This window comes from Saimiri boliviensis, chromosome 7, assembly GCF_048565385.1.
Source record: "Saimiri boliviensis isolate mSaiBol1 chromosome 7, mSaiBol1.pri, whole genome shotgun sequence".
NCBI lineage: Eukaryota > Metazoa > Chordata > Mammalia > Primates > Cebidae > Saimiri > Saimiri boliviensis.
In genome coordinates, this window is record NC_133455.1 from 40,599,406 (window position 1) to 40,743,584 (window position 144,179).

Genomic DNA, 144,179 nt, shown 5'->3' on the forward strand with positions numbered 1-144,179 from the left:
AAAAGATTAGTATATGGAATAGATAAAGAACTTTCAAAACTTAACAGTAAAACAATCTAATTAGGAAACTGGCAAAAGATATGAAGAAACATTTTACTAAGAAGATACATAGATAGAAATTAAGCACATGACAAAATCTTCAACATCGTTAGCCTTTAAATGAAATCAAGACCTCAATGAGATATCACAACACACCTATTCCCTTATATGTCACATGTAAACTCTTAATTTAATATAGAAATAAAAGCATGGAACATTTTATAAGATATATAGCATATTATAAAAAACAAGTACATAAGCCAGCACTAAGCCTGTAGTGAGTGTGTACCTTTTGCCAGATAACCTATGTGCTTTATCTCAGTTTACCCTGACAATCCCTTGACGCAGGAATGTAGAAGACATAACACAGGTTGGGCATGGTGACTCACGCCTATAATCCCAACACATTAAGAGGCTGAGGCAAGTGGTTTGTTGAGCTCAGGAATTCAAGACCAGCCTGGGCAACATGGTGAAACCCCATCCTTACAAAAAAATGCAAAAAGTTAACAGGGATGGTGGTGTGCACCTGTAGTCCCAGCTACTCCAGTGGCTGAGGTGGGAGGATCACCTAAGCCCAGGAGGTTGAGGGTATAGTGAGACATGATGGTACCACTGCACTCTAGCCTGAGTGATGAAGTAAGACCCTGAAGTAAGACTCAAAAAAAAAGAAAGAAAGACATAAGGCATTTAGAAGTATGAGGTGCTAAGGGAGCTTATTTCAAGAGATTTCTGATCATAATACCAATACCATAATACCAGTGTATAGTACGAGGGAAGAAAGATGCAGGAAATTCAAACAAAATCAGAAAAATTAATCACCTCTTGTAGTTGAATATTGTAAACAAGGATGTATGCATCCTTGAGAACAGCACATGTCTTCTTGGAATAAACACGTGACAAAGACATTTCAGTTAGGAATTTGCTGTTAACTGCTGCATGATCCTCTGCAAGGCTGTGCACCTTTGATCGCTCAGATACCTGGCTAACTGCCCTAGGAAATCTGCTATTGTTTCAGGGTAGCAGGGAATCCACAATAAGTTTCCCGACAGAGAAGGCCTCTAATGGAGCTGTGTGTCTACTTGACAACCATTTGCCTGTCTTTGACCCTGGGCAGGGATTTGACCTCCAGCTTCTGAGGTTTCTATTCCCTGGCTTTTGACCAGGGGTAACCACACTTGACCTCTGGCCTCAGTGTGATCTCTGACTCCCAACTCCCAACTTGGCTTTGATTGTTCTGCACAGTCTGTAGTCCCCCAGGGTACAGAAAATCGCTTCCACTAGCTCCCACCAGCTGTTGCCACCTTTGTTCTCTTTCTCTCCCGTGGTTCTGGCCAACTGAAATCTACAGCCCCTAACAATGAAGGGGGCCCCTCCACAGTGCTTTGTGTGCTGTCTCTGATTGATTACTAATAATTATCATTGTGAGCCCCTGTTTTTCAAAATGCTAACCATGCTACGACATTCACTATCTCATTTAGCACTCAAGAATCCCATGGGGAGGATATTATTTGTCCCTCTTTCTGAAGATCAGGACACTGAAGCTCAGTAAAATTGAAAGTAACTTGTCCAACTTCACATTGCTAGAAAGATGTAGGACCTGTTCCTTTTACTCCAAATCCGTTTCCCACGCTTTCTATTTATTAAAGATCCTCCTTAGGATATTCAATATTGGTTTGGGTACTGAATATACTCACTGTGAAAAACCTCTGTTTGTTTTAGTTTCAAAAGCTTTTATATTTTTCAGTGTACCAGAAAATTCTTGGGCAGACTTTAAATGCTTTCAACCCTCTTATCTAATAACAGCTGTGACAACCAGTTCTATGAAGTTTTGACCAGCTTCAGCAGGTGCAAGCTGGCATACTTCACCTCAACTTTCTGACATTTAGCTTTGGATGTTTGTGGGAATCCACATCACTCATGCTTGCACAATCCAAAAGTACTGGGGATCTAACACCCATGAGTTCACCCTTGATGAGTGTGGGGTAGGAGCCAATGAATACCACTTCCCCTTACATCACCCAGTGGATAGCTCCCAAACACATCTGCTAAGCCTCCTCAGAGGATTCTGCAACAAAGCTGGAAGCATTCCCCTTGAAAACTGGCACAAGACAAGAATGCCCTCTCTCACCACTCCTAGTTAACATAGCATTGAAAGTCCTGGCCAGGGCAATGAGGCAAGAGAAAGAAAAAAAACTCATCCCAACAGAAAAAGAGGAGGCCTGTTTGTAGACAGCATGATCCTATATCCAGAAAAACCCATAGTCTCAGCCCAAAAGCTTCTTAAGCTGATAAACAACTTCAGCAAAGTCTCAGCATACAAAATCAATGTGCAAAAATGACTAGGATTTCTATAAACCAACAAGAGTCAAACCAAGAGCCAAATCAGGAATGAACTTCCATTCAAAATTGCCACACACAAAAATAAAATACTTACAAATACAGCTAACTATGGAAGTAAAAGATCTCTACAAGGAGAACTACGAAACACTGCTCAAAGAAATCAGAGATGATGTAAACACATGGAAAACTATTCCAGACTCATGGAGAGGAAGAATCAATATTGTTAAAATGAACTTATTGCCCAAAGCTGTTTATAGATTCAATGCTATTCCTATTTAACTACCACTGAAATTCTTCACAGAGGTAGAAATACTATTTTACAATTCAAATAAAACCAAAAAGGAGCCTAAATAGCCAAGGCAATCCTAAGTAAAAAGAACAAATCTTGAGGCATCAGGCTACCAAATTCAAACTGTATTACAGGGTACAGTAAACAAAACAGCAAGGTACTGGTACAAAAACAGACACACCAACCAAAGGAACAAAATAGAGAACTCAGAAATAACAGCAAAAACCTACTATCTGATCTTCGACAAACCTGACAAAAACAAGCAATGGGAAATTCAATAAATGGTGCTGGGAGAATAGCTAGCCATACGCAGAAGATTGAAATTGGACCCTTTCCTTACATCAAATACAGAAATAAACTCAAGATGGATTAAAGACTTAAATGTAAAACTCAAAACTATGAAAACTCTGGCAATACAACCTAAGCAATATCATTCAGGACGTAGGCATGGGCAAAGATTTTATGATGAAGAAGCCAAAGTAATTGCAACTAAAGCAAAAACTGACAAATGGGATCTAATTAAACTAAAGCACTTCTGCACAGCAAAAGAAACTATCAACAGAGTAAACAGACAACCCATAGAAAGGAAGAAAAGTTTTACTGACTCTGCATCTGAAAAGGTCTAATATCTAGCATCTATAAGAAACTTAAACAAATTTATAAGATTTATAAGAAAAAAACCAATAACCTCGTTAAAAAGTGAGCAAAGAACATGAGCTAACACCTTTCAAAAGAAGACATATATGTGGCTAACAATCATATGAAAAAAATCACAACATCACTGATTATTAGAGAAATGCAAATCAAAACCATAAGATACCATATCACACCACTCAGAATGGCTGTTATTAAAAAGTCAAAAAATAACAGGTGCCAGTGAGGTTGTTGAGAAAAAGGAATGCTTATTCATTTTTGGTGGAGTGTAAATTAGTTCAACCATTATAGAAGACACTGTGGCGAGTCCTTAAACACCTAAAGACAGAAATACCATTCAACCCAGCAACTCCATTACTTCCTGATAATTCTGGTACTCAATCTATTTACCCTCTGCCCACTTACACCATTCCATTACTGGGCATATACCCAAAGGAGTATAAATGGTTCTATCATAAAGACATATGCATGTGTATGTTCACTGAAGCACTATTCATAATAGCAAATACATGGAATGAACCTAAATGTCCATCAGTGATAGACTGGATAAAGAAAATGTGGTACATATATACCATAGAATACTATGCAGCCATAAAAAAGAATGAGATCATGTTGTTTTCAGGACATGGATAGAGCTGGAGACATTATCCTTAGAAAGTGAATGCAAGAGCAGAAAACCAAATGCCACATGTTCTCACTTATAAGCGGGAGCTAGATGATGAGAACACATGGACACATAGTTGGGAACAACACACACTGGGGCCTGTCAGAGTGTGGTGGGCGAGAGGAGGGAGAGGATCAGGAAAAACAGCTAATGGGTACTAAGCTTAATGACTGAATGATGAAATAATCTGACGACAAACTCCCGTGGCACACGTTTACCTATGTAACAAACCTGCACATGTATCCCTGAACTTAAAAGTTAAGAAAAAAAAAATCCTGCCATCAACAAGCCCCAGTTAATCACAGCAATGGCCAGCTGGAGAAGGCTTCCTTTCAGCAGCTTGCTTCCTTGCTTCTTTCACTTCTCTTAGCCCTCATTCGTGCTCCCTGTGATCCCACTTTCAATGTAACTATACCTACACACAAGATTAACTCAGGATTTGCTTCTGGAGAAACCTAGGCTAAGACTCTGCTGATGAGTCTTAGTTAGTAAGTCCTTTTCTTTATCTGTGAATCAGTTTTCCATCTTATATGTCTGCATGATTATGCTTAAGCATTAATCAAATTTATTTGGTTTCTTGGCTTCAACAGTGGTTTTATAACAAGGCAAGCAGATACCCTTATGCAACATATTACCATCATATTTATGCGAAATTTATTTGCTTTGCATTCATAAGGGAACTTAACTGCTAGGTAAGGTGGCTCAAATTGGTTCAGAAGTTTCCTGACTGGCTGTTAATGGTTCGTATGTAAATGGTCAATAAAACTCCATTTTTTTAATGATAAAAATCTATACTAACAAATTCCCAGCTAATCCTTTCCATTCCTGGACTTTCCTTCTGCTCCCTATAAACACAATATTTGACAAAATGTGTAATGTTGACATGGGAATGGTTTAAGCTCTGGACTCTCTTTAGAACACACTCACAGACCGTTTTAGTTCATTTGACTGCTAGTTCTACAACTGACTGGAGTGGAGAGGAGTGTAAAAAGTGATGTACACTTTGGAAAAACTTCCTGGCGATTCTGGTACTCAATCTATTAACCCTCGGCCCACTTAACACCATGCAAGATCTCAAACCTGTGGTATAGGCCAGTTGCAGATGCTAACAATACAATGGAACAGTAAAATCATTTCTATGGGGTACTACCTTTAGAATCTCTATAGCTAAAAAGGCAAAAACAGATGAGTGAAGTCAGTGGAGGGAGTAAACCCAAAGATCTAATGCCTTTTCTTCATTTTATATAAACATAAGAGGCCCAGAGTTAAATTACTTCTTATCAAATCTCCTTAGCAAGTAAATTTGTTTAGGAGCAGATAAGCTGAGAAATTCCCACATCTTTCAGATAATCAAATATTCCATGTGATTATGATCTGAGGATCTGGAGAATTGATGGTTGTGGTTTATTCTGAATGTCAGACAATAAAAATATAGGAATGCAGATCATGTACAGGTTATATACCATGGCTGATTGTTATTTTTATATTTTTTTAGTTTTTCTTTACATTGAAAGGCAGTAGGCCAGGCACAGTGGCTCACTCCTGTAATCCCAGCACTTTGGGAGGCCAAGGCATGAGGACTGCTTGAGCCCTGGAGTTTGAGGCCAGCCTGGGTAGCACAGCAAGATTCTGTCCCTACTAAAAAAAAAATTTTTTTAATTTGCCAGGCATGCTGGTGCATGCATGTAGTCCCAGCTACTTGGGATGCCAAGGTAGAAGTATGGTTTGAGGCCAGGAGGTTGACAATTCAGTGAGCTGTGATCATACCACTGAACTGCAGCCTAGATGACAAAGTGAAGCCCTGTATTTAAAATAAAAAAACAGGCAATCATCTAAGCTGTATAAATTAAATATTACAGTCAGCACAGAGCTGCTTTATTTGACTGAACAGCAAGATTAGTCACATCAAAATTAGTTACATCTTTGAAAGATAGGATTCTCTTAGATGTTTTGCTGCCTTTTGTGGCTGGTATAAAACCTGGTGTCAGTGTTCTTGTGGGAGTTAAGTCAGTGAACAGCAGGATTCAAGGAAAGCCTTTCCAGGTTATGAAGTTGACATATAAATCAATAAAATGCAAAAAAAAAAAAAAACCCCCCAAAAAAAAAAAAACACAACACATAAGCACATGCATGCATTGCATGTATCCCTACAGGGATGGAAGATGATTCCATGACAGTTGAATCCTTCTGTTTTTTCATCTTTACCAAGATCATTTATTAAATATCTGCCTCTATGTGACTTTTCAGGGATGAAACAGATTTCTTCCTCCCATATTTTGCTCCAGTCTGTTATAGTATTTATGATATCTTATTAACCTTTGCTGCATATAATCATCTTCACAAATAAATCAGCCCTAATGTGCATGTAGCGCATGGTAAACAACAAACGATGTTTTACTGCATGAATTAGTGAATGATCAACAATTATTTGGTAGTCATACTAGCAATAGCAAAGCTTTCTTTTTGGTGTAAAGATACACACTTGGCTCATGTCCAGAAAAGCTGTTTCCATATATACCAAGATTCTCCTTGCAGGATGCCTACTCTTACCACTTCTTTTCAACATAATAAAAGAAGTTCTAGCCAGAGCAATCAGACAACAGAACAAAAAGGGCATCCAAATCAGTAAAGAGGAAGTCAAACTGTTAGTTTGCTAATGATATGATTATATACCTAGAAAACCCTAATGACTCCTTCAAAAAGCTCCTAGAGCTGATGAATTCAGCAAAATCTCAGGATACAAAATTAATGTATAGAAATGAGCAGCTCTGCTATACACCAACAGTGACCAAGCTGAGAATCAAATCAAGAATTCAACCCCTTTTGCAACAGCTGCAAAAGAAATAAAATACTTAGGAATATGCCCAACCAAGGAGGTGAAAGACCTCTACAAGGGAATGACAAAATGCTGCTGAAAGAGATTATGGACAAGAGAAACAATTGGAAACACATCCCATGTTCATGGAAGGGTAGAATTAATATTATGAAAATGAGCATACTGCCAAAAGCAATGACAAATTCAATATAATTCTCATCAAAACACCATCATCATTCTTCACATTCTTCATCACTTTTCACTTGAAAAAACAACCCTACAATTCATATGGAACCAAAAAAGAACCTGCATAGGTAAGCAAGACAAAGCAAAAAGAACAAATCTGAAAGTATTATATTATCTGACTTCAAACTATACTATAAGGCCATAGTTACCAAAATAGCATGGTACTTTTATAAAAACAGGCATATAGATCAATGGAACAGAATAGAGAACCCAGAAATAAACCCAAATACTTCAACTGCTCTTCAGCAAAGCAAACAAAAACATAAACTAGGGAAAGGACACCTTATTCAACAAATGGTACTGGGATAATTGGCAAGGCACATGTAGAAGAATGAAACTGGATCTTCATTTCTCACCTGATATAAAAATCAACTCAAGATGGATCAAGGACTTAAATTTAAGACCTGAAATGATAATTCTAGAAGATAACATTGGAAAGACCCTTCTAGACCCTGGCTTAGGTGAAGACTTCATGACCAAGAACCCAAAAGCAAATGCAACAAAAACAAATAGATGGGGCTTAATTTAACTAAAAAGGTTTTGCTAAACTAAACTTTTAAATTAAATTAATTTTGCTAAATTAAACTAAAAAGACAACCTAGAGTGGAAGAAAATCTTTGCAATCTCTATGTCTAACAAAGGACCAATATCCAGAATCCACAAGGAACTCAAACAAATCAGCAAGAAAGAAACAAACAACCCCATCGAAAAGTGGAATAAGGGCATGAATAGACAACTCTCAAAAGAAAGTATACAAATGCCCAATAAACATATGAAAAAATGCTCAGCATCACTAATGATCAGGGAAATGCAATTCAAAACCACAATGCAATACCACCTTACTCCTACAAGTATGACCATAATGAAAAAAATCAAAAAATAATAAATGTTGGCATGGATGCGGTCAAAAGGGAACACTTTTATACTGCTGGTAGAAACATAAACTAGTACAACCATCATGGAAAACAGTGTGGAGATTACTTAAAGAGCTAAAAGTAGACCTACCATTTGATCCAGCAATCCAACTACTGAGTATGTAGCCAGAGGAAAAGAAGTCATTATACAGAAAAGATACTTTTACACACATGTTTATAATAGTATAATTCACAGTTGCAAAAATAGGGAAGCAGCCCAAATGCCAATCAGCCAAAAGTCAATGAGTGGAGATATATATATATATATACACATGTACACATATATATAATATATATACATATATTATATATAAATATATATCTACATATACTTATATAAAATGTATCAAGTTTATATAAATATATTTTTATATAAAATGTATATATAATATATATAGCTACACACACACACACACACACACACACACACACACACATATATATATATAATGTATTAAGTTTCCACCAGCAGTAGTAAAAGTGTTCCCTTTTGACCACATCCACACCAACATTTATTATTTTTTAATTTTTTCATTATGGTCATTCTTGCAGGAGTAAGGTGGTATTGCACTGTGGTTTTGATTTGCATTTCCCTGATCATTAGTAATATATACATATATCTATATACACACACACCACATGAGGATGCTAAAGCGTAAATGATACAATGGATTCTGGGGATTCAGGGGAAAGGGTTGGTGGGGGTGAGGGATAAAATACTACACATTGGGTATCGTGTACACTGCTCAGGTGATGAGTGCACCATAATCTCAGAAATCACCACTAAAGAACTTATTCATGTAACCAAACACCATCTGTTCACCAAAAACCTATTGAAATAAAATTAAACATTTAAAAAAAGATTCTCCTTGCATATAATATCTACACCGTTATCAGTATATAAACAGAAGTATGGAAAATCTTGCAAAATACACAGGATACTGTAAAAGAAAAGTGCACAGGCCATTCCTGGGCCCTGTATTGTGTATGTACTATCTGCTGGATACTTTTATGTGCATGATTTCGCTTTATCCTCACAAAGCAATAATGGCCTTCATTTCTAGATCAGGAAATGAAGATTCAGACATCTCAAGTAATCTCAGAGAAACAAAGCCAGACACAGCAATAGGTTTTGGACCCTTAAGTTGAGGGCTTATTTTACTGAAGCTCAGCTGCTTTCTTTCTTTAATACTATTTGTTTAGACAAATATTCCAAGGGGGAAAATATCCAAACCAACTGGTTGGCATTGCATCAATTTAACATGAAACAACCTGTTGATAAGCAGAATTATTCATTCTTCACTTGATTATTTTGTCATCTTGTACACGCAGGCATACTCTGGTTAAAAATGAAAAATGTCTTTCATAAGACAGTTCAGTTCTGCCGCTGGCATGTTCCGTTCAGTAAAATCGTGTTGTTATTTTTCTTTTAAATCTTCAGGCTGCTTCTTCCAAATGCAAAAATGACCCAACCTCTCTTATGTTTTTATTCTGTAATTCACTTCTTGGGTTTATTCCTCGTGTTTTATTTAAAGCGTTTCGCTTTTGTTCTTAAAATGCAATTGTGATACATGTATGAGTTTTAATATGTGGGGGTCAATATTTTCCCATTGAAAAAATACCTTTAATTTTATAGAAGTAAATAGACCACACAGAAATTCATATAGGCGACTTTTTAAAAACATGACTTTTCTGCAAAATACACCTGGTCAGAGAGAAGAAAAGGAGCAAAGACATAAAAATTCATCTTCTAGCACTGTGGATTCTCTGATCAGTCGTCTCTTTTCTCATAGCTATTTTCTCCCATCACTACATTTCTGAGACTCCAAACAGGGAATTATAATTCCGGAAGGTGATGAAATGAGCTAAACTCTATGGATGCTGAGACAGCCAGTTTACTATTATATTTCAAAGGCAACCATCCCAAACTGATGCCTGCAGAGATTCATTTTTATTTGGATAACATAGAACTTGAGATGAATGAAATGATGTCAGTACAAGTGCTGTTGAGAACTACCATGTAAATAAATAGATTACACAGCCAGACAGGGATAAACAAAGGAACACGTCCACTGACATTCAAATCTCATTATGGTATTAATGTAATCTTCCTGGGTATGGGTGAAATAATGTACCTAAGTGTGTATGGAGGAACAGAAAAATAAATCACCAAATACAATTTTCCAACAATGTGTTATCCAACAATATAATGCACAACAATAAAAGCTAAGAATACCTGATTCTTATGGCAACGTTTCACCCAATGCCTTTATTTGAGCAGCTAGACAAACTAATGACCTGCTCATCTCATCAGATCGTGGTGCAGCTGACCTCATTCAGCACAACCAATTGTTCGTAATTGGGTTTTGTGAACTGTGCTCAGTGTTAGGTGCTTTCTATTGAAAGTGTCTTCGTGATTCTTGGCAAGTCCTATCCATTTCAGCTTTTCATTTCTTTGGACTGTGAAGCGGCCGTGTTCGAAAGCTTCAGAATCTTTACAAGGTGAAAGAGGATAGAGTATTGCCATTACCATGTATAAGGACGTGCTCCACTCCGGATGGGGATCTGCTCTAAGATGCAGGGATTGGAATGGCCTCCCTAGCTATGGATGAGTAAGTGTGCATTTAATTCACATAGGAGAGTTTGGTTATTATTTAAAGCAGCTGATCCCAAGTAATGGTCCCTACACTGGTTCCACACTGTGACCAGATTTTCACCCCTCTACTGTGAAAGAGGAGAGGTAAGATTAAAATAGTGAAGTTTTAATAAATCTGAATTGTTTAAATTCTAGGATTTTACTTTTTGGTGTCATTTTTATGAAACGATGGGATTCGCAGGTGGAAATATGTTGGTTTTAAAGCCACTAAGTGGATAAATTAAAGACTGAAAACTGTATGTCTGCTCTGCAAGTATTTAAACTTTGCTATCTATAAAATCCAAAGGACTGAGGAAAATTACTATCAAAAATCCTATTCAAAAACATGTTGGTAATATAAGTTATTCTTTGGATGAACAAAAGTTTTTGTCATTAAAAGTGATGGCAAAAACCGCAAAAGCTTTTGTACCAACGTAATATATTTCACAGATTAATCCCAGATTAAGTAAATATCTAATTATAAAAGGCAGAACAATAAAACTATTGGGAAAATAAATATAAAAATATTATCACCTGGCTGGAAAAAAACTAATGGCAGGAACACCAGAAGCCATAATGGAAAAAAATTATAAAAGAATAGATTTTACTCTAAGGGTCTCAGTTCTCAGAATAGTCATTACTGAAGTTTCTTCAGTTTCAGCAGAAGTCTAAGTGATCATAATATAAAAATGCTCACTAATGTATATTAAGCCCTCTACTTCTGTGATTAATATCTATTTAACTCATTGTTTCAATGAATTAGTGATTGTCTAATGTTGCAAACAGTGTAATTTAAATTCCATATAAATTTTAATTGTGAGGTTACAAATCTCATAAATATCTCAGGATGTCATGAAGTTGATAACAGTGATTGTGGAGAATTGTTTGAATCATTGACAAAGTCACTGACAAATGAGAATCCAGAAAAAGTGGGCCAGTTAACAACTGTTACACAGGACCTAGACAAAAGAGTAAAGCTCTCTCTTATTTTTGCAAAATAGGGAGTAATAATTATACTGGGAAAGCATTTAAATTGTGGTAGTCTTTTTAAAGTGCTACAATATAAATTTAACCTATACCTTATTCACTATCAAACTAAAATAACTGCATTTGCATGTTTTAACAATGAACTAATTTTTGGAATTAAACTTAATATAAAACAAAATCAGTTTAATTTCTTGTTTTCCATTTTATTTTACAAAGTAAAGAGTAAATCCATTGACAAATAGATTTATTATGACGTTTTGGTCCATTTTAAAAGCAGACTTTCTTAGAGTTTTTGTATTAGTTCTCCTTGGATAATTGAGACCACCTGGTTTTGAATGAACACACACACACACGGAAGGGAGAAAGACAAAGACTAAGAAAAAGTGATTGTAATATCCTCTACTGATAAAAGGTTATCATCTTCAATATACAAAGAAAATATACAAATTAATATGTAAAAGATAAATACCTGGCATAAATAATAACGAATATTATAAATTCAATGGCAATCTTCAGAAGGGGAAATATAAATGATCAATAAAGCAATGAAGTAATTACCAATTTCACTAGTTACCAGGAGAAAGTAAATTAATTAAAGTAGTAAGCTAACAGTTTTACCCATCAAATTGGGAAATATGGCCAGGTGCAATGGCTCACATTTGTAATCCCAGCACTTTGGGAGGACGGTGTGGGTGGAGTCCAAGACCAGCCTGGCCAAGATGGTGAAACCCTGTCTCTCCTAAAAATACAAAAATTAGCTGGGCATGGTGATAGGCGCCTGTAACCCCAGCTACGTGGAATGTTGAAGCAGGAGAATTGCTTGAACACAGGAAGCAGAGATTGCAATGAGCTGAGATCACACCACTCCAGCCTGGGTGACAGAGTAAGACTCTGTCTCAAAAAAAACAAAAAAAAAAACCAAAACAGGCAAATATATATTTACATATATTTTATTCTTAATATATAAAATATAATACATACTATATTTAAATATTTGTAGTTATATATTTATATAGTTTATATATAATATAAATGTATGGCAATATAAATATTTAAATATATATTTTATATATATTTTAACATACATATTAGCCAATTTGATGGGTGGATAATGTATGTATCTTTAGTTTCGGTAGGAGAGTAAGGAAATAGCTATTCTTTTTAAAATGTAAATTAAGTACCTTTTTGTTAAGTGATTCGTAATCTATATTAAAATCTTAAGTAAAAATACTCCTTGACCTAACAATTCCACATCTAAAAATCTGTTTTGTACAATACTAGCAAGGATACATAAAAGTATACATACAGGATGCTCATTGTAGCATTATGTGTGGTGGCAAATGAAAACACTTACTAGAAAATTTCAATAAATTATGGTGCACCATACAAAAGAATACCAAGCAGTCATTAAAAAAATAAAATATAATCTGGAAACAAGTCTAAAACATAATATTAAGTGACAAAAAGCCAAGAGTAAATGAATTTTTTCAATATCAGTCCATTCTTGTAGATATATGTTTGGCACACAGGCGTGCACACACACACACACACACACATTCATGCACATCTATTTTGCTTTTTAAATCATGCATTATATTCACCAGCTCTTAACAGTGATGATCTTTGGGAGGTAAGGTGGTTGGAAAGAGGTGATTCTCACCTGTATTATATATTTTTTAAATGATGGAATCATAGTGAGCTTTTTTGTGTGTATTTCTTTCCCAGTATTGGAAATACAAATGAATAAATGACACCAGTAACTTAAAAAGGTCTTGGATTGTTTTTGAGGTGGCAGACAATATCCAAGGTGAGTACCATGGCTGAGAATGCACTTATAGCCAGGATGCACAGAAATACACACCTGAACACATGCTCTCTCACACTCAGTTCAAGTCCCTTCACCTGAGACCCATGGACCCACCAAGGTCTGTGCATAGAATCCAGGAGGTCTATCAATGTGGATAAAAAATATATATATTTGCATTTTTATTAACCTCTAATGAAAATTTGTCAGTTTCTTTAACTGAGAAAACAGGCAAGAAGCCCCAGAAGTGGCAGCAGTACCTGTGACTTTGTCACCAGTGGAAATCACAGGTATGTATATATCTTATTACAATGGTTACAAACGTCTCAAAATATTGTTTATGAACTGCCATAGCCTCAAATAACAGTCATTTCAGGCCCTCCACTAGAGCTTGTTCTTCAACACAGTAATAAAGAAGCCCATATATTTCCATGGCACAACTTTGAAATTTTTAAGTATTTTGATAACTGTACATGAGCAGTTGCCTTCTTTTGTAAACCTTTTTTTAATGCATTTAAACATTATTTAGAAAAGGAATTCAAAGGATTCACTAGACCACTCGGAGGGGTTATGGCACAGACATAACAAGATTAAAAACCACTTATTGGGCTTTGGGAGAAAATCATTAGAATGCAGTAAACATGGTGCTAGACTATAAATTAAAGGCTTGGTACTTACTCTTTACATCCTGCCTGAAGATGGCCTTGAAGGCTTTTGAAAGCTTCTGCCCTGTAACAGGCACTCTTCCAGGAGCTGAGAACAGAATGTTCAATGAGGAAACAAGATTCCTGCTCCCATGGAGCTTAAATCTGCAGGAACAGTGGCAGGAGGGGAGATTGAAAATAAACAGGAGAGGAGATAAATAATTACAGCTAGACATAAGTTCTTTGAAGAAAATAAAAGCTCATAGACCAGGCATTTGGATTCCTTTCTAAGAGCATCAGGAAGGCATTGGATGTCTTAAGTAGGGTGGAAAATTGATTATAAGAAGACAAGAATAATGGTGATTTGGAATATAAAGATGGCATAATGAAAATAGAGAAAAGTGGAAGAAATGAGTTATATTTGGTTGGTGACCAATAGTTTTCTCATTCCACTTAAGAAATAGAGTATTCATTCTAGAGATTCTAAAACCTGTGTCCCCAAATCACTAATATATTCTGTAAATTTGACTACATGATAACGAAACAATTTCCATTAAAACACGAATCAAACTGGTTACTTGACATGATACAGAGATGCAATAGGATGGTTACATAGAAGCTTGGGATGATAATTACAAGTCCTGTGAAAGATTAAAACCATATTCTGTTTGCAGACACAAAGAAAAGGGAAACAAAATCAGATTCTGTAAAAAGAATATATTGACAAAGCATGCCATTCCAAGGCACCAGAAAAAAATAGGAATCATATCATTTTCAAAAGATTATGGAAAAATATCTCGGGACAAAGCAGTGTTTTCTTTCTTTTTTTTCTTTTTTTGGGATGGAGTCTCGCTCTATTGCCAAGGCTTGAGTACAGTGGTGCGATGTAAGCTCACTGCAACCTCCATCTCCCGGGTTCATGTGATTCTCCTGCCTCAGCCTCCCAAGCAGCTGAGAGCACAGGCGTGTGCCACCATGTCTGGCTAATTTTTGTATTTTTAGCAGAGACGGGGTTTCGTCATTTGAGCCAGGCTGGTTTTGAACTCCTGACCTCAGGTGATCCACCCGCCTCGGCCTCCCAAAGTGCTGAGATTACGGGCATAAGCCACTGTGCCCGGCCTGGAGCAGCATTTTCAAGAGACATGCAGGACTACACTTGCAAGATGGAGGCCTGCTGCTAGTCAGTTCTCTGCAATGCCAAGGAGCTTTCGTAATGAGGAGCCTCTGAGCTCAGTGACACACAGTTCTCATCAGCAACAGCTGTGTGATTATTACTAAAGCCTGGAAGCCTCCACAGCTTTGGCAGAAAGCCTTGTGTAAGAATATTGCTGAAAGTATCCCCAGGGATATAGTATGTCACAATTACGTTGCTGCTTTTGTTGTTACTCTTGTCAGTTCTATAGCTACCATTTACGGAGTACCTACTCTGTGACCTGCAGTTTACTAAGAACTTTATGTATACCAAGTTATTTAATCCTCAGATAAGCCCACGAATAAGTACCATTATATGATGAGTTCAGAGAGTTTAAGCATTAAGCCCTGCACAGTCCAATAAAGCTCGCTACAATACTGGAACAGTTCTACATCTGTATTGCCCAATATGGTAACCACTTAGCCACGTAAGTTATTGAGCTCCTGACTTATAAGAAGAGTGAATGCAGAACTGAATTTTTATTTACTTTCAGTTTATATAAATTTAAATAACCACATGTGGCTACCATGTTGGATAGCCCAAGTTCACATGGCTAGATTGGACGGAAGGATCCAATCCCAAAAATTATCTGGTTCTAAAAATCATGCTTTAAAGATTAATACTAAGATGGGCATGGTGACTCATACCTTTAATCCTAGCAGTCTGGCAGGATGAGATGGGAAGATGGCTTCAGTTCAGGAGTTTGAGACCAGTCTGGACAACAAGGTGAGACTTCGTCTCTATTAAAAAATAAAAAAATTTAAAAAATTTAAAAAAGGAGCCAGGTCTGGTGGTGTACATGTGTGTTCCCAGGAGGGAACACAGGAGGCTGAGGATCATGTGAACCCAGGAAGCCGAGGCTGCAGTGAGCCATATTGCACCACTGCACTCCAACCTGAGTGACAGAGCAAGACCCTGTCTCAAAAAAAAAAAGGTTAGTTCTAGCTGTGGTGGCTGCACCCTAAAGGATGTTACCATGTTTGCATCATTAGAGCTTCCCAGTTAGAGTACTTACAACTTTCTTGCCTAGAAGCCCAGGCGAGCATTGAATGCTGGTGCCCTAGCAATCTGCCACTGGAAATTCCCTTTGGGGCCCGCTCGGCCTATCGCCGCCGGTGGGGTGTGGCCTTCGCCGCTGACTCCGCCTCCGCGACTCCGGGTCATTTCTAGCCGCGCGCGGGGCGGAAATGCAAGATGGCGGAGTAGGAAGGCCAAGCGCTTCGTGTTGAGTCTCTGGCGACTTCGGTTCCGGTGTCCGCAGCAGCCGCGATCGCTTACCGGAGCGCTTAGGGTAGGTGGTCAGGATGCCGAACATCAGGATCTTCAGCGGCAGCTCCCACCAGGACTTATCTCAGAAAATTGCTGACCGCCTGGGCCTGGAGCTCGGCAAGGTGGTGACGAAGAAATTCAGCAACCAGGAGACCTGTGTGGAAATTGGCGAGAGTGTACGTGGAGAGGATGTCTACATCGTTCAGAGTGGTTGTGGCGAAATCAACGACAATTTAATGGAGCTTTTGATCATGATTAATGCCTGCAAGATTGCTTCAGCCAGCCGGGTGACTGCAGTCATCCCATGCTTCCCTTACGCCCGGCAGGATAAGAAAGATAAGAGCCGGGCGCCGATCTCAGCCAAGCTTGTTGCAAATATGCTATCTGTAGCAGGCGCGGATCATATTATCACCATGGACCTACACGCTTCTCAAATTCAGGGCTTTTTTGATATCCCAGTGGACAATCTGTATGCGGAGCCCGCTGTCCTCAAGTGGATAAGGGAGAATATCTCTGAGTGGAGGAACTGCATAATTGTCTCACCTGATGCTGGCGGAGCAAAGAGAGTGACCTCCATTGCAGACAGGCTGAATGTGGACTTTGCCTTGATTCACAAAGAACGGAAGAAGGCCAATGAAGTGGACCGCATGGTGCTTGTGGGAGATGTGAAGGATCGGGTGGCCATCCTTGTGGATGACATGGCTGACACTTGTGGCACAATCTGCCATGCAGCTGACAAACTTCTCTCGGCTGGAGCCACCAGAGTTTATGCCATCTTGACTCATGGAATCTTCTCCGGTCCGGCTATTTCTCGCATCAACAACGCATGCTTTGAAGCAGTAGTAGTCACCAACACCATACCTCAGGAGGACAAGATGAAACATTGCTCCAAAATACAAGTGATCGACATCTCTATGATTCTTGCAGAAGCCATCAGGAGAACTCACAATGGGGAATCCGTTTCTTACCTATTCAGCCATGTCCCTTTGTAATAACTTCTGAGGCTTTTTGAGGGAAAAAAAAAAAAAAAATCCATGCCACCCCTTGTTTTCCCTTGGTATTTGATGACAAATTCAGCAAAAGACCCGGCTTGCTCCAGTGTAGCTTTCTACATCCCGCATCAGGTATATTATAGCTTATCCAAAATGGGGAAAGATGATTGAGATTAGCTGCTGGGAATTCCTACCTGCGTTATCTCATTCCGGCTTCCTTGATGTTTTTGTGAGCCTTGCAGCTTTAACTATTGCTCAGCTGCTGCAAGATGTCAGACTTTTGAGGATGTTGTGTGAGGGTGTTTGTGATTGGGAAAGCTCAGACTACTTTGCATGTGAATGCTTCAGGGTTTTCTTTGTTGAGAACTAGCAACAAAGACAACCCACGTGTGACCAGTTCTCCCCAAGGTCTATGCTAAATTATAGCAAGAGCCTTGGGCAACCCCAAACATGGTCCCAGTGGCTGAGCACTCCGTAAGGCAGGAGCAGGCAGCTGGACTGGAGCAGACACGGATGGTGGGGGTAGGGGGGATGGGGGGTGGAGACTGGTCGAGGGGGTAGATAGCAAATGTTTCTTGAGGGGAAGAAGCCTGATCCATCGCCATCTGCTTGACTGTGTAGCTTGGATTCTCCTTTGTACCTATTCCTTTTGATTTGGCTTTACCTTTATCTATCTTGATCCTTTCCTGGCCAAATATCCTCTTGGGCCCAAATGAACATTGTACCAGACTTCTGGAAAGCAAAAGTGCTTCCTGCTATGTAATTGCTAACATTCACATTAGATGACGTGCTATAGCTTGATCTTCCTTAGCCTGCTGCCACTGAGGCAGTAGGTGTTAGGTGGTATCGTAATGCCTTTTGATTAAGTATTTAATTTTCATCTTCCTTCTTTGGATCTATTTGGCCTCTCAAATGAACTGAGATTCCTGTTAAAAAAGATTGGTATTACTGTCTCTTGTAGAGGAAACTAATAAAGTGTCTGTATCTGTGTGAACAAAAAAAAAGAAAGAAAATTCTAGTTGTGTAGGCAGTGCCATCTACTATGGACATTTTGATATTAGAACTCCCTGGTGATGCCCAGTAAGCTAACCAAATGTGGAGGGAAGAAGCAAAGCTAATAGAAAACTATTGGTACTAGATATTTTTTATTTGTCCCTTCAGATTCACTCTCCATTGCTCTCTACTCTGTTCTGGTCTCAGGGAGCAGATTACTTCCTGGCTGCCTGGCTTCTGGTTGGGTCCAGCCAGTGAAAGGCTCTGGTAGGAACCTGAACGGTAAGAGAAGAGAGACCTCAGGTCTTTATTCCCCCAGCTGTCTCCCTGCAGGGCCATAGCTTAGCAATGACTACATAATTCTATTTGAGAACACAGCTTCTAGTGAGTGGCTCTCTCTGCAGCTGCAGATCTCACTATATTCCGAGAACTGCTCCCTCTCTTCCTCCTTCAGCCAGAACCAGTAACAGCTTCCCACTTTTGCAAACCCTGGGGTGCTTTACTATTGGCGGTTTCCCTTAACCCTGCTCACACTTTTGTGAATGATTTTACTAAACTCTTTCCTGCTACCTTTTTTGAGTGTGCCATTTGTTTCTTGCTAGGGACTCTGTTGGATACACTAGTTGATGAATTTAAAGAATAAGAATTATTGGCCAGACGTGGTGTCTCACGCCTGTAATCCCCACACTTTGGGAGGCCAAGGCGGGCAGATCACCTGAGGTCAACAGTTTGCGACCTGCCTGGCCAACATGGTGAAACCCTGTCTCTACTAAAAATGCAAAAAATTAGCTGGGTGTGGTGGTGGGTGCCTGTAATCCCAGCTATTCAGGAAGCTGAGGCAGGAGAATTACTTGAACCCAGGAGGTGGAAAGTTGCGTGAGCCGAGATTGCACCATTGCACTCCAGCCTGGGCAATGAGTGAAACTCTGTCTCAAAAAAAAAAAAAAAAAAAGAATTGCTAGTTCATTTATGAACTAATAACAAAGATAAATGATATGGTATTTCATAAAGTAGTTATCACATATTCCTAGCCACAAAAAAATGAAGCATATTGCAAATTGTACACAGCAGGCCCTCAAATGATATCATTTTGTTCAACATTGTTTTGTTATAATGTGATGAGGAAAAAAATAAATTCCTGGCTTGGCCACTGTCTGTTTGGAGTTTGTCTGTTCTCCCCAAGCCCGGGTGGGTTTTCTCTGGAGACTCTGGTTTCCTTCCACATCCAAGAGATGTGTACGTTAGATTAGCTGGCATATCTGAATGACCCCAGGCTGAGTGAGTGTGAGTGTGTATGTGACTACACCCTGCAACTGAATGGCATCCTGTCCTGGATTGGTTCCCGCCTGATACCCTGAGCTGCCTGGACAGGCTCTAGCCACCCAGGACCCTGATCTGGAATCAGAGAGTTGGAAAATGGATAAACACATGTAGACAAATTACTGTATCTACTTCGAATTTTTAGTATTAGAAGTGTTTTGGATCTGTTTATAGAAACTTGGTGATGTTGTTGTGATCAGAAATATGCAATAGGAACTTAACATTTGTTTATATCAGTTAGCTCATGGTAAAATTGATTTCATTGTACGTGGTTTTACATAAAGTAGCAGTTTTCAGTAATCTATTTGCAGTGACATTGAGAACTTACTGTATATGAAAGCTTTGCCAAGAAAGAGCGTCTGGTGGCCCAGACTTTATTGTTATATTGAAAGGGCCCAAAGAGAATATATGAGCAGTGATATTCATTACAGCATTATTTTTTGTATTAAAAAATTATAGCATTGCCCCATCTCCCCAATAAAGAAATCAATTAATTAAAATTGGAGCAAAATCACATGTACATCAACATAAAAATAGTTGTCCAGGCGTGGTGGCTCAGGCCTGGAATTTCAGCTCTTTGGGAAGCTGAGGTGGGTGGATTGCTTGAGGCCAGAAGTTTGAGACCAGCCTGGGCAACATGGGAAAACCCCGTCCTTACAAAAAATATTTTTAAAAAGTAGCTGAGGGTGGTGGCATGTACCTGTCGTCCCAGATACTCAGGAGGCTGAGGTGAGAGGATCACTTGAGCCTGGGAGGTTGAGGCTGGAGCTGTAGTGAGCTGCGATTGCACCACTGCACTCCAGCCTGGGCAACCAGTATGAGAACATGTCTCTAAAAAATAAAATAAAACAAAATAAAATAAAATGAAGAAGAATGGCCAGTTTATAGTACTTGTTTCATAAGAAAAAAATATGTAGCCATTAAAAGAAGGGATATCTTTAAGTGCCAAAATGGAAAGATACTTACGACTCTCTTTTGAGTATATTTAAAAAGTTGTCAAATTGTACATATAATAATATATTCTAATATTTCTAAGAATAAATATGAATTCATTTATTTCAACAAATACATACTGAGTACAATGCTATGCATCAGGCATTTTTCTAGGCTATAGGAATTCAACAGAATAAAACAGTTTGGTTTTTATTTTTGGGAAAAAAAACCTTGTTGGCTGAGTGTGGTGGCTCACACCTGTAATCTCAGCACTTTGGAAGGTCAACATAAGAGGACTACTTGAGCTCAAGATTTTGAGACCATCCTGGACAACAAAGTGAGACCTTCTTCCTGCTAAAAATAAAAAATAAAAAAATTTAGCCAGAGTGATGGCACATACCTGCAGCTTCAGCCACTTGGGAAGCTGAGTGGGAGGATCACTTGAGCCCAGGAGTGTGTGCCTGCAGTGAGCTATGATTGCTCCACTGCACTCCAGCCTGGGTAACAGAGCAAGACCTTGTCTCAAAAACAAAAAAATATTCCTACCTCATGGAGCTTGTAGTCCTTGGTGGGGTGGAGCAAGGGGGAGAATGTTGGACAGAGACAGGGCTACAGTGTTGGAGAAGACAGTCAGGGAAGGCCTCATTAAGAAGGAGATATTTGAGGACATTCCTAAAGGGTGGATGTGGGAAAAGAACATTCCACCTAGAAGGAAGAGGAAGGGCAAAGGCCCTGAGGCTGAAGTGTGCTCAGTGCATTAGAGGCACAGACAAATGGGAAACTGTTTTCTAAATAATTTCTGGCCGGGAGTGGTGGCTCACACATGTAATCCCAGCACTTTGGGAGACTGAGGCAGGCAGATCACCTGAGGTCAGCAGTTTGAGACCAGTCTGGCCAACATGGTGAAATCCTGTCTCTGCTAAAAATACAAAAAATTAGCCGGGCATGGTGATGGGTGCCTGTAATACTAGCTACTCAGGAGGCTGAGGCAGAATTACTTGAACCAGGGAGGTGAAGGTTGCAGTGAGCTGAGATCATGCCACTGCACTCCAGCCAGGGCTAAAAGAGCGAGACTCCATCGCAAAAAAAAAAAAAAAAAAAAAAAAAAAAAAAAAAAAAAAAAAAATCTAAGTTTTAAGTTCAGGGGTACATGTGCAAGATGTGCAGGTTTAGGAAACTCTTAACTGTAGTTGCTCCTGGGGATTGAGAAACATTCCCTCTTTTTTTTTTTTTTTTTTTTTTTTTTTGAGGCAGAGTCTTGCTCTGCCACCCAGGAGTACTGTGGCATCAGAGCTCACGGCAGCCTCAGCCTCCGAGGTGCAAGCGATCCTTCCGCCTCAGATCCTTCCAGCTACTCACAAGTAGCTGGAACTACAGGTGTGCACCACCATGCCTGGCTAATTTTTAAATATTTTTTTTACAGACAGGGTTTTGCCATGTTGCCCAGACTGGTCTGGAACTCCTGGACTCAAGCAATTCACCTGCCTCGGCCTCCCAAAGTGCTGGGATTACAGGCATGAGTCACCATGCCCGGCCCATTTCTCCTTTTTTTTTTTTTTTTTGAAGAGATACTCAATTTTAATTTTATATGCTGATGTATTATTAACATGTCAAATTAGATGTGTACACCTTTTTAAATTTTAAACCAATTTGCTTTTTCGGGAAGAATTAGAAAACAAAAGACCTGATTAGTCTAGCACATGTCAAGAAATTAAACATAATGCTCAAAAAGCATCAACATTTTCTTAGAAAATGACTCAAGAAATTTTTGGTCAAAATTGCATATTGATATTGCAGGATTATTCAAGTGTTAAAATTAATCTCAGTGGCCTCAATGCAACATCAGTTTCAGTTCAAATGCCTCCTGTCATAATGACAGCCCCACACTGATTATTTAAATCACGTCTTGCCAGACACTATAGCCTCTGACAGCAGATTTGCGTTTACTTTTATTGAGTTAGGAGAATTTGTATATGAGAATATTATGAGATGTCACCATTGCGATTCATTGTCCTTGAGCAAACTATCAGCCTTAATAGAAACGAAGGATTCCTAGAAGCAACATGTTAGACGAAATTGGCCAATACTATTTGTTGGCTTCTTCATTCAACGTTTAATTGCATATTCAACAAAAGTCCTTCTGGGCTCCCACTGAGGCAGCATCTCAAAGCTTACATCAACTAACTTTGATGAGATTAAATTGAGATTTCCTTCTGTCTGTACTCACTCTGTTCATTTTTACTAGCACTGTTAGTCTTTTCAAGAACTGTGGGACCTCTCTCCTTCCTTCCTTCTCGCTTCCTCCTCTTTTTCCCTTTCCTTCCCAACTCTTGTCCATATTTACCTTCCTGTTTTTTCTCTGCAGCGTAAATTGTACATTTCTTTTCCATCTACAAATTCCGGCTGATATTGCCCTCACCTTCTCTCCTCCTGTTTTCTTTTCCCCTATATATTTCTTTTTCTACTTTATATTAAATGTTTATGTTAACAGGAAGCAGAAATGTATGGTAATAGACTTTGTACCTTTTCACCTCCTTTTTAACAAAATAGAAAACAGGGAAAATGGAAAAGAAACTGTAAACATACAAATTCATTAAAATATTTTTCACTTAATAAAAAGGAGGAGCACAGTGGCTTACACTTGTAATTCCAGCATTTTGGGAAGCTGAGGCAGGAAGATTACATGAGCCTAGGAGTTTGAGACCAGCCTTGGCAACCTAATGAGACCCTGTTGCTATTAAAATAAAAACAATTTTATTTAAAAAAGAAAAACAAAGCCTTGAGCAGGTGGATTCCTATTACTATAATTGAGGTGAAGGTGTGCCCTGTACAAGGACTGGCTGTAGGTAAATTAGAGGAGTGTTGTTTTGGTGACCAGCAGTTGCATTAATTAAAAGGGAATTTAGAAGAGACCTAATGGGGTGTGGGGGTGGGGGGCACGGTGGCTCACACCTATAATCCCAGCACTTTGGAAGGCCAAGAAGGACGGATCACTTGAGGTCAGGAGTTCAAAACCAGCCTAGCCAACCTGGTGAAACCCGGTCCCTACTAAAACTACAAAAAGTAGTTGGGTGGGTGCTTGCCTATAATTCCAGCTATTCAGGAAGGCTGAGGCATGAGAATTGCTGGAACTGAGGAGACAGAGGTTGCAGTGAGCCAAGATCACACTACTGTACTCCATTCTGGGTGACAGAGCGAGACACTGTTTCACAAAAAAGGAAAGAAGCCTATTGAATACTCTGGTGTCAGTCTCCATTCCTGTGCCCATAACAGACATTGCCAACCAATCACAGCCCTCTGCCCACCTCTTCTGGTTGCAGCTCAGGATCCTTCTCAACACAAAACTCCAGGGAGCCCTACCACTCCAATGAGGATGAAACTTACCATCCTGATTTCCCATAAGGGTGAAACTTAAGCTGTTTTGGAAGGATCTCTTCTAGAGTCATCTGCCATTGGGGCTGGGCTGTACCAGTTCTCCAAGACCACCAAGGTAAAGACAGGAGGCCCCTCAGAACTACAACTTGGATGAGCTGGTCAGAACTTTGCCCCAAGGCACCAACATCTAAAAGGCAGAATTTTAATAATTGTTAAATTATGTAATTTTTCTTCTGCCATCACTACCTCTTCAGCTGGAGTGGAAATATTTCTCTGTCCAGACACAGACCCTTCAGGAGCTGATGTGTGGAAAAGGAGCCAGGGCCCGGAAGTGAGGAGCACTTTGCTCGTAGCCCAGGCTCTCTTCCCCTCCTCAGTCTGCTCTCTCCCACCCCACAGCCTGACTTGGTGCATTCTCATCAATTAGTGATGACACTCTATGTGTTTTGCGCCAGATTTCAACTATCGCTAAATGTACCTCCAGACTTTTGGTCTTTTTATATCAGATAATGGGACCCGTTTCACTGCACAGCACCTCCTTGTTGATGTTAATTGGAGGAGTACTGGAGCTAAAAGCACAGTTTGAAAATATGAGTCAGAAACCTTAAAAATGCCAGTCTTTTTAACCTAGGGATTCCATTTCTGTAAATTAAAGAAATAAATATTTGACCATCCACACACACAAAAATTTCTTCAGAGCTGTGTTTGTAACAGAAAATAAAAGACTATCGAAATCTCTAATAATAAAGAATTGGTTATTTAAGAATAAAAGCTCCATTCCTATGGAATTTCATGCAAAAATTTTAACCCCATGATTTATTCTTTAGGTTTGTAATATATTGCTAAGCTTTAAAGTAAAATTGTAAACATTATAAACAACATCACCTGTTTTTTCAAAAATACTGTATATGGAAGCCAACTATATAAAAATAATACCAAAATATTACCAACAGTTATCTCTGAAGTGGGCTTATGAATTATTTTTATTTTCCTCTTTTTCCCAGCAGTCAGTAGGTTTCATATTTTCCAAAATGAATGTATAAAATGTCTGTAATATCAAAAATACAACAAAAGCTTTGTTTCATTTATAGCCTCTTTTTCATTAGCGATTATATTAAGTAGGAAAGAGTATTGAGAATGCTTAAGGTATTATAGTACAATATGAATTCATTTATTGTATCATTTGTTGAGTTTTTGTAGCAATGATTTTGGAAAGAGAAGGAACACAGGAGTTGTAACAAAAGCAAGAGTTGCTCCATGGTAATGAAGCACTGTTTGTCTAAACTCTGCTTATCCTATGATTGATTTGTGGGGTGGGGACATTTTTTGCTTATTCTTAATGCTACCAAATATAGAAATATTGCTGCTCAGTACAATGCAATGCCTGCTGAACAGGAGGTTGTGAGGAGCAAATGGATCCCAAATGAAAAAGTGCTTTTTAAACAGTATGGTGTCTGGACCCACACAGTGTTATGAAGGTATTATCTTATAGACCAAATTCTTCATTGGTTGGATCTTTAAACTGATTCTTTTGCAATGATGGAGGTACGACACACATAGTTGTAATTTACAACTTACATCAGAGTAAGGAATAGAACGACCACATCAGATACGCATTTCTGACCATTTGTGGTTCCCCACATGTCCTGAGCTTAAACTAGCTTGTTGTTCCATTGACTTCCTTTGCGTTGCAGGGGGCTTAAAAACTTTATTTCCTCTGAGTAAAAACAGCACAGAGTCAAAAGAGTTCAGAATGAAAAGCAGAACACCAACAAATCTCAAAAGATCAGTGAGTTCAGAGTTGGGCTTCTCAACATATGCTTCCTGCAGCAGCAGTTGCATCAGCCAAGGCCACATCGTGACTTCCATGGACCAGGGACACTTTTGCCTTCATATGTCCCCTCATTCATTAAAAATAAATAAACAAATAGAATTAATATTTTTAAACTGCATTAATACAAAGATGAATATATTCTATGTTAGATTTCTCATATACATTATTATCATGTTAATTATTTTATTCTGATTTTAATAAAAGAGTAAAATCAAACTACTTTCATGGTCCACTAAAGTGAATTGGAACATAGGCACTGTGTTTACTGTGCCTAATGGATAAGTCTGCCCTGGCACCATCTGGGAACTTACTGAAAATGCAAATTCTTGAGCTCTATTCAAGATTTAATGATCCAGAAACTTAGCAACATCCATTTCACAAGCCCTTCAGGTGATTCCAAGGCACACTCAAGTTTGAGAACAACTGGTTTAGACAATTCAAAGCTAGACAGATAGAACCTCTCTGCAGAAGCTGAAGATTTTTTTTATCAACTATAAATTTACTGATAGAATAGGCAAACAACCTTCACTGTCGTGGATTGATTTTTAGAAATTAGATTGGGTAATCATCCTTTTGACTATTTTTTAAACTTAGCTTTCTCACATTAGATATTTAAAGCCCTGAAAAACAGTGTCACACAATGGGCTCCACCACTCAGACTTTAAATAATTTCATACTAGTAAATTGTAATCTTTGGAGAGAAAAGTCATACACATTCTTGTTATAGTCTACATAAATCTATGCAACACGATGTGTACATTTAAAAATAAGTCACTGCACTATGCAAAATTGCACAATAAAAAACCACAGGCCTTATGAGGTTAGGGCATACCGTTTTCACTGACGCATTAAAAAAAAAGAAATCCAATTAAAAAAGCAGTTAACAGTTTTTTTCCATCATAAATAGTTAAAAAAAATATACAAATACTGGCCGGGCGCGGTGGCTCAAGCCTGTAATCCCAGAACTTTGGGAGGCCGAGGCGGGTGGATCACGAGGTCAAGAGATCGAGACCATCCTGGTCAACATGGTGAAACCCTGCTCTCTACTAAAAATACAAAAAATTAGCTGGGCGTGGTGGCATGTGCCTGTAATCCCAGCTACTCAGGACGCTGAGGCAGAATTGCCTGAACCCAGGAGGCGGAGGTTGCGGTGAGCCGAGATCATGCCATTGCACTCCAGCCTGGGTAACAAGAGCGAAACACCGTCTCAAAAAACAAACAAACAAACGAAAAAAAATATACAAATACTATAATAAATAAGGGATTTTACCTTGAAAGAGACCTGAAATTTGCTTGTGGAAGAAAGCATCTGAAGGATTATAGCTTTTACTTGTTATGAAATTGTAAAGGGTTAGCTAAAACTCAACAGTTGTCACCATGGGTGTGGACAAATGTGGCTCAGGGTATGCATGGTGAAATAACGTAGCTGGTAGCTGTTTGAGGTGTGGGCATTTTGTGTAGCCCTGTGCAGCTTGGTTCATCTGGGTGCAGTCTTCTGCATACACCTAGTGTTTCTCTTGTGTGAAATTGTGCATAAGCAAATGCAAAATTTGCATTGTGTTCAGATTGTTCCCTAATAGGACAAATGCATATTCCCACACAAGCACTATAGCAGAACTGACTTTGTGTACATATGTTATAATCTAATATACAAATTCCATATGTAAGCACTATTTCTACATCTGTATTCTGATCTCTGTACCTTCTGTGGGTTCAATGTCATTGCTTTATATACATCATTAAGTATGCATGGATGAGTAAGAGATTGTGTGTTTATGCTAATGTAAAATAAATTCTAAAAGAAGTAATAGTTACTCAGATATGATCCTAAGAAATTATTTTGCATGTCAATACAAAATATTTCAATTGTGAATTTGATCAGTTGTTACATTTACTAATTCCAAGGAGTGAGTGGCAATAAGATTAGCCTAAAAAAGAAACCACTTCTACCCTGGAAAAAAATTGAGGGTAAAATTACATTTTTTATTAATGTAATTTTATCAATGGTTTAAAATGAGTCACATGCTTTATTTATACACATTTTATTAATGGTTTAAAATGAGCCACATGCTTTGTTTATACACGAATGTAAATGCTTCAAGTTGTCTTATTGTGATGCTGATTATGGTAGTTTTAATCTTTTCCTTAAGAATTGTTTTAAAAAATCGAATGTAGATAGTTCTTGTTTCTCATGGTTCTAATACGCACAAATTCCAGTTACCATGGTTGAGTTAAATAACACCAGTTCCCAACATGGTTCAAGTTTTAGCTACCATGGTATATTAGCCATGAGTAATTGCATGAAGTCTAAACTTCACGGCTAGCTCTTCAGTCCACAAATCACTGAGTAACAGATGCATATCATGATCAGCAGCTTATCACATCACATCTCTCAACGTTTGTCAGTGAATGGTCACTGAGCATCTCAGTTCACACACAGATAGCAAAGCATGCAGTTGTATTGCCTCCTTGCCTCCCAGGGATAAACCTATGTGACATTTTACAAAAATGAATAACTGAAAGAGGGAATTGGCCAACAAAAGCGAAAGTGCAGCAAAGAAGCGAAAATGCTAACACTGGAAGCGAATTTTGACTTTCATGTAAATGGAGTTATAGAAGAAATAGCCGATCATGGGAAGGGTGACAATGTTGTCTTTAGAAAGACTCAATCTGTAGACAGAAGAACTTAACTAAAGGGAACTTATTGGCATAAATGAGGAAATGGTTGTGATGAAATGGAGGAAGATGTCCCAGAGGAAGACACCAGCAAAAATCTTGACATTAAAGAATTTCTCACAGATATTTCATGACGTTGGAAGTGCAAAGGATAAAATATTGGAAGCTAGTCCAAAACTTAGAAGAGTGTATAACAATTAGTTGAAACACAGAACTAATTCTTGCTCCATATTATGTTAGGTAATGAGAATAAGACAAGTACTGTTCAAACTGCTCTTTCTTTTTTTTTTTTTTTTTTTTGAGACAGTCTTGCGCTGTTGCCCAGGCTGGAGTGCATGGTGCAATCACCGCTCACTGGAGCCTTGATCTCCTGGGCTCAAGCAGTCCTCCCACCTCAGCCTCCTGAGTAGGTAGGACCCCAGGCACATGCCACTACACCCGGATAACCTTTTCTTTTTGTAGAGACAGGGTCTCACTATGTTGTTTAGGTTGATCTTAAACTCCTGGGCTCAAGCGATCTAACAGTAAGATTAATGTTACATTAACAGTAATATTAGCAGTAATGTTAATGTTTTTACAAAAACAACTTTAAAGGTCATAAAACTATTGAAATTTTCCCCTTGATTATTAAGGTATCTTTGCACATTTCAGCCTGGATGGCTGTTTTTACCATCACATGCTACTATGAATTGAAGACTGCTTGTATAACCCATGGAAAATGTGAATTTACAGTTACCTGTAAACTATCAACAGTAATGATAAATGTGATAAAATGTTAATTTTTTAAAAAAAACTAGGATAATCTTGTGTTCCTTCGTGCCAATAAGCCAATCAAAATGATTTTTGTGTGGCTTCTTGGCACGAAGCAACACAAAAATTACACATAATCATTTGTTCAAACAAGATCAGAGATAACCATTATTCATGAATTCTCATCCCATTTGGAGATAGCCATTATTTATGAATTCTGATCCCAGTTGAATTTTTCTAAGGCAATCAAGTATTTCGATGGGACAGAGCAAGGGAGTAGCAAGAGTATGAGGAAGCTGTCCAATTATTGAAAAAAATTGTTTCTAATGTGTTATTACTATTATTTTAATCCCCTATTTTGAGAAACATTGAAAATAATTTCATCCCATCAGTTCTTGGAGGTCTTGGAACCAAGTGAGTCAACGTTAATCGAATCTTCAGTTAAAAATATTTAATTCAATTATTGCCGGGTGCGATGGATCACATTTCCCAGCACTTTGGGAGACCGAGGTGGGCAGATCACTTGAGGCCAGGAATGCTAGACCAGCCTGGCCAACATGGCAAAACCGTATCTCTATTAACACAAAAAATATGTTAAAGACAAAAATATTTAGTTCAGCTAAATATTTTGGTAACATATTGTATAACTTGCAGGTAGATCTTACCACCTCTGAAGAATAATGTCCAATATAAATAAGATAGACATTTTTAACATCTCCTTAGCAATTCCATACTAGACCATAATTACAAAAGAGGAACAAGAATTATGCCAGGCTTAATAATGTTTTATGGATGTTTTGAAAATCACTACTAAATCTACCTTGGGCTGAGCTTGTTTCAAGAAAAGCACTACCAAGTGATTCTTTAAGCATTACCTTTGTAACAGTTAACTCCTCTGCACATATATATATATATATATATATTTAGAAATTTATTTCCTTTTTATCAAATGACCAGGCTCATCTTCTTTAATCAGCTGGTGGAAGTAGGATTTTCAAATACATTTTTAATCATATTTACACACAACTGCCATCCACTGTATTTCACATTTAAGGCTTCCTGCTGGCTTTTGAAAGTCAAGTTCACTTGGAGAATAATAAACCTTTGGAGTATAAGCTCCATTCCTCCCACCAAATGAATACTGTTAGTATGTGATTCAACACATTTTACTGCATTGAGATAGTGAGAATTTCTCTTTTTTAATGTTGTTTACTGCAAGTAAATGTTTGTGCTCTCTACAATTGTGCCTACATTTATACAACAAATAACTGGAGAAAAGTAAAATATATAATTAATAAATCAGTTGTTTACCCTCTAAGAAGCTAAAACATCGGATTTTTCCCCTTCTTACAAATTGACAGTAAATTTTACTGAAATAAATGAATTACTATGTGTTTTGACATTATAGAGACATGCCTTCAGCCAACGTTAGACCAAATGTTATAAGAAACGTAAAACTCAGACAAATTTTTTAAAAATTTCTAAACTACTACATTTTTGTGGTATAAATGATTGATTGAAATTTGTTGGAATTCCAGAAAAATGAAAGCCCTCTCAATGAAAGCAATACATATTTATAAGATAATTGGCAATCCTGCAATATGTTTGCTTTAGCACAGGCAATTAAATACAAATACAAAATAACAAAAATAGGGAATTGTATACAAGTGTGTGGAACACGTAGACTAAGGAAAAAATAGAAATGAAGCATATTAAATTACGCTGCCATTCGCTTATGTTTGTGTAATATTTTCAGAGACGATTAACATAGAATTTTCGGAGTGTTCCATATGTGGAATGCATTTGAACATTACTCTTATATTTTCCATATTCAGAAATCTAAGTCTGATTTTGAAGAACCAGAAGGAAATTATGACTACAGCTATGTAAAGCAGCATACTTAGGCCAAGTCCTCTTGAGGAAACATTAGACGCTAATGCCTATCATCGGCTCGCCTTTGCTGTGTGGGGCCATTTTTATACCAATGGGAATGTTTAGTGGCAAATTGTACTTTGAACATTACAGTTGAGCAAGCCAAGTGGCTGCTGCCTTTCAGATGCCAGATGCAGAACATTATTTCACTAGGTACGGAAATGGGATAACTTTCTCTGAAGCATCTACAAATGTGCCAAATACTGTGCCATGCACATTCTATTATTTTGTTTAAGAGCTTCATGGCAACTTTACGCAATGTGTCGACTGTATTCATTTCACAGATGAAGAAACTAAAATTCAAAGACATCATATGATAAATAAATCTCCCAAACAGAATGCTGAATGAAAAGTGCAAGTGACAGAGGATATTAACAGTATAATAGAATTTATGTACTTTTTTCAAAACATGCCAAATGGTGGTACATATTGCCTAGGTGTAAATACATATGTAGTAAATGTTTAAGGATATGGGCAGAAGTGACAAACATAAAATTCAGGATGGTTCTTTTCTGATGGAAGTAAATGAGGTCAGACAAAAATATACATAGGGGCTTCTGTTCTATTTGTGTGTTTTATTTTTAGGCTGGGAATTGAATATATGAGTAATCATTATATCATTCTCCATGTCACCTATATCTCATTTTTATGTGGCTGAAATATTCTGTAAGAGCTTAAAAATTTAAAATAGGTTTGTCAACTTGCTGAAAGCCACACAGCCATTAAAGAGGAGGTGGAGCTGGATTCGACCCCAAGCCTCTTGACACTGGAGGCCACACATTTCTCTGCTCCTTATACCTTGCACCAGCTGGACTTTGTTGAAGCCTGCATGTGTTAACAGTTTATCTAGAAATGAAGGGGATAGACCAGGGATGGTGGCTCACGCCTGTAATCCCAGCATTTTGGGAGGCCAAGGCACAAGGATTTCTTGAGCCCAGGAGGTCAAGACCAGCTGGGCAATATAGTGAGATCTCATTTCTCTAAATAAAATAAATAAATCGAAATAGCGAGGCTAATGGATTATCTCTCTGTGACTGTGAACCACTGAATGTTTGTGGTGGGGAGAAGGCGCAAGAAGAACCAAATGGGTGTGTGTTTCATGGTGAAGGAACCAATGCTACTTGGAAGAATGATACTGGAAACTCACCAAAGTCCCTTTCCTCCTAAATACCACAGGCCCTTCAGCTGCTACAGCTGTAGTTACTACTACATTCCAAACTTCCCCAAACATTGGAATGGGACATTATTTTAAAACTAGCTAGTTTAGTAGCCACTTCAGTATAATAGTGAAGCTAAGTACATGGCCTTTAAAATTCCATCGCATTCATAGTTCTTTTTAGGAACAATATTTAGGAATAAGCGGATACTGGCTGCAAAATTAATTTGTGATACACTTTTGAAGTACTGCTGTTAAAACTGCTAAAACTGACTTCACAATATGTTCCTCTTTTCCTCATTCCATTCCCAAGCACTTACCTAGTTCACAGAAAACTATGATTGGAATTAAGCCTGGGAAACATACATTTTTACATATTTTACTTTGCTCTATAGATTTATTATCTCTTACTCAATTAATTAATGTATTCCTAGCACCTAGCTTAGATCCTCACATGCGGTAGATAGCCAATAAATATTTGTCAAATTGAATGAGTAAATGTGTGAATAAACATGAGAAATATTACCTGCTGTTTGCATTTTTTTTTTTTAATTTGTAAGGAAGGCAGAGTATATAATAGCAGAGTGTGGTGATTTAAGAGACTTAGAAGGAAGTCAGGGTTTGGAAACAAGGCCAGGGGAGTTAGACCACCTCTCTGGAATCCTTGATCTATTATGTAAGACATTTTAGGCAAACTACTTAACCTTTCTTTTTTTTTTTTTTTTTTTTGAGACGGAGTTTCGCTCTTGTTACCCAGGCTGGAGTGCAATGGCGCGATCTCGGCTCACCGCAACCTCCACCTCCCGGGTTCAGGCAATTCTCCTGCCTCAACCTCCTGAGTAGCTGGGATTACAGGCACGCACCACCATACCCAACTAATTTTTTGTATTTTTTAGTAGAGACGGGGTTTCACCATGTTGACCAGGATGGTCTCGATCTCTTGACCTCGTGATCCACCCGCCTCGGCCTCCCGAAGTGCTGGGATTACAGGCGTGAGACACCGCACCCGGCTTACTTAACCTTTCTGAGTCAGTTTTAGCTTCAGAAAAAATAAGGATAATAATAAAGCCTTTTGTTTAAGGTTGCTGTGAGGACTACATGAGATAATACCTCGTATTAGCTGATCTTACTTTGCTATACAGAAATGCCTGAGACTGAATAATTTATAAGAAAAGAAGTTCAATTGGCTCATGGTTCTGCAGGCTGTACAGGAATCACAGCACCACCTGCTTCTGGGGAGACCTCAGGTAGTTTTTACTCATGGTGGAAGGCAAAGCAGGAGCAGACACTCCATAAAGAAAGCAGTATCAGGAGAGCGAGGGGAGGTGCCATACACTCTAAAATGATCACATCTGGTGAAAGCTCACTCACTATCACCAGGACAACACCAGGGGAATGGTGCTAAACCATTCATAAGAGATTCCCCCACCATGATTCAGTCACCTCGCACTAGACCCCACCTCCATCACTGGTGATTACATTTCAGCATGAGATTTGAGTGGGACATCCAAACAACCGTAAACCTCTAAAGAGCTGAGCATATTTCTAGACACATAGTAAGTGCTCAATACATTTTAGCTATTATTTAGATCATTTTTGGTTCTAGCTATGTAACCTTTGTTTCTAGGAGAGAGAGAGACAGTGTTTACATCTCATTGCCCTCTAAGTACGTTTCTTAACAACAACAGCAAGAACAATAACAAAACACTTCACAGAGCTACCAGTCTTTTTTTTCCCCCTCATCAAAATTTTTATTTCCTAGTAGCAAAGTCACTGTTCACCTACTACTGCAGAAGAAAAATGACTTTAATCTCAAAGGCAACATTAAAAATAGGGAAAAAGAAAACGAATCAATAAAGGCAAAGTTCATAGAAACAGATGATTTGAACAGAAAGCAGTATTACTGAGCATTGGAGTTACATGCACAGGCTGAAAAAAATACACAGATAAACAGGACATCTGGAAGAGAAATGACATGATTTGGATTTTGATATCTAACAATTTTGCATGTCAAACTTTCAAAAGAAGCTGTGTAACTGAAAAGCCTTGAAATACAGAACTATGTTCAGTGATTTCATTTTCTAGCAATGTGTTTCTTTCCATGGAAGCCAGATTACATACTCACATGCAAATACACACACACACACACACACACACACACACACACACACACAAACACACATACCCGCATACCCTGAATCAGTTATAGTCCTCACTATGGAAAATGTGGAGGTTGCTTCAAGAAAAAAATATCGAGATGATAAGGCGTATGAGGGTTGGATTAGCATGTTATTCCTTATTGCTCCTGTTAATCACCAGATGTAGCCAGTATCAGTCATTATAAAATATTTGTTTTTTTCATGTTCAGGATTTTTTAAATAATTGTTTTAGATAGGAAAAAGTTACCAAAATTTATCACTTAAGGGCAACAGCTTTGAAAGAGTTTTTATCACTATATCCAATAAAGAATGCATTTCATTGCAACCAGATGTTCTATTTTATTTCTTTCCTTACTAAAAAAAAATTTTTAGAGACAGTGTCCCTACATGTTGCCCAGGCTAGACTGCAGTGGCTATTCACAAGCACCACCACAGATCACTGCAGCCTCGGCTCAAGCAATTCTCCCCACTCAGCCTTTCAAGTACCTGAGACTACAGGCCCATGCCACTGCACCCAGCTCCCATTTCTTTTTTGTAATTTTGATTGTGATGCACTACATTTATTTTCACAGCCACTAGTGGGTCATGACCCATTGTTTGGAAAACACTGTCTTAGAATGTTCTGTTTAAACTTTCCCACTGAAGTATCCCGAGCAGCAGGGGAGTGGGAAACTATGAGATGGGGGCAGGTTTGAGAGAGGGACTCAGAGGGCCAGCCTCAAGTGCAGAATTTATTTGAAGTTTCTTTATTTCACCATTAAAATTTACTCAACTTTAGACACCAAACAGGACCATTAGTTTTCGTTAAAAGGTTTTAAATCTTCCATTTCAATAAGAAGATGCTCTAGGATACATGCTGTGTTATTCTGGGACTGCTTCTCCTGCTGCCTGCTACCTGGTCCTACAGAGGGTATGCCTGCTGCAGTCTGCGAAGCAGGCCACCTTGGATGATAAATTGACCCCTAGATAGCATTGGAGCTTACCATGGTCTCATGGCTGCCTGACCATTATTCAGCAGAGGTCGTGTGGACAATCTCACCAAGATGAGACATTACTCTTTGGTCAATGTGGCATGTCTGACTATGAGCCCTGTGCCTTTCTCTAGCACTTCTGGCTCTGATGGCTGGAAAGGTGAGTTTCTAACTTGATGACTCAGACCCTCATTAACCCACACCGCACATGCAGGGCCTCCAGGCAGTCTGCTGTCACAGAAAGCACACAGACAGTGCTAACGAGGTCATCCTGCAATGGGCTGCAAAGAGTTGGTAATGATGAGCCAGATGATGAATGTGGAGCCATGGAATCCATCATTTTGAAGGGAGAACACGTTAATTCTTCTCTTTCCGTCCAACTGGCTTGACAGCAGCTTGACATCATCCTTCCCCTGAGTCAGCCGTCACTGAGACAGAGTGTGCCCGAATGAAGATGAGCAAAGAAGTAAATAAACGGGGACAGAGAGCCTTTTATATTTTTACCACTTCCTTTTCCTATTTTGTATCAAAGTATGCCAGTGGCTGGGTTGGGATCCAAAGATGAGATTAAATGTTTGCTCAAAAAGAAATTCTTGGATAAATTCAAACCTTTCCTTTGCACAATGACATCCAGAAATGTGGGAATAGGTATATGCATTAAAAACAACAACAACAATAGACAAACAAAACAAACAAAAAAACCCCAATACAAACTCAAGAAAGAAGAACTCTTTGATAAAGCTATAACTATGGATATTTATAGATATAGATAATATAAGTAAAGGAGCTTAGGCAAAGAGCTTTGTTTTATAAACTCAGAGTGGAAGATTGTTGCAATAAACCCTCTAAATGTTAATGTAAACTTTGTCTCTCTCTTTCTTTTTCTGCTACTATGCTACCTATTGTCTCCATCCATAAACCAGGCTCTATAACTAAGGTAGATTTAAGCAGACTGCGCTATGGTAGAGGAAAAAATAAAAAGGATCCTACAATTTGAAAAGCTGAGTCTCTGTTTTATTTTTCTTTTGAGACAGTGTCTCACTCTGTCACACAGTCTGGAATGTAGTGGCATGATCCTAGCTCCTTACAGCCTCAACCCCCTGGGTTCAAATGATCCTCCCACCTCGGCCTCTCAAGTAGCTAGGATCATAGGTGTGCATCACTGTGCCCGCTTAATTTTTAGTTTTTATTATTTGTAGACAGGGATTCTTATGTTGCCAAGGCTGATCTCAAACTCCTGGGCTCAAGAAATCCTCCCACCTTGGCTTCCCAAAGTGCTGGGATTACAGACATGAGCCACTGTGCCTGACTGAGCCTCTTCTTTTTAAAAGTACAAGTAGTTTCATTTATTTCGTGATGAAAAGAATATAGTACATGTGTGGAAATCTGGACTTTGGAAAGTTGAATGCTGTGTTTCCCTGGCTGAAAACATAGTAATAAACTTCAAGTCAAAGAAATTGTTTCAGGCAGAAACAGCTGCTGTAATAATATTTAATTATCTTCAAGAAAAAAAGAAATACTTTATTTGGCTGCAGAATTTAAACATAAAGCTATAAAATTTGGGACGTGAATCTCATTGCCTTCTGGGGCATTTATGATTGCCAGACATACTTAAATCATGGATTTGAAATGTATAATCACAAATATTTCACCTGATAGTTGTTTCTATATATATATATATAATAAAAAGGTCAAATCAGATAGCAAAACTATTTTGTTAAAAAGCTAAAAATATTGTTGGATGACATAACATGCTGTTGGATGACTTATGAAACACAGTGAGACGATAGAAAAATACTGAAGCTTATAAAATGCAGATTGGGTTTATTTTTTAGCATCATGCCTATAGGTATGGTGAAGAGAATGCCATTTTTGCTTTTTCATCCCAACTCATTTCTATGTGGGGTCTCCCAACCGGCTGGAAAGCCTGTCAGCCATTACCAGCCACCTACTGAGGCTTTAGTATCTAGAAAGTAACTAAGTAACCGAAGTCCGTACAGATTACTGGTATGCAGTCAAGACTGATTTATAGCAAATTATCAAATTGTCAGAGATATTTTATTTATTTATATTTTTTTAATTGTCAGGATTATTAGCATATCCTAGAAATCATCGTGACAATATTTTAAGACATATGTAGTTTTTAACTTTTATATAACCTATTCTGATATATTCACTAATCTTATCACTACAATAATAATGTGAAGCAAGAAATATCACTTCCACTTTTTTTTTTCGTTTGAGACAGGGTCTTGCTGCTCTATTGCCCAGGCTGGAGTGCAATGGTATGATCTTGGCACATTGCAACCTCCACCTCCCAGGCTAAAGCGATCTTCCCACTTCAGCCCTTCAAGTAGCTGGGACTACAGGCATGTGCCACCATGCCAAACTATTTTTTTTTTCTTTTTGTATTTTTGTAGACATGAGTTTTCACTGTGTTGGCCAGGCTGGTCTCAAACTCCTGGACTCAAGCAATCTGCCCACCTCAGCCTCCCTGCGTGGTCCATTTCCATATTTTCAATAGAGAAGCTGAGGGACAGAAACGAGCTGTACCCCAGGCTACTGGATGTCCCCTTTTATAAATTCTCATAGCACCTGAATCTTTCCTATATACCACTTACCACAATAATAATTAATTAACAATAATTAATATGTCTATTGTGAATTTCCTGAGAGCAGGGACCTGTTCCTTGGTTTATCACTAAATTTTGATCACTTAGCCCAAAGCCTGGCACAGAAGGGTGCCCAAAAAGATTTGACAATTGAATGAAAGTGCAGGTAACATTTTCTCAAGTCCCACAAGAAATAACAAGCAGATCTGTATGTTAGTATAATTTGAATCTAAATCTAAATCATCTGCTAACCAGCCTCCAGAAAACTTCTCATTTAACCTTGGGCAGCATCTCTAGAAGAGGGGTGCACACTGTATGTTGCCCACAAATGTTTCGCCATCTGTCATGCTGGATTTGAATATGTATTTGCACTTCCATTCTGTTTAATTCCTTGTTCAAGGAGACCTACCCAGAACATACTCTGGCCTTCTAATTGTTTCTTGCAAATTCTTTCTTTCCTACTTTGTCCCTGTAGGATAATCTTGCTCTATTGTAAGCAAACTCATTATGGAGGTATTGTGAGAACGTACAAGTAAAATGCATTGTTGCTGTTACTGCAGTTGTCTTGGCCATTTTTATTCTCTTCAAGCTCTGATTTCACAATTCTACATCTTGGCATATAACTACGTCTCTTAGTGTGCTGTATGATATATGATTATTTCTGTGTAATTTTCTACAAAGACATTTGAGCTATTTCAAAATATAAAAACTTCCTTCTTTCTTACTCAGAACCACTCTTTGAAATGATTTTCCAATGTTTCTAACTATGGATTTTTTCTGATAAAAAGCTGGTGATAGGAAACGGTTGATGGTTACAGTTAAATCTATGAAAACTTAGCATGCAGGTGAAAGATGAAATGGCAAGCTGTCTTTTGGCATTATTCATGGGGCTTCTTGGCTAGGATTTAGAATAAGGATGGACTTTTTCATCAGATGAATCTCATTTATTTCCTTTCTTTAACAATGGATATGGTGGTTCCCTTTAGCTAGGTAAACAGAAAAAAATGAAAAAGGAGTTTTCAAAGTTTATAGTTTAACATCATCTGATGGCACGTAAATGTCATCATTGAAGACAGGATTTAATGTTGAACAATGTATCAGTCCATGTCCTGAGGCTGTTATATGATTTTGATGTTCTATAAAACTAAAATTAAAATCTCGGATAGCCTGAGACATTGCCTTCATGGAGTTACTAACAACAAGGTAGAGTTTGGTAAAAAGCTCTTCATGCATGTTTTATTCTTTTAACTTTTCTCATAAAAGAATTTACCCAATTCTCTTTTCTTATGTCTAATTAAATCTGTGTTTTTAGTTAATAAATACAAAAAAATCTGGCTGGAGGCAGTGGCTCACGCCTGTAATCCCAGAACTTTGGGAGGCCGAGGTGGCTGATTGTTTGAGCCCAGGAGTCTGAGACCAATCTGGGCAACATGGCAAGACCTCATTTCTACAAAAAATTAAAAAATGTGTGATATTTTGGGTCCCGAGTAGACGAGTCTGATTTACGGCATTCCCTAGGCTGTGAGGACTGGGATGAAAGCTGATCTTTAGCACTGTAAATGCTGAAAATTATAGCAAGCCTAGATTTGGTGTCTGTCATAACCAGTCTCTCTCCACTCAACGATCACTGTTGATACTACTCCTAGAACTATTAAAATCAAAGATCATGTCACTGTCTCTGGTAAAATCCTTTATTAGGAGCAACAGCACAGAGCACATACCCATCAGAATGCTACTTACCACCCTTCCTAAGAACATGCTGACCTCTCTTTACCTTCCCAGTTTCCTTTTCTACCACCCCTTACTTTGAATGCTATGTCCCAACCCAAACAAACAATTTTGATTCCCTGAGCACACCAAGCTCTTTGGTTTCCACGTCTTCTCATGATGGTCCTGGACTGCTCCTCTCACTGATGGTATACCTATCATCACCTACCTTCTTCTGATCCATATTCAACTATCCTCCCATTAAATATTAGCTTCCGCCTTCTCTCTTAAGCAATCTTTTCTTGATTTCTCAATTATTGAGTAGATCACGTTCTTCCCTTTCCTCTCTACTTAGTGCTACCTACCCTAATGATTTATTTTTTATTTTCTGTAGAGATAGGGTTCCAAAGTGCTGGAACCATTGTATCCCACCCCCTAATGCTTCAGCTTTGTACATACCTCTATTACAGCACTTTATGCACCCTGCTTTAATTATTAATTCGTCCTGCTCCCCGACTTGTCTCTTATAAATGTGAGCAAAAGGCTGTGTTTTTTCATTATTTGTCTCCCCAGTGAGAGACTACTCAGCACTGAATAGTCACTTAAAAACTGTTTGGTGAATTAGTCTATATTTTTACCATCAAGGTGAAAATATAAAAAGCATTTTTACAGAAGTGGAGTGGAACAACCTGACATATAAAGCAGGACAGGAGCCAGCACTTGTAATCTCAACACGTTGAGATGGAGGTGGAAGGCTGAGGTGGAAGGATCATTTGAAACCAGGAGTTTGAGACCAGCCTGAGCAGCATAGCAAAACCCCTGCCTAAAACAGTAAGTAAAAACTTAGCCAGGCATGGTGGTACATGACCCAACTCTTGAGAGAGAGAAAGAAAGAGAGAAAGGGTAACATTTGAATAAAAACTCAGTGGTGAGGCCAGGCACAGTGGCTAACATCTGTAATCTCAACATTTTGGGAGGCTGAGGTAGGCAGATCATTTGAATGCAGTAGTTCAAGTCCACCCTGGGCAACATGGAGAAACCTCGTCTCTACAGAAAAATACAAAAATTAGCTGGGTGTGGTGGCACATGCCTGTAGTCCCAGCTACGGGGAAGGCTGAGGTGGGAGGATCACTGGAGCCCAGGAGGTTGAGGCTGCCATGAGCCAAGATGACACCACTGCACTCTAGCCCAGGTAACCAAGTAAGACTCTGTCAAAACAAAACAAAACAAAACAAAAACCCTCAGTGGTAGAATGGGTGATCCATTTATCATACATAGAGAATAAATTGGACAAAGAAAAAAAGAGAGAAACGCTTTGCTTTTCTATAGCTGCGATCAGATTTTATATCTCCATGACGAACCCTAACTCCAGTGAGAGATGAGGTGGCAGATTTTAAATTTACCAAATAATGGTGTCTCAGTGTTTCCATTTGAATAGTCTCTTTTGAATGACTCACGATATTTCAGATAACTGCTCAGTTTTCTGGGTTTTGCTTTTCTTCTCCTTGCTCATCCTCAAGATGCCATCTTTGTATGAGAGAGTGACAGCTCGCAATTTGTTAGTACCTTTGTGGGGGACCTCTGATGTGGAGACTATCAGAAGGTCTTCACTGGTTTCTGCCATGAAGTTTCTCATCTGTTCTGGTTTCTAGACTATAATCGACTGAGATATGGCTGGTTCTTCCTGGCTTATAACTTATCAGAACTTGTATTAAAATACTGGATTTGCAACATCAAGAAGCAAAGTTGCTGCACTGTACACCTGCACTGTTCCAACCTCAGGACTCAGCTGATCTACTGTCCTCTCAGCACTTCCTCTATTGCTTCATCAGGGCACACGGGGATATTTAAAGTCCATGAACAACTACTTAGGCCACCAGGAAGAAGAAAAACTTTTTCAGGCTCATCTATCGAGTTGCCTCCCTTTATCAATACAACATTATTGTTCCATGCCATGCTGGACACAGACAGCCCGATGCCACAAGCCGGGCTCTATCCAAAAACCTGCAACTTCCCTATGTTAGTCTGCTGGAGCTCCTATAACAGAAAATCATAGACTTGGTGGCTTATAAGCAACAAAAATGTATTTCTCCCAGTTCTGGAGACTGGCAAGTCCAAGGTCAAGACTCCTGCAGATTAGGTATCTGGTAAGGGCCCATTTCCTAGTTCAGAGACGGCACCTTCTCCCTGTGTTCTCACTGGTGAGAGGGGCAAGGTAGTTCTCTTGGGACTCTTTCCTAGAGCATTATTCCAATTATGAAGGCTCTGCCCTTATGGCCTAATAACCTTCCAAAGGCCTTGCCTCCAAGTACATTACTTTGGGGACTAGGTTTCAACATGTGAATTTGTTGGGAGAAGACACTAACATCCAGCCTATAGCACTCTCTTGGGTTGGCCTGGGGAAGTAATCCACCAGTACAGCTGCCTTAAGAAAGACCTTACACATCAAAATGAATTTATCATGCTCTCCCCTAGTCAAAATTTTAGCCTAAGAGGAAGAAATTGATGCCAGAATGTAGATTTAGAGAATTCCTTTTGTCTATTTTCATTTTCTTTCATTTTTTTCTCTTTGGTTTTGTTTTGTTTTTGAGACAGGATCTTGCTCTGTTGACCAGGCTGGAGTGCAGTGGTGCAATCTCAGCTCACTGCAGCCTTTACCTCCTGGGCTCAAGCAATCCTCTCACCTCAGTCTCCCTCCCAAGTAGCTGGGACCACAGGCGTGTGCCACCTTGCCTGGCTAATTTTTGTATTTTTTGTAGAGATGGGGTTTCGTCATGTTGCCCAGGATGGTCTTGAACTCCTGAGCTCAAGCAGTCCACTCACCTCAGCCTCCCAAAGTGCTGGGACTGCAGGAATGAGCTATTGTGCCTGAACAATATTCCTTTTGCTATAGTAGCCAAAACAAGGTGGTACTGGCATAAAAACAGACACATAGGCAAACGGAACAGAATAGAGAGCCAAGAAATTAATCCATATATTTATATCCAACTGATTTTTGACAATGATGCCAAGAACACTCATTGGGGAAATAACCATCTCATGAAGAAATGGTACTGAGAAAACTGGACATCCATATGCAGAAGAATGAAACTAGACCCCCATTTGTCATGCTTTGCAAAAATCAACTCAAATGGATCAAAGACATAAACATAAAACCCAAAACAATAAAAACTACTAGAAAAAAATATAGGGGAAATGCTTCAGGATATTGGTCTGGGAAAACAATTTACGAACACCTCGGAAGCACAGGCAATAAAAACAAAAAATAATCGAATGGGGTTACAAAAACTAAAAAGCTTTTGCAAAGCAAAGGAAACAGTCAAGAGTGAAGAGACAACTTAGAGAATGGGAGAAAATATTTGCAAAGTACTCATTCAGTAGGGGATTTATATCCAGAATATACAACAGAAAAAAAAAAAATCCAGTTAAAAAACAGGCAAGTTATCTGAGCAAACATTTCTGAAAAGAAAACATACAAATAGCCCATAAATACATTTCTAAAAGTTCAACATCACTAATCACCAAAAAAATGCAAATCAAAACCACAATGAGGTATTATCTGGCCCCCATTAGGCTGGCTGTTAATCTAATAGACAAACAAAAACAAAAACCTCAAAACCAAAACAAACAAATTAAAAGAACAAGTGCTGGTGAGGATGTGCCAAAAAAGAACAACTCTTATGTACTCTTCGTGGGAATATAAACTAATATAGCCACTATGGAAAAGAAGTATAAAGATTCCTCAAAAAACTACAAATAGAACTACCATGTGATCCAGCAATCCCAGTACTGAGAATTTATGCAAAGGAAAGGAAATCAGTATATTGAAGAAACATCTGTACCCCCATGTTTATTATAGCACTATTCATAATAGCCAAGATATGGAATCAACCTACATATCCAAAAACAGATGAATGAGTAAAGAAAATGTGGCATATATACACAATGAAATACTAATCAGCCATAAAAAAGAATGAAATCCTGTTACCACGAATGGATCTGGGAGACATTATATTAAGTGAACAGAAAGTTAAGCATCACACGTGCTCACTCATATGTGGAAGCTAAAACAAGTTGATCTCATAGAAGTAAAAAGGAAATGGTGCTGGGGAGGGGAGGGGAAGGGATCATACCTGTAATCCTAGCATTTTGGGAGGCTGAGATGGGAGAATGGCTTGAGCCCATTAGTTTGAGACCAGACTGGGCAACAAAGTGAGATCCTGTCTCTGCAAGAAAAAAAAAAAATTTTTTTTAAAGCCAGGCACAGTGGTGTGTGCCTGTAGTCCCAACTACTTAGGAGGCTGAGGCAGGAAGATTGCTTGAACCAGGGAGGTCAAGGCTGCAGTAAGCCACAATTATGCTACTGCATACTGGCCTGGGTGACAGTGAGACCCTGTCTCAAAAAAACAAAACAAAACAATTCCTGTCCTAAAACTTATTCTCTTGAGTAAATTAAACAAAACAATTCCTGTCCTAAAACTTAATCTCTTGAGCAAATTATTTTGCCAGGCCTCTATTTCCTCAGCTAAAAAAGGTAAGGTAACAATATTTATATAAAATTATGAAGATAACACCAGGCATCTCAATAGTAACATGTCCAAAATTATACTATGGGTTTTCTGCTTGTGGAAATATTCCGCCTCCAATGTTTCCAGCACAGTAAACGGCAACTCCTTCTTCCAATGCGCAAGGCAAAAACGTTCAGATCGTCTAGTGCTCTTCTCTTACCTTTTCACCATATCCACATTCTCAGGAACTCCTGTTTCTCTGCAAAGTGTATGTAGAATCTGACCACTTCCCTTCATATTCACCTCTATCACCTTTGTCCAAGAAAATATGATCCATCACTTTTTAGTTAAGGCAATAGTAGATGCTTTATCAGAATCTAGGTTGTTTAACACCAAAGAAGCTTGCTGCCGTTATCCATGCAGAGATTCAGGGATCCAGTCTCTTACATTCTCTTGGTTGTGTATCTTCAACATTGGCATCTCAAGCTACAGAAAGAAAAGAGCATGGAGGGTTGTATATCAGAAGTTTTGTGGGCCAGGCCTGGAAGTGGCATCATTACTTTTACTCATATAGCATCAGCCAGTTGCTCAGTCAGATAGTCATACCTAACTATAAAGATGTCTGAGAAATTCTCCAGCTATGTCCAGGAGAAAGAGAAAATGGATTTGATAAAGAGCCAGCCCATCTCTGCCACTTTCAACCTACATGAATTTCAAACATTTCTAATTGATTTTCTTGCTTTCACCTTTGGGGGTCCTACAGTTTTCTCTCAACCTATCAACCTGATGAAACTTAAAACTTAATTTAAATTATGTTCCTCCCTTGCTCAAAGCCTGCCAATAGCTTTCCATCTCCCTTGTTTATTCCAAACTACTTATCATGACCTCGAGGCTTTATATGATCGACCTCCCACTCACTTCTTGGTTTGTTTCCTAGCATTTTTCCCCTTGCTCACTCCACTGTAGTCACACTGATTGCCACACTCTCCCTCAACAATGCTGATGCATTCTGCCACATAGCTTTTGCATTTACTCTTCCTTTTGCCTGAAACACTCTGTCCCCTAGAAAGTCTCAGAGCTCACTCTTTTACCTCCTTCAGGTCTATGTTCCAACTGCAGCTTGTTAAGTTTTCCTGGAATAGCTTATACAAAGTGGTACCCTCAATCCCCTCTCTCTCCATTCTTTTTATTATTATGCTTAAAGTGTATATTTGTTTATTTGCTTAGTGTCTCTCTTCCAAGATTAGAATGCTTTTTCTTGTGGCAGAAAAAAAAATTGTGGCCAGGTGCGGTAGCTCATACCTGTAATCCCAGCAATTTGGGAAGCCAAGGTGGGTGGATTGCTGGAGATCAGGAGTTCGAGACCAACCTGGTCAACATGGTGATACCCTGTCTCTACTAAAAAATACAAAAATTAGCCGAGCATAGTAGCAGGTTCCTATAATCCCAGCTACTTGAGAGGCCGATGCATGAGAATCACTGGAACCCGGAGGTGGAGTTTGCAGCGAGCCGAGACCGTGCCGCTGCACTCCAGCCTGGGCGACAAGAGCAAGACTGTCTCAGAAAAAGACAAAAATAAAAAATGGTTTATCCTCAGCCCCATGGATTAAAAACAGTGCATTAAGCAGGAGCTCAGTAATTATTTAACAGACAGGCTTTCACTCTGTTATCTGGGTTGAATGCACTGACATGATCATAGCTCATTGTAATCCCAAACTCCTAGGCTCAAGTGATCATCCCACCTTAGCCTCCCAAGTAGCTAGGACTGCAAGGGCATGCCACCACACCCAGGTAATTTTTAATTTTTACTTTTTTATTTTTTTTTGTAGAGATGAGGACCTTCCTATTTTGCCCAGGCTGGTCTTGAACTCTGGCCTCAAGTGATCCTCTTGCCTCGGCAACCCAAAGTTCTGAGATTACAGGCATGAGCCACTATGCCTGGCCAATAAATTCTTCTTTTAAATGAATGAAGAAATGAATGAATTGTTTAGCACATAGTCTGGCAAAAAGTAATCAATAAATGGCATCATTGCTATGATATCGAGTTTTTCTCTTAGATTAGAAAGAATGTTAATTTTTTTCTATTTTATTCATATTTGGGTTTTCATGATTTTTTCCCAAACATGAACAAATGTCTTTGTTTTGTTTCGCTATCAAAGAATACCTGAGGCAGGGTAATTTATAAGGAAAAGAGGTTTATAGGCTCATAGTGCTGCAGATCATCCCAGAAGCATGGTGTCAACACCTGTACCCTTTAAAGACCTCAGGCTGCTTCCACTCCTGGTGGAAAGTGAAGGAGAGCTGGTGTGTGCAGAGATCATATGGTAAGAATGGAAGTGAGAGAGAAAAGGGGAAGGTCCCAGGCTATTTTGAGACATCCAGCTCTCTTGAAAACTGAGTGAGATCTCACTCATCCCTGAAGGAGAGCATTAATCTGCTTGTGGGGGACCCATCCCCACGACCCAAACACCTTCCATGAGGCCCCACCTCCAACACTTAAGATCAAATTTCAACATTAGGTTTAGAGAGGACAAATATCAAAACCATAGCACAAGACTAATTTCTTCCTCATGCTCTTATCATTCTTGAAATAACTCTCTCCGTTCTTTCAACTTTTCATGATTGCATCTCTGCTTCTATATATTAACATGCCTGAACTATAGAATGAGATGAGAGAGGGAGCCCAGACAGGCAATGAAGGAAGAAAATAACTTAAAATTCAACATACTGTTAAGAAGTGAAAAAAAAAAGATTCAACAATGTGTGCCATAACATCTTGTGCCAAAAAGGAATAATAAAATATAAAAATCATAACCAAGTGTAACTATTTTGGTGTAAGTGAATTTCAATCAAAACAGTTTGTATGTATAGTCAGGGCTTTAATTTTTTAAACTAAAGCAATGTCATATGTAAGACTAGAAATAAAATAAGCCAAATATTGAGCTGGGCACAGTGGCTCACACCTGTAATTCCAGCACTTTGGGAGGCTGAGGCAAGCAGATCACTTGGGTTAGGGAGTTCCAGATGAGCCTAAGCAACATGGCAAGACCCTGTCTCTACCAAAAAAGAAAGAAAAATTAGATAAATATGACTCTTCTTTTTTTCTTTTCTTTTCTTTTTTCTTTTTTTTTTTTTTTACTTTTTATATAAAAACCAAACACATTTGCAAAATATATTAGATTCTCATCAAGCTAGTTATTTCTTGCTTACATGGAGGAAAAAAATCACACTCTGAGAATAGTCATAATCAAGGGTCATAGGTAGCTCTAGACTGGAATTTTTGAACTGTAAAAAAAATATAAAATGTGACTTTTAATTAGATCAGAAATGAATTCTAATACTCTTCATACTCTTCACATCTTCAGAAGTAACGAGACCTTTTATTCCTCCAGTAATAGGGGTATCAAGGGGCAATTTGAAGCTACTCAAAAAGATTCAAGGGTCTGGTTTTGTTAACTGCTAAGCTAATTACTGGTACAAAATGAAAATTACTAGACACTACTGAATTCTTGACAGATCAAAAACATTCTTAAGAAATCCTGGGGTGTAAACCAGTGACATTCAGGCTTTCAATATTTATTTTGTAGCTTAATTTTTTTACTTTTTTGAGACAGGATCTTGTTTTGTCATCTAGGCTGGGGTGAAGTGAGACAATCAGAGCTCCCTGCAGCCATGAATTCCTGGGCTGAAGTGATCTTCTGCCTCAGTCCTCTGAGTAGCTGAGAGTGGAGGCGCAGATCACTAAACAGAGCTAATTTTTGTATTTTTTGCAGAGATGGAGTCTCGCTATGTCACCCAGGCTCATTTATAGATTTCTTTCTTCAGAAATAATATTCACTCAAATTAGTGAGGGTTGTTGTTGTGTGTTGGGGTGTGTGTGTGTGTATGTGTTTGTGTGTGTGTATACATGCGGGAGTAAGGAGGCAGTTGAGAAATCTTTTGCAAAGTCCTCTGTTATATTAGTGACTATATATTGTGAGGCAGGATATGAATTACGCTGGTTTCCAAAAAACTTTGAACTTACATTTCTAGGGCACAGTACTTTCAAAGGAAGGAGCCACATGTTCAGAAACCATAATGACTTGCTCGGAGCACCTGTGTACCAGATATCAGTCTCTCCATCAACTATCCTCTGACAATAGCAGTAAGAACCACTTCCCCACACTCAGTGGTCTATTCTAGTTTCTACCCCTAAATAATGGTCAGACCCCACCTGAAACATGAGTTTAAGCCATAGCCACATTGACCTCAGAACACTGACTTAAAATGGGGCCAAGGGAGGGCAATAACAGATCTGCAAAGGAGAGAAAAGCTAATCATTCAAAAGCAGTTCTGAGCATAAAGTAAGTAATATGTCCACTCAGAGATATGGTTAATTTAGGAACAAAGTCCAAAGCTGGAGTCCTGCAGACAACCTGGAAAAGAAGCTTAGGCATAAGGCTGGTTGAGTGGAGTACTTGGAGCCAGAGAAATGCAGAGCATCAAGGCTCAGCAGCCCTTCCTGGGGATGATACAGATAGTGAAAGGAGGGTGGAGGGAAGGAAGGAGAATGGGATGGAGTTGTGAACGTGAAGTGAACAAGAGAACTTGCTAAATATTTGCCTCAATATGTGGCCCTGTGGATCACTTGCATCCAAATTCTCTGGGAAGCATGTTTCTAGCTGGGCTCAGTGACTCACACACACACAGAATCCCAGCACTTTGGGAGGCTAAGGTGGGCAGATCACTTGAGGCCAGGAGTTCAAGTGTTTATTAACTGACCCTTTTGCAGAAAAAGGGTCAAGACTAGCCTGGTCAACAAGGCAAAAGCCCATCTCTACAATAAATACAAAAATTAGCCAGGCATGGTGGCTCCTACCTGTATGTAGACCCAACTACTCAGGAGGCTGAGGTAGGATGATCACTTGAGCCCAGGAGGCAGAGGTTGCAGTGACCCAAGATCACTCCACTTTTCTTTTGAATTGCATTCTAGGCAGCTTTTATTGCATTTTGTAACATTTATTTATTTATTTATTTATTTATTTATTTATTTATTTAATGAGACAGTGTCTTGCTCTGTCACCTATACTGAAGTAAGGGTGTGATCACAGCCCACTGCACCCTTAAACTACTAGGTGCAAGCAATCCCCCCACCTCAGCCTCTGCAGTAGCTGGGACTACAGGTACACGCCACCACACCCAGTTAATTTTTTATATTTTGTAGAAACAGTATCTTGTAGAGACAGACAGTTGGCCGGGCTGATCTCAAATTCCTGGGCTCAAATAATCCTCCCACCCCAACCTCCTGAAGTGCTGAGATTATGGGCATGAGCCACTGCATCCAGTCAGGATGTAAACTTTATACATGTTCCCCAGGTATCTGAAGCACACTTATATTTATTTGTGTGCTAAGCTCTTTACTGGTATTGTTTTGCGTAATCCTTCAATAGCTCTATGAAGCATGTGCTATTCTTACCCTCTCCCTATAGACAGGAAACTGTGATTCAGAGAAGCTGACTGACAAGGCACAAAGACAAATGTGGCAAAGCCCAAATGCAAACTTAAGACATTCTTATTCCAGATTTCAGTGATTGTAATCACTCTAGAACAGACGTCTTCAGACTTTTTTCTGCAAAAGGGTCAGTTAATAAACATTTAAGATGTGTGGGCTAAATAGTCTATGTTGCAACTACTCAACTTTGCCACAGGGAACATGTAAACAAACTGACATGACTTGGTGCTCCAATAAAACTTTACAAAAATAGGCAGTAGGTCTGAAAATGCCTGCTGTCGACTAAGTATTGCTTTTCAGAGTGTCAAAGTGTCGTGCTCAGAACAGCAGGATCCTAGGAACTGTTAGAAATGCAGACTCTCAGGTCTCATTCCAGACTTGCCGAATGACAATCTGCATTTAACAGGGCCCCAAGGTAATTTTTATGCACGTTACAGTATGAGACCTCTACTCCAGGGCTTTTACAAAGGGCTTCCCTGAAAGCTACCTTTAATGCTTTTGCTGTCCCTCCTTTTACGTCCATGAACTCATCTGATAGTGACTGTGTTGACTGTCTTCTGCAAAAGTTAAAAGGTGAATAAAGCTGGGTATTGTGGCTCATGCCTAGAAAACTCCTAGCACTTTGGGAGTGCTTGAACCCAGGGGTTGAGGACCTGCCAGGGTAACCTGGCAAAACCCTGTCTCTACAAAAAATACAAAAATTAGCCAGGTGTGTTGGTGGGTGCCTACAGTTGCAGCTACTCTGGAGGCTGAAGCGGGAGTAGAGCTTGATCTGGGGGTTGAGGCTACAGTGAGCCATGATTGTGCCACTGCACTCTAGCCTGGGCAAAAAAGTGAGACACTGTTTTAAAATAAATAAATAAACAAATACATAAATTTAAAAATAACTTATTAAATTGATAGTGCTTATTATTATACATGTTATCTCAGAATCAAAGATATAACATCATAATTTATATTTGCCTTCCAAAAAGTACTAAGTAGATAAAAAGCGCTTTATGAGTTGTTTCTTTTTTCTGTACAGATTGCAAGGCCTTATACCAGAGGTACTGAATCAGAATCTCTGGAGATGAGACCTGGAAGCTGCATTTTAAGAAGTTTCTCAGGTGATTCATTCACATTTAGATAATCCAGCAGGTGCCCACTCTTCAGATCTGGAGATTTCTGCATGAAGAACATACAAATATGAATTTTGAAGAGAGGGGTTTAATCCTCCACTAATTATATAACCTTGAATAAACTAATTGACCTATTTGGAAATCACTTTCTTGACTCAAATGCTGGTTCTCAAACTTTAGTTTGCATTAGGATCATCTTGACCAATGCAAACACTCAGAGAATCCACCACTGTATAACATGAACAAAGCACTGAGTAAGTCAATGAGGGAGAAAAGACAGCTCTTCCTTATAGTACAATGTCAACTACTACATAGAGAAGGGGCCACAGACTTAGAAAATCATCAATGGATGCTAAAACTAGTGGTAAAACTTTACTGAGGAACAGGATATTTACACAGTTTCAAAGTATCTCCTTGCAAATTAATTATCATTTACAAAGTAAAATATAGTAACTTTATAGTAGATAAACCTGGCAAACCACCAAACTGACCAAAGCTAATATCGCCAACATAAGGACAAAGTGACATCATATGCTTCTTGAGGTGATGCACCAAGAACACAATGCCAGTTGGTGATATTCCTGCCACAATGCATTACCTATACTAAGTATTAGGAAACATCAGACAAACCCCAACTAACATGCACTCTAAAAACTAACTGGCACACAATCTTCAAAAATTTCAAGTTCAAGAAACAAAGAAAAGTTAGTGTTGGGATTAAAGGTATGAGTCACCGTATCTGGGCCAGTTTTTAAGGCAAAATAAGAATCAACGTCACATCGAATGTACACATTAAATGTATACATATATATTCATTTCAGATTTCAGAAAGATGAAAATGTGAAAAATATGACTTTTAAGCTTACAGAAATAAGAATGTAAGCTTTTGGGGGACTGTAAGACTTCACAAGTGTGAAATAATTAGGTGATTATTTTGCTTCATGACACTTCTATTAATTTCAATAGGTTATTTATCAAATTACATCATAATGATTCCCCTAAGTGATAGCCAATTCTATAAGATCAGTCTCAGTATTTAGTTACCATTTGTATTAGTCGTGTGCGGTCAGCATTAGCCATATTGTATATTACCACAATAGTCATATGTCTAAAGCAATGGTTCTCAATAATCCTTTGTTGTGAGGGTCTATCCTGTGACATTGTAGGATGCTGAGCAGCAGCCCTACCTTGGTCTCCTACATGTCATTACCACCATCCACCCAAATAGTGATAGTCAAAAATGTTTCCAAGCTGGATAAACTCTTGAGGGCAAAATCTCTCCTGTTTGATAATCAAATGTATATTGAATAGCGTCCCCTTAAAAGGTGCTTCCCAGGAACAGATCTGTAAATATGAACTTATCTGGAAAAGGGGTCTTTGCAGATACAGTTAAAGATTCCAAAACGAGATAATCCTGGATTTAGGGTCCAGCCTAAATCCAATGACTGATGTCCTTATAAGAGAAAGCCAGAGAGGATTTGAGAGATACAGAGAGACCGGGAAAAGGGCAATGTCAGACAAGAGAAGTTGGCATTATACTGCTCCAAGCCAAGAAAAGCCTCCAGCCACCAGAGGCAAGAGGTGGCAAGGAAGAATTCTTTCCTGGAGACTTTGGAGAAAATGCAGCTCTCTCAAAGCCTTGATTTTCCTCATTCCAGCTTTAGAATTCTGGAAAGAGAAAACAATGGTCCCGTCTTGGTCAAATGCTCACCCTTAAAACAATCAATGCTGGCAGGCACAGGGCATGATCATATAAAAACTTTATATTCCTTGATACAATCATGTGAGTTGTATTAGAAAGCCAATAGTTTCCAGGAGAAAGAAAGAAAAAAATTCTAGACATTCATTCCAAACCCATAAATATCTACTCTGATATATAAATCAACATTATTAGCTTAAAAGTATATTATCCTATCAATACATTATTTCAAAAACATCATGCCAAACAATAGATAATATTTGCTCCCACTATGAACTTAATCACTTGACTAGCGTTTAGACAGGTGCATTGGTAGCAAAAAGAATTACTGGAAAACATAAATAGGGCTACTCAATGACTTTTAATATTGTGGGAGCCCAATAAATAAAACAATAATTGAGTCATCAACAAAATTCTAAATGAGGAGTTCTCACAACAGAATCATTTAAGGGTAAATGCCCCAGCTTTGAGACTCAAATAAAGCTTCTAATGAATCATTCAGTCATCCTCAGAGAGAATGATTTTCAACTTGATTAAAATAATCAAGTATATTGTCATCCTCTTTTGAGTGAAAGACATAAAAAGGCAGGGTGAAAGTTTAAATTCTCCTCTATTTATTCTCTCTTTTTTATTAATCCATTCTATCTGGCCCTTAAAGGCCCTGAATTTCATGCCTCATCAGTTTGAGTACATCGGGCCCTTTCCCAGCCTGTGCTGACAATGCACGTCTTTTGTCTCTGTGCCCTATTGGATTACAGAGATTAGTGGATACGTTTCTTAGGATCAGCCCATCTAGGGATTTAAAGTGCACCATCTTAAAGTAGAAGTGATGGCCTCAAATCGTGGAATTCAGTACCTTGTTTGTAGACTTAAAAAGAGGCTATAATTGGTAATGTCTTATTATTACTTTCTGCCACAAAATTTTTTTCCTGTGGTAGGCTGTGACTGAAGAATATTTTTCCCAAATCACAGAAGTCAACAGATACTCCAAGATTAAGGAAGCAAAAAGTAATATTTAAAAATTATGTTCTTGGCCTGGCATGATGGTTTATGCTGTAATCCCAACACTTTGGGAGGCAGAGGCAGGAGGATTGCTTGAGCCCAGGAGTTTGAGGCCAGCCTGGGCAACACAGGGAGACCCCTATCTCTACAAAATATTTTTCAAAAATTTAGCTGGTTGACCCGGGTTACTCTCTCTACTGGGAACCACCTGCATTCTGTGATTTACCCTGGATGCAGGGAAAACTCTGAAGAGTCATCTCAATTCCAGAGCTCCTCATGTGTGGGATGGATAGGCTGGGACCCCAGTTGTACCCACCTCCCAAGTCAACTTCTCCCTCTGCCCCATTCTGCTGCTGGCTCTCTAGTTAGCCCACAGGTGCTGCTCCCACAAGCACTCCCCACTCAGCCACTGTGTGCACATCTCTGCCTCTGAATCCCTGAGGCCTCCAACCTAAGACAGAGAGCCACATTGAGAATCCTGGACCCAGAGCAGTAGGCTCTGTAACAACTGAGAAAATTCTTCTGGCAAAAGCGTGTGCTCATAATGAATTCTCATGACACCTGAAGCTGAGCCCTAGCAATCATATGAGTGAATACTTAAACTCCTCTGCCATCTCTGGTTCTCAAAAAGGAAAATAGAAGAAAGAAAAAGAAAAGAGATAGAAAGAGGAAGGGAGGGAAGAGAGAGGGGAGCAAAGAAGAAAAAATGAGCCAAATAAATTCTGACTCTGCTTTGCAGTTTTATACTTATTTATTTATTAGAGACCCAGTCTCACTCTGTTGCCTAGGCTGGAGTGCAATGGTGCAATCATAGCTCACTGCAGCCTCGACCTTTGGGGCTCAAGCAATCTTCCCACCTCAGCCCTCCAAAGCGGTGAGATAACAGGCATGAGCCACTATACTTAGTCCTTTTTTAAAAAAAATTTCAGACAGGGTCTCGCTCTATTACTCAGGCTGTAGTGCAGTGGCGCAATATAGCTCACTTAAGCCTCCAACTCCTGGGCTCAAGCAATCTTCCTACCTCAGCCTCCTCAGTAGCTAGGACCACAGGAATGTCTCACCATGCCTGGTTAATCTAAAAAGTTTTTTTTTAGAGAAAGGGTCTCACTATGATGCCTAGGCTGGTCTTGAACTCCTTAGCTCAAGCAATCCTCCCCCCTTGACCTCCCAAAGTGCCGAGATTACAGGTATGAGCCACTGCACCCAGCTGTGATATTTTGTACTTTTGAGGGTCTTTTTTAAGTCATTGCAGTAGGAAGTTTTAGAGTGTAATTACTGTTCATTGGGTGCTTATTATGCTTGCTATTCTACATGTGCTATTTCTAACCCTAAGAACAATACTGCAGGGGAGATAATAATATCGGAGACGCTAAGTGATTTACTCAAGGGTACAGAGCTGGTTTAAATGACAAAACAGGAATTTAAAACGACCATTGGTGCTAAACCCTGCTGTCTTTTCACTAAGCCAAGGTGTTGCCCTCTCTTCACAGCAAGGAACACAGATCCACCCCAGGAGCAAAGTTTTCACTTTCTTTTGAAAGACAGCTGCTGTATAACTTGAAACTTTTTTCCCAGTAAGTTACAGAGACCTAATTCAAACTAGTTTAAGCAAAGAAGATGATTTCTTATTAATGAGGACACTGAGATGATTCAAGGAACTCAAGAAGGGAATATGACTTGATCTCAGAAAAAAAGAAAAAAAGAAATTGCAACCACGCACAACAAAATTGTCAGGATTAACCTTTCCTATTACTACAGACCAGCTTCGGCCACATATGGAAAACATTACTGCCAACATCTTGGAATTTTATAGCTCTGAATAGTAAGACTGACATATTTTCTTTGTCCCAAGAAAAAATAAATCCTACTTCATTTGCTAACCATGAACTAATCACCCCAAATTAAGATCTGACTTACAACGTTACATGTTTGTCTCTGCTATACCTTGTGGATGGAGGTGACAAGCAGAGACAGAAGATTCTGGAAAGGGAAGTGTAAGGGAGGGAGGCTAATGAACTTTTCACTATACAGATTCATCATATGTATTCATAACTTAGCTTCATAGATGCGTATGTTGTGAAGTTTTCTGATTTTCTTTAGATATCTGTCAAACGTATCACCCTACAACATAGTAATTCAGTAAAAAATGGCAGTCCAGGTTTAGCTGGAAAGAAGGTCTAAATTTATACTCTTGTCATTACAGGATTTCTTCTTTGTAAGGTCCAAAGAAAAAGAGATTATAAAACAGAGAGCAGGAAGGAAAGTCTGGTCTATTTTGGAAGCTAAAATTTTCATCACCAAAGCAGGAAATTAATTTCTTCCTAATCATGATGTCTGAAGGAGATTACAGAGAAAGAGTAGGTGATGAAAAAGCTTGATACATTTTTCTGATGGCATTGTGTGTGAAATTCTAAGAGAAACTAAGCAGAGAGTTTATGTTTCCTGTTGAAGTGCGTTAATAATCAGATACATATTTTATTAACATATGCTTCAAAACACTTCTCCTCTGGACAAGTCAAAGAGGGTTTTCCAGGGGTTCCCTCAAGGCCCTACCTGTAGACCTAGCTTCAGACACACCTTCAAGGTACACAAAAAGACAAAGGGCCTTTCATTCTTCCCTCCCTAGGACTTGTGGTTGAAAATGATTGTTTGTTCCCTCTATGACATATATCTGATAATATGCACAGGCATGCAGAATTGACTGCTTGCATTATGTATGAATTCACCATCCATTAGCAACAGCTGGATGGATTTTTCCCTCCAGATGCCCAGTGGCAGGATGGCTCCCTCCCCTCCCCAATACAAGCCTGTGCCACACACATCCCACACAGAGGCACTGGGGAAACTGCCCCAGAACGTAAGGACCACGATAGCCAGTGCCGTGTGTTTTCATTTGAATTGTTTTTCTTTTCTTCAAGTGAGTTTTTCTTGCATCTTTCACTGCTGCCAATTTAGTACTGAAACAAAGACTCTGACCAGGCAAGCACTCTTCTATTCACCTCAGTTCATTCTCACAACCAAAGGCTTCTAGAAGCACTATTTTTTCAAACTGTTGGTTGGATGATTTCCCTAGAGAAATGCTTGCCACTGAAGGAGGTGCTTGAGCCAAGAGCAACCAGGATAAAGGCCCTATTGGGTGGTTTACTTGTTGCTGTTTCTTTGTTTCCTATTCCATTATCACCAAGTTCTTGATCTGTTTTACTGAAAACAAGGCAGCATCACAGAGAAAGAGAGAGAGAGAGAGAGAGAGAGAGAGAGAGAGAGAGTTATAAATATGATACCACTTATGCAAACCTAAAGTTAAAGCACAGTCTAAATGGCATTGTTTCATAGGATGAAATCTGTAAAACCTAGATAGACAATTCTGTGGCCCTTTGCAAAATGTTTTAATAAAACGTTTGGGGATTAGAGAATCTGAGTAATTGCCTGAAGTTTACAATTTCCTCTGGAAGTTTATCATCCTTCAAAATATCTTATATATCAAAAAAGAAACAATATATGTTAGGAAATGTTATGGTGAGTGATGCAAGTTTGTTTCATTCTATTTAACAAAGGGCAATGTGTTTGTGGGCCCATAAACGACCTAATCTAGGGCTGCAAATATCCTGCCAAAATAGAGCCCTGGCTACCTTCACCCCACAAGAAAGCCTCCTAGAATATGTTTCTCTTGAAAATATTTCCCAAAGACAGAAGCCTGTATACAGTGGCCTCCTGAAGATTCAGGGGAAAACATAATAATCTTTGATAAACTTGGCTTCCCAGTAAGGAAAGTTATATGAAGAGTCTAATGGCTGTTTTCTTGCTGCAATGTCCTCTATAGCAGAGGTCAATCATCCACTTTCTCCATCAGAACAGCTAGAAAGAATAAGGACATACAGGCAATCTCCTTCTGCATCTCACCAAATTTCTGAGGTCAAAGCATTTATGCAGTGAGCTCTTCTAGTACCATTAACTGTGAAAATATCCAATATCAAAATAATTCTGAATCTCAAAACCAATTTGAGTTTTAATCTGAGTATCCAAGGTATTCACCCTTGATATTGATGCATCCAATCATCAGTCCACCTTAAATTGGTCAAATTGATGAGGTCAGTGACATTAAATAAAGGATTGCAATATATTGTCACCATGGTTTGTATGACTATTTTTTGCTTTTCTCATTATTTCTCAGGACAGAACATTGAGAGGGTAGATTGGGATGTATCGGAAAGTTTGGAGGCTTCTGGCTCTTACTATTCAATGCCTTCCTCCCTTTCAACATTGGTGTGGGGATGGCTGAGAAGGTGAAAATGCTGGGGAATTAAATGGGGAAAGAAGGGTATTTGCTATTAGGTGGAGCAGGAAATAGCTGCTCATCAACATGGGTTGAGCTAGATTATCCTTGGAGTTGAAAAGACTTCAATTTTACTGTCTAGCTCTATTAACTCCCAACAGTTTTCTCTCTGAGCCTTGTTTCTAAAATGGAGCTAATAATATCTTCCTTTTGAGTATTAAATATGATGTTGGATAAGGTGGAGGGATTCCTCACATAGTGGTTGCTCCATATTCAGTGCTCAATAAATCTAAATTACTTTCTGTCATTGTTCAGTTCTCTGCTGAGACTGTCCTGAACCACACCCTATTTGTCTAAAGCCTTACACCTGCTTCTTGGGTCTTCACCATGTTTTTGTGCTTCCAGCTCCTGAAAAATGGTGCTACTAATTGGATTAATCCCATAGAACCATATTGAGATTTTAAGGAAAAACCTGGAAGACACTGTTGATTGCCCCAGTAGCCATATCCCACTTCTTCCTTGCTGGTACAATTCCAATTTTGTTCAGGTATCAGATAATGATGTGTTCAAGAAAGATTTAGACCACTATCTGTAGAGTTCCAGAAGTTTGGCTGAGCTAAACCATGATTAATCCATTCCCCTTTGCTAGCAAATGGTTAAAGGATGAGCATCAGAGCCAATTCTGGCCAAAGAGATGCAAGAATAATTTGAGAAGCATTATCGAGGGAAGATTTTTCTTCCCAAAAAAAAAGAGAGAGATGAGGAGTTACCACTCCTTCTCCCTTGACCTGCTCCCATTGGCTGCTCTGCCTGTAGACATGATATGTGAGGATTTTGTGTTTGGATCTGGGCAATACAATATAGTGCCACCCACTGTGAGGGGCACTGTCCAGAGAAAAAAACAAGCAGACACAAAAACCTTGATATGAATGAGCTATTAAATTAAGCAACCCTGCAATCATCAAACTCAAGACTTATCATTATGTGAGATGATAGATCTCTTTTAATTAGGTTTTCTATTTCTTGCAGCTGGGAGCATTCTAATTGATCATATCCCATATCCTATAATGTTTATTAATCACAAGATCTCCCAAGACTTAAGGATTGTAGCATTCTAGTCTACATCTAACCTAGCTCTTTAGATAGATAGATAGATAGATAGATAGATAGATAGATAGATAGATAGACAGATAAATAGATAGTTTCCATAACAAGATGCCTGTGAGATTGCCTTTTGCAGCTTTACAAACTTGAATCATCCAGTCATTCAAACGATTTCTGATTAGGCTCATGATTGGCTTCCTTTTGGTTTTTTAAAACACTTGATACACCCCTTAAAACACTCATTTTGTTTTCTTTTTCTTCCCCCCTTTTCTTTTTATTTTTGCATGTTGGAGCCCTCATTTTGTTTTAAAGAATATGTTGTAAATTTTTTTTAAATTCTATTTTCAGAAAGTCTTCAGTAGTTTGATATATTTGGCCAGTTATATAGGTGGAACACCTAGACTGAAGGAAACTTTTTTTTTTTTTTTTTTTTTTTTTTTGAGACAGGGTCTAATGCTATCACCCAGGCTAGAGTGCAGCGGACCTCCTGGGCTTCAAAGATTCTCCCTCCCACCTCAGCCTCCTGAATAGCCAGGACTGTAGGTGTGCACCAAACCCAGCTAATTTTTAATTTTTTTACATAGAGATGGGGGTCTTGCTTTGTTGCCTAGGCTGGTCTGAAACTCTTGGCCTCAAGCAATCCTTCCATCTTGGCCTCCCAAAGTTCTTGGATTATTGGCATGAGCCACCATGCCCTTAACTAAAGGAAATTTTAAGCTTGGCAAAATATGTGGCATAAAGCAGTAACTCTTATCTCCAGTGTAAGAAGTTAGAGGAGAGAATTACTTAAAATGTTAGCATCCACAATTTAATGACTACTCAAGTTTATATAAATTTGGATATCATAATATCTGTGATGAATTAAACATGGTAGCAAATTCTTTCCCAGCGATTTATTTTGATGAATAGACTATAATGGAAATAATACTGTCTAACTCTGTTATCTAAGCCTTAAGAGATATGTAGCTCCCACTTGAAAACCCAGTCTCAATACTTTAAGAAGCTCAAATCATATGAGGGGCCGGGAAGAGGAGAATTTACATGATCCTATAGACAGTCTCAGGCATGCTCCCAATCAACAGCTAGCACCAACTGCCAGTCCTTAGAATAAGTCATCTTGGATACTGCAGTCCAGCCAGGCCTCTAGATGGCCTGGCTGGACTGCAGCCTAGCTGACCCTCCATGAAGTGGAAGAACCACTGAGCTGAGACTAGTCACTGAACAGAATGTGAGATATAATGGATGGTAGTGTAGCTGTTGCATTAAGCTGCTAAATTTTGGACTGGCTTTGTTACACAGTAACAGATTATTAGAACACTATCCAAATATACAGAATAAGTTACCCAATGATGTGCTGGTCAACTGGTCCTTTGGAGGGAGGTGAGGAAGGGGAATAAACCCTTTCTGCAGTTATTTGACAATTATCATGGTATAAATACCACCCTCTCACCACAGGCAATGTCAAGCTATCAACATGATGTCAACCAGCTCACATAATTCCTGAAAATTTATCAGCTGTAACAACTCAGTGCAAACCAGCATGAGCCAGATATGACAGACTGACATCAGCCCCGCAACCAAAAATGTACTTTATTATATGTATTGATGTCCTAGGCTTTTTCTGTTGTATAATTCAAAGAATAATAATGTATCTTACTTATATAGCATCTTTGCTTTATAATTCACATTTTCCACATTCATCTATTTTAATTTTTACAAGAACCAAGAGCAATAGTTATTACATTGCCATATGAGAAATAAAGATGCTAAAACTAGATAATTGGCCATACTTGAACCTCAATCTTTTCTCTCCAGAGTTAACATCCTTTGGTACTGCACACAGTTTAGATTCTGGATTTCATCATTTCTAGAGACTGTTATAACCTCTTTTCCTCCACATTTTCTGATATTGAATGTATAATGCCTTTGAATACAAAAGGATCAAAGCCTACAATTGATTGTATACATTTATTTATTTATTTTAGTATTATCATTATTATTATTACTTTAGCTAGTCAAGCATGGCTGTGATGGTTGTGGGGAGAAACGGTGCTAAATCAGCTTAACAATACCCATAGCCCTTGGACCAATTATTATATATTTATAATATTATATAAATATAAATACAAATATTTATAATATATAAATATAAATATTATATAAACATATTTTTATATACACATAAATATATATATTTATTTTTTGAGACAGGGTCTCACTTTGTCACACAGGCTGGAATGCAGTGGCACGATTGTGGCTCACTGCAGCCTCAATCACCCAGGTTCAAGAAATCCTCCCACCTCAGCCTGCCAAGTAGCTGGGACTACACGTGCGCTGTCACCATACCTGGCTAAATTTTGTATTTTTTTGTAAAGACAGGTTTTGCCATGTTGCCTGATCTGTCAGACTCCTGATCTGAGGCGATCTGCTCACCTCGGCCTCGCAAAGTGCCAGGATTACAGGTGTGAGCCACTTTACCTGGCCCACTGTATATATTTAAATAAAGGCCGTCCTGAGTAACTACATGGGGCCTGTTTCTTACCGTTCTCAAGCTTAAAACAAATTGCATTCTTTTTTTTTTTTCAATCAGCCCTTGTGTCACCCAGACAAATTATACTCTGAGTTCTTGCTTTGAAGAAATCTAGTAACACAGAGAGTTGTCTGTGGGAGGTCTGTTCCTTGTTGTTTCCAAATAATTATTAAGTAGACATATGGTGAATTGAATTTATACCAACATTTCTGAGCCTATTCAGTTTTTTAAGTTACTAAAGAAAGCATAACATCAACTTGTAACTATTTTGAAATTTTTCCATATTAAGTTTTAATTAGCTTAATTTCCATCATAAGAATTAAGACTTGGGGGGGAAAAAAAAAGACGGATTTTTGTAAAAAGATAGCCAAATCAAATATGCCAAGCTTAGGGTTTGGGGTTATATGAATTGTTTCTAAAAGAAATGTTTCTAATGGTAATATATCATCTAAAAATTACAGATTTAGTATTTGCTTTTTCAACATTTGCAAATCACAAACGTGACTTATGGAAAATAATTTACTTCAGTGGCTGGGTTATCCAGATGTCTGTAATTTGGTTATAAATTTAGAAACAAACTTTGTGTGGTGGAGAGTATGTGCTGAGAAAGGAAAGTTAGTAGGGAAGGAGGAACGGTAGTATTCCTCAGTAGCAAAAGGTAACACTGCCTGTTTACATTTACTTGAGCATTTGAAAGTGTATATATTAATGGCCAATTTTCATCACCTTGGTAACATTAGTCTCAGTAAATACCATTCTCTATGCACCTCAGACAGAAAGATCCAATTACCCTGACAAACTTAGATAACTGAGAGATTTTAGTAATTCCCTCCCCCCATGCACATACACACACACACATACACACACACACCTCTCTCTCTTTCATATAGTATAAATTGCTCTTAAGGAAAGTTACAATGTGATGAAACTAGATTATTCTTCACTAATAAATTATTATTCACACCTTTTGAAGACATAATATTCTAATATACACAATAGCAAAATTTTCTCCTTTGTGGTTCCTGTTTGTTCTGAGATGGAGTCTGGCTCTGTCGCCCAGGCTGGATTGCAGTGGTGCCATCTCGATCTCCACCTCTCCCGTTCAAGTGACCCTCCCGCCTCAGCCTCTGGAGTAAGTGGGATTAGAGGTGCTGGCCCCACACCAGGCTAATTTTTGTATTTTTGGTAATAGAGACAGGGTTTCAGCACGTTAGCCAAGCTGATCTTGAACTCCTGACCTCAAGTCATCCACCTGCTTTGGCCTCTCAAAGTTTGCCATCGTGCTCGGCCAGGATGGGGTTCCTTAAAAAGCTATAGATTCTAGCCTTTAGTGGGATTTGGAAAAACAAACAAACAAACAAACAAACAAAAAACAGACTTGAGGGTGGTTAGCTGGTGCCATTAGGAAAACTCAGTAAAATTCTTATTTTCCTATTATATTGTAGCATCTGCTGCTTGGGGAGAAATAAGGAGATGAAGGTTTATTTCCTACACATCAGCACTGTTTCGAGATCTCTAGGAAAACTGTTTCTCCTGCAAAGAGCAAGTGTCATGCTACAGGTCAGGAAGAGATTGTGGTCTATGTAACCAGACATACTGACTCTTGTTGCTTAATCTTTAAGTGGAAAGTTGACACCTCGTTCTCCGACAGAAGGTCTGATCTGACAAAGCAATACAATCTTCTCAAATAGGGTCAGAATGGCTAGAAAATCTCAGCCGTTTACCATTGAGTTGATTTTTAGAGCCCGAGGGCCTGCTTGCTTAATACCCACATATTCCTTTCTCCTTTCCCATCATTCTTGAAAGGAAAAAAATTACTTAGAGAATCTCTGAAACTTCTCCAAATTATGAACATCCTTCTGATTTGGTTTTCTAATTTTTAGGACACAATATAAATTATAAATGCATATCTTTTTGAAATATAGTATCAACTGTACCAGAATTAACTGTTTTTAATTATAATTTCAAATGCATCTTTTTTTCTAGGGGATCAGACTTTAGAAAACAAAATAAATTAATGGCAGAGACCGGTGAAAACCTAGCATTCCTTCAGGATCCCAGTTTCCATAAACTCTTCTTGGTAAAAGAATTAAACACATATTCACATCACTGAAGGTGAAGGTGACTTCTCAGTATAAATCCCTGCTAAGGGCATTTCTTTAAGAGTGAGAGGATTTTCTTTTCAAATGCCAGCCCCATATACCTTGAAGCTGATGAATTTTGCACATCCCTGGGATTTGCAGGTGGTTACAGAACAAGATTATGCACCCTGTTGATTTATTTACAGCAAGGAGAAACAGGTTGCAGCTTGAAACCAGAAATGTGTAGAAAGAGTCTAACCATGGAACACTTAAGGCTATTATTTAAACCGAGCATCCTTGTGTACATGGGAAATAAAGCCCATTTCGTTTTCCTTTTTCACTGTTGTTGGTTTAATGTATTTAGACTGAGAGGATGAGAACTGGTACCTGACCTGATTATTTACTAATACAAAATCAGGGCAGAGAAGAAATGGTGTCCAAAGATAGGAATTACACATAGTTAACTGATTTGTAAAGAGTTGTAAGTTAAAAGCTCTCAGGTTGTGTAACAGTGGAAGGTTGGGGGTTTCTCCTCCTCAAGATTAAAGTGAAAATGTCAATTAACATTGAATGGCTTTAAAAATAATATCACACTGAATTTTCGAGTGGCTTACCAGACTTTTTTTTTTCCCTCTCGATTCCTAGATAATTATGCTGGATACAGTGTGGAGAGAGAGGTATGCAAAACAGACACTGCCCTCATGGAGTTCATAACCTTGTAAAGAAAGAAGACATTAAAAGAAGCAGAAGGAGAGAGATAATAAGAGTTACAAGCTATAATAAAACTAGTAGGACAAAGTGCTCCAAAAGAGCACATTATTGGACCCACATTTACGTGTTTGTCTGTTTTTTTTTTTTTTCTAACAGAATGTGAGATTCTTGACCAAAGCAATGTGTTATTTAAATTATTTATTTATTTATTTATTTATTTATTTATTTATTTTAAGCCTAGGCACAGTGGCTCATGACTGTAATCCCAGCACTTTGGGAGGCTAAGGAGAGCAGATTGTTTGAGTCCAGCAGTTCGAGACCAGCCTGGGCAACATGGAGAAACCTCCTCTCTACAAAACACACAAAAATTAGCTGGGCGGCACGGGCCTGTTGTCCAGCTACTTGGGAAGCTAAGGTGGAAGCATCACCTGAAGCCGAGTGGTTGGGGCTGCAGTGATGAGATCGTGCCACTGCACTCCAGCCTGAGCAACAGAGTGACACCCTGCCTAAAAAAAAAAAAAAAAAAAAAAAAAAATTAAGAAAATTTTAACTTGTAGTTTTTATCGTTCTATTCCAAGCACCTTGCACAGTCCATGGCACATGGCAGTTTTTCTTTGTTGACTCTGCTTATTGAATAAAATTACAGTTGGCTAAAGTATTCATATAATCTACAAAAATCACATGAGCTAAATTCAGCAGGTATCAGTGTTTGTATTTTACTGACAGGAAAACCGGGAGAGAATTTAATGTTTGCACAAATTCTCTTAGCTAACACAAGTCTTAAAACTCTGACACCAGTGTTCTTCCACCATACCAGTGTGCTTCCAGGAAAAAAAAAACAAAAAACAAAAAACAAAAAACAAAAAGAGACAATGTTAAAGAATTGAAAGAATAGAATGAAACTGATTATATGTGCTTGTTTGCCTGTCCACAAAGGGGAAAGAAATAAGGAGGAAACGTCAGAGTTGTGCATGAATTAAAATGTATCCAATTAACTCTCAAATGAATTTGTTATGGGATAAAAGCCAAAAACTTTCTTAGATTTTTGCATCTCCAACAACTTATATTTAACCAGATGATGTTCTTTTTAAAGAACTCTTTCAAACTTTTGAAAGGGAAGATTTGCCTTTTAATGGGAAATCTTCTTCCCGTCATAGAGATAAAATACTGCTTTACAAGCTTTGTTATTTATTTATTTACCTATTTATCTATTTTGAGATGGAGTTTTGCTTTTGTTGACCAAACTGGAGTGCAATAGCACAATGTCGGGTCACTGAAACGTCTGCTTCTCAGGTTCAGGTGATTGTCCTGCCTCAGCCTCCCAAGTAGGTGAGATTACAGACATGCATCACCATGCCTGGCTAATTTTTTGTGTTTAGCAGAGACAGGGTTGAACTCCTGACCTCAGGTAATCTACCCACCTTGGCCTCCCAAAGTGCTGGGATTACAGGTATAAGCCACTGTGCCTGGCTGGTTATTCTTGATTTTACCAGATTTTTTTTCTTAACTGCTATATTTATAGCAAATAAAAAGGAAAGACTATAACTTTTTTGAAAACAGACTGGAAGGATTCATAGGCTGTGTCTCAGTCAGTTTTGGCTGCTGTAACAAAGTACCACAGATTGAGTGGCTTAAGCCACAGAAATTTATTTCCCACAGTTCTGGATGCTGGGAAGTCCAAGGTCAAGTTGCTGGTAGAGTCTGTGTCTGAGCTCTCTTTCTGGCTTTCAGACAGCTGCCACCTGGCTATGTCCTCAATGTGGTGAAGAGTTCTCTCTCCTCCTTCTTTCTCTCTTTCTCTTCTTATAAAACCAGTAATCCCATCCTGAGGGTTTACCATCATGACTTAACCCTAATTGCCACAGAGATAAGACAAAAGTCGTATCTCAAAATGTCATTGCATTGGGAATTAAAGCTTTAACATATAATATATACATATATTTTAGACAGGGTCTTGCTCTTTTGCTCAGGCTGGCATGCAGTGGTGCAACTGTAGCTCATTGCAGACTCACCTCCTAGGTCCAAGTGACCCAACCCAGCCTTCTGAGTAGGTGGGACTAAAGGTGCATGCCAACATGCCCAGCTAATTTTATTTTTATTTTTAGCAGAGAGGAGATCTGTGTTGCCCAGGCTGATCTCAAACTCCTGGGCTCAAACAATCCTCCCACCTTGGCCTCCTGAGATTAAGCTAAGAGTTCACACCAAGGATTACAGGTGTGAACTACCATTTCCAACCAACATATAAATTTTGAGGAGGCATAAACATTCAGTCAGTAACAGGAGGTATAACTAAAAGACATCAAACTGATTCTGCAAACCACACATAAAATACTTTAAGCCACATTTTGAACCTTTGAGAAGAGGACCATGGGTGAGATGATTATCCTCAATTTTGAGGCACTGAATCTGAATAATACCAATTAGAGAAACAATCAAAGTGCATATATACAATTAAGCAGGAGTAGTTTACATATTTGACATTATTGATAAAGAAATCAATGATACTAAGATGCAAAAAAGACACTGGGAGGGTTAAACACCAATATAATTGGTCGCGAAGAGCCTTGTGAATTAAATGTGAGCGTTTTGATGCCATAAGAACTGAGACATTCCTGTTTTAAAAGGTTAAAATATTCATAAAATTATTTTATTTTAAATGTAAAACTGTTAACCATGGCTTCGAATTTATTACCAAAATGACAGAAAAATCATTTTTATTTTTGCTATATTCTACCCAAATCACAAAAACAAAACAAAAAACGATGCACTGTAATGTAGTTATATTTCATTCCTTGCAGAAGAAGGGTTGATAACCAACATAATCATCAGATAGTCAAAAATATGATGTAACCAAGAAGTTTTAGAGTTCTATTATCACCAAAAGGGGGACAAATCCTCCACTTGAACACTACAGATGTTTACCAAAATCACAGTACAATAAAATCGAATCATTGATAAACACAAGAAAGCAAAAGTCATGTATTAAAGGTGATAGTGGTTTGGGAGAGGAAGGAAGAGAGAGAGGATGCAATAGAAACTTGGACTGAGAAGAATCAGAACTGGAGTGACTAAGTATAAAACTTTTCTCTGAGCACCCTAGAAGCCAAGGCAAGGAGGGACTTTCAGTGGATCATACCAATCCAGATCTAACAAAAGAAAACTCCCAGCTTTGGTGGATGAGATCGATATTTTCCTGACTCTGAACTTGGAGAATAATTTGTCTTCGAGAATTTAAAGGAGAAACACTGAACAACATAATGAAGTCCTGTGTTTTCAAAAAGCAAGTTTTCAAATAGATGTGTTTCACATTTTGCCTGATGAAAGCCAGGGATATAGCATTTGACCGTTGCTCTGTAAAGTTAATTATTCAAAAGGCTAGAGTGACACAGTCCAAAGAAGTAACCTAAGGAAGCTCTCAAAGGCAGAAACCCTATGATGAAATACTAGCCATGCCACTTACTAGTGGAGCCACTTTAGCTAGGTCCATTCCGTTCTCTGAGCTTACGTTTTTTCATTTTAAAGGAGGGATAATATCTCTGTTTCCTGATTATATGTGACAATTGAATTAAATAACATGTGAAAGTACTTTTAACTCTTTAGATATAAACATATGTATAGTATTTTCATCAGGAAAATGATACTCTAGAATCTTCCAGACAAAATCAGATCAAATTACGTATATTTTATAATTAATTACATAAAATGTTCAACTGATGAGTCGTTAAATAGTGAAAGGCTATGCTAAGTTTTCATTGAAGCTCTAAGTAAAAAGCTTTTTTATTCCCCCTTTTATTATTTTGCTTTCAAATTTATTGCATTTCAAGTAAATAAGTTGTCATCAACAAAAGAAATAGGTTTTTGTTTGCTTGTTTTTAGAGATGGGATCTTGCTATGTTGCCCAGGCTGGCCTCAAACTCCTAGCCTCAAGCAATCCTCCCACCTCAGCTTCCTGAGTAGCAGGTATTACAGGCATGAGCCACTGTGCCCAGCAAGAAATAGTTTTTATTTGCTAAGGATTTTAAGGCAGTGATTATAACACTAAATAAAACCCTGTAGACATTATTATTACCAATGTGATCATTAATACTGCCATCATTACTTCTCCCAATGGCTACAATTCATTGAACATTTACTATTGGCCATACATAAAATGAAATGCTTTTGCACACATCAAATATGCAACTCCTGGACTAGTATGAGGAGAAGGGCAGTTTTTATAACACCCCTCATGAGCAATACATTTAGTGTAGCCACTTACCACTTACCTCAACGACTCATCAGTTGAACATTTTATGTAATTAATTATAAAATATACGTAACTTGATCTGATTTTGTCTGGAAGATTCTAGAGTATCATTTTCCTGATGAAAATACTATACAAATGTTTATATCTAAAGAGTTAAAGGTACTTTCACATGTTATTTAATTCAATTGTCACATATAATCAGGAAACAGAGATATTATCCCTCCTTTAAAATGAAAAAACGTAAGCTCAGAGAACGGAACGGACCTACACCTAAGTCCCTCAGGTGTCGAATAATATGATTATACATTTAAGGGATTCCTTCTAGGCTTTAAGATTCTATTAACTGCTTTATCAGGGTCAATTTAATGGTGAAAAAGTTGCTTCTCATGTTTGTGGTATATTATAGGCACATTCGCCCGAGTTAAGAATTGATACTTTTCTTGTGTTGTTCTCTTTGGTAGTGTAGTAAAAGCAGCACCATTATTTTTTCTTCCTATGAACCTGGTGGCATATTCTTTCATAAAAGAGAACATGTCTTCTACAGCTTGTGGAATTCTGTGGAATGTGTTTCCCTAAAAAGAATATTAAGGACCCAATAATCTTGTGTTACTGTCTAAAATTAGTGGGTGTTCATTGTGTTTCTAAGGAATATTCCATTGCTTAATCAAATTCCCCAGTAGTTCAGCAATTTTCATTGGTTAAGATCATGGTTAATATACCAAAATAGAATCCAGTGGGTTTTCAGCTTTGGCTGCACATGGGTGTTATTGGGAAGCTTCAAAAAATATCAGTGCAAGAATCCTATCACTAAAGAGATTGTGAATGACTCTTCAGATTCGACTGGTCTAGGGAGAAGCCTGGACATTGGGATTTTGTTTTTCTAACACTTTCCCAGGTGATCCTAATGTGAAGTGAAGAACGAGATTTATTGGCTCATCTGCTATTGTCAGTGAGGCAGACCATCGCAGATTTGAAGATGAAAAGTGCCAATCAGAACCAGCTGGTGAATACCCTATTGAAAAAATCAGCATTACAGATCAGTAGGGTTCAAACCAACACTTGAAGGCTAGTGAAACCAGCAGTATAGAAAAGTGTAAGAAGGTTGTAAGAAGGTTTTTTCAGTGTCTATATGTTATTTGGGGGCTCATGAACTGAGAAAGAGTAGAAATGAAATGTATGTCATCTTAATTTTAAAAAAAGCCACTTGTGAGTTTTCTTTATCTATTTGTTCTGCTTTATAATGGTCAAAACCCAGAAGAGTCTCCTGGGAAACGTGATATATATTCACCATATTCTCCTGCCCCTCACACTCCTTTTGGGAGGCACCAAACTTCCTTTTCTGATTCGGTCTTTTTTAAACATAGTTTATACTGTCATTGTATCCTTAAGGCTCTATTTAAATTGATAGAACCAAGAGACACAAGAAATCTACCAAAATGAGAAACCAACTCGGGGTAATCTTTTGGGAATTTCTTTGCTTTCTTACGTAGCATCCAACACATGGCTCTGTTCTGGTATGTTTAGGAAATCATGCCCATCCTGTCTCTTTGTTTGCATTTTAAACCAACTTTTTTGATCTCTTGCAATTTTTCTGTCCAAAGATAAATTGATTTGGTACAGCAAAGATAAACTCCAATGCAGAAACTGAAGAGAAACTGTTTATGTGGCTGAGGTGCATATTTATAGGATTCCTGATTTGGCGGTGAGACCTGGAGGAGCTGCACCCCAGCTTCTGGAGTATACAATGGTCCTTTTTCAGTTCTATGAAATGAGAGATTTTCATCTCCTCTAGGAAGCTTGTCAGGTCTGGTCTACAGATGGCTGACATTTGGGCCTTTTCTTAGATCTGCTTGTGACTTCTTAAAAAAAATTTTGAGGTTAAATGTATAAATAATATGGAAGGAAGTAAATGCTTGAGGTTAATGTTTGCAGGAAAAACCAGGGAGGGGACTTTTTGCTAAAGGTGTTTTTTGAAATGCTGCTCGATTTCCTACAGATTGACACAGTAACCCAAGATAAGGGGTTTTCACTCTTTTTTTTTTTTTTCAATGTTTATAATTACCACAAAAATGTACCTTGTCATCTAAAGCAGAGAAATATTCAAAGTTGTCATAGTATTATCCTATTTTTTTTTTTTTTGCTTACTTTTTCCACTCTATAAAATGATGAGAGAAAATTAAAATGTTTAGAAAACTAAAAGCTTGGAAAAAATAAATGTCCTCCATGGTAGTATTTAGGGGTTTAAAAGGAGGAGGAGGAGGGAAAGGAGGAGAAGAGGAAGAAAGGTCACAACCATCATATATTTTCACTGACTACTTGAAAATGCAGCAATTTTAATCTTCACAGGATTTATTTTCCTAGTAGTAAGAATTCTTAGTATTCTGTTTTCTCATATATCAGCCTGTATCACCATTAAATAGTCTGTTAGTTGTCTGTGTCTGTGTGTATGTGTGACAAGGGAACTTAGAACTGGAGTAATGCATTTTCTCATAATACAATTACATCTTGATTCTAAATTTGGATTTTATCAAACTATAGTATATATGTAAGAAGTTTGGTTGTAAATAATAGAAAACAATTTTGACTAATTTAGGCAAGCATTAAGAGGTATTGCAGGGATATTAGGATTATTTCACACTGCCTAAGGACTGAAATGTGTTAGTGTGTTAGGTTGCCATTAAAATGGCTCTCAAAGATTCCTACCTCATGATACCCACACCTTGTGTCATTTCCCTACCATGAGTAGAGGCTGGCTGTAGTAACTTCTAACAAGCAAAATGCAGCAAAGGTCATAAGATTCTCCTCTGAGATTAGTTCGACTGTGACTTCCTTCTTGGTTGCTCTTTCTCTTTTCACTCTGATGAAGGCAGACATCATGCTGTAAGCTGAGAGGCTTATGTGGCAAGAAACTGAGGGCAGCCTCTGGTCAACAGGTAGTGAGAAACTGGGGCTCTTAGTGTAACAGTCTGCAGGGAACTGAATCCTGCTGCAACCATATGAGTGAACTTAGGAAAGGACCCTTCCCCATTTGAAATTTCAGATTAAACCACAGCCTCAGTCAGGACTTTGCAATCTCATGAAAGACTCTGAGATGGGGGATCCAACTACATCCTGTATAGATTCTCAACCCACAGAAATTGTGGGATAATACACGCTTTTGTGTTAAGCCACTTAGTTTTGAGGCAATTTGGTAAACAACGGCAGGTAAGCATTATAGTTAGCCAAAGTGCATGAGCCGTGAAGTTTGGCAGAGTGGAGGGAGGGGCATAAAATGCTTTTACTGCTCCTTAATTTCCTTTTTCTCTGGGTGTCTGCCTCATTTGTCTCTCTCATTACCAAGCCACTGTGTCTGATCCTCAGCATCCAAGTATACCAAGAGCCGCCACATTTACCTGACTTTAGTTTCTGTCATCTGGAGGAAAATTAATGTCTTTTTAGGCAACTTTGCAAAACTCTAATGTCAGGCATTGGATTGGCTGATCTTGTATCAGAAGCTGACCTCTAATCCAATCTTCTGTACCCAGGAGGGAAACATGCAAGGGAGAGATTGTGAATGACTCTTCTTGGATCAAGTGCACCAACAGTAATTTTTATGGTAATTATAGAAACTAAATGTAGCTGGATTTACAGTTCATTTCACTATTTTTCTTACTTTGGCTTATCATTTATATGATAACGTGAATTATTAACATGGTGAAACTAATATATACCATCACTCTAAAACGTAAATGCAGAAAAATTTAAGGTCTCCTAAAAAAAAAAAAAAAACAAAAAACTTCTCATCTAGAAAGTGCATCATATGGGACTTGAGACTGGTACAAAGTACAGGGCAAGATGTAGAAAGTAAAAGCTTGACATTCTTGCTTATTCAGGAAGGATATTATTTGACATATGAGGCCAACTGAAGCTTCTTACCTCCTTCATATCACAAGTTCACTGGGTTCTGCTCTCTGTCTATTGTCCAACATATGTGAAAACATACAATTCTGGAAAAGGGGGAAAAAAACAACAAAAACAGAATCAGTTGTTGTACCAAGGTGATGAACATTTATCAAACTACAACTGTATAATTGTGACAAATAAGAAGGTCCCTTCAGAACTGCCTGCACCTATAAATGCAGAATACTGACTGCGATCAAACGATGCAGACAAAACAGATAGGCTTTGCTGCTGGGATCCCAAACAGAACACATCATAGAAGCCTATGTTAGATTTTGGCCACGAGATTTGCTTCATATATCAAAAGCATTTTGTAAAGATTATCTCTGAAATCAGGAAAAACAGGCATACTTTATTGCTATTTTGATGTGATAAGAGCACTGGCAAGAGAGTTAAAGAAAGCATTCTGTTGGAAATGGCTGAGATAATGGAACCACATGGACAGGATACTAAAGGGCAATTAGTGGGTGTGTGGAATGCCCCTGAAATCAGAGGCAGGGGTTTCAGGGGGTGGGTGAACACACAGTGTCCACATACAGTATATCACCTGGGCTTTAGAATCATCCACCCTAGGTTCAAATCTTCCCTTTGCCAAGTACTAGAGACTTTGGCCACATCATTTACACTCTGTGCCTCAGTTCCTTCATTTTAAAAATAGAGAAATATTTAAAAGTACCTATCTGTACTGTTTTGCTGTCAGGATAAGCTAATTTACATAAAGAGCCTGACATGGTGTCTAACACAGAGTAGTCACTCAAATATTAGCTCTTATTATTACACACTTTTTGACACCAGTTATTTAAACTCTTTCAACCCCTATGTGCTCATTTGTTAAATGGGGAAATAATTTTAGCAATGACATATGTAAAACTATGTGTATGCTCTTACATATCATATTATACACTTAGTCTAATACAGGCATATCTCGTTTTATGGTGCTTTGGTTTACTGCCCTTTGCTGTTGGTGCATTTTTTACAAGTTGAAGGTTTGTGACAACCTTGTATCCAGCAAGTCTACTGGTGTTATTTTTTCAACACTATGTGCTCACTTCGTGTCTCATGTTCAGTTTTGGTGACTCTCTCAATAATTCAAACTTTCAGATATTTCAAACAGGAAATCTGTTTACAGCAAGGTTTACTGAATATTTTAAGCCCACCATTGAGACCTACTGCTCAGGGAAAAAAAGAAAAAAAAAAGATTCTTTTCAAAATATGACTGCTCTTTGACAATGCACTTGGTCATTCGGGATCTCTGAAGGAGTTGTGCAAGATTAATGTTTTCATGCCTGCTAATACAACATTCATTCTGTGGCCCATGAATCAAGAGTAACCTTGACTTTCAAATCTTCTTACTTAAGAAATACGTTTCAGGTAGCTACAGCTTCAATAGATAGTGATTCATCTGATGAGTCTGGGCAATGTTGAACACCTGGAAAAAATTCACCATTCTAGATGCCATTAAGAGTGCTTATGAGTCATTGGAGGAGGTCAAAATATCAACATTAACAAGAGTTTGGAAAAGTTGATTCTTCTTCCTTATAGATGACTTTGAGAGATTCAAGACTTTGGTGGAGGAAGGAATAGCAGATGTGATAGAAATAGCAAGAGAACTAGAATTAGAAGTGGCGTCTGATGATGTGACTGAATTGCTACAATATCGAGATAAAACTTGAAGGGATGAAGAGTTGCTTCCAATGGATGAGCAAAGAAAGTGATTTCTTGAGATGGAATTTACTTCTGGGAAGGACGTTCTGAACGTTGTTAAAGTAACGAAGGATTTGGAATATGACCAACTTAGTTGATAAAGCAGTGACGAAGTTTGAGAAGACTGACTCCAATTTTGAAAGAAGTTCTACTGTGGGTGAAATGCTGTCAAACAGATCACATGCTACAGATAAATCTTTTACAAAAGGAAGAGTCAACTGATGTGGCAAACTTTATTATTGTTTCATCTCAAGAGATTGTAACAGTCAACTCAGCCTTCAGCAACTACCACCTTGATCAGTCAGCAGCTATCAAGATCAAGGCAAGGCCCTTCCCTGGCAAAAATGATTACAATTCACTGAAGGCTTAGATGGTCATTAGCATTCTTTTAGCAATAAATATTTTTAGGCCGCACATGGTGGCTCATGCCTGTAATCCCAGCACTTTGGGAGGCTGAGGCAGGAGGATCATTTGAGGTCAGGAGTTCGAGACCAGCCTGGCCAACACGGTGAAAACTGTCTCTACTAAAAATACAAAAATTAGCTGGGCATGGTGTCATGTGCCTGTAATCCCAGCTACTTGGGAAACTGAGGCAGGAGACTCACTTGAACCCAGGAGGTGGTGGTTGCAGTGAGCCAAGATCATGCCATTGCACTCAGCCTGGGCGAAAAAGCAAGCCTCCATGTCAAAAAAAAAAAAAGAAATTTTAAATTAAGGTTTGTCCATTAAGGTTTTTAGACATAATATTATTGCACACTTAACAGACTATAGTATAGTTTAAACATAACTTTTATATGTATTGGGAAACCAAAAATTTTATGAGGTTTGTTTTACTGTGATACTAACTTTACTGTGGGGATCTGTAACCAAACTCGCACTATCTCTGAGGTATGCCTGTGTATTTTTTTCTTAGTTATCTGGGAATGAGAAGAGAAAATAAGTTTGCAGTCCTTTTCTAATCATCTCGGATCACAGTTGCAGTCCAACCGATGGTATGTTCGTTTTCTAGGACTGCTATAACAAGTTAACACAAACTAGGTGACTTAAAACAACAGAAATTTATTCTCATAGTTTTAGAGACCCGAAGTCTAAAGTCAGAGTGGCAGCAGGGCCATGCTCCCTCTGCAAACTCTAGAAGAGAATCCTTCCTTGATTATTCTAGTTTCTGCTGGTTCTTATGTTTCTTGGTTTATGGCAGCATAATTCCAATCTCCACTTTCATCTTCGTATGGTCATCTTCTCTACGTATATCTGTCTCCAATCTCCCTCTTTTCTCTCTCTCTCTCTCTCTCTCTCTCTGAGTCTCACTCTTAGGCTGCAGTGCAGGGTGCAATCATGGCTCACTGCCGTCTTGGACTCCTTGACTCAAGCAATTCTCCCAACTCCCCCTCCCTAGTAGCTGAAACTATAGGCGTGCACCACCACACCCAGCTTTTTTTTTTTTTTTAATTAATTTTTAGTAGAGATGGAGTCTCATGTTGCCCAGGCTGGTCTTGAATTCCTGGGCTCAAGCAATTCTCCCACCTGAGCCTCCCAAAGTGCTGGGATTACAAGCATGAGCCACTGTGCCTGGCCTCTCCTTTCCCTTATAAAAATACTAGTCATTGTATTTAAAGTAGACTGCAAATCCAGGATTATTTCATCTTGAAATACATAACTCATATCTGTAAAGATCCTGTTTTCAAATAGTGTCGCACTCTAAGATTCTGAACAGATAGAAACATTGAGGGGACACTATTCAACCACTACAGGAGTGGTTTTCCAAATGCCTTGGAGGGGTAAAGAGAAAACTTCCTCAGCTTCTGAAGTTTTGCTGAAAAGCAACTGACAAAAGGCAGATTAATAGGAGAACAGGAGTACAAAGATAGTAATGTACTCAAGAGTGCGGTGGGGGCGGGGGCGGGAGGGGGTAGGGTATCACAGATTAATTACCCAAATACCCAGTGTGGTATAGAAGCTTATGCACCCTTTTTCATAGGGGTGGGAGGAGATGAGGTATGCATCTCTTTTGAAGGACAATAAATTATCAGAAGAATGAATGGGTCAGGGAGGTGGAAGGTAGACATTAAGGGAAGGTGAGACGTGAAACTGTGCTGCACATTGCTTTATGCAGATAGAGTCCCGCAGGTAATTTCTTAGAGCTGCCCTCAGAAGAATAGATGAAAAGTCTGTCTGGGGCTGGACACAGTGGCTCATGCCTATAATCCCAGCACTTTTTGGGAGGTTGAGATGGGAGGACTGCTTGAGTCCAGGAAGCCGAGGCTGCAGTAATGCAGTGAGCTCAGATTGTACCACTGCACTCCAGTCCAGATGACAGAGTGAGACCCTTTCTCAACAAAACAAAGTCTTTCTGGGTATGGTAACCCCAGTCTCTGCTTTTCTCTGGTGGTTGATCATTTCTGGTTCTTTGATGAGATTTCTAGGGAGGGAGTCTTAAGACAATTGCATTTCTCTTAGAAAGAAGCTTTCCTGATCAGGTAAGAAAAACTGAAACAGAAACTCATCCTGTGCTCGGGGAGGCAGAGACAAGGTTTTAGAAGGGTCTTGATTCTTAGGCAGCTTCTAAAGTCTCTCAGCATGCCAAAGTGCCTGTCTTCAAAGTTTCGCTTTCTAATATCTAACTCCTTCTTGCCATTTACTTTATTTTTACTTTAACCCATGCACTCGACGCACATTTCAGGAGTATCTACTGTGTGTCCCATACAGAGCCTGGTCATGGGGGTGCCAAGCAGATTACTATATTAAGGAGTTTGCAATGTTTTTAGAAAGGTGTATATTAAATAGGTCTTCTGAAGGAATAGTAACAAAGAACGGGAATAAAAGCGCATTATCTCAGGTTGGTCTTCCTCTGATGCCCAGAGACAGGGTCTTGCTTTGTTGCCCAGGCTGGAGTTCAGTGGCAACATTTCCGCTCACTGCACCCTCTTCCTCTTGGGCTCAAGTGATCCTCCCACTTCAGCCTCCTGAGTAGCTGGGATTGCAGGCATGCGTCACCATGCCTTGCTAATTTTTTTTGTATTTTTTGTAGAAACTTGCCTTTGTCATGTTATCCAGGCTGGACTCAAACTCCTGAGCTCAAGGGATCCACCAGCCTCGGCCTCTCAGAGTGCTGGAATTACAGGTATGAGCCACTGTACCTTGGGTAGGGAGCACTAGCTGAGATAGATAAAACCTATAGTTCTTACAAGTTCTTTACTCATCTCTTCAAAGGTCCAGGAAGAAAATGAAAGTATAAGAGAGAAAGAAGGAAACAGACTTGGTTGGACAGGCCATTCTCACCCTCTAGATTAAGCAGAACTAAGATGGTCTCTTGAGTGTCCAGCCCCTTGCTTCAAACACAGTTGCATCCAACATTCCAGACACATGGATATCAACGTATAACATTAAAATCCTGCATTGTAGTATTGCATTAAAAACTAGAACATTTATTTTGAGTCTTCTGCTTATTAAAAAAATGTATATTTTTTAAATGAGGAGACTGTGTTGGAAAACGTATACATTTATGATTATCAATTCACTGGAACAAAAGGTCTCTAAGTTATTTGCTTAACTGATTACAGATTGCCATGATACATGACAATATATAGGCTTTCTTTAAGGTTATGTTTTGTTTATAAGAAATTTTTTTATTAAATCTAATTTCATAAATGTAATAATTTTTTAAACTCCCCTGCAGCTAAGTAGTAACTGAAACCTAGATGTTAACTTATCATTACACCTCGTTTTGTGAGAATAACTTTGGAGGTGCAAGAACACTTATTTTCAGCCCTTGGAATGTGTGAAATGTGTGATCTCTAGACTTTGTGAAGTTCACCTCCACCTCCCCTCCCATCCCACCTAGATTCTTGGTGAGTGTAGGTGTTATGTTTTCTGTGATAGAGGTTTTGTCCTCAGACAGAAAATCACATGAGCAAAGTATGTCAAGGATTCTATTATATTTCCACAACAAATACTGTTGGCAGGTGTTCTAAAGCTGTTTCACCCTAGAACCAGGTTCTGAAGCTATACTGAGGATGTCTTTGTTTTCGGAAGGCCTTGGTATTTACTAAGGAGCAATTATTAATCTGAGGTAGGTAAACAAAGGGGACGTGACCATGAGTGAAAGTGTAAAGTAGGTAAATTTTTCATTATCTTCTTATTTCCCTTTGCTATATATACTGGGTCTGAATAAGCAAAGAGAACACAAAGATTTTCAGTGTGCTTCAGTAAACCTTGATTTATTTAAAACTTAATGTTTTATTCCTTTAAGAATTAGGAAATGGCAAGGAACCAATAGGGCTGTCATGAGAAAAAAATGCTACCATGACATCTTATTGCTTAGAAAAGGAAGCAAGTTTTTTCCCACTATTTCTTTTTCTTTTTTAAAATAGAGATACGGGCTGGGTGCAGTGGCTCACGCCTGTATCCTTAGCACTTTGGGAGGCAGAGGCAGATGGATCACTTGAGGTCAGGAGTTTGAGACCAGCCTGGCCAACATGGTGAAACCCCATCTCTACTAAAAATACAAAAATTAGCCACGTGTGGTGGTGTGAGCCTGTATTCTTAGCTACTCGTCAGGCTGAGGCAGGAGAATTGCTTGAACCAGGAGGCAGAGGTTGCAGTGAGCTGAGATAGCGCCACTGCACTCCAGCCTGGGTGATACAATAAGATCCCATCTTGAAAAAAAAAAAAAATGAGATAGGGTTTTGCTATGCTGCCCAGGCTGGTCTTGAACTCTTGGCCTCAAACAATCCTCCTGCCTTGGCTTCCCACACAACAAATAATATATTAACATGATAGGTGTGCCCACTGTGCTGGGCCTCCAGCTGTTTCTTCAAGTTCATTTTACTTGTCCAACTTTCAGCCAAAGCCATCGTTAAATTCTTTTTTTTTTAAGATATATTTTTTACTCTGCACTGTGTTTTATATAAAATTCTTTAAAATATATAGTTTCTCAGGGTTCAAAGTAAAATAAAAATGAAAAAATGTAAAAAAATAATAAATTCTTTAAAATATAATAGAAGATATGTACCCTCCTTCCCAAAGAATGCATACATACAAATGGATTTGTATATGTATAAGTGGATTTACATTTCCCTTCCCCAGCCTCCCTGCCCTCCTCTATTCTCTTTATTCTTTTTTTTCTTTTTTGTAAGGATAAGGTCTCTCTCTGTCACTTAGGTTGGGAGGCGGTGATGTCATCATAGCTCACTGCAGCCTCAAATTCCTGGGCTCAGGGGATCCTCCTGCCTCAGCCTCCTGAGTAGCTAGAACTACTGGCACCTGTCACCACACCCAATGAAGCAACATCATTATTTAGGGTAAGTACCTGGGGTTTGTCATCTCAGGCCAAGTTAAGGACATGGACACACGTGGGTGGGTTAAAGAGCGGGAAGTTTAATAGGCAGAAGAAAGGAGTGACGGGAGCAAGCCTCTCTCTCTCTCTCTTGCAAAATAGAGGGACATCCAAAAGGGAAAAGCTGGCCTGTAGCAGACAGCAGCAGATATTAGAAGGCAGTGTCTGATTTACCACAGATTGGTTTGACCAGGTGTGTCCTTTACATAGCACAGGGAAGACTGACCGCCCCACCCTAATCTTATCAGGCAAATGGGCTTTTCACTTGGCCAGCACCATCTTGTCTGCTCCTTACTGAACATGTGGCTAGCAAAGAGAAGGAAAGATGGAGCCACCATGTTGATCGTGCGTAGTACCAGGTAGCCTTTTCTGTGGACTAAACTGTCGGGGCATTCACCTGTGCAAGCTTCCAGCTTGCTTGTCTAGCCTGCGGCTTGATTTTACAGGCTGCTCTTTGTTAGAAAAGAAAATGATTTGGGGGCTGCTTTTCATTAAAAGGAAAACTTTATCAAGGACTCCAATACTCTCACTGCCAAAATTATTTCTTAACTCCTATGTGACTGGCTATTTTTTTTTTTTCTTTTTTTCTGTAGAGACAGAGTCTGGCTATATTGCCCAAGTTGATCTCACACTCCTGGCCTCAAGTAATCTTCCTGCCTTACAAAGTGCTGGGATTAGGAGCGTGAACCACCATACCTGGACCCCGCCCCCTACTTTCTTTAGACTCAGACTCACCATCTCTTGGGTTAGAATGAGATGGGGGCTGGGGTGGCGGTTGTTCTTGTCCCCTTTGTGTCAGGCTGGCTTCTGAATGTCTTGCTTCAATTCTGTCACTCTCTGTAGACAGACCACTGATCCTTCTCATTTTAGGGGTTTGTCTGTCAATCACTACGGGAAAACACTATGGAGGAACCAATAGCAGAGGGAGTCCACAAATAACAATAGGGCAGTTACAAAGCTTAATTCTTAAAAGGTCCTCACTCCCTTGCTGAGAGGGTTATAGAAAAAAGTCCTTGGAAGGCTGCTGCCTTACCTTTTTCATTCAAGGTGAATCTCTTCTGATTAGCTTGTTGGTTGAATTCTTTTTCTTTTTTAGGAAGAGCTCGGTGTTTGGAAAATTATCCTGGGCACAGATTCATCCAAGTAGGTAATTTGCATTTCTGAGCTCCTGTGGACTAGGTAGCCACAATTTAATGGCTCTGGTTTCACTCAGACTTGAATATTTTTTCACTTTGATCGCTACACAAATATCCCTGATTTTTTTCTTAAGAAATAGACAAGTATCATGATTTTCTTACAAAATAAAGCCAATAATTGTTAAGAAACTTGTAAATGCACTGGAAAGAGGATTATGTTTAAGGAAAGGATTACTGTGTTCTAAGACACTTATTGTTTATCTACCTAAAGTAAAAGCCTGCAGATTGGGAAAACAAAAATAATTAGCCAAAAGGTTAAGCATAGTGGCTCATGCCTATAATTCCAACACTTTGGGAGGCCAGGGCAGTAGGATTGCTTGAGCACAAGAGTTCGAGACTAACCTGAGCAACATAATGAGACCCTATCTCTACTAGAAAAAAAGCAAGAAATTAGCCACGTATGGTGGTACACACCTATAGTCCCAGCTATACTCAGGAAACTGAAGTGGGAGAATCACTGAGCCTGGGAGTTCGAGGCTACTGTGAGCTGTGATCTTGCCACTGCGCTCTGCCTGGGTGACAGAGCTAGACAGACAGACAGAAAGACAGAGAGAGAGAGAGAGAGAGAGAGAGAGAGAGGGAGGGAGGGAAGGAAGAAGGAAGGATGGCAGGAAGGAAGGAGTAAGAAAGGAAGGAGGAAGGGAGGGAGAGAGGGAGAGAGGAAGGAAGGAAGGAAAGAAGGAAGGAGAGAAGGAAGGAAGAAAGAAAGGTAGGAAGGAAAGGCAGAGAGGGAGAAAGAGAGAGAAAAGAGAGAGAGAGGCAGGGAGGGAGGGAGGAAGGAAGGAAGGAAGGAAGGAAGGAAAATAAAAGCTGCCCAAGTTGGCAGAGGTGGTATGAGCCTGTGGTCCCAGCTATTCTGAAGGCTAAGGGAGGATCCCTTGAGTCCAGGAGTTTGAGTCCAGCTTGGGCAACACAGCAAAACCTCCATCTCTAAAAATAAATAAACATAAAATGAAAATTTTAGAAAAATTGCCATTTAGAAGCACACAACCAAGGTTTTCATTGTTTGTTTGTTTTTGTTTAGCTTTACCATCTTAGAACATTGGTTCTTCTCACAACCAATTTTATTGTTTTGAAGTCTGAGAATTTCTTTAGATTTATGGGATCATTTTGAGTTCCAAAACGAGGTGCTCACTACTCTAAGTCTTACACTTTTTGTTTTTTTAATCACTGTTTAGTCTCTTTTCTCCCACAAGTCCCCCATCTAGGGGTGCCAGGTTTGGCAATAAAAACTACGGGACACCCAGTTAAATTTGAACTCCAGATAAGCAGTGAATAATTTTTTCATATAGGTATGTCCCAAATGTTGCTTGAAACACACTTAAAAATTATAATTGTTTATATACTAAAAAAAGTTTGCTGTTTATATGAGATTCTAATTTAATTGAGTATCCTATATTTTATTGGGCAAACCCTTCTCTCATCCTAACTCATCTTCATAAAATATGTTAGCTTTTAAATTTAGTGGTGTCCACAAATTTAAAGAGCATCTTCTTTATTCTATAATCCTGGTCAAGAGGGGAAACGCTAAATCCTCCATAGAAACCACTCCCTGCCAGGCGGCAGTTACTCATTCCCCCTCTGACAGTGACCCTTTCAGCTGAATAGGACACATCAGCCATTGCTACCCCCACGTAACACTCGTCACATCTGAAGGACGTCTGTTTTTTTCCCCTTTCTCACTGATTTGAATTTTGGATTTTGTCTTTCAATAAAACAAATGCTACAGGTCTAGTTCCTCACCTATTCTGAATCTAGGTCTCCCTTGTGTTTCTGTGAAGATATTAAATGAAGATAATGTGGGTAATTATCAGGCATAGATTCTTTAGGTTCTATAGCAATAATGCATGAAAGACTGGTCTACAACTCATTAAAAACCTAAGTTTCAACCTTCTCCTCTAGAAAGCATGAAAGAAAACCAAAGGAGGAATGGCTGATTTGCACGTCATTTATGTTGTTTCATCTGCTTAAAATCTGATAAGATATAGAATGTATAAAGTGAAGCCTGGAAAATGGATTTCGGATTTGCCCTTCTCCGGCTGAAGAGACCTCTTACGAGTTCAACTGATACCACAGTTTTCATAGGGAGAGAGGTGAACATCAAATATGTAATTGCTTTAATGAAATGCTCTTATAAATATACTATTATGCCAGCTGATATCATTTTTATCCTAAATGCAATTGTAATTAAAATATTATCACTAATATCCGAAATCAGCAATTTCTAAAGTAGCTTAATATGGCAACTGCTTTAAAATGTGCTTGCAGACTAGCAAAATGTCAGAGCCTGCTTTCAAAGGCTTTCTTCTGGGACACCATTTATTCTTGCTTATAATTTTAGGAGTTTTATTACCTCTCACTGTTGCAAACTGGTTTTCTTTTCTTTCTTTTTATTTTTTGAGACAGAGTTTCAGTCTTTGTTGCCCAGGCTGAAGTGCAATGGCGCGATCCCCGCTCACCGCAACCTCCGCCTCCTGGGTTCAAGTGATTCTCTTGCCTCAGACTTTGGAGTAGCTGGGATTACAGGCATGTGCCACCATGCCCTGCAAGTTTTGTATTTTTTTGGTAGAGATGAAGTTTCTCCATGTTGGTCAGGCTGGTCTCGAACTACCGACCTCAGAAACTACTTGGCCTCCCAAAGTGCTGGGATTATAGGCATGAGCCACAGCGCCCAGCTGCAAACTAATTTTCCATAGCATTCTTATTATTGTTAATATTATTTTTAGACATGGGGGTCTCAATATGTTGCCCAGGCTAGTCTAGAATTCCTAAGCTAAAGTAATAGATATTGCGAATTCTATGACACCCACCCCTGATGTCCATAAAGAAATCAGTTATAGACTTGGCATGGGAATATATAGGGAAATGAGCTATAAACCAGATGAACATTCCCCAAAAGCAGAATCTATTTTTTTTTTTTTTAAGTAAAGACAGGAATCTTGCTATGTTGCCTAAGCTGGTGTTAAACTCCTGGCCTCAAGCAATCCTCCTACCTCGGCCTTCCAAAGTATTGGGATTACAGGTGTGAGCCACTATGCCCAGCCAAAAACAGAATCTAAAATAGGAGCATTATTTGTACCATGCATACCCTACTTTTTAAGGAAACACACTCTGACTCTACGGTTTTAAAATTTGCATATGACTTCTTTGAGGTCAGCAGAATGCAAGAACTTGCAAACAGGTGAGACAGCCTAAAAGCCCATAGCCACAACAGGGCACATAAGCCTGCGAGGTAGCCCAGTGGAGAGCTTGCAAGCCTTAGGCTTGCTTGAGGCCTCAAGGGCCTTGTAACTCTGGTTAAAAAATGTCCCTGTCCTCAACTTCAGATCTGCTACTCAGAACAAGTTATTACCTTCAGTTGTTTCTGACTTAGGCCTGTCTATGGGTGGATCTGTCCTGTTTTTATTATGTCTGCTGGTTCTGATGATCTCATTACTTTGTTAATTAAATTTTTAGCTTATTTTAATCTCCCTTTAATAATTCACTTTTAGCAGTGGGGAAGAGGAAGCAGCACCTCAGAGAATAGTGTCCATCCCAGAGGTAGCTCCACAGGCTTCCTTCCTGTGCATCAAATTATATCTCCTTGCCGGGCCTGGTAGAGAGCCTTAAAGAAACAGGTTAAAAATATTCATCTAGAGAATTCAGAAAGACCACAAGCTAAATTACTCTTCTGAGGAATAATGTAAATAGCCCTAAAACCTCTGGAAATTGCCAGAAAAGAGAACCCCATAGGCTGCTCATAGTATATCAAAGGCCAGGACAAGCAAATTGCTGTTGCCCTGGCTATACTCTTTCTACTTCTCCCTCCCTCATTAATGGATTTGATTTGGGAATTATCTCTTCATATTCACTGCCTGTTTGCCTACTTGGGTATACATGGATGTGAATGCATGTTGTATGTTTAAAATTGGTTTTTGTTTATTATGTTGGCATATAACACTAGCTACCTGTTTAATCTCTTCAGGCAGAGGACAGACTCCGAAAAAGTCTTCTGAAATGTTATAATCTGGCCATGTGGGGTGGCTCATGCCTGTAATCTCAACACGTTGGGAGGCCACCATGGGCAGACCAATTGAGCACAGGAGTTGGAGACTAGTCTGAGCAACCTGGTGAAACCCTGTCTCTTCCAAACAAAACAAAACAAAACAAAAACAAAAAATTAGCCATTTGTGGTGGCACACACTTGTAGTCCAAGCTACTTGTGGGGCTGAGGCAGGAGAACTGATTGAGCCTGGGAGGTCGAGGCTGCAGTGAGCCAATGCTGAGATCACTCCACTGCACTCCAGCCTAGGTGACAGAGTGAGACCCTGTCTCAAAGAAGAAAAAAAAGATGTAATTATATACTTGTAACCTATTTTCTGGACACTGATTCTTAGCTGAATTAGAAATTCAAGGCCGGGTGCGGTGGCTCATGCCTGTAATCCCAGCACTTTGGGAGGCCAGGATGGGTGGATCACAAGGTCAGGAGTTCAAGACCAGTCTGGCCAACATGGTGAAACCCCATCTCTACTACAAATATAAAAAAAAAATTAGCCAGACGTGGTGGCAGGAGCCTGTAGTTCCAGCTACTCAGGAGGCAGAGACAGGAGAATTGCTTGTACCTGGGAGGCAGAGGTTGCAGTGAGCTGAGATTGTGCTGCTGCACTCCAGCTTGGGTGAGAGAGACTCCATCTCAAAAAAAAAAAAAAAAAAAAAAAAAAGAAATACAAAATATGCCAACTCTTCTGTCTAATTAAGGATATTACCTATCTTAAACTATTAAAAATATACCTTCCTAGTTTGCCACTCATCTTTTCTTTTTTCTTTCTGATTTTTTGGTAGCCAGAAGTTTACATATTTAATGAAGTCAAATCTGTGCTCCTTATTAGTGTGTATTTCTACGTCAGTTTCTTGTACTTCCTGCTTTAAAAACAATTAGGTGTAAATATAAATTTAGAAGTAAGCAACTAAAAGCAAAAACAGTTTAAAATAACTATAATAGAGCAAACTTGCACAGTGTTTAGCAGTATGATAATGGAGTTACACTAAGGAGCATGCCTATCTGACCTCTATCATATGTCAGCTATGCAGACCTGATACTCTGTAGAATGAGCTACTAACGTTCCCTGTCCTCTTCCCTTTCCTTTCCTGAAAGTCAGTCCTAAAGAAGTCAAGTAGAGTTAAGGTTGGTAGGCCTGAGCTTCAGGGGAAGGCTGTGGGGGACAGGGAGTTGGAGTGCTCCAGAGAGGATGTCAGAACCCAAGTGGAGGGAGAAGAACATGTATTTGCCTTCACTTAGTACTTGTAATTGTTAACTCAAGGTCCCTACATCTGGAATATTCTCATCAAGATACTAATTATTTAATAAGAATCCTTAATTATTTAGGATTGTATTTGTTGCAAGAGATAATCAGTTAAACACTAACTTAAGAAAAAATATAAAAGGAACTTATTGCAGATTATTGGGGTCTCATAGACTCTGAGAGGGTGAATAACTAAGTCACAAGAAGGGCCAGCCTACAGGACAGGAGAATGCTCTGGAACATCTCAAGCCAGGAGCTTAAATATGCCCAAGGTTTTTTCTGTATCTTTTATCTCTATTTCTCTTTGTTCTCTCTCTTTCTCTCTGTATTCTTTACATAGTAGAAAAAAATGGCTGCCAATGGTTTCAAGATTTTACTTGCAGAGTGTACAACTACAGGAGAGAGACCAACTTGATCTCCAGTGCTTCCAAATCAAAAGCCCCCAGTGAATAAATTCACTCGCTATGCTTAGGTACCCATTATGACTACTCCTACAGCCATGGATGAAAGTGGGAGGAAAGAAAATGAGGGAGTATTTGAGGGATTTCCAAGGAAGGAGGTGCTATGTGGATAAGTCGTAAGTATCTATTACTTAGGCCTTCTCTGTTTATCTCCATCCCTGAGATGGGTGGATATCTTGGGGATAAAGGTGATCACTCCTGCTTTAAACTTACTCTGACTTGGCTGCTCTGAGTGCATGGTGTCCACAACTAATTGATCACAAGTAGTCACAGATTTCTTTGTTCCTCCTCCACCTCCACTGCTTCACTTGGCTAGCCTAAAACACAAACAAACACCAACAAAACAAAACCCTTATTCTGACTTAACTCTGTTCTGCAAATGACTCTACTCTCAGCTCCGATGATGAGAAAGATACTCATTTACAAGACAGAAAGATGACATTTACAAGACAGTTTCTCAGTTTGTACGCTGTCTTCTGTGTTCCATTCAGTCTGTAACTATTTACTTCATCTAGAAAAGCCCCACCCATAATCTGAGTAAGCAGGAAACAGGATTTTGATTTGGTTTTTGATGTGCTAAAGAGTGCTATAAAGCAATAAAAAGCTTAGCAGTCAATTGCTACGAGGCTTTACTTGTGTCAAAACCTTACTTCCTAATACTATTTTCGAGAGATTTACGCAGAGATTTACTAACAACTATTTTTATAAAGAATATTTGAAGGGAAAAAAAAATATATGACTACAAGAGGCCCTGAGCCTAGCAATTACGGTCAAAAATTCATGTTTGGGGCCCATTCCTAATGGTATGGATGCATAAATTCCTCTTGATCTAATTTTCTCTTAAAATCACTGTTCTTTGCAGTAAAAAAAAAAAAAAAAAAAAATTACACTGAGGTTTACCAATAAATTATCATAGAGTATGTTCATACTGTAATATGTGCCCTTTAATATCTCTCTTTTCTCACTAGGGTTTTTCTATTACAGCATTTTAGAAATCCTATTTATATCTCCACAACTTGCCTTTTTAACTTAAATATATCATTTATTCCTCTAAGACTTGGTCAATGCACAACAGATATAATTTTTATTAGCCATGTGAAATTACTATAGTATGAATGATTCATCATTCACATAATCATTCTCTTATTGCTAGACCTTCAGGTTCTTTCAGGTTTGGAGCCATTATTTTTAAATGCTGCAATAACCATATACCCTTAACACACATGTATGGGAACATATATGTTTATGTATTTTTATATATTGATTTTTTCTATAAAAACTGACTTTTTTCTATAAAATTTCTATTAAAATATTATCAAAAGTGGGGTGTCAAAGCGTAGCATATTTTCAATTAATAAATTCTACCAAATACCTTCCAAAAAGATTGTAGCTAATTATACTTCCATAAACAAAGTATAAGATTTCCATTTCCCTATCACCGTATGAATACCAGACATTATTAATCTTTTACTATCCATCAATCTGATAGATAATAAATGGCATATAGCATTGTTTTGCATTTTCCTGACTACTACTGATTGAATGTTAACTGTATTTGTTATTCACCTTTTTTCTCTAATAAATCACATATTCTTATATTTTGCCTATTTTTCTTTTATCTTTTTCAATTTGTAGTTCTTTATGTGATGATATTAAGTATTATATCTGAATTTTTATTTACTATACATTTAATGTTAGTATTAATTCCTTGTTTCTCACATGTGTCACCAATCTTCCTTGGTTTGCCTAGCTCTCTTTGGTTTTTGTTTTTGTTTTTTACAGTCCAGAAGTCTTGGATTTTTTTTTTTTTTCTTTTTTAACACCTCCTATGCCATGAATTCATTCCATCAGCTCAGGCTCTTTCCACTGGTTCTCACAAAGTGTGCTTCTCTGGGTGGAACAGGCTGGCACTTCAGTTGAATCCAGGTACCTTTCTCTTTGGCTTCTTTCTTTTTCTGATCATTTTCCTTCAAGCATTTCAGGAAGCTATCTCAGCTCTTAGAGTGCTTCATATGCTCTATGCCCACATTAATTCTCTTGGCAGGAATATTGCCCTGAACTTGTTTGTTTACAACAATGCCAACCGCATGCTGGGGAACATATAAACTCTTCCAGCTTTCCCATGGTAACACTTGTGGGGCATTCCTTTTTGAACAGTATCCACCCCTTTGATGTCTATGACATCACCTTTCTTATAGATTTGCATATACGTTGCCAAAGGAACACCTTCATGTTTTCTAAAAGGCCTAAAAATCAAATATGGGGTGCCTCTCATTTTTCCCAGTGTTCATCATTTTGGCGAATTACTGGAAGATGGTGGTTCCTGCCAAAAGGACTGACTAGCATTTCTGTCTTGTTTTTTTAATGATGCTTTTTATCATACATAAACATCTAGTTTTATCTTCTCAGATGTTTTAATCTTTTCCTTTATAAATTCTTGTTTTCCTGAATTACTTAGTTTTTCCACCCATCCTCACTGCTATAGAGTGAATGTTTGTATTCCCCACCAAATTCAAATTCGTATCTTGAAACTCAAATCCCCAATGTGATGTTATGTTTAGGTGGGGCTTTTCGGAGGTGATTAAGTCATGAGAGTGGAGCCTTCATGAATAGAATAAATGCCCTTATAAAAGAAATCCCAGAGGGCTTCCTTGCCCCTTCCCTTATGTAAGGCTATAGCAAGAGGATGGCCCTCTGTGTCAGAAATCAGGCTTTCATGGACACCAAATCTGCTGGTGCTTTGAACTTGGACTTCCCAGCCTCCAGAACTGTGAGAAGTAAATGTTGTTTACAAGTTACCCCGTTTATGGTATTCTGTTACAGCATTCACAAACAGACTAAGAAGGTCACACTTGTAAATCTACACATTTCCTGATTTTTCTTTTACTGATTTTTATTTTAGTAATGTAATTTAAATAGAATTTATGTTATATACAATGTAGCAATCTAACTTTCTTTCATCTAGAAAGCCAATACTCAGGATTATAAAAAGTAAATAACTGCCCACTTCTCTAAACATACCCCTCAGAGGAGTACTCCCTTGATGTGTTGCCTTAAACTTTTTCCTATGTATATATAATCCTTTAATATTTGTATATGTGTGTTTGTGTGTGTGTGTGTATATATATATATATATATATATATATACACACATACACAAATAAATACTATATGTATAGCATGATCAGTTTTTACTTATCTTTCTCCAGTTTGTTTTCTTTAAAGACCTTAAAATACTGGAAAGAACTCCAAATCAGTTGGTATATTCCATCTTATTCTTTTAAAAGGCATAATAACATCCTATCTTAAAAATTGACAAATCTGACTCAGTAAGGCAAGCCAATTTACTACTCCAACTGAAGAGATCCTCAAAGTAAAATCTTCTCTGCCCCAGCTCTACAAATCCTGTTCTGAATAGTGGTCCCACATCTCTGAGGAGTTTTTTACTAAGTTCCCCTGAGACAGAGTCACAGTATCAGCCTTTATCTTCAATAAGGGCAACCTCCTAAGTGCTACCTTCAATCAATCAGCTCCCAAGTCTCAACTAGCTTTCTTTTCTATGTGTTGCAAGTCTGGCTTCTCCATTTAATTTTCTGCCTGTAAAAGAAGGAACATTTGGAACAGCACTATTCTCCTACTGACCTTTTGCACACTTTTAAATCTATAGGGGGTGAGGTGGAAATGCAGTTAAAAATAACCCAAGACTCCTACAATATTTATAGATCTCTCATCAATCTTTGATTCCATAGACAGGCACCACTTAGCCAAGCCGTATGATTTTGATATTGATTCAATATTTTTAATCTTCTCTCAGAGCTTTTACTGTCACAGAATTTCAGAGTTCATTCATTCCTCAAATATTTATTGATGCCACTATTTACCAAGCACTATATTAAGTGCTGTGAATGTATTGGTGAACAAAATAGTTACAGTGCTGGATAGTTATGTACTTCTTTGAGCAAATTCTAATCCTAAATGTGATTGAAATCATTCTTTGTCTCTAATTCTCCTTTGAAGCATTTACACTAATATGATGCAGATTTTAGTGTTTCTTATACTTTTCTGACTTAGAAAATAAGTTCAATGCTGTTCCTTATCTAAAAGAGAATTTTATGCCATAGGCATCACTATGACCCTTTTTAAACAGTTTTTGTCTAAATAGTTTAGCATCTTTTCAACAAAGCCAATAGTGTTCCTCTGGGTTAAAAGTCATTTGGTATTCAATAAATATTTATTGAGCCCCTACTGTATGTTAGATACTGTTCTAGGGTTCGGGTCTAGTGGTTTTTATGTGTGTGTACCATAGAGCTTTTTAGCAGTCTGAAGAGTATAAACTTTTTCTCCAAACAATATTTTTATAATGTACTAATTAAAATACATTGGATTACAAAGGAAACTGATTGCTCTATACCTTGATTAATAAGGTTAATTTCTTAAGGTCCTGCTTTTAAGTAACCTCTTTAAACAAAACAAAACAAACTTCATTAATTTTAATAAGAAAGTTTTTATGTAGTACATCTTAATCTAAAACACTCAATTTTCAAAAATTATATACATATTTAGTATGCCTCCATACACATATGTATATAATAAGAGCACATCTGTATAATAATAAAGAATTTGAAAGTAATCAAGTATAGTAATCCAACGAATAATTTTGTACTCAGCAAAGGAGAAAGAGATGACTTGATAGTGGGTGATGGATATGCAGGAAAGAAGTGAGAGAATCTAGATTTAGAAAATTCCTTCTGGCCGTGCGGTGCTCACGCCTGTAATCCCAGCACTTTGGGAGTTCGAGGTGGGCAGATTGCCTGAGCTGAGGAGTTCGAGACCAGCCTGGCAACACGGTGAAACCCCGTCTCTACTAAAATACAAGAAATTAGCCGGGCATGGCGGGCTGCGTCTGTAGTCCCAGCTACTCTGAGGCAGAGGTTTCAGTGAGCCAAGATCGGGCCACTGCACTCCAGCCTGGGCGACAGAGCAAGACTCTGTCTCAAAAAGAAAAAAAGAAAGCTCCTTCTTCTTTTTGCACTATTTTTCTTATGAAATTTTTAATCTTTTGAAGAGGCTTATTATTAATGAGGTCAATTTTGCTTAAAATAAGCCTTAAATGTTATTTTTCAGGGAAAAAAAAGCAAAGCGCAATGTACATACACCACATGGAAACAGTCCATGCACACACAGACCAAAGGGTTATAAGAGATGAAAATTCTGTATCTTCATTTATTGCTTGGTGTTCACAAGCAAAACAAACATGTTTGGGATTATCCACATAGGAAATTCAATTTAATTTTTTTTCCTATGATATTATGACTAGAAACACTGTTGAGTGAACTGGTGAGTGTGTTCATGCCTGGAATCATAATGTTGAGATAAGTTTTCAGTATGTATATTTAGTATATACATACTTAGTATGAAGTATGTATACACCCTAAGTATGTATATTTGGGTGAAAAAGTCTTTATACTGGGAATAAAAAGGAGTTTTACCAATAGTGATAAGACTTTTCAAGAGCTCTACTGCTGAAAGGTCATTAATTAAACATTCACCTTGTGAAGTACATCTGTTCATTAATATCTGATTCTGTTCACAAAACTTGGAAATCCTTGCATCCAGCTGGGGTTAAAAAAAAAAAAAGCATAAACACAAACTAAACTAACGACAACAACAACAAAACATTGAACAAAACAGACACAAATCCTTGCCTCTAAGGAGCTTATAAACTTCAGAATCTACATGGATGATAATTCTGTTCACAGGGTCAATTTGTTCAGCTCACAGAAGGTGCATTTTGTCCTTAATTAATATTAGCAATCCCATCACAATGCAGTACTGCTCAAAATTAAAGCCCCTGGGGAGTAAAATTATTCTATTAAAAGCGTTCTTGCAAAGAACAAATAAAATAAAAAATTTTTAAAAAGTGCTTTTACTTAGATGGTTACTCTGGCCTCCAAAATCTCCTATCATGATCATCTCTTTTTTTCCTCTTTCTTCATCCCCATACCTAGAAGACAATAATGATCATCTCTTTGATGCTTGTTGATCTAGATGAGGGATAGACCAAGTATTGCCCAAGAGCTAAATCTGCTCTCTTCTGTTTCTGTAAATAAAGCTTTATTGGAACACAGCCAAACTCATATTGCCTGTAATGCTTCCACACTACAATAGGAGAGCTGATGATACTATACAGAAATACAAATGCAAATGCACACGACTGTTCCCGTTCTTAGCATTCCCCCTAAAAAACTGAAACAAGGATACCCACTTTCACCATTCTTCTTAAATATAGTACTGGAAGTCCTTGTCAGAGCAATCAAGCAAGAGACAAATATAAAAGGCATCTAAATTAGAAAAGAAGAAGTCCAAACTATCCCAGTTTGCTGAAGATATAATCTTTTATCTAGAAAACCCTAAAGACCTCACTAAACTATTAGATTTGATAAACGAATTGAGTAAAGTTTCAGGATACAAAATTAATGTGCGAAATTAGTAGTGTTTCTGTACACCAATAACGACCTAGCCAAGGACCGAACCAAGAAGGCAATCCCTTTTACAATAGCTACAAAAATAAAAAGTAAATAAAACTCCTAGGAATATATTTAACAAAGGAGATGAAAAATCTCTATAAGATAGACTATAAAACACTGATGAAAGAAATCATAGATGACACAAACAAATGGAAAAACATCCCATGCTCGTGGATTGGAACAATCAATATTGTTAAAGTGACCATACTTCCCAAAGCAATCTTACATATTTAACTCAATCCCCATCAAATACTAACATTGTTTTTTCAGAGAATTAGAAAAACAAACTTCTAAAGTTTATATGGAACCAAAAAAGAACCTGAAGAGCCAAAGCAGTCTTAAGAAAAAAGAATGAAGCTGGAGGCATCGTATTACCTGACTTTAAATTATACTAAAGGACTGTATAGTAACTAACACCATGTGGTGTTGGTATAAAAATAGACATGTAGATCAATGGAACAGAATAGAGAACCCAAAATTAAGGCCACACACCTACAAACAACTGATTTTCAACAAAGTCAACAACAATATACACTGGAGAAAGGATACCTTGTTTAATAAATAGTGCTGGGGAAATTGGATAGCCATATATTCATAATGAAACTGAACTCATACCTCATACCATATACAAAAATTAACTTACGATGAATTAAAGACATAAACAGAAGACCTGAAACTATAAAAATCCTAGAAGAAAATATAGGAAAAACTCTTTTGGACATTAGCTTAGGCAAAGAATTTATGACCAAGTCCTTGAAAGCAAATGCAATAAAATAAAAGCAGACAAATGGAACTCAAACTAAAAAGCTGAAAAGAAATAACAGACTAAAGAGACAACCTTCAGAATTTGAAAAATTATTTGCAAACTATGTATCTGTCAAAGGGCTAATGGTCACAGTCTACAAGGTATTCAAATAGCTCAACAAGGAAAAAACAAATAATTCCATTAAAAATTGGGCAAAGGTCAGAGGCAGTGGCTCACACCTGTAGTCACAGCACTTCAGGAGGCCTAGGCGGGAGGATCGCTTGAGCCCAGGAGTTCAAGACCAGCCTGGGCAACATAGGAAGACCCCATTTCTACAAAAAAGTAGAAAAAAATTAGCCAGGTGTGGTGGTGTGCACCTGTCATCCCAGCTACTTGAGAGGCTGCGGAAGGAGGATCACTTGAGCCTAGGAGGTTGAGGCTGTGATGCGTGGAGATCCTGCCACTGCACTGGGTGACAGAGGAAGACCCTGTCTCATTAAAAAGAAAAAATGTGGGCCAAAGATATGAATGGGAAGAGGGAGAACATCAGGATAAATAGCTAATGCATGCAAGGCTTAATATCTAGGTGATGGGTTGATAGTTGCAGCAAACCACCATAGCACACATTTACCTATGCAACAAACCTGTACATCCTGCACATGTCTCCTGGAACTTAAAATAAAATAAAAATTGTTTTTTAAAAGACATGAACAGACATTTTTCAAAAGAAGACAAACAAGGGGCCAAGAAACATATAAAAAGTCCTCAATATCACTAACCATCAGAGAAATGCAAATTAAAACCACAATGAGGTATCATCTTTTACCAGTCAGAACGGCTATTATTGAAAAGTCTAAAAACAACAGATGTTGGCCAGGACGTGGAGGAAAGAGAATGCTTATACACCATTGGTGGGAATGTAAATTTGTGTAATCTTTATGGAAAACAATATGGAGATTTCTCAAATTACTAAAAATAAAACATCTGATTTGGTAATCCTACTACTTGGTATATGCCTAAAAGGAAAGAAAGTATTACATCAAAAAGATACATTCACTTATGTTTATTGTAGCACTATTCACAATAGCAAAGACAGGGAATCAACCTACATGGTCATCAATCAATGAATAAAGAAAATGTGGTATATATATACACCATGGAATAAGACTCAGCCATAAAAAGAATGAAATCATGTCTTTGCAGCAATGTAGGTGGAACTGGAGGCCATTATCTAAGTGAAATTGCTCAGAAATAGAAAGTCAAATACCACATGTTCTCATTTATCAGTAAGAGCTGAACAATGGGTACACATGGACATACAGAGTGGAATAATAGACATTAGAGACTCCAAAAGGTAGGAAGGCTGAAAAATTACCTATTGGGTACAGTGTTCACTACTTGGGCGATGGGTACACTATAAGCCCAGACTTCACCATTGTCCAATATATGCATGTAAGAAATCTGTATTTGTACCCCCTAGATATATAAACTTTGACAAAATTTAAATTAAAAAAAATTGCAGAATTGAGTAGTTATGACAAAGCTCCTCTGGCCAACAAAGTCAAAAAGTATGTACTACCTGGCCCTTTAGAGAAGAAGTTTTGACCATTACTGACCTAGATTTCTGGGGCTTCAAGTTCAGTGTTATTGAATATTTGAGCAGATCTAAATGGATACAGCCTTTCATTCTTAAGGGATGCAGCCTTACTTACAGACATTCTCATATCTCTTCTGCAAAGCAAATAATGGACAGATCTTTACCTTCAAATTTTCATAATATTAGAATGCTTTGTCCCCATTACCCCTGGTGCTTAATGAGTGTAACTCTTCTTCTTCTTTTTTTTTTTATTTTTTAAATGAGATGGAGTCTTGTTGATGCTGGAGTGCAGTGGCACAATCTTGGCTCACTGCAACCTTTACCTCCCAGGTTCAGGCGATTCTCCTGCCTCAGACTCCCAAGTAGCTGGGATTACAGGTATGTGCCACCATGCCCGGCTAATTTTTGTATTTATACTAGAGGCAGGGTTTCACCATGTTGGCCAGGCTGGCCTCAAACTCCTGACCTCAAGCGATCTGCCTGCCTCAGCCTCCCAAAGTACTGGGATTACAGGCATGAGCCACCATGCCCCACCGAGTGACTGCAACTTTTAACAGGCAAATCTGGTCATGTCATTCCTTGGTTTAAAACTCTTGGATGACTTCTTCCTCATTCTTTGGATATGATAAATATCTGAAATACAATTACAAGGTGCCTCAGTTTCTGACCTCACATAGTTTTCCAGTCTTATCTTTGGTGTCTCTCCTTTTAGTCTCTTTACTAAGAGATCATACACTTCCACTCTGAACATATCTCTGTCTCCTTTGAACACTTGTTTTCTTAGTCTGAACAGCAGCTCTTATTCCCCAACCCTCCATCCAGGTTCATTCCAACTCATCCTTCAGTAAAAATCACTGTTTTAGGAAAGACTTCTGTGATGTCCCTCTGTCCTGTCCCTATCTAGGTTAGACTCTCACAGCTACTTTATTTTTCTTCCATAGAAGTTTACAGAATAGCAAATATGTACTTGTTTATGCTATTTGCTTAGTTTTGTCTTTCTATTAGATTCCCTAAAATGTAAGACAGATATTTGCTGTTCGTGGATATAGCTCCAGTGCTTAGCCAGCACCCGATACACAGCAGACAGTCAAATTTATGGAATGAATTTATGAACAACTAGTACACTTACACATCAGACATTTTGCAGTAAACTTGTACTCAGTTATTGAGACAGTCAAATGAAGAGTAAGCCGCCTGAAGCACATTTCCCTGAATGTCTTACAAAATTGTGCCAAGTTGCTCCTTCTATCAAGATCGAATTATGAAGTGATCCACTAACTTGAGTGTAATGCTAATGTTTTCATTTTGATAGTGTTTTTTTTAGAGACAGCAATATACTTTACTTCATTTCTTTTTCCTTCCTTGAGGCCAGGAAGCTCAAAATTAAATTTATTGCTTATTTATAGCAATGTTCTCCAAACCCAGACTTCCGGTAAAATTTCTTCCTATCTTATTTACACAGCTTATTAGCCTTTTTGTTTATTTTAAAATCTGTTAAGTATTTGCTTCATAGCCTGGGCAACATGGTGAAACCCCATCTCTACTAATGATACAAAAATTACCCAGGCATGGTGGCACATGCCTGTAGTCCCAGCTACTTGGGGGGATTGAGGAGGAAAGATCAAAAAAGTATTTGCTTCATATTAAGTCACTTCAAGTCTGTTTTTCGTTTGTTTGTGTTTTAGAGACGAGGTCTATGTTGTCCAGACTGGTCTCAAAGTCCTGAGCTGAAACAATCCTCCTGCCTCAGCCTCCCAAAGTGCTGGGATTACAGGAGTGAGCCCCTGCACCCAGCCACATAGCCATATAATTGTTTCTTGATTCTGTTTAAGATCCATTTTTTCTCATCAGACTAAGTCCAGAAAAGCATATAAATAGCACATCTTGGGTCGTATCTGAACAATTGGTAAGGATGGAAGTTACAGCTGGTCTCAGAGGTTCTAAGTGTCCTGACTGAAATTCTATAACTGTCTTGCTCATGTGGGAGAGGAAAGGATGAGGTGTGTTGTCCTAGAAGTTATTATTTTTTTTAAGTTAGCAAAATAAACTGAAGCTGGTTATCCACTGCTTATGAAGTGTAAATAGCATATTAATATACTACGGCAGCAACATGGCGATACTCTACTTTCTGCGCCAGACCTGCAAGGCGCAGCCTTATGTGTACGTATCCAGTTTGAGGGCTAGGATATCCTAGGCCAGCCACTTCTTGCTTCTCTGGTAGGCTGGTTTTCAAGTAACTTCTCCTGCCTCCTTAAGTACATCAGGCTGGGGAGAGGAGGTGAACTAAGAGTTCATCAGCTTAGGAGGTAGGGGAATTTAATAATAAGTTTGCCTTTTCTTCAGATGATTAAACAATGAGTGTTTATGAAATCAAGAAAAATGTTTATCCCCCCACCCCCAGTTTTCTTTTCAAAGACTTCTCTGTGCACTCTGGCTAATTTAAAAAGAGCCCCATAGGGTGCTTATTTTTGCACACATATATTGCCAGAGTAGTTCCTGTTTTGGTTTAAATGTGTTCCTTCTTTTTAGTCAGATGAAAGAGAACTTTCTTTAAAAAGAACTTGTCTGCTGATCATGTTTGTTAGAATGAGCCTAAATAAAGCTTCTGTTAAGAGTTTAACTGTTTAGTTAAATCCTCTTGGCTAAATTATCCGGCGAATATTTGTCCTTGGATCATGTAATCACAGTCCTCTCAGTACCCTCTTTCCAACCTGAAATGTGTGTCTCTCCCTCTCCTGAGGACTACTAGGAAGCGTCTTGAGGAAGAAGCTTTCACTCTCATTCAGTTAACTTATTCCTTGTGCAGTTGGATGTTGGGTGTGGGTGTATGAAATATGCTAGGCACCAAAAATGAGCAGGATTAATTATGCACGAGGTAAGGGGCTAGGAGGGGACTGCCTAGGTTAAGCCATAGAGAAATGACATCTTGAAGGCGTTAGATAAGAGAGAAGAATCTTTGAAAGGAAAAGGTCACAGAAAAAAAAGTAGAAACGCCCTTCCAAAGTCTGTCAAGGTCAGCCTGGCATGCAATTATAAAATTAAGCTTTCCTGATATAGCTTTCCTCAAGAGAAAAATCTGGGAAGATAACAACAGCAAAATAGGTAAGTAAATAAATAATGAATTATTGATAAATGATAAAGACGGATGAATCTCAAAAACATTGTGCTAAGCAAAAGAAGTCAGACACGAGAGACCACTTATTATATGACTTTATTTATATAAAATGTCCAGAATAAGCAAATCTGTAGAGACAAAAAATAGACTAGCAGTTTCCTGGAGGTGGGGTGGAGGGGCAGCAGTGGGGGGAAAGGGCAAGTTGAAATTTTATCAGAGGTTATGAAAGTGTTCTGAAACTGATTCTAGTGATGGTGCATAACTCAGTAAATTAACTAGAAATCCTTGAATTGCACACTTGAAATGGGAGGATTTTATAATATGTAAAATATATCTCAATAAAGCTTCTTAAAAAAAAAAAAGGCAAGAACATCATCTGTTCAAAGGAACTAAGGATAGATCTTTTCGAGTATAAAGATAGAAGTCCTCTTAACTATTACAATCTCCCATCATCTAAATATTGTACAGACAGCTTTGTTTCTACAAGGGAAAAAACCAAGAAAAGAACCATTCCTTGAGTACTCTAATGGTGTATCTTTTACTACTGTTTCACTCTTTAAGTCTGCTTGTGAGATAAGCAGTAAGGTTGGACACTGAAAACAAACAATAACAACAAAAACCACATGGCAACCATTCTCTGAATTTGATAGTCAGCATTACAGTTAAAATTCAAATTGGCTTTCAGAAGATAAAATCTTCTACCTTTCACTTGATGAAAGGTTTAAATAAAAATCATACAAATATGGATTTTTTAAAACACATGCATTAATGCTAATAAAAGGATGCTTTGCTCTCATATTTTACAGTCAAAGGGAAAACTTTCACTTTGTCCTCTGAAGTTTCTCTTAAAATTTGACTACAGGTAGAACAAGAGAACTGGTATGTAAATTAACATGCATGGGGGGAAAATCACACAAAGTAATTACCCTAATACCCAGCGTGGTACTGTTTCAGAAAAATTCTAAGACCATGATTTTTACCTGCTCTTAAACCAACACAATAACAATCAACACTTCTGTGACTCCAAAATACGTGGAAATTTCTCACCACCACCAACCAACCATTTTTGCAGTGAACACCAACAGGATGTCCTCCAATTCAATTCCAATACTATCTACCTGGAGATCACATCAGATCCCCCATGTTGAAGGCTCAGAATGCAAAACTGCCCACCACCCCAAACACTAGTAGCAAGTTCAGACCTCTGGAACTTCTCTTTTTTTCTTTCTTTCTTTCTTTTTCTTCCTTCCTTCCTTTTTCTTTTTCTTTTCACTATCTATTCATCAAGAAGCAGGCCTCTTGGAACTTCTGGTCTACTGGCTTCAAGTTGGGATTCCTAAGATCTTCTCCCTGGGCAGGTGAGGTATAGGAAAGGGACGTGGAAATTCCCCTCATTGAGTTCACCACCATCCAGGAACCTCTGCATGTTCAGCTATAATGGAAGCTCCTTGAACCCTGTCCTCTTGGCTTTTTATGGGGGCCTCATTACAAAAGCATGATTGATTAACCCACTGGCCAACAGTGAACAAGTGGACCTTCAGCCCCTTTCCCCTCCTCAGTGGAAGTTGAAAGGTAGGGCTGAAAGTCCCAACCCTCTAATCATGCTTTTGGCTTTCAGGTGACTAGTCCCACCCTGAAGCTATCAGTCTGCTTTAGCATACAAAAAGAAAGAACTTTGGAGATTCCAAGGATTTTCAGGATTGTATGCCAGGAAACAGGAGGGAAACCAAAGGTACACTTCAGAATATCACAGATTCAGATGCTTACACACCCTATTTCAAGGGGAGGTGGGGAATGTAGAGAATTGTTGTAATGGGTATTCAGTCGTTAGGGAGAATGGATAGATTCGGGAGGCTGAAGGCAGAGATTATGGGACGGTGAGGAGTGGAGCTGGGCTAGAACAATCATTGTCATATTTCACAGATCCAGTTGTCCAGGTAAGCTCTTGGAGCTGTTCTGAAGAATAGATGAAAAATCTGTCTTAGCCTAGTAACTCTAGTCTCTGCTCTTCTCTGGTGGTTGATCTTTCCTGGTTATTTGACCAGATTTCTTGGGAGGGAGTTTTAAGACAATTGCATTTAAGCTTTCTTAGTCAGATAAGGAAATTCCAGAGTCTCTTCTGGTGCTTTGGGAAACAGGATATGAGAGAGAGGGAGAACGGAGAAAGGTCACAGCAAAATGGTTGTTCTGGGGCTAATTTCTGAGGACTTTCAATTTCCAAAGTGCTCAGCATGGTGAAGTGCCATATTTTGGTGAACTGTTTTCTTCCACCCAGGAACATCTGACCACATCAGATTGTGAATTCAGCTCTCCCTCAGTATTCTCAGAGAAATGGGTCCCCGACCTCCAAGGATACCAAAATTCAAAGATGTTCCAGTCCCTAATATAAAATGGCATAGTATTTGCATATAACCTATGCACATCCTCTTGTATACAGTCATGCATTGTTTAAAGAAAGTTCTAAGAAATGCGTCAGTAGGCGATTTCATCATGTGCAAACATCATAGAGTGTACTTACACAAAGTTAGATGGTAGAGCCTGCTATACACCTAGGCTATATGGTATACGTCCTATTGCTCCTAGGCTACAAGCCTATACATCATGTTAAGGTACTGAATATTGTAGACAATTGTAACATAATGGTAGTTTTGTGTCTAAACGTAACTAAATGTATAAAAGGAACAGTAAAAATATGGTATTATAATTTTAGGGGAAGAACCTTCTTATATGTGGCCTCTAATTAACTGAAATGTTATGCAGCTCATGATTCTAATTTCAGTCATCTAGAGATTGCTTACAATACTTGATAAAATGTAAATGCTGTGAAAAGTTGTCATGCAGGAACCTCCAGTTCCATTCATGTCGCTGCAAAGGACAGGATTTCATTCTTTTATTAATGGCTGAATGTTTCATTGTGTATATATGTCACATTTTCTTTATCCATTCACCCACTGAAGGGCGCTTAGGTTGATTCCATATATTGGCTATTGTGAATAATACTATAATAAACATGGAAGTGCAGGCATCTCTTCGGTGTTGTTTTTAATTACGGAATTTTGCCATTACTTTTCAAAGCAATGGTTCTCCAACGTTAGTGCCTAGATAGTACCCTACCCCCAGAGTTTTTAATTCATAGGTTTAGAGTAAAGCCAAAATTTTACATGTCTATCAAGTTCCCAGAATGACTCTGACATTGCTGGTTTGAGAAACACATTGGGAGAACCACTGAGAAGTCCAAATCCCTTGATTCATTAGTTTAAGGGAAAGGGGAGGCTGAACACAGTGGCTCATGCCAGTAATCCTAGCACTTTGGGAGGCTGAGGAGGGAGGACTGCTTGAGACCAGGAGTTCAAGAGTAGCCTGGGTAACATAGGGAGACCCTGTCTCATAAACTAAAAAAATTAGCTGGGCATGGTAGCGTGCACTTGTAGTCCCAGCTACTCAGGAGGCTGAGGTGGGGAGGGCTGCAGGGTGCAGGGGGGATAACTTGAGCCTAAGAGGTAGAGGCTGCTGTGAGTTGTAATTGTGCCACTGCACTCCAGCCTGGGTGACAGAGTGACAGACCCTGCCTCAAAAACTAAGTAAATAAAAGGAAGGGGAAGTCCATGTACCTCTTCCTCCCTCTTCAGAAAGTTGTAAGTCCAAAAGGCCAGGATCATAATTTGTAAGAACTTTGTAGGATTCCTCAAAGTTTGCAATGATCCAGAGTTGATTCTTTTTTTTTTTTTTTTTTTTTTTGAGACGGAGTTTCGCTCTTGTTACCCAGGCTGGAGTGCAATGGCGCGATCTCGGCTCACCGCAACCTCCGCCTCCTGGGTTCAGGCAATTCTCCTGCCTCAGCCTCCTGAGTAGCTGGGATTACAGGCATACACCACCACGCCCAGCTAACTTTTTGTATTTTTAGTAGAGACGGGGTTTCAGCATGTTGACCAGGACGGTCTCCAACTCTTGACCTCGTGATCCACCCGCCTCGGCCTCCCAAAGTGCTGGAATTACTGCCACCGGCCAGAGTTGATTCTTATCATTTCTTTCCCCATTCTAAAGCCTTAAAATTGAAGAGGTCTTTGGTGGCTGGGGAGGTGCAGATACACACTGAGTAACCCTGACCACCAGGGGGTTGCCTCAGGTGACAAAATAGATAGTGAGAGCTTTAAGAAGAGACAGGCTGCTGCGGGAGGTGACTCAGGCCTATAATCCCAGCACTTTGGGAGGCCGAGGCGGGTGGATCACCATGTCAAGAGATCGAGACCATCTGGTCAACCTGGTGAAACCCCGTCTCCACAAAAAAAAAAAAAAAAAAAAAAAAAAAAAGAGAGAGAGATAGGCCCAGAGGTTCTGACGCCAGGAAGGAAAAGAAGGTTTGGGAGGAGCCCTGCTTTGAGAAATGGCCCTGAGTTATATACAATACAAAGTTTAGTGAGAATTCCTGGAGGCCGGCTGATCCAATTCAACAGTGACCTCCACACAAAACAATCCCTTCTTGCTTTCCCTCCACCTCCTCCACCCAACCCTCCAGGGCTTCCTTCAGTTGCTGCGCAAGAGAGATTGTGGATCTGACCAGGCCCCCGGTTCCTCTTGCTGATTTAGGCCAAAGGGGAAATGGAAAGTTTAAAGTCTTAAATAGAAAACATTTTTGCTATTTTCACGTATCTGTACTTAGGGATGATTTTCATTCCTGTTAAATTATTTGGCAAATTAACGTTTTAATATGTCCTTTGTTTCATTTTCCAGTGAGCCTTTTAATAAATGTAGCTGTATTTTCCCGGGTATGTCAGCTATGAGATACCCCCTCAGCTGCTTTGAGTTTTGATTTTTTTTTTTTTTCTTCTACTATCTCTACTCATCTCCAGATGGTCTTTTACCAAGTTTTATTTCTCAAGATCCTTTTTAGGAAAGCTAGTATCAGGAGCTCCCTTGAAAACCCTACCAGGTATTTAGAGCTCAAATTCTGTAGTCAGTGACTTGAGAGTTCAAATCTGGTTTTAAAACCTTGGGTAAATTACTTATTTTCTTTAAGACTGTATTCTCATGTTCAATGCTGTCAACTAGACTCACTTGATTGGGTTACTTAGAGAATTAACGTGAGAAATTATAGCTGGGTGTGGTGGCTCATGCCTGTAATTGAAGCACTTTGGAATTACAAAGTGCTGGAATTACAGGCAAAGGTGGGTGAATCCCCTAAGCCCAGGAGTTCAAAACCAGCCTGGGCAACATGGTGAAAACCCCATCTCTACCAAAAAATAAAAAAATTAGCTAGGTGTGGTGGCAATAGAGTGAGACCCTGTCTCAAAAAAAAAAAAGAGACAGAGAAAACATGTAAAACGCTTAGCACTGATGCACTGTTAATCATAAAACGATAATAACCTGCATTATTACTTTTGCTGTTAAGCAATGCTTCACTCCCTCTTCCTCCCACTCTCCAAACAATCTGAATAGCTTCCACAAAAAACTGAGTTTTGTCTAAAATCAGTATGTGTCACCCTCTGACTGCCAAGTTCTTTTGTGTTTTCAGAAATGCAACAGATCTAAACCCAGTGTAAATGTCTTTGCTTGTGCCCTTGGATTCTTACCAAAGCAAAGCAGATTAGGATGCTAGCGGGGAGGCAACTAAAAGTGGTCTGCTTTATATAGGTAACCAAAAAATAGACAAATAAGAGGCATAGGTCTCTAGTTGAAGACATAAGCCCACAGGAAAGCTAAATTACTTAAAGGTAAGTAAACCTGATCATATAATCTGCCTGCTAAAAATATTCCCAGGTACTCTATGCCTGCCTCCATCTACCTGGTTTTTCAACAATACTTATCCTCCTTGCTTTATACCTTTAAGATACTCCAAGATCCGGCCCTTGTTCTCCTTTCCTCCAAGGAGAACGAATCATGGGTCACTTTCACTGGCTTAGCTGACATCACTCACTTTTAGGGCTTTCTTATTTTCCCTCTGCCCCAAAACACACAAATAAATAAATGACCTGTTTCTATTTGCCATTAACACTCTCTCAAGAACTCTCTCACTTGACTCCTACTTATTGGTTAAGTTTTGAGTTTTCTAGACACCTAGCACTCTATCTGGAAGTAGGTTCATAATACGCACAACTTTCATGACTGCAGCTAGCTGACTAACAACAGGCAGGCTGCCTCTGGCTCAGTCTGGAAGGCCCTGGCCCTGAATGTGCCTTCAGGGAAAGGGCAGGTCCAACTGGGGAAACAATATCTGATAATTGTGCTTTTATTTGTCTACTTATATTAAAACCCAGGTTCATTTTTTCAATTTGTTTTGACAACATTCCTGAGATTTTTAATACTTTGATTAGAAGTGTTCTAACTTTTAGAAATTAATTTGACAGGCGGGGCACTGTGGCCCCCGTCTGTAATCGCAGCACTTTGAGAGGCCCAGGCAAGTGGATGACTTGAAGCCAGGAGTTCCAGACCAGCCTAACCAACATGATGAAACCCCATCTCTACGAAAAACACAAAATTAGCTGGGTGGGGTGGTGCATAGCTGTAATCTCAGGTACTTAGGAGGCTGAGGCAGGAGAATCAGTTGAACCCTGTGAGTTGGTGGCTGCAGTGTGCCAAGATCATGTCACTGAGTTCCAGCCTGGGTGACAGAGCTAGACTCATTCTAAAAAAAAAAAAAAATTAATTTGAAACATTACTATCAAATAGCATAATAGTAATAAAGTACTTGGGAGAGCCTTGGTAAACTTAGCATAGTAACACAGAAAGCACCTTTATAATTCAAAGGCTATCAAGAAATCCTGGTTTGTTTCCCAGATGGGAAGGGCCTGACTAAACTTCCAGAAAATGATATTAAATGTATAAAATTATGTCCAGAATTGAAAACTATTAGCAATTAATATCCTGTACCATCTGAGGCTTACATTTAAGACCAACGTTTATTTTCAGTTTTTTCTGAGTACTTTCTAGATTCCCCAGGTTAAAAATTATTGTAGTTTCTCAAATCTATTTGTCTCCTAATGGGATGATTTAAGGTGGGAAACACATATACGATTTAAAAACAAAAAAACAAAAAACAAAAACTCAGTTCAGGAAATAACTCTCCGAGTCTGTGGGTTAAACTTTCTGTTAACCCTGTTCAACTGGTTTTATAAGGCTTTCAGAAGGGGTCCTGCAGCTGCTAGTGCAGGCAGTTAAAAATAGTGGGATGAAGGAAGTCTGAGTCCAATCCTAGCGTTTTTGTTGCTTTAACTATTTCTGTTTTTCAGATGAGTCAATTTAAGAACAGAGTGACCGAGAGGCCAAAATGAAGACCAGTTTTAGAAGAGAAAAACTTTCACTTGATTCCTAATTTGTACTCAGTGACACAAAGACAATGTAAGGGAAAGAAGCAGAGCAGGGGACAAAGGGTGGGTCAGGTTAGAAGGGAGATCAGGAGTTCTTCTTCTAGGGCTATGGTAATTTCATGAATTTACTTTTGCTTCTCTGTATTCTCTTTGAGTAGTAAAAGAGGTTTCATGCCTCCAGTGAAATTATTATTATTTTTAAGCACAGTTCTACCTGAAAAGTTCAAACCCCACTATCTTTATTTCACATGTAACTACTTACGTACACTAATGAAGAAAAAATAATCTAGAAGCTATTTTTTAATCGAGTTTTTCATATTTTTAAACAATAAAACGTTTTCTCCTGTTTTATAATATCACACTTTTGCTTTACTACATCCTTAGCTCAGTATTAAAAAAAAAAAAAACAAGAAAACTCAAAGTGGTGTGTTTTGCAATATCGATGACCCACTAAGCTGGGGATATTTATTTCCATCTGGCAGAGTTCAGCTTCTGCCTCCCGTTTGCTTCCTCCATCTGCCTTCCTCTCTTCATCTTTTTGTTTTTTTCTTTTTCCCCTTCTCCTTAATGGGAGTTCAGGTTAACCCTGTCTTAGGCCTAATCGTTTTAGCAGGCTCCTGCCTTCCTGCTACACTCTTTTCTAAAGTTTCGTTTTGTTTTGTTTTTTTCTTTTTGGTAGGGTTTCAAACAAACTTACTTTCAGAAGCCTCCATTTTTTTAGACTTCTCTTATTTTTAATAAAGAGCAGGACTCTTAAGGCTAGGACGGCATTTGGACTAGAAAAGAAAAGAAAATCTTTGGTTTTGGGTACCCAAGTTTTAAAATACACTGTAGCTTGTCTGTTTGTTTTTCACAGACCACGATTTACCAGATCCGCGTTGTCTTCAGTGACTGGCTCTCCTGTCCCTCCTGTCCGCATCCAGTAAGGTTTCCACTCTTCTCTCTGCTGACTGCTGAAGTTACTGAAACACCAACCACAAATGGCCTTACTAACCCACTTATTTTGCAATTAAACTTTTACAAAGACATCCCCCTACTCCTCCCCTTGGGTGGAGCAGAAACGGATCCGCGGCGTAGGCGGCTCGTCTGCGAGGGGACCCTGGCTCCCCGAGGCTGCAGTTCTGCGTCTCGGGCAGAACGCCCAGTGCGACCATTCCCTTCACTTTTCCCGCACCCACGGCGCGGGCGCCCCTATCGCGCCGCACCACACGCGCCCCTGGCTCCAGGAGCCAGTCACCAAAACCCGGAGCGGGAACGAGATGTAAACACGCCGTGGGGACACGCAGCCCAATCTGAGGAAGGCAGCGCGCGTGAAGGCACTGCCTGCGCCAGGCGGTTCTTTTCTACCCAGCACTAACCCTCCAGGGCAAGGGGACCCGGGTAGCGCACTCGCTGAAGGATGCACTGGCGCAGCGCCTGGACAGGCTGAAGCGGGAAGGCGGACCTAGGGCTGGGGGCGGAGCTTTCACACACGCACCCCCGGTTCCCTTCGTCCCTCGACCCAGCAACTGGCTCTCCAGCCGCCACTCAGGGTTTATTTGTTTACAAGCGGATTACGTCAGCTCCTCCCTCTCTTCCCTGTCTCTGGACCCGCCTCCTGGACCCTTTTCCCGCCCCTTTCGGCTCCGAACCTGCTTGCGTCACAATGGTGCGATCTTCGGATTGGCTGGAGTCGGCCGTCACGCTCCAGCTACGCCACTTCCTTTTCGCGGCTCTATAAAGGGTGCTGCACGGCGGTCGCATCTCTTCGCCCCTCGGAGCTGGAAATGCAGCTGCTGGGATCCTCGGATGCTGCGGAGCTGGAGGCGGAGGCGGCTGGGGAGGTCCGAGCGATGTGACCAGGCCGCCGTCGCTCGTCTCCTCTTCTCTCCTGCCGCCTCCGGTCTCGAAAATAACTTTTTTAGTCTAAAGAAAGAAAAAGAAAAGCCGTCCGCTCTTCACGCCCTCTCTTCCTCTCAGCCTTCCTCCCGGTGAGGAAGCCCGGGGTGGCCGCTCCGCCGTCGGGGCCGCGCCGCCGAGCCCCGGCCGCCCCGGGCCGCCCCCACCCGCCGCCCCCATGCATCCCTTCTACACCCGGGCTGCCACCATGATAGGCGAGATTGCTGCCGCCGTGTCCTTCATCTCCAAGTTCCTCCGCACCAAGGGGCTCACGAGCGAGCGACAGCTGCAGACCTTCAGCCAGAGCCTGCAGGAGCTGCTGGCAGGTGAGCAGGGCGAGGGCGTCGGGGGGACGCGGGCTCCGCATCCCTGTGTCAGAGTCCGGCCGTCGGGGCCGCGGAAGCCTCGGCAGCGCCCCGGGGCCGGTCGCGCTCGAGCCCCGCCGCGGGACCGGTGTGTTCTCGTTGGGCGGCCGCTAACGGCGGCTCCCAGCGAGGCTTCGGGGTCTGGACGGAGGGCGCCCCCTCCCCCCAGCTGGCAGAACGGAGGGGAGAAGAAAACACGCACAACAAAGAAACTTAAGCCCACTGAGGCGGGAGCTGCGGTCCGAGGGCCGTCCGCCGGTTTGGGGACAAAGGAGCCGCGGGGCTGGGGTGGGTTCGACGCCCACTTCCCCAAGCTCCCTCCAACCGTTGCGTGGTCGGCGGCCCGGCCCCGGGGTGGGAAGCCGCGCCGCTGCCCCGGAGCCAGCTCGGGACGGACGTGCGGTCTCCCCGCGCCTCCTGCCCCTGCCCATTAATCATCGGATTTGTCACCGGCACAATTACAGCCCTGCCCAGAGCGTGGTTTAGGATTGCTTGTTTTTCTTCCCTTCGGGGTTAACAGTCCGGTGGCGCTCCTCATCCCCAAAGCCATCAACTCCATTGTGTGCGGCTGGGATGGGGTGGAGAAAGTAAACAGGTTCCCGCCTGGCCGTGGGTGCCACCGGCTTCCCGGCCGGCGGAGCTGCGCGCCTGATTCCTGTTTTGGCGGCTCAACCGGTTGGTTCCTGGAGATTGTTTTGTCCCGTACTACTGTGTTATTTCCAAAACCCTGCCCGCCCCTTCCCCGTCCCCGCACATACACAACGGATGCAATCCTGGACGCTTTTAAAAGTCGATAGTTTTCATTTTCACGCCTCAAAAAAGCCTACGGTAGGAGGAAACAACAGCAGGAGCTGTCTAAAGATCCTAAGCATTGTTTCTCTGTTCTTCTTTCTTCTACAGAACATTATAAACATCACTGGTTCCCAGAAAAGCCATGTAAGGGATCGGGTTACCGTTGTATTCGCATCAACCATAAAATGGATCCTCTGATTGGACAGGCAGCACAGCGGATTGGACTGAGCAGTCAGGAGCTGTTCAGGCTTCTCCCAAGTGAACTCACACTCTGGGTTGACCCTTACGAAGTGTCCTACAGAATTGGAGAGGATGGCTCCATCTGTGTGCTGTATGAAGCCTCACCAGCAGGAGGTAGCACTCAAAACAGCACCAACGTGCAAGTGGTAGACAGCCGAATCAGCTGTAAGGAGGAACTTCTCTTGGGCAGAACGAGCCCTTCCAAAAACTACAATATGATGACTGTATCAGGTTAAGATATAGTCTATGGATGGATCATCTTATAATGATGGATAAATTTGATTTTTGCTTTGGGTGGGCTCCTCTTGGGGATGGATTATGGAATTTAAACCGTGTCACAGCTGTGAAGATCTGGCACAAGATAGAGTGGTAAAAAAAATTTTTTTAAGTGACAGTGCCATAGTTTGGACAGTACCTTTCAATGATTAATTTTAATAGCCTGTGAGTCCAAGTAAATGATCACTTTATTTGCTAGGGAGGGAAGTCCTAGGGTGGTTTCAGTTTCTTGCAGACATACCTAAATTTTTACATCAATCCCTTTAAAGAAGATCTGTATTTCAAAGAATCTCTGCAGTAAATCTCGCAGATGAATTTGCACTATTACACTTGAAAATTGTTATTGTTAACCTTTTTGGCAGCTCAATAGGAAAGCTAAACGTTTCAAACATGATAGTACTGGAAATTTTACAAGACTTTTACCTAGCACTTAAATATGTATAAATGTACATAAATACAAACTAGTAAGCATGATCTGGGGAAATGGTCAGATCTTGTATTGTGTTTTTGGCCTTGAAAGTAGCAAGTGACCAGATTCTGCCATGGCAACAGGCTTTAAAAAAGACCCTTAAAAAGACACTGTCTCAACTGTGGTGTTAGCACCAGCCAGCTCTCTGTACATTTGCTAGCTTGTAGTTTTCTAAGACTGAGTAAACTTCTTATTTTTAGAAAGTGGAGGTCTGGTTTGTAACTTTCCTTGTACTTAATTGGGTAAAAGTCTTTTCCACAAACCACCATCTATTTTGTGAACTTTGTTAGTCATCTTTTATTTGGTAAATTATGAACTGGTGTAAATTTGTACAGTTCATGTATATTGATTGTGGCAAAGTTGTACAGATTTCTATATTTTGGATGAGAAATTTTTCTTCTCTCTATAATAAATTGTTTCTTATCTTGGCATTTTAATCAATCTCTTGTCATGATTATAGAGGTTCACCTAAAAGTATTTTTTCTTAGAAGATAGGTTCTGTGAACTCTGAAAATCAGTTGCACACTGGTTGTGCTGAAACAACATTTGATGAGAAATGAAGATGATATGTATATACATATTTAGGTGTTAGAGGAAACACAGGAATAACATGTTGAAAAAAACATGGACACATTCACAGGCTAATGATCCCATGAAATAAGGATAAGAGACCACGGTAGCATCTACCAAAAATGTGATACTCAAAAGGATTGCATTTCATGCTTGCCTGTTGGAGTGAAGATATAAATGTTCCATTCTGACCCACCTTTGAAAAACAATTACTTTGCCCCATGGATTCCTTGTTCAATTAGGAATTTCTGGGGGCAGGTGACCCATAGTATTAAAGAACAGGCTAAACACTGCAGAGAGATTGGTTGCATTTTGCTTTTCATCACCTGCAAGATTTACATAAAAATCACTTAAACTGGAATTCAACAAAAGGTATGTTTATGAACTTTTATTCTCAAAAGTTGAAATGCTGACTGTCTCGATTCCTCGTTTTCAGACTTTTATTTCAGATAAATTCTAAGAACCTAAGTGAACATTGATAAGGCTGTAGTGCAGGTTACTCCACTACCCCATATAATATAAGGATTTGCTGGTAATTTAGTTGTAGAGGATAACATCGTTTTTCAGTGGAAATTGAAGTGGAAAAACTGAATTTTGTTCCACACAGTAAACTTGCCATACAATGGCCTTTTGTATGGTATATATGTAAACATGTTCACACTGGAAATATGCAATCTAAATTACTTAAAATCAGTAATTGAAATCAGTAATCTCAAGTTTGAGAAGTTACTTCTACATGCAGGATTAAATTAATTTTGTAGGCAACACAGGAATAGGCTGCTGAACATGCAGGTATTTTAGAGTACAAATGTCTGTGTATATTATTGGCATACCTTTCTCGAGAGTTTGAATTTGTAGACCCACAGCAAATGGAGTACCCTTGCCAATTGTTACGGTTTTATTTTTAAATCTACTCTGTGAAAAAGCTCCTTGGTATTTCAAACTTGAATTAAAATAACACCGGGTAGTGTAGTTTTTAAGTGGGTCTCACCCCAGTACTGACTACTGTTGTTCAACTATGTTTCATCTGATAACTCCTTTGAAACTAAGTACCTAAACTTTTTTTTATCATAAAGCCTTTTATCAAATTTTTGAAGATCTTGACATCAGACTTTTTCAATCTTTGAAAACGATGGAAACAGTTAATAAAAATGTTTATTTTAGAATTCAGGTGATGTCTGGCATGTGAGGAACTGTTCGTAAGTTTCTCTTCGAAAGGCTTGCACACATCACTCTTGAGACCAGCTGTTTCCTGTGACTTTAACCTTACCTTCCCCAATTGAGCTGAACCTATATCTGCAGTACAGTAGCGGCATATTTCTTGTTCACTGTTTCTGGGGAATGTTTTGAAATATAAATCCTTTTAGGATAGGATGACTGCTTTCAAAATTATTGTTGCCATTGGCACCAGGAATTAACAGTTGCGATTGGCAATAAGCCTCAGGAATGTTACTTTCTAAGTTTTAACAGGTAGTTTTAAAATTATTTCCTTTTTTTCCACATTTTAAGTAATACCTGCCTCTGTAATGTAGAAACAAAGGTTCAAGTGGATTCTATAGCAAGAGTTATCCTGGTTCTTGCAGGATAATGTGGCTGTTATCTTTGCCATCTGGAATGTGAATCACATGTCCTTACCCTTATTCAGAATATTTCTATAATAATAGACTGCAAAGGCCACCAGAAAGTGGCTTTCTGGTACATTGCACAAATAGTTTCCTTAAGTCACTGTAACTCGCACATTCGAAGTAATTAATTTTGGTTTGCATAGATGTTACAGGTTATGAAATTGGCCTTCAAGTTAAAGGGAAGGAAGCTGTATTCCTGATGGCTAGTGTTTAATGACTACAGGTTTCCAGGCTCACTTTAATTTTGGGAGCAAATAAATCTGCTATTGGACTTTTCCTTGGGTGACTTTCAACATTTCTGATACTCTCTCTTCCTCTTTACAGAAGAGAGGTATGATAACCGAAGTTGTATTTTGCATATTGAAGTTTAAAGATGTTTCCCCTCCCCTTTTCACCCCTATTTCAGATAATGCGATAAATGCTCTTGATAGGCTATATGGAGAACATTTGTCAATAGTTTGATCTATGCATAGAAGTCTTCAAAAATTTCCTATTTATCTGAGGGTATACAGACTGCAAATATTTTAGACTCATCTCTCATTCCGTGCCACTGAACTTTTAGATATGGCTGCTATCAAAATATAACTGGTTTATTTTCATATTTGGAACATAACAATATCACAAAATCATTTACAGTAAGATAGTTTGTACTACTAGCTGACTTAGCTGCTTGAGTCCTTAAATCATTTAATATATGGGACTGTAAATAGATCTGTACATCATGAGATCTGATTTTTTATTATCCTTATAGACCTTTATACATTTTCTTCTGCTACGTGTTGTATTTTTGAGATGCTCCTAAACAAGTAAATCTTAGATCAGGCGTCTCCAAACTACGCATGCTGCCCCCTGAGGCCATTTATCCGGCCCCCCACCGCACTTCAGGAAGGGGCACCTCTTTCATTGGTGGTCAGTGAGAGGAGCACAGTATGTGGCGGCCCTCCAACGGTCTGAGGGACAGTGAACTGGCCCCCTGTGTAAAAAGTTTGGGGACGCCTGCCTTAGATTGTGTTAATCTTGAAGATTGATACCATTTCCTCAACACTTTGTGGAATATGATTGATACCAGTTTTTTTTGACTGCAGGTTTAATTTGACTTATCATTTTTCATATTGCTCAATATGTCCAAGATAGGAAAAAAAGATGGAGTTCAACTTCTGTTATTTATGAGCCTTTTCATGATATTTGTCATTTTAGTGTTGAAGATGCCATATTATTCTGGGAGTCATGTATGCTTAAGAGTACTGATGCTCAGAGGTGAAATGATTTGAACCTAGAGTTGGATAAAAAGGGAAAGGATGGGGAAAATGAAAACTGGGAAGCTCAACTGGGTGGGAATGTGAAGGATGGGTGATAAAAATTCATTTGCTATGGCCATAGGTGTATATTGACAGGTTGGCATAGCACAGTCTCTTGGCAGAGTTTGGGAATCACTAAGGATTCTGCAGTTCATGAATTGTGGGGCAGACTGCTCAATTTTTTTCTGTGAACATGCAGGTCAGAGTGGTATTGCAGGTGGAACTCCATGGAAACTGGTCTTGGAGAGTTGTGGATGGAATGCACACATGTCTCTCAGTATTTTCTAAAGGGAGAATATTTTTTAGATATCTCTTATAAATCACTTGATGATTATAGTGTCTTGTACCTTTAAGTTGTGAAGGCCATTTGCGATCCCATTCCCGGTGGTAGATGAATGACCAAGAGTAGGCCAGACATCTAACATTATATTAGTAGCATTATAGTTAACTGGATTTCTGTATTTGGAGAATATTACATCAGACACTACTTATAATTTTAGTAGCGTTGATAGGAGATATTTCACCTATGGGTACATTTAATAATTCTCTTGATGGTCATCTCCAAAGTTGTTTTGTCATTCTTTTAGAATATTTTCATATGTATTTCCATGTGTGCTGCAAGAGCATCTGGCACGTTTTCTAAACAAATATACATATATTTGACATACACTAAAAATTTTGTTGATAGAATGCATGATCAGAAATGTTTAGACTATTTCTTTAGATTTTCACTGAAGTAGATGAATATTTGCCTTCCCCCAAATAATTCATAGTTATGTTCATCCCTTAATTGGTAAGTCTTAAAATGACAAGCTATTGTAGCACTACAAAGGGGGTTGTCTTTTAAGTTTAGCTCATCTGCCTAAGTCTTTGTAATAATAAAATTAAGTTAGCCTTTATAGCCAACAGATATCCAAATGTATTACACCAATATATGTTCCTATATATTCAACTATATGTTGCTGTGTGTTGAAATTCACATTTTTGTTTCTCAGAAGTTATTTTAATGTTAGGGTCTTTGTAACACTGATATGCATGGTTATAAGAGAACTAAAGTATCGAAGGTGTCGATGGGTGATTTAATTATTTTAGTAGTTACAGCTTAGACAGAAAGGCCCTGTATCTTTTCCCTCTTGTTCTGAGCCATCCCTGAATTTTTGAAGGAAAAGATGACTAACAAATTGGACTTTATTTGAGAAGATTCCACAAATGATCATAGCCGTAAAATTATTGGACTTGACAATTGCACTATAAGCAGATAACACTTTCTAGGAGTTGTCCTGATTTATGCCAGTTTTGTCCCCTCAAATCAATAGACTAAATGGGGTCGTATTTCCCACAAATTGTACTTGTGAGTCTTCAAGTTATCTTTATATTCTTCTTTGACCTTCCAACAACTGGATGAGATTGACAAGTAGGTCAGTATTTTTTATCTTCATTTCATGGATAGAAAACCGAGGCTTAGAAAGCTTAAGTAATTTGCCCTAAAGCCAGACAGCTAGTAAACAGCTAATTCACAATTTGAATTCAGGCTTTTCTGATCACAGAATCCAAGCTCTAACTATTGTTACATTGTGACGCATGATTTGTCTACCTTCTTTCACACTGTTGGAACATGCATTTTAACTTCTCATTGTGAGTTGGCCATCTTTGGTCATTTTCGGCCTTGAAACTCTTTCACTCTCTGTGTTCAAGAGGCATATAGCAGTCTACAATTAGGCTTCTCTCTTTGAGAGGCAGTTGCAATTTAGCATAAAGAATACTAGTCTAAGACTCAGACTTGTACCAACATGTGACTTTGGACCAGTTGCTTAGCCTCTCTGAGCCCATCATTCCATGTGTAATAATGGAGACAACTCATTTGTTGTAAACATGAAATCATATAGCTAGTGAATGTTTGGATTCTTGGAATTTGAATACTCAGTGGAGGCCAACAAAATATAGCAGATTGTTTTCCTGTGCATTTGTGGGGTGTGTGTGTGTGTGTGTGTAACAATTTGATCATAGTATGATGGGAGTTTCTTGAAAGATTGCTTTAACCTGTAGTTGCGAGAAATGTGCTTGTGTTTTTGGAATACAGTAATATAGGAAGGAAAATGAACTGCTCTTCCATTATGAAGGATGGAAATAGACAACCGAGGCCTTGCATCTTAATTTATAGAACTTTCCTGAGCTGCATTCTTAAACATTGTGTTTTCAGAGCTTTTTTCTCAGTAAAAAAGAGTCCTTCAGATCTTTGTCTCCACTGAAGACACCTTAAGTTGAGAGATGGAGTAATGCGACCAAACATATATAGCAATGTAGCCCTGTACAAAGCATGTTTGCTTCCATTATGTTTTTTAATCCTCACAACTGCCCTTTGCTATATGAAGTTGACTTTTCCCAGGGTTTTTAGTCCTTCAAACCATTTGTATTTGGCCATGCTTTTGCAAGAGACTTACAGTGATTTTTAAACAGAACTCAGTGGTTCTCAATCTTTTCTTAATCTAGAGCGGTAGGAGTATTTCCTTTAACTGCAAAGAAAAGCAGCCTCTTTATAAATTGTCATTTGGATTTGAGTTTCTTCTTGTGATGTAACCTGATGCAATGTTTGCCTGAATCGCTAATAATGTAATTGATTTCCCCTTAGCCAGTCATAAATGAGTCAGTGACCATGGATTCTTTTAGTTTATACTCAAGTTGCTTTTTCTATGTGCAGCTATTGAATAGCTTGCTTTTGGGCTTGTATAGCATTATGGTATACATGAGTGAAGTAGATAGCCAACAGAGCTTTGTGCTGATTTAATTTACAATGGTACAGGAAACAAAGGACCCATTCTTAGAAGAACCTCAAGAGACTTATAGGGAAAACCAGCCTCTGACCCTTTCAGAAGTCCTGTATCTTAAGGCCCCTGTGTGGTTCAAGCCATTGCTTGAAGTTGCGTATAGCCTTATAAGTCAGTCAGTGTGCCCCTATAATGTCTAAGATTGTGATGTAAGAATAAGAGTTTGGAACCCATTAAAACAAGGGTTAGGTGGCCAGGGTTGTCAGGAATGGTTATCTCTGGAGACAGTCATTGTTACAGTTAAGGATGGAGCTCTTAGGTAATATGACTAGATACAAGCTCTTTTTCCCTCTCAGCTTCTTGCATTTTTTTCCCACTACCCTTTAAGTCTCTCATTTTTTAACTTTCCTGAGATCTTTTCTGGTGGTTAAAATACAAGTGGTGTTTTGTCTTGTGTCTATCATCTGTATCTCTTACATTCATTTGTTAAACACATACTTACTGAGTTCCTCTTTGTGTTAAGTACTGTGGTAATCGCTAGGGTTGCAAAAATAGTCACTGTCTTTGCCCTCAATGAACTTGGAACCTAGTGGCAGAGAGAGGGTTAACCAATGAATGTAAAAATTGGGCTGGATCTGAGACATGCTAAGGAAAAGGGAAGTGGTGAAGTGGTGTCCTGAGAGCTCTTTTTTTTTTTTTTTTTTTTTTTTTTTTTTGAGACGGAGTCTCACTCTGTTGCCAGACTGAAGTACAGTGGCACAATCTCAGCTCACTGCAACCTCTGCCTTTCAGCTTCAAGTGATTCTCCTGCCTCAACCTCCCTAGTAGCTGGGACTACAGGCGGGAACCACCATGCCCACCTAATTTTCCTATTTTTAGTAGAGACAGTTTTACCATGTTGGCCATGTTGGTCTTGATCTTTTGACCTCGTGATCCACCCACCTCAGCCTCCCAAAGTGCTGGGATTGCAGGCGTGAGCCACCGCACCTGGCCGAGAGCTCTCACAGAGAGATATGACTGCCATAGAAAGATTTCCCAGAGGAAGGGACACTTGAGCTGAGATCTGAAGAATGAGTAGGGGTTTAAGTGGACAAGGCAGGCAAAAGAGAGCAATATGCACAAAATCTGGCTCCAGAATGATGGTGAATGGGGTCGGACGAAGACCAGTGCAACTGGAGTGGAGAGAAATTAATGTGAGTGAGGCCAAATTGTGGGGCTTTACAGGCAGAGTGACCATATAATTTGAGAAATTTATCAACCAAACTGTGATTCTTGAGAGTAAAAGAGGGTGCTATTAATTATTAAACACAGACTATAAGCATCGGCCAGGACATATGGTCACCTTGCAGTTAACAGTATTATCCCTTTTTAAAGGCTTGGCAACCAGCAGTGTGTTTACTTCCTAATGAAAGTGTCAGGGAGTTAGTCCAAAAAGGAACTAAATAGAACTCAAAGGCTGGGTTTTTCCAAACAGCTAGATTGATTGTTTTAATTTTTTTTCTGATACAGATATTAGTGACTCTTTCATGTTTTAATAGTTTGGCATAAAAAGATGGTTTTTAATGTGTGCTACTAGATTCGACTCACTTTCATGGTATATCAAACAGCACGGTTCAAACAGATCTTGAATATTTTCTACATTTTAAAATTATAGCACTTGTCATTTTTGCAAAGGATTTTTATTTAAATAGAATTTTTTTTTTTTTTTTTTTTTTGAGACAGAGTCTCATTCTGGTGCCCAGGCTGGAGTGCAGTGGTAAAATCTCAGCTCACTGCAACCTCTGCCTTCCGGGTTCAAGTGATTCTCCTGCCTCAACCTCCTGAGTAGCTGAGATTACAGGCACGCAGCACCATGCCCAGGCAGTTTTTGTGTTTTTAGTAGAGATGGGTTTCACCATATTGGTCAGGCTGGTCTCGAACTCCTGACCTCAAGCCATCCACCTGTCTCAGCCTCCCAACGTGCTGAGGATTACAAGCATGGGCTACCATACCTGGCCTAAATAGGATAAAAAATAGTTTGATTTTAGGTTTACATTTTGAGTATAAGTACCTCGTGGACAATAATTTCCAAAGCATAGGCCACTTAAATTTTTTTCTTTAAATTGATGTAAAAATCTGTGTAGTAAAATGCAGAGTTTTGGGGATTTTGCAGACTCATATAATCTGCACCCTGTTCAAGAGATAGAACACTTTTGCCATCCCAGAAAATTCCCTTTTGGGACACTTAAAATTTGGTTAAGAAATATGGCTGTGGAGCCAGCCCTCAAATTAGAAATAAGTTGTTTTCCCTCTCCTTTTATAACTTTATTTTTGCTTCCTAGACATGCGGCAGTGGTTACTTGAAACATAAACCAAATTGTCACCAGAAGAAACCATTGCCTTTCGACTAGTTATGATTTAGTGGTTACTAATATAGTATATCCCTGCCCAATTTGCTATGGCTTTTTTGTCCTTTAAAGTGAGTAGTAAAATCTGAGTCATATCCCCATCACTGACTCATAAGCTCACTACGGATTGCCTGTTTATTATTAGGCCTAAGCAATAGAATCTTGATCGGTCAAAAAAGATTGTGATAATGTTAGTTACATAATACCCTTCTCTCCCCTATTTTTCGTTTTAGCCTGTTTATGTCACTGTGTAGTGAGTTATGAAAATAAGAAGGGGGGACAAGTGTCAAGCCAGTGTTATATAGCTGAGTCCCAGCCTTGAGTACTTCTTTTCCTCCCAAAATTCTCAACATCAGTTGCCAGAGAGCAGTTAGAACACTGACCTGTTACAGTGCCATTAGTTGTGAAATTGATTCAATTGAAGGGTTATATGTCACTGTCTTGAAAGATTATTGAATCAGAGACAAAGACTTGTCCTAAAAACACTCTTCTTAATGAGTCTGGGATCTACTGAGGGATAGTGATTGAAAAGGGAGCTTACTCCTTTTTTCCCCTGTAGTTTTCAGGTTCTTGTTTGGAACCTGATCTGGAACCAGATTATGAATTTACTGTGTTCTGCTTAGCAAAACCTCTGTTGTCAAAGCCCTGGTGGGCTGTGGTGGTGGTTTTTAGGCATTTCTTTCTCAGTACCGTAATACACAGTATTTCAGTACCAGTTGGGCTTTTTGCTTTTTTTTTTTTCCCCCTCTACACTCCATTTTACAAAGAATGGCAAATCAGTGAAGCTATAAGGTGGGTTCAAGCCAGATTTGGTCAGTGGAAAGGCTTGTTAATAACCCATTTTCAACTGGGAAAGTTCCTACTCTGATTACACATTCATTTCACTAATAGGTTCGTTCCTCATTTTAAAAAGGAAATTTTGCTCATCAAGCACAGGACGAATCAATGTGACATTTACTCTAAGCATATTGGGGACAAGTTTTCCTTCATTCCTACTTCAGTCGTCTTCCTGGCAAGCTGTCCCAGTGCCACTAGGCAGCTTTATACCCCTTGTTCTGCTGCTCTGCTTCTGTAAAATTCTGTCCTGATGCTTTAGGGACTTCCTGCAGCTTTCCTGAGTGCCAGGGCTGTGCTAGGGACCTCTGCACATCTCCTCATCACAAGCCTGTAAGCATAGACATTTGTTGTTACAGTATTCTGTCATTTGAGGCTTTTATGATACAGAGATGTTATATAACTTGCCCAGGGTTACACAACTATGGGCCGATTTGGGGCTAGCATCCAGATTTGTCAAAGATCAAGCACTAGCTTCTAACCAATACATATCACCTCAAGCATTGGTTTCTTTCTTTTTTTTTTTTTTTCTTCCAGGTAGGGCTATCAGTGTTGACTAGGTTTCTTTTCTGATCTTACTGCATTCTAACTGTTTGCATTCATATCTGATTTTCCCATTAGGAAGATACTAAAGTCAGAGATGACCCTTAGACCAGAGCTTTATAAGATGCCAAAATTAGATTTAACAGATTGTTCATTTATACATATTTATTTAGCACCTATTATATGCCCAGCATTGTTCTAGGCACTTTGAGATATAGCAGTAAACCAAACAAAAATCCCTACCCTCAGACAAGGAAATAAGCAAGGAAAATGTATGCTGTATTAGATGGTGACAGGTACTGAGGATCAGAGCTGCTCTGTTGGTTCTGTGAGTATTACTTCCTGGAGTTGTGCAAAACTGTGCATGAGCTTGTCAGAAAAAGGAGAGAGGGAGGGAGTTAGTTGCTGAAGTGGAACTATTTTAAATAAAATAGTCAGGGAAGGCCTCACTGATAAGGTGACATGGGAGCAGAAACTTGGAGACCAGAGAAACAGCTCAGGAGATATCTGGAGAAGGAACATTCCAAATAGTTGAGTGAATTCCAAAATCCTTCCAGACTTATCTCTCCCCAAATACACAATTATAATTTGGCATTCTTGGGTACTGTATTATAATGTCAACCAACCTGATTTATGGCAGTTGTTTTCCTGACCACTCTTTATTTGTTTCCTGGTAATTGCATACCATAGGAGTCAGCACAACTTTGATTACTGGAAAATTCAACAGGGTTTCCACCCCGCCCCCACACACCTTCTCCCTTTTAGAGATAATTGCAAATCATAATAAACAGGCTGATAAGAAGACCTGAACTTTTAAGTCTGATTTTTAAAAAAACTATATATCAATAAATATAGAATAAGAATTGATGGTCAGTATAATGAACAGGTTCAGCGAGGCACTCAATATTTTGGTAGGACATAGGGCTAGGAAAGCTAACAGACAAGTGTTGAAAACAAATGTTTGCTTGCTAATATATAGATACCTAGGAAATTCAGTTATCTCAAACGCCTATTACTTACAAAATCTGAGATTATAGTACAGACACTTGTTATCATTTAGAGCCCCTGGTCTTTTGTATATGTGACTGAAGAGAAAAGCAAGGATACATTAACTTCATCATGCAGCCACTTAAACATCATGGAACATTTAACTTATTTTAAGGTGCTGGCAAGTATCTGACCTATTCTTGCACTACAGAAAGCCCCTGGTGTTAAGATATAAAAATAAGTATTTCTCTGGTTCCAATTTCCTTAACAAAGATGGATGAAAAGGTACTTTCTCAAATATGTTTCACCATGAATTCTACCCCACCCATGTCCCCCAGCCTGAAAAGTGAGAAAGTCTCCTTCCTTTTTGAAACACTGTAGCTATCTAGTCTAAGTTATCTTCCTTTTGCTGCATAAAAATGGAATAAGTACTTCTGGCATGTTAACGTTGGGTCCATTATCACTATCAGATATGATTCTCTCCCACTCTCAAGAGTCTAAGCAAAGCCAAAAAGGAGGCAGAAATCTCTCAGTTTAAGAATCCCTGTCAAAGCTCCCAATTAAAAATAACCAGGTAATTCTGGCCACTTGATTAAAAATGGTGGGATAAGATTGTGGGGGAAAGAGGAAGGGAATGAATGAAAAAAAGAAAAGGAACTATACTTTGAAAAGCAGTGGTGATATTATGTGAGGTTTTATGCAGATCTACAAATTTTATCCAAAGCAAACATTTACCACAGGTGCCTTGAGACCATTTTTTCTTTTTGAGTCATATAAATAGATTCTTCAACTGCCAAACTTGTTCTTGTAAATGCTGAACTATCTTGTCTAATTATCTCAAAATTATCTTCAGCTCCAATGTATGTATTTGCCTAGTGATAATAGACCCACAACCAAAAATTCCCTAACGTTAAATTTGGGAACACAAGTAAAATAACCATGTTAATTTGAAACTGGGTACCATGGAGACGGATAGTGATTATAGCCTTGCGGATCTGCTAATAATTTGTTGTAATAATCTGTGGCATCTCTCCCAGAAGATCTCTCAGATTCATCAATGCAGATCAAAGTTTGTCCTTTATCAAAATTCTGGCTATCATTCTCTGGCTCTGAAAGGTGTTTTTGGCCTTCTGTTGATGAAAAAAGTCCTGCCTTCATTTCTTAATGAGTATCCCTTTGTTTTTATTCTTCCACCTACTCACACTGAACTTGTCAACTTAGATACGAAAATACTCTGCTGTGTAGAATGAAATAAAAACTTCCAAATGTGTAGTTGGAGAAAGTTATTTTTAACCTTAGTCATTTGGTGTAACACTTTATGTTAGGCAAGAAAGTTACGATAAAGGTAATTGAAATGAAGTTGCTTAGTAGCCTATTTCATAGTTCAAGGTTTTTAGGGTATTGTTGAGTAAAAATATATTTCAATATCTTGAGCACAGATCTCTGCTGTGTTTTTTCAGTGGAAACTTTCACTAGAAATTTATTTCAAAGGAACAAAATAGAGTTTTGTGTGTATGTGTGTGGGTGTGTTACATATGTGCTTGCTGGGAGAGTAGGAAGGGCAGAGTTAGCACTGGAAGGAAGAAAGAGTAAAACTCAAGAAATGGTGCAAAAGGAAGATTTCTGCATACATTTGTGAGTCATATGTGTATACTTTTGCCCTTCCTAAATTAGTGTAGGGAGAGTAATGTGCTGATTAGTCCTTTTTAATGTCTGTGGTTTTTATTTTTTTCCAGTTTTTAAATTTTTCCTTCTTGCAAGACTCACAGTCCAGCGTTGGCTATTTATTTTATTTTATTTGAGACAGAGTCTCACTTTGTTGCCCAGCCTCGAGTGCATTGGTGCCATCACGGTTCACTGCAGCCTGGCCCTCCCCAGGTTCAGGTGATCCTTCCACCTCAGTTTTTGTATTTTTAGTACAGACAGGGTTTGCCATGTTGCCCAGACTGGTCTCAAACTCCTGGGCTCAAGCGATTGCCTGCCTCAGCCTCCCAAAGTGCTAGGATTACAGGCCTGAGCCACCACACCTGGCCTAGGTTAGTTTTTTTTAAAAAGATATGGTTTATTTTGATGACTGGTCACTGATATTTATAAAGTTACAAAGAGAAATTTAAAAAATACTACTTTTACTACCATCTGTCAACACACTAGAAAAAAATGCACTTGTGTTCATGACTGCAAAGCCGTATTTTTTTTCTTTTTTAGCTGTAGCTCAAGAAGAAGCCGTATTTATTTTTCTTTTTAATTTAAGCTAAAGGACCTAAAAAATTTATGAACCAAGAGGGTAGAGTTTTCATATGCTTTTCAGATCACCAACATTTAGGGAATGCCTGCTGTGTGCAGCGGCTCTCATTGGCATTGAGTGCGCTCTTCGTGTTGCGAACGTGAAATATACAAGGGGGGCAGATTGACAAGGCCTCAGCTGTGCATTGGTGGTAAAGTGCCACGTGCCACACCATTTAAAAAGGATGACGTATCATAACAAGTTGAGCCTCAGGTTACAGAAAGAAGGGGTGATGTTAAACTCCTACCTTTAACCTTAGACCTAGATCAAATGCCCATCTGTGAATTAACACTGTAGAGCACTTACAATCGGGCAAGCTGCCCTGACTCCAAGGCCAGAACATTGACACAGAGTCTGCTGTGCCTGCCCTTGCACACCTCTGATTTATGTGGGGTTGATTTTTTGAAGTGTTAGTTTGACCACCAAATTCAAGTTTAAATATTAGGATTTCAAATGAAAAACACAAATGATGGGTCTCAGCCCTTTTCTTGATTTGACAGGCAGAGTGAAAACATTCACAAACCACATAGTCCCATGAACATTTCAGGGTTACATGTAATTCCAGGTGTACTCATTGTGACTACTACTTTCTTTCCCTGGGGAAAGCACATCAGCATATGGGAGGGTAAGGGTAACAGTGCTGAGAGCCCTAGATGCATGCCTGCAAAAGGTTACCTCTATTTCAGCCAGGGTCACCCTGTACCTCCAGAGCTGCATTGATCAACCCCCATTCTTCTGGCCTGATACAGTCCAATGTAATTGTCCAGTTTTTGCACCTTCCCTTGTGGCACATCCTCTCTTCTGACCTCTGGTCTTGGACCCCTGCAGCTGCTGGATTCAGTCAGTTTGGTGATCATGTTATCAGCCTCTGTGGGCTGTCCCTTTTGCCTACTACGTAGATGTGAAGCTTCCTCTCATCTTTCTACTGCAAACATTCACTTAAAGAAGGCATCTCTGCAGAAGTGAGATGACAACAGAGGCTTACACTGAAACAACAACTATGTCTTGAATTGTTAGGATTTTTTAATGCTTTGGTGATCTCCTGATCCAGGCTCCAGGTCCGTTATCCATTACCCTCCCCGCTTCCCCTCTCTTTTTGATCTCCCATCTCTCCTTCCTTCTCCCTTCCCCCTCCCTCCACGCAGTCTTCTCTCTCCTCTCCTTTCCCTTCCCTTCTCTTTGTGTCTCAGGAGACCAAAGCTGATGTTGCCTCTCTCTGCTATCAGGGAAGGAAAAACAGTGTTTTTTCTTCTTTTCTGCAGTCCTTTTTTTGGGGGTAAGTTTGCAGAGAAAAATACTGAAGAACAGAGAGAACGGATGAAGTCTTCAGGATAGGCAGAAAGACTGTAGAGAACTCTGCATTTGCTTAGGCACCCAGAGACAGCCAGAGGGCCAGGAGAATGGAGTTCTAGGCACAGTTTCTGGAATCAGACATTTCCTGGTTGGATCCCAGCTCAAAAACTGGCAACAGTGCCAAGAGGCAAAGCATTTGATCCTTTTTGTCTCCCGGTTCCTTTGCCTTTAAAATGCAGTCGATAATACATTCATTCTTTAACTCCAGAATTCAAACTCAGAAAACAGATTAAAACAAAAAATCTGGATTTGCAAAATCACTTTCGGCAGTAAAACCTGAGGTGCCCCAATGTGACACTATTTAACGTGGTCTTCAACATACGTTAGTGTCTATCTACACATTTTACTGCAGGACAATTAATGCATTTGAATTCCACCTCCCATGGGAGATGATTCATGCTACAGGAACATGCTTCATACTGTCTTTCTAAAAATCCAAAAAATGCTCAGCTCCAGAAATACAGCTGTCTCCAGGAATAGCCATGAAACTTTGCGATAGTTGTAAGAAGCGCACAATACCCTGCAGTTTACACACAGGCTTCTTTTATATCTGTGGTTTATATGTCTTGAGTATTGAAGTTGGTTTTGATTTTCTTTTTAGATCTCTTTTCATCACCCTCATAACTTCACTTTATTTATTTATTTATTTGTTTATTTATTTATTGAGACAGGTCTTGCTCTGTCACCCAGGCTGGAGTGCAGTGACATGATTTCAGCTCACTGCAACTTCCACATCCCGGGTTCCAGTGATTCTCTTGCCTCAGCCTCCCGAGTAGCTGGGATTACAGGCATGCGCCATCATCTCCAGCTACTTTTTGTATTTTTAGTAGAGAGGGGGTTTCGCCATGTTAGCCAGGCTGGTCTCAAACTCCTGGCCTCAAGTGATCCACCTGCCTTGGCCTCCCAAAGTGCTGGGATTACAGGTGTGAGCCACCGTGTTTGGCCTTAACTCCACTTTGTTAACTGAGGAAAAATAGTATTCTTTTCCTCTCTATTCCTCTGCTCCTCTCCTTTCATCCTCCCTCCTCTTCTTCCCAGTGCTCGCCCTCTCTCTTTCTCTGTCTCTGTCTCTCTCTCTCTCTCTCTCTTTCTGTGTGTGTGTGTGAGTGTGTGTGTGTGTGTGTGTGTGTCTGTGTGTGTCTGTTGCTCAAAAGCCCTTTTCCTCTGATCTCAGGGAGCTAGAGAGATGGTTACTTTGGAGGCTGCAGGGCTTTTCTCTGAGAGTAGTGATTAATAGTTAAAAGATACTAAATGTGAAACAGTCATTCCATAAAGCTCTCAGGCCATTTTCTTAGAGGCCAGGTGCTAAGAACTTCTCAACAGGGACAACTTAGTGAAGGAAGTGGAAAATGAATACACACGATATAAAACTGGCTATAAATACAAGATGATTTGGGGGTGGGAGCGAATGGCATTTTGTTTGGTGTTTTCTCCATTGTAAGGCCTGTTGCCTGAGGTAAGGTAAAATTCTTTTTCCTAAACATAAATTTAGGAAGTTGAGTATGAATAAGAATAAATGGGTCTAGACTGGAAGAACTTGATTGATTGAAATAAAAAATTAAAGACTTTTTGTCCCATGATGATAAAATAATTAAAACATCCTTCTATTATTAAAAAAACAAAAAAAAAAAAAACAAGCAAAACTTGATGCTTAGTTAAAAAAAAGAACAAACTAGGGCCGGGCGCTGTGGCTCACGCCTGTAATCCCAGCACTTTGGGAGGCCAAGGTGGGCGGATCACGAGGTCAAGAGATTGAGACCATCCTGGCCAACATGGTGAAATCCCATCTCTAAAAAAAATAAAATAAAATAAAAAAGAACAACAACAACAAAAAATAACAAACTGGCAGCAAGTTGTGAATTCATTTTGCCTGTCCATGCCAGTTTCCCAAAGTGGCAGAGGGAGACTTTATTTCTGAGTATGTACTCCATTACATATTTTAAGTTGTTAAAAGTAGTCTTGGTGTTTGCTTTTGCTGTGTTTTATTTTGCTCTTAAGATGCGTTCTCAGATCCTAGTCTAAGATCTGGATTTCTGTGTTGTCTTCATAAGAAGACAAGGAATGGAATAAACTATTGTAAGAAAAAAGGAGATGTAGATAGAGCACTGAGCATCTTAGTTTTAATACAATTTTATGTTTACTTTGTATACTCAGCCACTGGTCAGTTCTTGCTGACAGTTATTTTAGAAGCTGAAGAAATAAATTTGTCTTGCCCACAATTATGATGATTCTCTGTTTTTGTTTTCTTAATAGAATCCACACTTTGCTCTTTAATTGTAATGGCTTTCTTGGTTCTTCATGGCACACAGCAGCTCCTCCCCAATAATGTTGCCTCAAGAAAGAAATAAAGAATATGTAGGAAATGAAAGCACTTACATTTGGAGTTAAAGGAAAAGAAGGAAATTGTAAAAGATCTCTCCTTATTCTGTAACGGAAGAGTGCAAATAACCACATTTTTCTTGGCCTTCTCTAAGATGTGTCTGGCCCACACACTACACTTGAGAATGAATCAGTAATTCCCCCATCATCAGCATCACATTTATTCAGTCTCTAGGTATGGCACCCCCAACAACAAGCAAAGTCTGAGCTTCCTCTCAAACAAAACTGAATTTAATACATTTTTGTCTCATAAATGCCTTTCTGAATTTTGAATTCCTTCTTTTTTTTCAATCTGGTTGTTTCAATTTTGATTTTAGTTTGAAGATAAATGTGGCTCCTGTATCCTTTCTCTTATACCCAGAACATGTACATAATAACTTTCTGAAGAACAAGGGGAAAAATGGCTCCTGACTGAGTGATAAGATCAATAGAAAAAGAAGGATCTGGAAAGGGTCTATATTTGAAAGGATCTGGAAGATCTCTCTAAAGGGGCCTGTGAGGTTTTTAAAATTTGTTTTAAGCTGTTGTGAGCCCATGTTAGCCAATCCAGGAAGATTCATTATAACTAAACCGCTTTTCCTTTTTTAAAAAATTTGTTTTAATTCCCTTTTAATTTCTTCCTTCTTTTTCTTTTTGAAATGGGGTCTCAATCTGTCTCCCAGGCTGGAGTGCAGTGGCATGATCTTCACTCACTGCAACCTCTGTCTCCCAGGCTCAAGCAATCCTCCAGCCTCAGCCTCCTGAATAGCTGGGACTACAGGCGTGTGCTACCACACCCCAGCTAATTTTTTCTATTTTTGATAGAGACAGTTGCCCAGGCTTGTCTTGAACTCCTGAACTCAAGCAATCCTCCTGCCTTGGCTTCCTAAATTGCTGAGATTACAGGTGTGAACCACCAAGCCTGACCCATTTCCTTTCTTTCTTTTTTTTTTTTTAATTTATATTTTATTTTTAGAGTTGGGGTTTCACCACATTGGCCAGGATTGTCTCGATATCTTGACCTGGTGATCCACCCACCTCAGCCTCCCAAAGTGCTGGGATTACAGGCTTGAGCCACCGTGCCTGGCCCTTTCTTTTTCAAATAGGCATTCAATATCTGATTTGTGAATGTCTGCTTTTGTGCAGGATTCAGCTAAGTAATCCCTAATGAGACTTCAAAGGTGATGAAGACTTAGTCATAACCACCAAAACTTTATAAACTAATTCAGAAAAGATATTTACAAAGCATAACAAGGCAGTGTTTTATGTTATGATATAGGTACAGTGAAATGAGTTTCGGGAAGGAAGCAGGGGAAAGCTTTGTTGTAAAAGTGGCATTTAGTAGAACTCATGATGAGTTGAGGGATGCCAATAGTGAAAAGGGAATTTGTCAAGACTGCAAAGCTAAGGCTGCGTTTCGTGAATAGAATATTCCAGTTTACCTAAAGCACAAGTTATGTGTGTAAGTAAGGCCTTGTTAAAAAAAAAAAAAATAGCCTAGAGAGGAAAAAATGTAAATAAACAAATGAATGAATACATTTTGCATTCTAAGTTATGCAGAAAATGCTTTGGAACACAGAGGAAAAAGCTCTAAGTGGTATTCGAGGGTTGATCGGAAAGCTTCATGGTGGTCTGAATTTTGATGGAGCAGTACTTTGCCCAGTGGAAATAAGAAGAAAGCATATGTAACTTCTCCTTATCCTTTGGACTTGAAATACACACAAAAACTTTCTGGGGCGTTCTAAGGAAATTTTATTTCAAGATTCTGCTAGGCAATAATTCTCTTTCCCTAAATCGAAGGGTAAGGATTCTAAGTTCTGCTTTTTCTTTTTTTCACTGAATTCTCTCAGGTTTTTTGTTTGTTTGTTTGTTTTTGCCACTCTTTTCACTGGTATTGATCACTTTGTCTTCCTTAGTAAAGTTCCATTCACTTCTCTCCTAACCTGGACGTTGTAGGAAGCACCGATGCTGTATTAAAAGTTAGAGAAAGCTCCCAGCCTGTCTTTCCCAACATCCCTTCAGTTTCAATTAAAAAAACAAACAAAAAACCCCACAAACAAACAGTTGTTATACAAGCATGCTGTCTGTATGGTAGAGTAATAAGTCCTCAGGTTTGCACCAGGAAATGATGTTTCAAGTTGAGGTTCTGAAGTTCGATTGCTCAATTCTGTCACTTGCTAAAGGTTTAATCTCAAGTTACCCAATGCCTCTGTGCCTCAATTTCTTCCTCCATAAAATGGAAATACAGTCCTGAGCCGCATAGTGATGTTTTAGCCAACAATGAACTGTGTATACAACGGTTGTCCAAGGGGATTATAATACTGTATGTTCAGATGCAAATGCTTACCATTGTGTGACAGTTGCCAAAGGTATTCAATATAGCAACATGCTGTACAGGTGTGTAGCATTGGAGCAGTAGGCTATATACCACATAGCCTAGGTGTGTAGTGTAGTAGGCTATACCATCTAGGTTTGTGTAACCATACTCTATGATGTTCACACAACAAGAAATCTCCAGTAATATATTTCTCAGAATGTATTCTTGTCATTAACTGATGCATGATTGTAATGTACCTTACAGGACCATTGTGAGAATTAAATGAGATAATCCACAGAGAGCATTTAGTGCCATGGCTGGGATGTACTCAACATTTTAATAAATATTAGCTATTATTCTTAATGTTTTGGCCAGCCATTTAGTCCTTTCATCCTTTGGATGATGCATGAGGACAGCCTATAGTAGTGAATTTTATTCGTCAACTTGAACTGGGAAATGGGATGCCCAGAAATCTGGTTAAACATTATTTCTGGGTATGTCTGTGGGGCTGTTTCTGCTGCAAGAGATTAACATTTGAATTGGTGGACTGAGTAAAGCAGATGGCCCTCCTCAGCGTGGGGAGACCTCACATTGTTCTTCCTCATCTAATCTGTTGAGGCCTGAATAGAACAAAAATGCGGAAGAAAATCGAATTCTAGATCTGCCTGACTGTCTGAACTGGGACCCACGCTCTTGGTTCTCTGGCTTTTACACTTGGACTGGAATCTGCACCATTGCCTCTCTGGCTCTCAGGCCTTCAAACGCTACCCCTAGCTTTTCTGGGTCTCTAGCTTGTGGATTGGATCATGGGACTTCTCTCAGCCTCTATCATTGGGTGATCTAATTCTTTATAATAATTCTCTTTGTACATATATGTATAAATGTATATGTAAATATACATATATGGGCTGAGTGCAGCGGCACACACATTTTGGGAGGCCAAGGCAGGAGGATCACTTGAGGTCAGAAGTTTGCAACCAGCCTGGGCAACAGAGTGAAACACCCTCTCTACTAAAAATAATAATAATGAAAATTCACACACACACACGCACACACACACACACACACACACACGGTGTGTGTACATTATATCTCTATATAATCACTCTATATGTATATTCTATTGGTTCTGTTTTTCTTTTTTTCTGGAGAACCCTGACTAATGTGTGGTTTGCAGCCAGCAGCATTGGCATAATCTGTGAGCTTATTAACAATGCATATTCTTAGGCCCTTACCCTGCAATTTTTTGTTTTTTGTTTGTTTGAGATGGAGTTTCGCTCTTGTTACCCAGGCTGGAGTGCAATGGCACGATCTCGGCTCACCGCAACCTCCGCCTCCTGGGTTCAGGCAATTCTCCTGCCTCAGCCTCCCGAGCAGCTGGGACTGCAGGCACGTGCCACCATGCCCAGCTAATTTTTTTGTATTTTTAGTAGAGACAGGGTTTCACCATGTTGACCAGGATGGTCTTGATCTCTTGACCTCGTGATCCACCCGCCTCGGCCTCCCAAAGTGCTGGGATTACAGGCTTGAGCCACCGCGCCTGGCCTCTTACCCTGCAATTTAAACAAGATCTCTAAATAAATAATATACATATTAGTACACACAATTCCCCCTATTTTCCATGATAACTTCATGTTTATAGTGATGCTTCATCAACTAAGGAACAGCCATAGTCTCATACTACACATTAAGAGGAATTTCTGTTAAACAGTGATAATTTCAGCAAAGACACAGAGTTCACATATATCTAGTTCCGTTTCAAATGGTGAAGTTGATGGGAAATAACTGAGCGTTGTAAGGCCTATTCAAGAACGCTCAGAGAGATGAGGACTGGAGGGACATATCTTTATTCTGAGTACACTTGCATACCCAAAAGTAAGGGCGGCGCTGGAGAAGAGAGACCTAATCAGGCACATTTTTATTTGTCTTGCTCTCAAAAAGACAGCAGCCTAGAAGGAAACTGGGTTGGGACAGGGGTGGGGCTAGGAGTAGCTGGGAGTCAAATATCTCCTGAGAAAAGCTGACTAAACAGAAATAAGTAAGAATTCTAATAACGACTAACAAAATGCCTTTGAGCCAAGGGCTCTCACACTGGCCTGGCTTTCTGTAGAGTTAACTTGTCACCTTGAAGAGGAGAAAAACTATAGTTTCCTCATAGAATTAGCAGGAATGAGAATAAATTAATTGGGAAAGTGCCTACAGGTAACATAACCATACCTGGACTTCAGCTACTCACCACCTATCTCTACCTTCTCTTCCTTCTTTAGTTACCTGAATGACTGAAAAAAATACTGCAACCACTAAGTGTCCAGCTTTCCAGCATAAGTTGTAAGGAACAGTAATTTAAGGGGATCAGGTAAACACTGAACAGATATGATGGTAATCCACCAACGCTGTTGGGCAAATATCAGGACTAGATGAAATTGTGTCTAATAAAAGATGAATAAGAAGTAGGAAAAGTGAGGCTTTCCTGAAATTCATAAAGAAAAATACAATGAAAAAAATACATGGTGTGTAAAAGAAAGGTAAATAATACATATTCAAAAGAGAATTACTTAAGGAAATAAAAATAATAGACTAAATTTCCTTTGTCCTCTCAAAGGAATTCAAATCATGGAGAATGGAAAGCAGAGCTGGCATGTTTAAGAAATGGAAGGAGAAAATATAATCAGTTTTGAAACGAAAACTGCTTTAGAAGGAGCAGAATCAACACTGAAAATAGATCAGAAGTAAAGAGGATAGGCATGAGAAGAAACCACAGAGAAGGCAGTGGAAAAATACAAGGCAATGGAAGAAATTAACTAAGAACTCTGATGTGGAGAGACAAGTTGGGAATGATTTGTGTACTGGGAGATGAGAAACTAAAATGAGCTGGAGCTAAATAATGCATCAATATTTTGTAAACATACTGTTACCCAAAAGAAAACAAAGCAAATGGCAGAAGAAGGCATGCAGGTTTTTAATCCTATATGTAAAGTTTGAAAAACATGTAAACATTTCTATGTGTATAACATGAGAATATAAAGCAATAGCTGAGAAAAATAAACTCCAAATTCAAGAACGTGACTAGGCCAGGAGGTTGGAGAATGAAATCTAAAATGTATACACAGTGAACCTCAACTGCACTGGTTATTATTTTAAGGTAAGGTAGAGGGAGATGGATGTTCTTGGTATTTTCATTTATGTCTCTTTGTTTTGTGCTGGTGAGGATGTGGTAGAATAAGATTTCTCATATTTTGCCAATGACTGTGAGCTCTTCTAAATTATTCCTGTGGCTTAATGGTGTTTTCAAAATTTATATTCAGGACTTCCTTTATTCAGAAAAATTTTTTTCTATTATATCTTAAATTTTTATATTATCAAATAATATCTATGACAATGTTTAACAAAAAGCTTTTGAAATTTTAACTGTAGTTGTATTAACTTATGTTCTTATTTGTTAGGATTAATATTTTAATAGTACCAAGTCATTTCATTTAAGAAACTGTATAGCTTTATATTTATTCATATCTTATTTACATAAAACATATTTTTTGTAGGTTTTTTCTTGTTAAATATATTTCTAGATACTTTTTACTCTATATCCTTACTGTAAATAATATAAATTGTATATGCTTTTTCTAAATCTATAATATTAATATAATGAAAGTGATTAGTTTGTCTATTTTTTTTCATATTTTGATTCTTTGCCAAGTTTTCCTATTAGTCTTAATAGTTTTGTAGTTGTATTTCTTGGGTTTTCTAAGGGCACAATATAAACCTACAAATAAACATAATTTATCTTTTTTATATGAAATGTTTATTTAGTTTTCTTGCTTTATTGCATTATCCTCCAAAATAATTTTGAAAAAAATAGTGATAAGAATTTCTGATTTGATTCTGAAATTAGTGGCATTGGCTTTAAAATTTTACCATTTATAACATATTTGTTGCTGCTTTTTTTAAAAGTTGCTTAATATTTGAGGAGACTTCAAAGAGTGTGAAAAATGGAACTAAAAGATAAAAGTAAAAAGAAATAGACTTTACTTCTTAACATAAGCTGCATCAAATTCAAGACAATTTTGTAAATGATGATGCCAGCCATTCAGTCCATCCCTACCTAGAGAACTGACGATCCTGGGAATTTAACCATGTGAATGAAATATTTTTTTATGTTGTTAATGGAATAAAAATAGGTGACCTTTACACATTTTTCAAGATTAGGAAATAAAATGAAGTCAAACAAATGGGGCTAAATCAGGACTGTAAGGTGGATAACTAATGATTTCTTACTGAAACTCACAAAATTGCCCACTTTTGATGACAGGAACAAGCAGGAACATTGTCATGGTGGAGAAGAACTCCCTGGTGAAGATTTCCTGCATGTTTTTGTGCTAAAGCTCTAACTTTCTCAAAACACTCTCAAAGTAAGCAGATATTGTTGTTCTTTGGCCCTCCAGACGTGAAGAAGCCAAATGCCTTGAGCATCCAAAAAAACGGTTGCCATGACCTTTGCTGTTGACTGGTCCACACTGACTTTGACTGGACTGCTTTCTCTTCCTAGCAGCCATTGCTTTGATTGTGCTTTGTCTTCAGGATCATACTTTGAGAGCCATGTTTTATCTCATTACAATTCTTTGAAGAAATAATTTAAAATCTTGATCCCACTTGTTCAAACTTTCCACGGAAAACTGCTTTTGTGTGTAGGTGATCTGGATGCAAAAGTTTTGTCACCCATGGAATGGCAAGTTCCTCAACTTCATGTTTTCAGTCAGAATTTTGTAAGCTGAACCAACTGAGATGTCTATAGTGTTAGGTATTGTTTCTGCTGTTAATCATCAGTCCTCTTCAATTAGGGCATGAACAAGATGAATTTTGCCTGGCAAATTGAAGAGGATTGTCTGCTGCTGTAGGTATCATTGTCAACATTGTCTCATCTCTCTCTCTCTCTCTCTCTCTCTCTCTCTCTCTCTCTTTCTCTCTCTCTTTAGAGACAGAGTTTCACTATATTGCCCAGGTTGGACTTGAATTTCTAGGCTCAAGCAGTCCTCTCACCTCAGCCTCCTTAGTAGGTAGGACTACAGGCACACACCATCATGCCTGGCCTCATGCCTTCTTAAAGTGAATTATCCATTTGCAAACTGCTGATTTCTTTGGGGCATTGTTTTCATAAGCTTTTTGTAAAACGTCCATGATTTCACCATTCTTCCACCCAAGCTTCACCATAAATTTGATGTTTGTTCTTACTTCAATGTTAGCAGTATTCATGTTATTCTCATAGGGACTTTTTTCTAACTGATGTTGTCCTTTTTCATGCCTCAAACTAGATCCTATTCAGACATGTTAGAACAAGTTAGAACAGGTTTATTTTGGTGCAACAAAATTCTGAAATCCATGAATGAGTTTTTTTAAAAATCCGTATTTTCTATGAACTTTTTGGAGACCCCTGTATTTAGATTTCTTTAGAAAACTATAAGAAAAATAAACAGAAATAAGATTAAGAATATTTGGATAAATGACAAGTTAATTTTTAAAATTTTATTCAAAATTTTTATTTGGAATTTTTGGTGACATTTACATAAAATATATCTATATTTTGGCATCTAAAGATATATTTTTAAAAAATTTACTATACTAATTAGAGTTTTCTGAAATATTTCTACTTGGTCAGATTATGTTACTCTTTTAATACCTGTTGATATTTTATTTAGAACATTAGCACTTGTAAGTAAATTATTTTTCTTTCTTTGTGTTTTTTAAAATTAGTAAGTTTGGGTATTCTTGTGTTAATAGATCATCTTGTTAGTTTTTAATTACCATTGGGAGTCCAGTGTATTTTGAATAAAATGGGTAAAATAGGAATTACAAATATTTTCTTAATATTAAAATTTATTTGGTGCTGGAGTTCAGAAAGCAAAAGTTCAGATGGGTACCACAATATCTGGTCATATTTGATTTTTTGAGGTTTGGATGATGAGTAGCAAGAGTTCAGAAACCAAAGGATCTGGTAAAATTTTCAGAATATATTCAGCTCTTAAGTTGCATAGTGAGAGCTGAGATAGAGAGAAATACTCCCTGAACTTTTATTTATTATTATGAAGGTTAAATTGAATCCTGCAATGAAACTGTTTGGGTCTAGATTCTTTCTTGGTCTACGGTTTTCATGATGCTCCAATTTATTCTTTGGTCTCTTCATGTTTTCTTTCATTTTTATTCTAAGGTCAACTTTGATTATATATATATTTGTATTTTTAGTAGAGATGGGATTTCACCATGTTAGCCAGGATGGTCTGGAACTCCTGACCTCGTGATCCGCCTGCCTCAGCCTCCCAAAGTGCTGGGATTACAGGTGTGAGCCACCACACCTGGCTGATTATTAATATTTTCTAGAAAATAATCTGATTCCTTCAGACTTATAAATGTATTGATATTAATTTGTACTTAATTTTCTTCAGCAATTATTTTATATTTATTTTAATATCTTCTGTATCTGTGGTTATATTTCTTTTTCCAATTTCAAAGTTGTAATTCTTTTTTCTTTCTCTCCATCTCTATTTCTTCATATTCTAAAAATCAGTATGTTTAAGGGTTTATTTTATTGTTTTTAGTTCAGAGATCTAAGCTTTACTTATTTTATTTTATTTATTTATTTATTTATTTGAGATGGAGTTTCGCTGTTGTTACCCAGACTGGAGTGCAATGGCACGATCTCGGCTCACCACAACCTCTGCCTCCTGGGTTCAAGCAATTCTCCTGCCTCAGCCTCCTGAGTAGCTGGGACTACAGGCACCCACCACCACACCCGGCTAATTTTTGTATTTTTAGTAGAGACGGGGTTTCACCTTGTTGACCAAGATGGTCTCGATCTCTAGACCTCGTGATCCACCCACCTTGGCCTCCCAAAATGCTGGGATTATAGGCGTGAGCCACTGCGCCCGGCCAGCTTTACTTATTTAATGTTTCTATTATTTTTGTTTGCTGCTTCGTTAATTTCAGCCTTTATTAATTTTCTCTAATAACCTAAATTTTTTTCAGTTATTATGGTTATTTTTAAGTGTCCTAAGTTGTATACTCCATAAATTAAATGTTTTTAATAACAAACATTTAAATCTATCATTTTTTCTTATACAACTTAAAAACCTCATTCTATTAGTCTTTATATGAAGATATTCTAGATAATTTGTAATCTCAGTTTTGATTTTATCTTAAGATAAACTAATTTTTTAGAAGGCTCGTTTCCAATATTCAAGCATTTAACTTTCTGGGTCATTTTCTTACCTCGTTTTACTAGATAATGGCTAATTAATATCTCTACTTCAGAAAATTTATTAAGGTGGGCATAAAACAAAAATTTATTAATTCAGTACAAATTGTTGAGAGCCTATAATGTTCAAAGCACTGTTCTCAGTGCAGAGGATACAGAAGTAAGCAAAACAGGCAACTGAGTTTGCCTTACTCTTTTATGTGCTTACATTTTCATGGACGTGTATAAACAATAAACAAAAACAAATATTCATTTCTTTATATCAATGCAATAAATAAAAATAAAAATAAATCTTAGAAAATGGAATGTTGTCCGGTGACAAATACTATGGAGAAAAATCAAGCAGGCAGGAAGATGGGAGTGTTGTAATACTGTGGAGGGAGAGGTGGATAGTCTCAATGTTAAATGGAATCTTCAGGAAGGGTCTTACGGCCATTTGGGTGAAGACCTAAGGAAGTAAGAAAATGCGTTGTGAAGTTGCCTAGAGAAAGGGAATTGCAGGCAAACAGAACAGCAAATGAGGATACTCAAAGTTGGAACAGAAAATATTGGTAGGTGGTTTCAAATTTAGGCTTGGTGAGAGAAGCTCTGTCTGAGAAACTGACTTTTTAGTTAAGATTGAGGCATTAGGAGAAATATCTAATATAGATGACGGGTTGATGGGTGCAGCAAACCACCATGGCTAGTGTATACCTAAGTAACAAATCTGCACATTCTGTGCCTGTACCCCTGAACTTAAAGTATAATAATAACAGTAATAATAATAAATATTGAGGAATTAGCACTTCAGGCAGCACAAATAGCAAATTTTCATCAGTCATGCTAAAGAACAGACTGAAGTGTCTTCCTTTTGTCTCTATAGAAACATGTAACAAAGTGGTTGTTAAATGAAAAGACAATCAAAGATGTAGTTAAAAAGTGTACTAAATAAGATATGATAGGCACCGAATTAATGCCTAATAGCAACGAATCTTTTGAGTTTGTGATGTTTGTGATTTTGCCAACTTTTAAAAATTTATTATTTTTGAGATGTCTTTTGTCATATAATATTCATTACACAATTAATTTTCAGCTTAATATTAAAAACATAGTTTTTATGTTCTTTTAGATGTGCTTTCCACTCTCAAACTATGAAAATTTTAGGTCACAGGGATCTTGGTTATATCCCTGAACAAAGTATATGCTGCAAGTCAAGTGGGGAAAGCGTTTCCAAGAGGAGGGATGATTGATGGATGTATTAAGTTATGCTAATAGGTCAGGTAGGATAAGGCTGAAGAGATGCTCAGATGTAGCAACATGTGGTCATCAGTGATAGAGACAAGAGCATTTTCTGTCAATGATGGCAGAAGAAGCCTGCTTGGAATTAGTTCAGGTGAGAATGAAAGCATTTTGGGTAGGGAATGTGGACAACTCTGCTTTGAAGAGATACAGAAAAATGGATGGTGGCTGAAAATGGGATGGAGTTAGGAGAGTTTTTCATTTTTCTAATGACAGGAGAAGCAACATGTTTGTATGAGAAAGATGCGGTATGTGGAAATTTGATGAGGAAGAAGAGAAGTAGAATTTTTTCCCTTTTTCTTAACATTGTATTACTTATGTTCTCTATATCCTTATTTATTTTTATCTGTTTGACATATTAAATTCTGATGTAAAATTCCCAGGTTGGGTGCAGTGGCTCACACTTGTAATTCTAGCACTTTGGGAGGCCAAGAGGGGAGGATTGCTTGAGTTCAAGAGTTCAAGACCAGGCTGGGCAACCAAGTGAGACCCTAACTCTATAAAATGAATTAAATTTTAATCAAAAGATATAATTAAAACAAAAAAAAGCACAAATTCTGATATAGAATTCTCCATCATGACTGTGATTTTTATAAAGGTTATGCCTGTGTTTGTTACAGTTTTGTTTCATGTATTTTACTGCTGTAGATTCTGGTCTACAAGAATTCATGAATTATGTTGTTAGATTTCATAGTATGCCTTTTTTTCCCTGCTTAATTATCTTGATCTTGAATTCTTATCTGATTTTAATTTTGACATTTCTGCTTTTTGTTTGCATAAATTTACGTGTTGTAATTTTCCATGTGCTTTTATTTTAAAACTTCGTCATTTGGATTTAGGCATGTTTCTTGAACATAGTAATGAGCTGGTGTATCTGTTAGGATAATTTGGGTTGCAAATAATGCACAAGGATTTAAAAAATGGAGTGAGATAGATTTGCTTTTATAAAGTTCTAGGACAGATCTGTTTTCAGGCATGGTTTCCGTGTTGTGGCTTGATTTCTCTCCATTTTTTCAGCTCTCTTTTCCTGGTGTGTTGTGCAGCTTCTTCCGTGGCAGCAAAATGGCCACAGAGGTTTGGTTCCAGGCCTTCCATGTGTTTATACTCTATAGTCCAGCAGAAGAAAGAGCTCCTCTTCAGAAAACCTTGAAAGCTCTTGAATCGTATAGATCTTGAATCGTATCTATCCCCCCAACACATCACTATGATGGTATGCCATGCCACACTGAGCCTGGGTCTGTGCTACTTATCCTTGAACCAATCACTTTGGTGAGGGGATCGGTATTATGATAATGGTTAGTTTATATAAATTAAGGCTGAAGCGTAATGTTGAAGCTTGAGATTCATTCCCACTCAAGTTAATGTGCTATTATTCAAAGGAACAGAGTATTATAAATATCGTAAAGAAGTTAGCACATTTCTCACTACTAGATAACCATAGAATTCTATATCTTCAAAAGCCAGATGGATCAATTAGTAAAGTATGTCAGAAATAATCAGAAATAATAAGATTGTTTTCACAAGATTAATAATGGAAAAAAATCGATAGTTTGTATATTAAAATAACCAATTAGAAAATACAATTAAAAGAATTTCATTTATTAGATATAAAATGTACTGAAATATTTAAGAAACATGCACCATTTATATGAAAATAAATGCAGTTTAACTGAGAGATCTAAGATGTTTCTAGCTAAAAGAGCTCAATATTAGAAAGATATGTATTCTCCTTAGTTTCTAAAATTATTGCAATCCTAATAAATAACTGCAATGACTTTCTTTTTTGGGAAGGTAGGTTTGGCTGCCAAGACAAAAGATTTTAAAGTCTATGTGATAAAACATTATGCTAGACTAGAGAGGAAAAAAAAGCAAACAAACAGACAAGCCCAGGCATCATGGACCTATGTGAAAGAAAGAAGTGTTTGTTGACTATATATATAAAATATAACATAATATAAAGCTATAGTAATTAAAAACAATGGAATACTGGTACAAAAATAAATAATTAGTAGACCAGAACAAAAAATTCAGAAAAAAACACCAAAGTAATACAAAAGTGGCTTAGCATATTAATGGAACTTGTTCTATGGTATTTATTTTAGACTTCAATAAGCTACATGTCTAAAATAAATGAGTGCAAAAATCTCTAGGGTAAAAATAAAATAAAAGAATGTATAGCTACCAAGTTAATAGAGGGTAAAAAATGGATTTGTAAAAATACAAAAGAAAGAAAATATAGACAAAGAAAGAGTACAGATAAAAAGCAAATAGTAAAGTCATAGACCTAAATGCATTAATAATAATTATATTAAATATAAGTGGGCTAAATAATGCAACTCAAAGACCAATACTATCAGATTAGATTAAAAAAAACAACAATCAAGAACTAACCAGGTTGTTTATAAGAAAAATACCTAAAATATACTGAAGAGTTTGAATATAAAAAGATGGGAAATTATATCATGCAAAAACTAATTATATCATGCAAAAGAAAGCTGTGATGGCTGTATTATTAAAAATAGATTTATGAAAAGTGAAGAAAAATAGTTGGGGGAGGAGAAGAGGGAGAAACAAAAACAGGGTAAGTAATGCTTGTGAGGTATTCTGGCTCTCTATTGAGGGGTGGGGGCAGAATAGGGGGTGATCGGGTCAGTGAGTGTGTAGCATGTGTGCTAGAAACTGTTGGAGATGACATAGAATTGGAAAGATGCATCCAGATTAGAAAAAGCATACAAAGCCTGCATTGGGTCATGAATTTAATAAATGAGAATCTGGTGTATCTGTCTTTAATGGTGATGAAAAATTTTAAAACTTGTTATTGCCAACACCATTAACAGCATTTAGATGATTAGAACAACTCTATTCCTTTATCTACTGTAAGTGTTAAAGTCTTCAATAAAACACCATAGTTTCCTTGACCAACCACAAATAGTGTAGTGGTAGTTAAGAGCTCTGGCTTTAGGGATTTGCCAGGTTCAAATTTTATTCTCTCATTGTGCATCCAGTTCTTCCTGGTTGTATTCCATGGGCAGAAACTCTTAGTCTCTCTGTGTCTTTGTTTCTTTGTCCATAAAATGGGAATAACAGAAGAACATAACTAATAGAGTTGTTGGGAGGATTAAACAAAAACATGAAATATGAGGAAGTGGCTGGCTCAATAAATGGCTACTATATATATATATATATATATATATATATATATATATATATTTTTTTTTGAGACGGAGTTTCACTCTTGTTACCCAGGCTGGAGTGCAATGGCGAAATCTCGGCTCACCGCAACCTCCGCCTCCTGGGTTCAGGCAATTCTCCTGCTTCAGTCTCCCGAGTAGCTGGGATTACAGGCACGCACCACCATGCCCAGCTAATTTTTTGTATTTTTTTTTTTTTTTAGTAGAGACGGGGTTTTGCCATGTTGACCAGGTTGGTCTCGATCTCTTGACCTCGTGATCCACCCGCCTCGGCCTCCCAAAGTGCTGGGGTTACAGGGGTGAGCCACCGCGCCCGGCATGGCTACTATTTTTATTATTATGACTATTACAAGGGATATTGTTTTGATATTTCTGTTAAATGCTGACTTAGAAAGCCTAAGGACACCAAATGAACAATCTAAAACAGCCTTTTTTTTTTCTTGCTGTGTTCTCAACTCTTTTTTTTTTTTTTTTTTGAGACGGAGTTTCACTCGTTACCCAGGCTGGAGTGCAATGGCGCGATCTCGGCTCACCACAACCTCCGCCTCCTGAGTTCAGGCAATTCTCCTGCCTCAGCCTCCCGAGTAGCTGGGACTACAGGCACGTGCCACCATGCCCAGCTAATTTTTGTATTTTTAGTAGAGACGGGGTTTCATATGTTGACCAGAATAGTCTCGATCTCTTGACGTCGTGATCCACCCGCCTCGGCCTCCCAAAGTGCTGGGATTACAGGCGTGAGCCACCGCGCCCAGCCATTCTCAACTCTTAATTATGAACCAGGAGCTTAGTAACTAGTCGTGGATCTGGTCTTTCCCACTTGAAATATATTTGCTGAAGTCTGGCAAACAATAAAGGCATCTTTAAGGCACTATAGTTGGTACTGGGAATATTCTTTAGGAAGACATAGGTTGTACACTCAAAGGAGCTCATAGACCTGTGAATGAAGGATTCCTATGCAGAGGGATAGAACAAAATAGAGGAAGGACATATCTCAGCACATAGCATGAAGAACGAACTCTGGAAGCAGAGAAGAGGGAGAAGGCTATTTTCTGGCTACGCTTCACAATGGATAGGAGAGGAGCTGAACCTTCGGAGGAGAAGCAGAAGAGGATAGTGCAGAGATAAAGAACAGCATGAGTGCAGAGGTAGAATGATGTGAAAGTGCAGTTATGCTTGGGGAGTGGCAAGTTGTCCATTGTGTCTGGTTCATCAAATGTACAGAACAGGAAGCAGCATTTTGGAAGGCTGGGGAAGTAGATCAGAATTGAGTTGTGACTATTTTTCTAAGGAATTTATAATTATTCAGAATTATTTTAATAGCCAATCTTTTTTTTTTTTCTCTGAGACAAGATCTCACTCTGTCACCCAGGCTGCAGTACAGTGGTGTGATCATGGCTCACCGCTGCCTCTACTTCCTGGGTTCAAGCCATCCTTCCACCTCAGCCTCTTGTTTAGCTGGGACTACAGGCATGCACCAGCACTCTTAACAAAGGGAAAATGTTTTATAGTAAACCTTCAAATAAAGTTACACTTAAGATGATTATACTTTTTAGTTTGTGGAACAAATTCAATATGAATGTTCCCACAGTAGTGAAATAAGTATTAATAGTAATTTAGGGTTTAGAAATAGAATCCTTCATTTTTAAATTAAGTATGTTAAATCAACTAAATGTGAACTTGGACTTGCTGAAATGTTTTCAGTATATGGTTAGCAAGCTATGACAATAATAACAGTGATAAAAATAATTAGCATGAGTAATAATAGTAATACCATCTAACACTTATTGATGGCTTTTTATGTGCCAGGAACCATTGTAGGATCTTTTAATTTCGCTTGCATATTTAGTCCTCACAATACCTCTGTGAGGCAGATGTTATTATTATGTATATCAGAAAACATTTTATAAACCAGTAAAAACACTATACAAGTAATAATGGTAGGGTATTTTATGCTCTTTATATGTACAATAGGACTCAACTGCTTCTTATTTTTATTTTATGCCTCTCTTTTCTCTAGTTTTACACTGTAGTCTGGAGAGACAGGGACAAAGATAAAAGAGATACACACACACACACACACACACACACATGCAGAGCGAGAGAGAGAGAGAGAGAGAGAGAGAGAGAGAGAGAGAGGAAAAGGGAAGATCTTTAAGAAATTATTATGCCTGATTGCAGTGTGAGTTTTGTTTTCCTTTTTAAAACTAATTTAGAAAGAAAAGAGGACAAATTCTATCCTATAAGAATACTATTCTATCTCATTGATTTTGCTTAGTTTGAAACTGATGGGTGCTGAATTAAAAATTCTGGAAGATTTACTGAATTTCAAGCAGTCCAGGTTTTTGTCTCCTGTATCTGTCTATCAAGTCAGACTCAAAGTAAGCAGTATAGTATTTGTTGATCATTTATCTCCCACTTAACCACATTTGCCTTAAACCAGGAACTAACTCCAGGTAGTCATTAACTTTCCCTTAGGAACACTTAACCTGGTTGTGAGTAAAAAATGAATCAACATTTGAGACTTTGAAACAACTGTCAGGAAGATGTCAATGGACACCTCAAGATTGGAATTAATTCCACAGGGAAATGATGGCTGAATAGTCAATTTAGAAAGTAAAAACTTGGAATTAAATTCCTCCCCGCCCCCCCCCCCCCCCCCGCCAAAAAAAAACCCTTGCAGAAGGCAAGGGCTTGCTTAAAGTTCTTTCTAATCCCTAGCAACTGTGAGTCTTAAATTTTCACAAAATGAGAGGAAAGGAATTATGTGTAATTTTCTCATCTAAACTAGTCTCCTTTTGCCCACTCCTTTCCAAATTTCAGCTATAATACTTAGCATGTCAGCAAAATCCTGCAGTGAACATCTCTTTCAAACAATAAGAATGGGGAAACCACAGAGCCCCACTTTAAAATTATGCTCCAACAAAAAATCGGAGGAAGCACTCAACAGATGAAGGTATACCTAAAGTGGAATTTAAAACATGCCACAAGTAATTGATTTTTTTCTAGGATAATTTGAGGGCAAAGCCTTATTTGACTTAACACAATAGTGGGTCATTATTTTAACATTAATGTGAAGCAGGAAGAGTGAAGACCTTTTCTGATCTAACTGACCTATTTTTTCTTTTGGCTGCCACTGTACTTCCCCCTTTATGTTAGTACCTGTCATGCTCTGTTAAAATTCTTAGTTTAAATGCCTGCCTCCACTCTTAGATTGTGAGTTCCGTGAGAGCAGGAATCTCTTCTTATTTACCCTTGT

At 38.7% G+C, this 144,179-nt stretch overlaps 1 protein-coding gene, 1 long non-coding RNA gene and 1 pseudogene across 7 annotated transcripts; 2 read left to right on the top strand and 1 right to left on the bottom strand.

The window, feature by feature from the left end:
• The first annotated feature begins 16,121 nt into the window (after positions 1-16,121).
• Positions 16,122-17,987, top strand: LOC101053527 (ribose-phosphate pyrophosphokinase 1 pseudogene; annotated as a pseudogene).
• A 3,892-nt stretch (positions 17,988-21,879) lies between these two features.
• Positions 21,880-107,595, bottom strand: LOC120364923 (uncharacterized). 6 transcript variants are annotated; one of them, XR_012518386.1, is made up of 5 exons: positions 107,502-107,595; positions 106,739-106,832; positions 72,581-72,651; positions 44,631-44,896; positions 21,880-44,128 (listed from the first exon to the last, which is right to left on the bottom strand). It is a non-coding gene; the product is annotated as an uncharacterized LOC120364923 (long non-coding RNA). The 6 variants fall into 6 exon arrangements; XR_012518384.1 differs by lacking the exon at positions 107,502-107,595 and adding an exon at positions 107,229-107,361; XR_012518388.1 differs by lacking the exon at positions 107,502-107,595 and having other exon boundaries at positions 21,880-36,011; positions 44,036-44,128; positions 106,739-107,222.
• A 34-nt stretch (positions 107,596-107,629) lies between these two features.
• Positions 107,630-110,327, top strand: BTG1 (BTG anti-proliferation factor 1). Its single transcript, XM_003927879.4, has 2 exons — positions 107,630-108,074; positions 109,014-110,327. Exons 1-2 carry the CDS (start codon positions 107,927-107,929, stop codon positions 109,379-109,381), a joined length of 516 nt encoding a protein of 171 aa, XP_003927928.1. The 5' UTR covers positions 107,630-107,926; the 3' UTR covers positions 109,382-110,327.
• Positions 110,328-144,179: the final 33,852 nt, after the last annotated feature.

Bases quoted from the DNA above. Each gene is read 5' to 3' on its own strand.
- BTG1 (XM_003927879.4), top strand. From the start codon at position 107,927: ATGCATCCCTTCTACACCCGGGCTGCCACCATGATAGGCGAGATTGCT. The intron at 108,075-109,013 runs GTGAGCAGGGCG...TTTCTTCTACAG, and splicing joins CCTGCAGGAGCTGCTGGCAG to AACATTATAAACATCACTGG.